Genomic DNA, 144,179 nt, shown 5'->3' with positions numbered 1-144,179 from the left:
AGTGGATAGAACATCAGTGCAGGAGTCAGGAGGACCTGACTTCAAATCTCACCTCAGACACTTGACACTCACTAACTGTGTGACCTTGGGCAAGTCACTTAATCCCAATTGCCTCATCCTGGGTCATCTCTAGTCATCCTGATGAATATCTCATCACTCTATTCAGATGGCTCTGGAGGAGAAGTGAGGCTGGTGACCTGCACAGCCCTCTCTCACTCAAAAACAAAGTCAAGTGCAAGTCATGTCATTATTTCTGTGATGGCATGGTCTTTTTCTGCAATGAAGGATGAACTCACACTTCCCTCTCCAATCACCTTCCCTTCTGTCTTCCTGTGGAGTAAAATAGATTTCCATACCCAATTGAATGTATGTTATTCCCTCTTTAAGCCAACTCCCATGAGAGTAAGGCACTCATTCTCTTTCATCTCTTCCCTGTTCCACTCCATTGTAAAAGATCTCTCTTTTCTCTTTTATGTGAAATGTGAGATGATTTGTTACATTCTACCTTTCCCTTTCTCTTACTCCTCGTACATTTCAGTCACCAGTAAATTTTCTGTTTTGGGTATTCTCCCTTCATAGTCAGTTTACACTGTGCCCTCTGTCTATGTTTGTGTGTGTGTGTATACATACACACATGTATACTCATGTATATGTATTCATATGAACATGTATATACACATGCATATACATATATACATACATACAAACAAACACTCATAGATATACCTACACGTATGCATACACATAGTATACACATAAACATATGCCCATACACACCTACATATATATATATACATATATATGTATATGTACATATATATATACATATATATATATATATACACATACGTATATTCCATCTAACTACCCTAATACTGAAAAAAGTCTTTTTTCATCTTTCCATGTAGGAATGTAAACAGTTAACCTTGAATGAGTTCCTTAAGGCTTCTCTTTCTTATTTACTTTTGCATGCTTCTCTTGATTCTTGTATTTGAAAGTCAAATTTTCTATTCAGCTCTGGTCTTTTCAGCAAGAATTCTTAAAAGTCTTCAATTTCATTGAAATTCCATTTCCCCCTCCCCCGAAGTATCATACTTATTTTTGCTGGGAAGGTGATTCTTGGTTTTAATCCTACCTCCTTTGTCTTCTTGAATATCATATTCCAAGGCCTTTGATCCCTTAGTTTAGGACCTGGTGAGTCCTGTATTGTCCTGATTGTATTTCCACAATATTTGAATTGCTTCTTTCTGGATGTTTGTAATATTTTCTCCCTGATATGGGAAGTCTGGAACTTGACTACAATATTCCTAGGAGTTTTCCTTTGGGGTCTCTTTCAGCAGGTGAACGACGAATTTTTCTTTTCTATTTTACTCTCTGTTTGTAGGATATCAGGGGAGTTTTCCTTGAAAATTTCTTGGAAGATGTTGTCTAAGGTCTTTTATTGATTATAGTTTTCAAGTAGACCAACTATTTTTAAATTATCTCTCCTGAATCTGTTTTCAGGGTCTATTGTTTTTCCAATGAGATTTTTCACATTGTCTTCTATTTTTCATTCTTTTGGTTTTTATTTTATAATTTCTTGTTCTCTCATAAAGTCATTAGCTTCCATCTGCTCCATTCTGATTTTTAAAGAACTATTTTCTTCAGTGAACTTTTGGGCCTTCTTTTCCATTTTTTCCTCCATTTTCCTTACTTGATTTTCCAAATCCTTTTTGAGCTCTTCTATGACCTAAGAGTATTTCATATATTTTTTGTAGTCTTTGGGTGTAATAGCCTTGATGTTGCTGTCTTCCTCCAGCTGTATGCTTTGGTTTTCCTCTGATTGTATGCTTTGATCTTCTTCATCCAAAAAGATGGAAGAATACCTTTTCACTAAGAAAGTAACCTTCTATTGTCGTATTCCCCCCACCCACCCCGAGGCATTTTCCCAGCTAGACTTTTGAGTCCTTTGTCAAGTGGAGTGTATACTATCCCAGGCTTATGACGTTTGTGTAGCTGTTCTCCAAGATATCTCTAGGGACCCATAAGTTCTTAGTTCCTCCACAGTGGCATAATCAAGGGATAGGTGTTAACTCCTCTCCTGGACTGCACTCTTGTCTGTGAGCAACCACAAGCACTCTTTTCTTCCCTTGAACTCTATATAGGATTCCCTCTCCAAAGCCCCCACCAGCTCCCCCACCCCAGCGCTTGTCCTCACCACAGGACCACCACTCAGGAGTGAGAACCAGATCAGCTGCACGAGCTCCAGAAATGGCAAGTGCTGAGACTGTAACTGCCAACACCCTAGGACTGGGGAAGGACCACGCTCCCCTTTCTCCCAGGTGAAAGAGCTTTGTCACTGACCTTTGAACCTGTCTTTGAAATTTGTGGGCTGAGAAATCTGGAAACCACTGCAGTTGCCTGTGATTCAGCACCCTGCATCCTGCTACAGTCCTGTCCATGCTGCTCATCCTTGCCCTCAATGGGCTGTGCTTTCCTCTGAGACTGGTGCAATAGACCCTTCCTGTTGCCCTTTCAGGCTGTCTTGCGGCTGGAAATCTGTTTCACTCTGTCATATTGCGGTTTCTACTGCTCTAGAATTTGTTTATAGCAATTTTTACAAGTATTTTAAGGGTTCTGCAGCAGGAGAGCTCAGGCAGGACAATGCTTCTCCTCTGCCATCTTGTTTCTGCCCCAGAGTCCATCTTTTTCAACTCAATAATTGAAAGAGAAAAATATTTCAGTACAGCTAGCCATCATATTAACCAAGACCAACAGTATACACATTATTCTGCACTCTTCATCACCCGCTTCTGGAAAGGAGGGAAGGAAATGTAATGACTTCTTCATTGCTTTGCTGTACAAGCTTCAATAGGCACTAGTGTGTGTAGGGCACAGAGAGCAAAATCATTTTTTCCCCCAGGTTTGGTGTTGAGAACGCAAAGTCAATGAAATTGTCCGTAGTTGTAGCAGGTGATATTTTAATGTGGGTGGGCAGAGGGGAGGAGCTTGCAGTATCAGGTAGTCACTTTATACAAAACCAGCACAGAACCAGACCAACTGCAGGTATCAGGTTATTTTGTTTATCTCTTTCGTCTTCTACTGCATCTGTATTGACAAATGCTACCCTTTAGGGACAGATGAGGAAGACAGAACCAGGGTATTTCTTCAGACTGAGAGGACATAAATCAAAGAAATGTGGTGAGCATTCAGACTAAACCAGAGGCTTGGGAGGAGACACTGGAAATAAGCATATTGGCATCCTCTGTCAGTAGGGTGAGGTGAAGGATTCAAAGCAAGACTGCTCCTCACTAGTAGGGCCCAGGTTGAAAATATTTTTACATGTAATTGGGAAATACTTAATGAATAATATCAAAATATCAATAACATCAAAAACTAGAAAAAGAAATCTTAAAATGAAATTGCTGAATTCTCTAGGACCAGAACTTAGAACAAAATGGAAGTAGAAAAAATGTGTTGATACCCTCAGGAGAGAAACCGCCAAATGAAAAATTCTGGGAACATTATGGCCAAAATCCAAAGTTTCCCAGTCAAAGGGGGTGGGTGGAAGATCACTGCCAAAAAAAATGAAAGAATTCAAGCAGTGAGGAGCCACAATCACGATCTTGTAATTTAAGAGTAGAGATCTTGTAATAAGATATGACAGAAAGCAAATGGTAAATGCTTATAGTCATAACTAACTTACAATGCAAAAATGAATATAATCCTGTAGGTGAAAAGGAAACATTTAATGAAATAGAGAACTTCCAAGAAGTCTTGATGAAAAGATCAAGGCTATATAGAAGCATTGAAGTTCAAACTCAGAAATTAAGAGAAACATCAAAACGCAAACAAACAGAAATGAATAATGATAAAAAGCAAACAAAACTTAGCTGCTTGCATTCTGCTGTGTACAGATGGTACACGTGTACTTTCTGAAACTGATCATCATCAGTGGACTTGGAGGGAGTCTACTAAGAAAATAGCCCGGAAGTTCTTTTTTTTCTTGGTGATCTCAAGGAAAGAAAAGAAAGAGAAGGGAAAAGGAATACACTGGGTGGGTGGGGGAGGAGCAAAAGGAAATATATAGATAATTTTCTCAAAAAATCAGTATATGAAAGTAGATATGTAGAAAAAGAAGGTGTGGGTAGAGGTGGGGAATGACTCTTAAGACTGTTGAGCCTCACTCTTATCTGAACTAATCAAAGTAGAACATAACATAAACACACAGAAAGACACACAATGGGGTACAGAAATACATTTCATGGAACAGGGAAATCTATGGCAAAAGTGAGAATGGAGATGGAAAATCCTAGAACAGGTTAAGAAACGATTGGAAATGTTGAATCAGAGTTTCTTAGTCCATAGTTAGATGTTCACTTACCATGCGTCTTAAAGAGGGGATTGTTTTTTAGACATGGATTGGAAAAGTCACTAACTTGACTTCAACATATGAAACCAGGTAGTAATATTAGACCTTTGGCTCTTTGCTCAAGTGAAGTAGAGCAAGGTGCTATCTAACGTGCAATTTAAGGAGAATCTCTGTGGGAATATTCTGCCTTTTTTCTTTTCCAGGGTGACTTGACCCCCAAAAAGAATGATCCCCCAACAAATGAATATTTTTTTCCTATCTACTTCTCTCCAGTCTCTACTTGATGTTGTAGACTTTCTCAGACACACAGAACTGCAAACATGGGACACAGGGCCCAGAGAGGCCATGAGTTCACTCCAAGCTCAGGCTCCTTGAATACTCTTGAGGTTTAAACAAAGGATTCAAATACCTCCTGGCCACAATGGGAGGTTTTTAACCGTCTCCTAAACCATCGCTTTATTGTCCGAATTTCCTTTTTCTCTTGCCTCCCTGCTTGTTCGACCTAGAGGCCGAGAGCTACCCGAGTCTTCTTACCTTTCGCAGGTCTTCAGTGGCCATCTGGATAAACGTATTGAGAGAAGAGACTTTCCAGAGTCAAACAGGGTTTGGCTTTATTCAGGGTCTTAGTTATGTATCCATATGCAGGGCGCGTTCTTCCCCAGGAGAAAGGAACCCTCCTCCTCCCAAAGGGCAAGGATCATACAGCAAGAGGACAGGCCCGGAAGAGGGGAGGGACCCGTGGAGGGGACCCCGCAGCAGAAGAGTGCCTTCAGGCTTTCCTGTCCCTACTTAAGCTCTCCCAGCCTCATAGTTTGTACGTGAATACCATGCGTGCTCTCAGCCCCTAGCTAATTAACAACAGGTGTGCTCAGACCACGGACCAATCTCAAAGGTGGGATGCTCTCCCCAGCAAGTTTCCCACTGAGAAGAGGTGGAAATACACAAGATAGCTCGTTTCGCACCTCAATCCCCAGCTGTTCCCTGGGGGACCTCGTGAGAATTCTGAGGTTTAGAAGTCCTCTTTTACCTGCCCGAGACTGTTCACGTGAAAACTGAGCTTACACCCGCAACACCTGCTCATTGTCCCGAGTCAGGCCTGCAGACAATGTGTGGGATCCCTCTCAGAACCTGGTGTAGGGCAAACAGACAATGCCACAAAATGCCTTCTATGTACACATTAAAGGACAGGAGAATGATCTGAGTGAGTCTCTCTGAGGGTTCAGTGTTTTGAAGTCCAGGTCTCCTATTCTACTCCTCCCCACCTCAATTTCTAGTCTTTCTAGATTGTTCTAGATCTTGTTAACTCCAAAATATTGTCTGTCTTTACCCCTCCCTCATTTTTGTCAGTTGCTATTTTGAATGAATAATTTTGGATTGAATTATGCCTTTGTTTAATTTTTTGATAAAAATGATAAAGACATGCCTAGTGCGCTACATTCCAACATGCCAGTGAATTGTATTTAAGTGAAGGAGGGCTATGCGAAGTCACCAGTCTCATTTTCTCCTCCAAAGTCAGCTGAGTCTAGGGGCCAGATATAAATCAGGGTGACTGGAAATGGCCCCATATGCACTGGGAGACCTTGGCCTTTTTCAGCTAACTTCTTACCCCGTTCTGTGACCTAGCCCTAATTAACAGTTATATTTAATACACAGAAGTATGGTATAAAGACTTAAAAGTGATTGTCTGATTGTGAAACTGTCACACATTGTATTGTTGCATTATATTGTGAATGGATGGTCATACAGGGGCAAATCAAGTCAAATGGGAACTCAAGAGCTGCAGAGACGATTAAAGGCATTTCATTTCATCTCAAAAGGTGTAAGTCTCCAACCCTCCGAGTTTGGATATAACCATTTGGCTGTGTTCTACCGCTGGGGAGTCAACATCTGCTCATTTTCGTTGTCCACAGGTGGACCTCATCAGGTTAGTTGTTCCAGGGCTTCAGGTATCTGTGTGTGACAGGAAAGATGGCACAGAAAGGGTGGAGTTCTAGCAGTTGTCAGGGCAGGAGAATGGAGAGTCCTGTAAAGTTCTGGGTTTCTACAGATGGTACCTGCCTTCCCAGTAACTTTTTCAAACTGTCCCTCCTAGTGATCACTCATATGTGGTTTGTCTCCCTCATTAAAATGTAAACTCTGTTGCTCAATCAGAATGGAGCAAGCTATGAAGTACAGATGACCTCTGATCCAGGCAAACACAACCAGTCTTCCTCACCAGAATTAGAAATCTGCTCCAAAGACCCTTCTGATTTTCCTCCTCAACACAGAGGTGACAGCTGAGAGCAACAGACTTGAATAAAAAACTTCCCTCCTCTCAATTCTAGGTGACTGACCTGAGCTAGCTCTCACTGAAGCTCTTGCTCAGTGAAATCTGTTCTCTTCCACCCATCAGGAGTCACTCAGTTGAAGCCTTCTCCTAGCTCCTAGTTCCTAAGGCCTAGACCTCCCACAGAGCAGGTTTCACTGCGCTAATCCCTGATTTTTCTACCAGGTTTACTTCTCCCAAGTTCTCATACTTCAATTACTTAAAGGACACTCTTGGGACTTTCAGTGCCTCATCTTCTTTTAAACAGCTGCAACTTCATACACTTCCACTGTGTAATCAACACTCTTTGGGAAATCCTGTGTCTCAAAATCATGAAGAGATTTCTCATTGTTTCCAGTTTTATACTCTTTAATCTTGAAATGTGTCTGTGCAGATGACCTGAATTACCATATAGTTTCCCTGATCTGCAGTTTCCAATGTGCTATAGTAACTTTAGGGTCTTTAAAAATATGTTTACATACCTAATTCTCCAGTGCGTGATAATTAAAATATTATCCTCCCCTCTTTACAGCAAAGCCAAAATAATATTCTCAATAAGTGATGGCGAATTTCCCCCCAAGTTTATATATATATATATTAACATAAATATATATGTATGTGTATGTATGTATGTATGTAATTCAAATTTAGATTACTGCTCACTTTTCTGTCCTAAACTTCCCACATCCTCTCTGAAAACTGAGTCTTCACACTCATATGTTAGCAGTCTTTTAAAAACAATTTAGAGGTAGTTCTTTTCCTTTTCGTTTGTGGTATTAAAAGGTTCATCTATCAAGAGTGCTGAGTAATCCAAGGTATTACATGTCTTCTATGCCTTAGGCAACGTTCTTGGTGGTTATCTGGTTTTAGAATTAATATAAATATATCCTTAAAGAAATACACTTTTTTGCCACTTTCAGCATTGAAATTTTCTGTATGAAAAGAAATTTAAAGAGTTTTTCTGTTTCATATATAAAAAAGGAGCAAATAGCTAACATTTATTTTACATTTACTACATTCTGGGCTTTTACCATCATCTTAATTGATCCTTGAAACAAGCTTGGGTGATAGTTTCTATTACTATTCCACTTTACAATGAGGAAACTGAGGAAATCAGGTTTGTGAGGTCACCAAGTTACTGTGTCTGAGAATGGATTTGAACTCTGCTCTTGCCTTATTGGAGACAGAGTGTTTTATTCCCTGCACCACTTAACTACCTCAACATCATGTTATCTTTTTCACTCATCTTTCTTTTCCATAGGCAAGATGGGAGACAAATGTTTAGGACAAAGCTTTGCTAAATACAGAGCAATAATTTCTACTGAGCCCATGATATCTTTGTAGATATGATGAGTAAGGAATGGCAGGATATCTTTATTCCAGTATATGAAGGGTTTTTAGGTAGGCAGGTATTATATTTGTAGTACTTGGACCTAGAATTGGAAGGAGGAGCAATAGGAGCAGCCTACTGAGAGATGTGGAGAGAAGGGTGGAACCTCCTCAAAACTGGAACCATCCAGAGTGAACTGGATTACCGCAGGAGGTTTCCCTTATTGGGGTTATTTGGGTAGTCTGACTCACCTCCTGTTATGTGTAACTGCGGACAGGATTCTTGTTCAGGTTCAGGTTGAGAGAGATGGAGTCCTGCATCTGAACTTTCTGAGACTGCAAGCCAGTCTAGTAATTTTCCCTAACAGAAACACAATGAGTCTGCAATGATTATGAAAAAGTCAAGCTGGCTCTTTGAGATCATTGCTTCCTTTTCCAGATGTTCACTATATACAATGATACAAACCCATCAACACTGAGAATGAGGAAATAATAAATGAACAGAAGAAAATGAAGTTCAATCTAACTTAATTACAATCTTCAAGAGGGCAATTGGGGAAGAAAAGTATTCACATACCAGTTCAAGTAGAAAGAGGTGTGGATGGAATGTTGCTCCCAAAAGTTCATTTATTTGACTATATAGACAATAGTCTGTCCTGGAAATAATACAATCTCAGTAAACAGTAAAAATGAAAATTATTTCATGTCTCAATTTCAGAAAATTGGAGCTATATTTTTATAAAAGGCATCGAAAGCACCTAGTATAACTCAGAAAGGTAAACAAATCCCTTTGAACACATTTCCAACAGGTGGAAAACTGAGAGTCACTTGAAAGTAAGTGATGAGCAGGAATCCACCACGTTCCAGAGCAAGCTTCCCACTGCAGCAGAGACATTGTTGGCTAGTGTTTCCTGACAGGGAGCCCTAATTTTAGTAAATTCTAGTCATTCCTTTTTTTTTTTTCACCTTTTAGGGTCAAGAAGGGCAAGATTAATCCCTATTCCAAGTGACATCCCTTTAAATACTGGAGCATAAGCTTTTGCACAACACAGAAGTAAACTTTGGAGTGACAATGCAATCCCAATCAATAACCTTGAATTACGCACATTTATTACTACACAACGAGTCAAAGTGGACTGAGAAGCATCCCTCTTTCCTGAAGTCTTTTCCTCCTCCTCTTCTATGACTCAGGGACACTAGTCTTGTAATCAATGATTAACATCCCCCCTTCTATTAAATGGGGGGGGGGTGGGGAGAGATGGTTGGAGGATTTGGAGGACGTAAACGGGATTTCTTCATCACGTGGCAGCTTTAGTGATTTCCCTGCTACCTCTGAGACATTAAACTTCTAAGTACAGAGTCAGAAAGGTTAAAGAAAAATCCCGATTCCTGCAATTTGTAAAGGAGAGAAGAAGCAGAAATTCATTTTGTCTACACCCCCTGAAATCTGTTCTGATACCTGTGCAATGCCCCCTCCTTTCCTCTTATGCACTCTTTCAGTGGAGCAGAGAGGATCTCTTTCACCCATTCCCTTTCTAAATTAGTTTGTCTTGTCCTATATAGGCACAGTTAGAGAGAATGAAGTGACAGTTGAAAGAGTCAACATAAACAAACCAATGTAAAGGGATACGGGAATGTGGACAGGATGAGAGGCATTTATTGCTCTATCAATGATTCCCTTAAAATTGTTTCTACAAATCTGGAGAGCCCAGCCTTCTGGCATTGTTACCACAATCTCCAAGGATAGCAATGTGACCCTCCCCTTCCCCTGTATCCCCCTTCATTCAGTGGAGAGGAAACAGATGTGCCTTGAAGAGAAGGTATATCCCTGGAGTGACTGACCTCGATATGATGCTCTATTTTCTGGACCTGGACCTGCCTTTGAGAACTTCTGATTAGAAATTCAGGTGAGAGCAAGAGGCATAAAGAGTTTAAAAATGTTCTTGCAGCTTCTGGTGTAGACAGACTGTCCAATCAGAGCCCATAATTATTAAAAAGTGACTCCATCAGGGGAATTATCTCAGCATCTCTTCATGATTGTATTAATGTCCTTCCTCCTATGATGCTTTCTGATTTCCCCAATTTTACCCCATATGGCCACTCTTGATAACATTTTAAGGGCCTTGACCACATGTTACCCAACCCAGACCTATCCAGTGATCAGGCTCTTTCCCTGAGTCACCTACTTTCTGTGAGATCCTGTCTTTGAATGTAAGCTGGGGTCAGATGAGGCAAGATCATACTGAGTGCCTAGAAGATGGCATGAAACATGGGTCTCTACTATGGGTCTCTGATTCAGTCCAAAGAGAAGATGACCTCATGTTCTGGGGCATCCATATGTATCATAGGTGCTGTCTCATCGGTTGCCTGTTACCAAAGAACTTTGAGATAGATGAAAATCGAAAAATAGTGAGGATACCTTTTGAATTGTACATCAGTTGGATGTGAGTGAGGCAGAGCTGTCTGGAAGTCATTCCTCTCAAATTCTCTTCCAGATTAATCAGAATTTAGTGGTAAGAAATAGTCAGGATGACTGGTAGTGGATATGGATATAACGGGTGACCATAGCATCTTTGGTGTCTCACCAATCTTTAAGTGCTTCACAGAACTTACTTCTGCCACTTTCATAGCTTTTGGAAGAAAACACTGTCACCTACATGCTTGGGATAGACATTCCCTTACCTCACTGATGGATTTGAGCCATCTTGACAGATATCTGTCAAAATTTTTTAATGGATTGTGGCGGTTTTGCTTTGTTCTGTCTTTTGGAGTCACAGGTGAAAGTTGGGCCAATCAAATAAATATCAAAAATGGTAAGCAGCCCTAAAAAGCGCTCAGTAATCCTTGCACCAGAAGTACCAGTGTTCACCTCAAACACTTCCATTTCAAATTATAACAAAGAATGGGAAAGAAACAAAACAATAAAAAAAACTGGCTATAAACGGCTACTATGATCACACAGTAAAGTTATAACCGAAACTCAAAGGAAGAGAATGAAGTCAAAAAGGATACAACGAAGGTCTCAAAAAAGCATTGAATTGTACACAAAGTCCAAGGAGAATTCCTGGAATAGGTAAAAAGTGCTGTTCAAAATCAAGCAATAAAATGAGATAAAAGTAGTGAAAAAAATTTAGAGCCACCAAAGAAATTATGAAAAGACAATTGTTTGTTCTTTGTTTTAAAGAGGGCCAGTGATCTCATGGACTGATGTCTTGGTTTATGTATGAATTAGATTTAAGTAAAGAGAGGTGCACAAATTCTTTCGGTTCACTTTCTTTTCTGGAGTCATTGCAGTCCAATGGCAAGATAAAAGTCAAGATGACTGACAGTGGCCCCAGAAACAGGACATCATGTTGGAATCGTTGATGGCTGACCAAGATTTAAGCATTACACAGTACCTCTTTCATCATCTATCTTCTTGGACATTGAAGCAAATTACACTAATTCAGTCATTCCACTGGGGGCAATTTTCACATTCTTGAGACAGATATCCACCTACCTGACTAGTGGGTTTGAGATGTGTTGGTTACACTTGACCTGGTTTAGGTTATCTTCTAAGATTGCTTTATTGGAATTAAACCACTGCACATACTACAGCTTCTATGAGCCACACGAGTGAGTTGGCTGAAGAGGGACATCAAAAGTAAATGAACATCCCTGAAATGGACTCAGCAAGCCATCACAACAAAGGATGTAGTTGTCCCTGGAGAGTCCATAAAGTCCAAGGCAATTGTCAATTTAGTAAAAGAGCTATCAAACTCCTGAAGTGAAATCCATATTAAAAATTAGAATAATGCCTTAAAAAACAATTGACCTGGAAAATATATCAAGAAAACCCATCGAAGAATTGTTGGTTTACCCGAAAACCAGTATAAAAAAGAGCCTAGACATGACATTTCAAGAAATTATCAAGAAAAACTGTACTAGTACCCTCAACCGAAAGGCCAAACAAAAATCTAAAAACTCTAAAATCACTAAATTCTAATTGAAGCATGAATCAAGATATCACCCCACGGTGACATTGACCTTCGCCCAAACAAAGGCAAGCCGTTGTCTTTTTCTAATTTTTTTCTATTATTTTTATTTCTTTACCTGAAAGAAATAGAGAAATGAAAATCTCCAGGAATGTTATATTCAAGAACTCCCAGGTCAAACAGAAAATAGTTCAAGCATCCCAACAGAAACAATTTTATGGAGCCACAGTCAGGATTTCACAGGATATAACGGTTACTATATTAAAGGAGAAGAAGCCTTGGAATCTGATATTCTGGAAGCATAAAGATCTGATTTTACCATCAAGAATAACTGACCCAGCAAACTCAGTATGATCCGTCAAGTGAAAAAAAATTTAATTAAATAGAAGAGCTTCAGTCATTTCTAATTTAAAAAAAAAGATCAGAGCTATATAGAAAATTTGACTCTTTAAATATAAGATTCAAGTGCAGTGTAAAAAATAAATCTGAAACAGGACAGCATAGGCACTCAGTATGCTTAAACTGTTTATCTTTCTGTGTATGAAGATGGCACATGTATCTTCTAAGAACCTTACCCTTAAATGGGCAGTGAGAAGGATTTTAGATATAAAGAGGGTATAGGAGGAAATCAATTATTTTGAAATATTTTTAAAAACGGTTATTCAAGAGATGAATGTTCTGGGCAAATGGGAAATGGAGAGTAAGAATGCTGAGATTTATCTTACATGATAGAGGCATGCGAGAAAGAGCATGTACCTTGTACTGTCTTCGTTCTTTATCAGTTCCCAACACCAATGCAGGTTATAAATCTGAATGTTTTGTTTGTCCCAGGAACAATCCCATGAATTTAGTGCAAACTTGTTCTGTCTGCACATGCTTCAGGCTCAATGCCTTAGTTCTTTTGGATTATGTGAAGGACCCTGGTATTGTGAATAGATGCCTGGAATTGAAAGGGGAAAATCTGGGTTCAAATTCTGACACTTACTGTGATGCTAGACAATTAATGTAGCTTCTTTTCACATCTCTCAGCTTTACTGTGTCTCAAATTGGGGAGAAGTGCTTACAATCCAACTGGTGTGAGGGTACTGTCCATTCTTGAGCCAACTCATGCAAAAGCTGAATAAAGTTGCTTTTAGATGTCTGTGATTGAGGGAGGACCTTTACCTCTTCCCTTCTGAGCATGGGCAGGGATTGATTGCGAGAAACTTTTTGTCAATTTCAATACTGAAATTTCCATTTTCGTTTGTTTCTGAGTAAAATGGAGTGTGTATGTAAAACTCAGAGGGATGGAGAGAGGAAGATAAGAGAGATACAGAGAGAGACAGAAAGAAAGAGAGGAGAGGGACAGAGAGAAAGAGAGAGAGAGACAGAGAGAGACACCTTGAAAGCTTGAATGAGGGCCATCAGAAAATAGGAACTAGGGAATCATTTAAATCCTCTCCTTTATCAATTTATTTCTTTTAAATTATTTTATTTTTCAATTATAAAAATTTCAATTATAAATTTTCAATTATAAAAAGATAATTGTTAATATTTTCCTTACATAAAATTTTGAGTTCCAAATTTCCTCCCATCTTCCCCCTAACACACTAAGCAATTTAATGTAGGTTGCACATATGCAATCATGAAAACCGTAATTCTATATTAGTCACGTTGTAAAGAAGAAAAAGAATGAAAGGAAAAAAGGATCAAAAAAATAAATTGATAATGGCAAGTTTCAATATGCATTCAGACTGCATCAGTTCGTTTTCTTGGATATGCGTATTGTTTTCCAAGGGAAGTCTTTTTGACTTGTCTTGGATCACTGAACTACTCAAAAAATTGAAGTCAATTGTACAGGATCATCTTATTATGTTACTGTTATTCTGTACAGTGTTCCTCTGTTTCTGTCATTTCACTTTTCATTTGTTCATGTAAGGATTCCCGGGTTTCTCTGAAATTTTGCTTTATTCGTTGCTTATAATATGATAATATTTCATTGCGTTCATATACACAGGCTTTTCAGTTCTTCCCCTACTGATGGGGATCCTTTCATTTCCATTTCTTGGCCACCACAAAAAGAGATGATGTAACAACTTTTGCACATATGCGTCCTTTTCTCTTTTTTATGATCTCTTTGGGATACAGAACTAGGAGTGGTATTGCTAAATCAAACGGTGTTTGTAGTTTCAATGTCCTTTGGGGATTGGAATTAGGGAAGTGTTAATTCTAGGCGTAAGATTCTAATCTAGTAAGAACTGCACCACACCTAGAGTGTCAGTACTGCCATGAAGTCCACAACCCTACAGTCATTAAAAACCACATCTCTACGAGACAAATAGAATGGTTAAGTACAGAAATCTTTCAATTACTTATGGAAACATCAGAGTGAATTCCACCTGATATTTTCCTAAGTCCAGAAGAAGGTGTTTGTACAGAAGGACAAGGACTTCTCATATTCTTGGAGAGGGGGTGAGAGGGAGAGAAAGTGAGAAAGACAGATAAGCCAGGCCTCTGTACAAGATGAATGAAATCACAAATTCAGTGATAGGTACCCTCACATGTCCCAGAAGACATGTGAGGCCATGAGTTCTTAATTTTCCTGGAAGTTGGAGATAGGGTGAAGACGAAAATTTATCTAAGGTGAACTATGTGCTATCCACTGTGCTAATTATTTCACATATATTATCCGCACAAACATGCAAGTCTGGTCTAAATGAAGGAACAAGACTTCTGCCTCTGAACAGTGTTGAATCAAAGAGGGTCCTGAATTTCATCTTTGATTCGGTGATTAAGATGGTTCCTTAGTCAGTGAACTAGTGAGGAACCTTTGATGAAGGAAATACCTATAGTAATGACCACAACTGTGAAGTGTTAGGTGCTAAAAGGATTATGCAGATTGTTGGATCTGCAGTCAGAAAGACTTCAAAACTGATGTAAAATAATTAATAACTCTCTGACCTTGGACAAGACTCTTAAACTTTACTTGCCTCAGTTTCTTCAATTATATATGAGAAGAATAATAGCCCTGACCTAACCAGGTTGTTATGATCATCTGATGTGATCCTGTCTCTAAGTTCCTTAGGACAGTGTCTGGCACATTGTGAACACTATATGAACACTTATTCCCCTCACTCTTTCCAACTTTGGGGAAAGGTCTTATATTCTTTGGATTTTCAGTGTTGGGGGCTTGGTTATACCCAGGAATGTGTCAGTTATATCACCACCTACGGGAGTAGATGAGGGCAGAGCCAATTAGCATTAGGGATTAAGATGGCATGGCTAAGGAAAGTTGAGTGCCATGGGCACCCCGTGACACTCCCTACCTTGGTGACAATTTAGTGCTCATAAGCCCGGTGACTACATAAGAAATGAGAAGAGGAGTTGAGGGTGCCCTATTATCATTTTGTGACTGAAATAGGTAAAAGATGGGACCTAAAAAACCTGAGGAGGGAGAGGAGTTTGTTACTGAGGGATTAAAAAAGCAGATGGGTAATCAGAGTCAGTATACTCAAGAGCAGATTGTGAATCAGTGATGTCTGTCTGTGAATATGCTTGTGTGTACATGTATTTGTGTCTTTGTGCGTGCACTGAGTATGCACATCATGTGACAGCTGTATGTGTGTCCTGTGTGATATGTATGTGATTGCTACATGTTGTGCCCCCCTCCCCACCCCAGCCTCAATAGGTTTTCTCCCATCATAGAATAATTTGAAAAAACAATTTCCGACACAGAGACCTCATCAATAACTAGGTTATGCAGTGTGAAAGGGAAATTGAAATAGAAAGAGTCACAGAGAAAGAGAAACACAAACATTCAGAGAGAGATCTGGAGAAACAGAATGAAAAGAAGAGAGGATGTTGAGCCCCAGACCTGACCTCTAGATGAATAGAATCATTTAGCTCATTTCCTATGGTGCGAATGGCAGGAGGGAAAGGAATGGAGTAGAACTGAGAAATAGAGGGCGAAATGTTGCTGAGCTGAAGACTTCACTGTTCCTGGTTGTAGGACGGGGAGGAAGCCTGAGGAAACCATGCGGTTTACTCCTCAGAGAATCAGACAAGGTGGTGGATCATGGCATGTAGAATCCTGAGGAGTTGGTTCTTGACTATATGATTTCATTTGTAGAGATTGACAAAGACGTTGACAAAGGTCAGGGTGGCAGGGTGGCTTAAATGTTATCTTTCCTCTACTTTCCAGAACAGGGACATTCACTATCTGTTAGTATGGCCCTTCTCTATGCTGGTGACCCATAAAGCCCTTGACCTAACCATGTGAACTAAATCCTGAAGCCTCCAGCCATCTGGGAACTCCAGAGTGCACAGGGCATTGAGGCTGAAGTCAGGAATACCTGAGTTCAAATCCAATCTCAGTCACATACTAACTTTGGCACCCAGGGTCAGTCAATGAATCTTTGTCTGCCTCAGTTTCATCTTCTGTAAAAAGAGAACCATTAGAGCAAGTACTTGCCAAGAATATTGTGAGAATTCAATGAGATATGCAAAGCTCTTAGAATAGTGCCTTGTTGGGGGTGTAAGCTCAGTTCCATGTGGACAGTCTCGGGCGGGTAAAGGTGAGAGCTTCTAAACCTTAGAGTTCTCATGAGGCCCCCCAGGAAACAGCAGGGAATTGAGGAGTGAGATCTCGTGTATTTCCACCTCTTCCCGTGTGAACGTGATGGGAGAGAGCATCCCCGCCCTCGAGACTGGCCCAGATCTGGGCACACCTATTGTTATCTAACAGGCACGGTATTCAGGTGCAAACTATGCAGCAGGAGAGCTTAAGTAGGGTCAGGAAAGCCCGAAGGCGCTCTTAGCGCTGAGGGGCCCTTACAGGACAGAAGGCCCTTTTTCCTCTCTTCGCTCTTCCCTCTCCCCTCTCTCCCCACTTCCACTTCTGCTTTCATTCTCTTACTGTAAGATCTTTGCCTCCTTGGGAGATTTCTCTCTCCCTCCTAAGGAAGAGTTCCCCCTGCACATGTAACCAGGACCCTGAATAAAGCCTAACCCTTGTTCGACTCCAGAAAGTCTCTTCTCTCATACGTTTATCCGGTTTGGCCAGCCAAAGACCTGTGATAGGTAAGGTAAGACTCGGGTAGCCCTCAGGCCTCTAGGCCTGGCAGTGCCTGGCATACATTAGGCACCTAATAAAAACGCATTCACTGAGAAGAATTGAAAAGCTAGGTACAAACAGAAGACGCGAGGTAATTCTGGCTCCCTACCCAGGGAAGTGGGAGGAGGGCTGCAGTTGGGTAAGAGAGCTCATTTCATAGCCTCCTCTGAGCCAGTATCATCTTCTTAGTACTGGAATGACGTCTCCCGGGTGTTGGTGAGGTGGGAGTCCTTTTTCTCACCCTCCAATTCCTGGTCGTCAGCGAGAGCCCTCTGGAGGACCACCCTGAGCGTCTCCCTCCCTCTTCCATGCCTTTGTCTGCCCAAGAAGAAGTAAATAATGGGATATGCACTGCTTTTCAGGCAGGCCAGGAGCCTAAGGACACAATAACTCACGTAAGGCAATGTAAGATAATCTGAGCGATTTAAGGGATGTAGGGTAAATTTCAATATTGCCTCCTGCATTGCTCTGGGCAGGCCACAGAGCAAGAACATGCACACCATGAGCTGGACAAGTAGGTAGAGCCTGGGGGGCTGGAGGCGCTGGGAGCTGCGCTGGACACTCAGCAGCAGAGTCAGGCTGGACACACACATCACTGTGATGAAGAGGACTAACCACACGACTGGTAATCTCCACAATGCTTTACAGAATCCCTAATTCTCAACAGAAATACAAGGGTAAACATCTGTTACTCAGATCAGTCCCGTCAAAGCCCAGAGGACAGCGCACACAGTTGCAGTCGTGTTCTTGGGGCGGTCCTGTAGGTACCAGCTTGGGCAAAGCAGGGCTAGACAGCGCTCTGTGCTGATAACAGCGAGCAGGCTCAGACCCACAGTGCAGATCGCGTTTGCGAGGTAAACTGATACATAGTACATAACAGAATAATACCGAGGTCTAATCAGTTCTTCTATCAAGATCAGAAAGTAACAACAAGGGAAGAGGAGATCCGCCCAGGTCAAGTTGAGGATGTAGATGGAGAAGGGATTCCTCTGGTTGCGGAAGTTCAGGAGCCACAGGACCATGCTCTTGCCCACCAGCCCGGCCAGTACAAGGACCAGACAGGTTATCTTCATCCAGTAACATATAAAATTCTCTTGGATAACCAAAACCTGAACTCTTGTTTACAATTCTCACGCTTGTGTTGTCATAAACATTTTCCCGCTGCCCAGGTGAGGGGGACACAGCCGTGGTGGTTGGAACCAGCTCCACGAAGCTCCTCTCAGACGCCCTGGGGAACATGAAGACAAGGAAGTGCATCAGGGACTATCCCAGAGATTTACTGCCCTCCCTCTTTTCAGGAGTGAGAGCCTCCTCTTTCCCATACCCTTTCTCTCGGGGGCCACGAGGTGGCGTCACAGGGCAGAGAGCGCTGGGCTAGAGTAAGAAATAATTTCAAATTTAACCTCAGACACTTACTGCGTTTGGGGCCCTGGACAAGGCTCTTACCCTCTGTCTGCCTCAGGTTCTTCAAGTGCAAAATGCGGCTAATGAGAGCTCCTACCTCATAGCGTTCTTCCGAGGATCAAATGAGGTAGTGTTTGCAAAGCGATTTACTCATTGTGGATGCTTAATGTTTTCTCCTATCGTGGTGTTTTAGTGCAGCATTGAAACGAACCTTTTGCAGATGACTAGGATGACACTTGCTTCTCATCTTTTTCCTAACGAGGCTCCAATCCGTCCTTCATTTCTATCTTCTTTTTCTTTAGATTGTAGAGGAATCCACCAAGTCCTGACCCTCGTGGACAGGCTTAAGGGTGGGTTGAGCCACTTAATTCAATGCAACAGACCTTTTTCATTTATATATGGACAAATACGTTTATGTGTTCATTCACTCATTAATTCAATAACAAATTGATACATTTATTCATCGTTTTAAATACTCATCAATACTTTTTTAACGTAGCTTTAATGTTCAATATCATGCCCCCAACTCAAAGTGCATCTTTTAAAATATATATATAATTTATTTTTTTCAATTTCCAACATTCATTTCCACAAGAATTTGAATTCAAAATTTTCTCGCCATCTCTCCCCACCTCCCACCCCGGGACTGCATGCGCCTCATCCACCACTTCCTCCAGTCTGTCTTCCCTTCTATTACTGCCCTCTTCTTACATCCCAGTCTCTTTATTTTCCTTTAGGACGAAATAGATTTCTGTACTCCACTGCTTGTATGTCTTATTGCCCAGTTGCATGCAAAATATTTTTACATTCGTTTTTAAAGCTTTGAGTTCCATATTCTCTAGCTGCCTCTTTCTCCACCCACCCTTATCGCAGAGCAAGCAATTCAATGTAGGTCATACATGTGTAGCCATGCAAAACAGTTCCATAATAGTTGGGTTATGAGACTAACCACATTTTCCTCTGTCCTCTCCTTCCCTCCATATATTCCATTCTCTCCCTTGACTTTCCTCCCACAATAATATTTTCTTCTGATTATCCCTTTCTCTAATTTGCTGCCCCTTCTGTTATTTTCCATCTTGTATACGCTTGCCGCTTGCCTTCCTGCAGGGTGAAATAGATTTCCTTACACAATTGTCTGTGTTTTATTCCTTTCTTAAGCCAACTCCCATGAGAGTAAGGCTCACTTATTCCCTTTCATCTCCTCCCTCTTCCCCCACATTGTAAAAGGTCTTTTTCATTTCTTTTGTCTGAGATGTGAGATGATTTGCTACATTTTACCTCTCTTTTTCTTTTACTCCTGGTACATTCCAACAAATAGTAAATTTTACTTTTGGGGTATTCTCCCATCATGATCCTCTCATTCTGTGCCCTCTGTATATGTGTATGCATTTATAAATATAAAGGCACACATAACACACATATACAGGAGTATATGTGTACATGTATATATATACATACATACAAACATATACTCATATGTACACCTGCATATAAATGTGTGTACACATAAATACATGACCATACACATGTACATATATGTATGCACATATATGTTTGTATATGTATGTATATGTATATATAACATACACATACACATATATTATATTACATTATATTATATATTATATAATATATATATATATGTTCCATTTAAGTGTACTAATATTGAACAATGTCTCATGCATCACAAATATCATCTTTTCATGTAGGAATGCAAACTCATCTTTAATGAGTTCCTTAATGCTTCTCTTTACTGTTTACCTTTTCATCTTTCTCTTGATTCTTGTGTTTGAAAGCCAAATTTTCTATTGAACTCTGATCTTTTTCAACAAGAATACTTTGGAAGTACTCTATTCCATTGAAATTCCATTTTTCCCCCTGAAGTATAATTCTCAGTTTTGTTGGGTAGATGTTTCTTGGTTTCAAATCTATTTCCTTCGTCCTCTGGAATATCATATTCCAAGGCCCTCCATCCTTTAGTGTAGAAGCTGCTTAATCCTGTATTATTCTGATTGTATTTCCACAATACTTGAATTGTTTTTTTCTGACTGCTTGTAATATTTTCTCCTTCATGTGAGAACTCTGAAACTTGGCTACCAAATTCCTAGGAGTTTTCCTTTTGGACTCTCTTTCAAGAGGTGTTCCATAAATTCCTTCCGTTTCTATTTTACCATCTGATTCTAGAATATCAGGGCATTTTCTTTTATAATTTCTTGGAAGATGTTGTCTAGGCTCTTTTTCTGATCATGCATTTCAGGTAAGTGAAAGATTTTATATTATATCTCCTTGATCAATTTTCCAGGTCATTTTTTCCCCAATGAAATGCTTCACACTGGCTTCGATTTTTTCATTCTTTTGGTTTTGTCTTAATATTTCTTTTTCTCTCATAAAGTCATTAGCTTCCATCTGCTCTGTTTCAATTTTTAAAGAACGATTTTCTTCAGTGAGCCTTGGGAGCTCCTCTTCCATTTGGCCAGTTCTTCTTTTAAGGGCATTCTTCTCCTAATTGGTGTTTCTGACCTCTCTCTCCATGTAGATTAGTCAATTTTTAATGATGTTATTTTCTTCAGCATTGTCGGGGGATCTCTTCTAGTGAGCTATAGACTCATTGTTCATGATTTGCTTGCGTCACTCTCATATCTATTACAAATTCTTCCTCCACCTCCCTTACTTGATTTTCAAAATCCTTTCTGAGCTCTTTCATGGCTTAAGACAATTTCATATTTTTTGGTGGCTTTGGATATTGCTTGATGATCAGCCTTGATGTTGCTGTCTTGCCTCAGTTGCATGCTTTATGCTTTGGTTTTCCTCTGATTGTATGATTTCATCTTCGTTATCCAAAAGGATGAAAGAAAATATCTTTTCACCAAGAAAGTAAACTTCTGTAGTCTTATTTTTGCCCCTTTTGTGTCATTTTCCCAGTCAATTAATTCAATTTGGAATCCTTTGTCAAGTGGAATGTATAGTACCACAGACTTCAGAGGTTTTGTGCAGTTGTTCTCTTAGATATCTCCAGAGACCTGTAAGTTATCAATTATTCCGAAGTGGCATAATCAAGGGAGAGGTGGTTACTCTTCTCCTGGCATGCACTCTTGTCTGTGCACAACCACTGGTACTCTTATCTGTCCTGGAGTTGTGAGTAGGATTCTCTCTCCACAGCCACCACCCGCACGCCTACACCACCACTCCTCCTCACCCAAGGATCACCGGTCAGGGGTAAGGCCTTGATCAGCTGCTCAATTCTCCCACTTTTTGTACACCGAGAGCTCTTGAAGTGGCTGTTGTAGAGGCATTGGCTGCCACCACCCTGGAGCTGGTCTGAGGGTCAGTTCTAGGGCTGGACCACATTCCCCTCGCACTGAGAAAGAGCTTTCTCACTGACATTTGTAACTGTCTTTAGCATTTGTGGACTGAGGTATCTGGAACGCCCAGCAGATGCCAGTGATTCAGTACCCAGAAGCGTGCTGCAGTACCTTCTGTGCCAACATGGCCCACAGGGGCTTGCACTCTGCTCACAGTCCAGTGCAATAGACCCTTCCTGTAACCTTTCCAGGCTCTCTTGGATTGGAAATCTGTTTTAATCTCTCATTTTATGGTTTCTGTTGCTATAGAATTTGTTTAAAGTCATTCTAACACTTATGTTAAGGGCTGTTGGGCAGATCTTGGGCAGGACCTTGCATCTACACCGCCATCTTGGTGGCAGCTCAGAGCCCATCTTTTGAAAATCAATAACTGAAGGAGAAAAATACTTCAGCAGAGCTGTCCATCATATTAACTAAGTCCAACAGTATACACATTAATCCCCTCTCCTAGTCACCCACCTCTGGAAGGAAAGGAAGGAAATGTAATTATCACTTCATTGCTTTCCTCTGCTAATCTTCGATAAACAATTGTAGGTATAGGACACGGAGAGAAAAATTATTTTCTTCCCCACGTTTTGTGTTAAAAATACAAGGAAAATGAAATTTTCCCTCCTGGAAGTAGGTGATATTCAAATGTGGGTGAGCAGAGGGAAGGAGTCTGTAGTGCCAGGTAGTCATTTTACTCAAAACCAGATAATTAATCAGCGCAGAACCAGACCAACATCAAGTATTAGGTTGTTTTATTTTACTCTTGTCTTCTATTGCATCTTCACTGGCAAGTGATATCTTTTAGGGACCGATAAGCAAGACAGAATCAGAGTACTTCTCCAGAATGAGAAATAACAAAAATGAAGGAGACATGGTGACCATTAAGACTAAACTGGTGTCTTGGAAGGAGAGACTAGGAATAAGCACATTGCCATCCTGTGTGAGTAGGGAAAGGTGAAAGTTTCACAACAAGCCTGTTCCTCACTACTAGGGCCCAGGTTGAAAATACTTTTACACGCAATTGGGAAATGCTTAACAAATAATATAAAAATATCCATTAAAAAGTAAAAAAAAAAAATTCCTAAAAGGAAATTCCTGAATTTTCTAGAAAGAGAGCTTAGAACAAATTGGAAGTAGAAAAATGTTGCTGATCCCCTCAAGAGAGAAACCTCCAAATGAAAAATTCTGGGAACATTATGGCCAAATTCCAAAGTTTCCGAGTCAGAGGCTGTAGGGGAGATCACTATAGAAAGAAATACCAAGAAAGAATTCAAGTGGTGAGGAGTCACAATCGGGATGACACCTTATTTAAGAAAAGAGAACTTGGTATAAGATATGAGAGAAAGCAAAATGTAAAGGATTATAATCGTAGCTATCTTACAATGCAAAACTGAATATAGTCCTGCAAGTGAAAAGGAAACTTTTAAAGAAATGGAGCCTACCAAATCCTGATGAAAAGATCAAGGCTATATAGAAACACTGAAGTTCAAAGTCAGAAGTCAAGAGAAATGCCAAGTGATAAAGAGAAATGAACAATATTCAAAAACCAAACAAAGGTGAGCTGCTTACATTCTGTTATGCACAGATGCTACAAGTGTACCTTCTGAACCTGAATATCATCTGTGCACTTGGAGGGAGTCTAATAAGAAAAGAGACTGCAAGGAGGTCTCTTTTTTCTTGGTGATCTCAAGGAAAGAATGGAAAAAGAAGGGAAAAAGCAAACACTTGGTGGGGGGAGGAGGGAAAGGAAATATATTAATAATTTTATCAAAAAATCAGTATGTGAAGATAGATAAGTAGAAAAAGAAGGTGTAGGTGGTGGTGGGGAAGAGCAGAGTCTTGAACCTTATTCTCATCGTAACTCATCAAAGTGAAATAGAATACAAACACAAGTAAACAGACACTCAGTTGGGTATAGGAATACATTTCAATCAGTGGGGAAATCTAGGATAAAACGAAGAATGGAGATGGAAAATTCTAGAGTAGGTTAAGGAAGGACTGAAAACGTTGAATAAGAGTTTCTTCTGCCTTGGTTAAATCATTATTTATCATGTATGCGAAAGGGGAGGTTGTTTTGTAGACATGGATTGGAAAACTCACTAACTTCACTTCAACATGTGAAGTCCTGTAGCAATATTAGACCTTTGACCCTTCAGTTCACTGAGATATAGTCAGGGACTGCACAATGTGCAATTTCAGCAAAACTTCTGAGGGGAAATTCTGTCTTTTTTCTTTTTCAAAGTGGCTTGGTCCCTAAAAAGAAGGGTCCTCCAAGAAATGCTTATTTTCTTCACTGATCTACCTCTCTCTAGACTCTGTTTGATGTTCTAGACTGTCTCAGAAAACAGAACAGCAAAAATGGAACAGAGGGCCCAGAGTGCCTATGAGTGCACTCCAAGCTCAGCCTCCTTGAAGACTCTTATGATTTCAACAAAGGATTCAGTTACCTCCTGGACACAAGGTGAGGTTTTAAAAATTCTCCTAAATCTATAATTTATTGTCTGAATCTTCCTATTCTCCTGCCTCCGTGGTCATTCTCCTGAAACTAGCCTGGAGACTATGTGTGGGAACCCTCTCAGAACACGGTATAGAGCATACAGAGAACGTAACCAAATATCTACTATGTCCATACTAAAGGACAGGACAAATTTCTGAATTGGTCTCTGAGAGTTCAGTGTTTTAGAATGCAGATCTCCTACTCTACTACTCCCCATCCCAATTTGCAGCCTTTCTAGATTGTTTGAGATCTTGTTTATTCTAGAATAATGTCTATCCTTACCCCTCCCCCATATTTTTAACTTGATTTTTTTAATGTGATCTATGCCTTTGTTTAAGTTTTTGATAAAAATTATAAAAATGGCCTTAGTGTCCTACTTGGGACTCTTCCCACCGGATTGATGTGAAAGGATTTGTAATTAAGTTTTTACCTGACAATTCAATCAATTTCCAAACCATCTAACTACTATTAATTATACTGCTCTCCGTTATAAATAGAGCCTTCAAAAAAACAATTTGTTACAATACAAGCAAAACATTTTAGGGTCATAGGAAGTGTCAACAATCACCTTCTTCAGGGACACACTTGTGTGTACACACAGGAGCATATAGAATCACATAGGAAAATGAAAGAATATGTCTGGGTATAGAGATCCACACACAAATGCTTTGTGTTTATAAATGCAAAATTATTTATGTGTATGTATATGGAAAGCAAGGGAAATGAAGGCAGTCAGATGATGGCACTTGAGAAATGGCGACGTGTGTTTTAGAGTCATCGGGAAGGGATTGCTATGGTGCAGTAGAAGTATTTTAATCATTGAGGAATTTGTTCACTCAGTTTCAAGTTTTCAAACAAAAGGATTTTCCTCTCTCTTGTGTTTTCCAACCAGGCTCTTATAAGTATCTTTCTTCTCTTTCCCAAAGAACTGTGGAAGCAGTGAAGATCTGTAAGGCATTAGTCCAAGTTTATACATTAATTGTAGCCCATTTTAGATTTTATTAATTTACTTTAGTATATTAGTGCTATGATTTCTTTTTTTGTTAATAATTGTAGTTTGGTGTTCATGCACAAAGAAGACCATGGCATCAGAAAAATGATGCCGTGATATGCCAATGAATTTATTTAAGCGAACGAGGGCTATCAGAAGTAACCTGCTTTTTTTCTCCTTCAGAGTCAGCTGAGTCTAGGGGACAGATATAGATCAGGGTGACTGGGAATGACCCCAGATGCAATGCAGTGGGAGCCTTTGATCTTTTTAAGCTAAGGGCTTTCCCAGTTCTCTTACCTTGCCCTAATTTGCAGTTATATTTAACATACAAAAATGAAATACAAAGCCTTAAAAGAGATTGTCTGGTTGTGAATCTGTTACAGATTAATTTGTTGCCTTATATTGTGAAAGGATGTTTGTACAGAGGCAAATCAAGTCAACTTGGTTGGCCAAGAGCTGCAGACGGTACTAAAGGTATTTCATTTCATCTTAAAGCTTGTAACCCCAGAACCCTGAGAACTTCGGTATAATCATGAGGTTTGGTTCTATTGTTGTGGATCGACAACTGCTCATTATCATTGTCCCTAGATGTACCTCTTCAGGTTAGTGGTGCAGCTGAAAAGATGACATGGAATGGGTGGAATCCTAGAACTTGTCATCTAGGGGAATGGAGAGTCCTGTGTAGTTCTGGGTTTCTACAGATGGTGCCTGCCTTCCCAGTAACTTTCAGGTTCAAACTATCCATCCTAGTGATCATGCATATGTAGGTTGTCCCCTGAATTAAAATTTAACCTCTGTTGCTCAATCAGGATGGAGCACACCGCACCACATTCCAGGTGACCTCTAAGCCTGGCAGACAAATCCAGCCCTTCTCACCAGAATTAGAAATCTGCTCCAAAGAACCTCAAGGCAAAGGTGATAGTCCAAAGCACAAAACTTGGATGAAAAACTGTGCTTCTCTTAAATCCAGGTTACTGATCTGCTCTACCTGTCACTGAAGCTCTTCCTGAGTGAGATCTAGGTTCTCTCTGACCCATCAGGAGTCACTCTTCTGAGGCCTTCTCCCAACTCCCAATTCCTAAGGCCCAGTTCTTCCACAGAGCAGGTTTCATTGCCCTAACCCCACATTCTCCTAGCAGATTTTCATCACCCTAGTTCTCATAGTTCACTTACTTAAAGGAGATTTGGGGAGCTCTCAATGACTCACTTTTCTTTTAAATAGCTGCAACTCCATAAATTTCCACTGTCTAATCAATGGTTCTTGGGAAATCCTGTGTCTCAAAATCGTGATGAGATTTCTCATTGTTTCACTTTTATCCTCTTTAATCATGAAATGTGCCTATGCAGATGACCTGGGTTATCATAAACCATTCCAGATCTGCGGTCTCAAATGTGCTATAGTAACTTGGTGGTCCTAAATCTCCAGTGTGTGATAATCAAAATGCTATCTTCCTCTCCTTATAGTAAAGCCAATGTAATATTCTCATGCAAGCGCAGGTGAATTTGTCCCCAAGTTAAATATATACATATACATACATACATACATATACATATACATACATACATACATACACATACATACATACATATACATATACATACATACATACATATATATATATATTGAATTCAAATTTAGAGTATTGCTCATTTTTTTGTTCCAAGCTGCCCACATTCTGTCTTGTTTACAGTCACATTTTAGCAATCTTTTAAAAACTTTTAGACATATTTCTTTTCCTTCTCTTCTGTGGTATGAAAATATTCATCTATGAAGAGTGCTGATTAATTCATCATCGTGTTGTTTGTGCCTTCTATAGGTTATGCAATGTTTTTGGTTCTTATCGGCTTTTAGAATTAATATTAATTTATTTTTAAACAGAAATACACTTTTATGCCCTGTTCATTATCGAAAATTTTGCGTAAAAATGAACTTAAAGAGTTTTTCAATTTCATACATAATAAAAAGAGCCAATAGCTAATATTTACATAGCATTTGCTATATTCTAGGCTTTTACAATTTTCTGAACTGATCTATGCAACAAGCTTGGGACGCATCTCTATTATTATCCCACTTTACAGAGAAGAATACTGTGGGAAACAGATTAAGTGATTTGTGAGGTCACCAAGATACTAAGTGTCTGAGAATGAATTTGAACTCAGCTTTTGCCTTATTTGAGACAGAGTGCTTTATTTCCTGCACCTCTTAGCTGCCTAAACATCATGTCATCTTTCTCACACACCTTTCTTTTCCATAGGCAAGATGGGAGACTGATGTTTAGGACAATGCTTTGTTAAGTATGGAGAAGTGATTTTTACTGGGCCCATGATATCTTTGTAAAATTGAAGAGCTGTGAATGGTATGATGTCTGGCTTCCAGTATTTGAAGAATTTTAAGGTAGAAAGGAATTAGCTTTGTGAGACTTGGACCTAGAGGGGGAAGGAAGAGTAGTGGGAATAACCTTTTGCGAGAAAGAAATGTGGGAAGAAGTGTAGAACCTCCTCAAAACTGTAATCATCTATAGTGAACCGGGTTAGCACAGGAGGTTTTCCTTATTGGAAATATTTGGGTGGTCTGCTTGACTTCTTGTTATGTCTGACTGGACAGGTTTCTTGTTCAGGCACAGATTGGGAAAGATGGAATCCTGGATGCTTGACATTTCCAACATTGCATACCACTAGTAATTTTCCATGATAGAAACACAATGAGTCTGGAATGACTGTGAAAAAAATTAAACTGGGTCTTTGAGATCATTACTACCTTTTCCAGATATTCACTAAATACAATGATACAACCACCAAACTCATCAACATTGAGAATTAGGAAATAGTAAATGGATTGAAGAGAACCAAGTTTAATTGAACTGAATTAGAATGCTCAAGAAAGGCAATTGCGGAAGAAAAATATTTATATAATTGCTTGAGTAGAAAGAGATGTGGACAGAAACCTGCTTCCAAAAGTTCTTTTGTGTGATTATATAGAGGACAGTCTGTCTCAGAAGTAAGGCAATCTCAGTAAACAGTAAAGATGAAAATTATTTCATGTCTCAGTTTTAGAGAACTGAAACCATGGTTTCACACAGGGCTTCAAAAACACCTAGTATAAAGCATAAATGTAAGTGGATCCCTTTGAACATATTTTCAGCAAGTGGACAACTCACAGTCACTTGAAGGTAAGCAATGAGGGTGAATCCACCATACTCCAGAAGAGGCTTCCCACTGCAGCAGAGATATTGTTGGTAAGTGTTTCCTGAAATCAAGACACCATTTTAGTAAATTCTAGTCATTCCTCCTTGTTCTGCCTTCTAGGGTCAAGAAGAGCAAGGTTAATCTCTTTTCCAAGTGACAGCCCTTTGAATACTGGAACCAAAGCTCTTATAAAATACGTACGTAATATTTATAGTGACAATGGAATCCATATCAACAACCCTGAGTGACACTTATTTATTACTAGAGAAAGTCAGTGTGGACTGAGAAGCAACCACTTTCTCAGAAGTTTTTTCAAACTCCTCTTCCATTACTCACCAACACTAGACTTGTCATTAATGATTACCATCTCCCTTCCATACAATGAGGCAGAACAAAGGGATGAATGGATGTAAAAAGAATTTCTTCATTATGTGAAAGCTTTACTGAAGTCCCTGTTACCTCTGACTCTTTATAATTATAAGAACAGAGTCAGAATGGTGAGAAAAAACCTGATTCCTGCAATTTATCAAGGAGAGAAGTAGCAGACATTTACTTTGCCTATACACCCTGAATTCTGTTCTGACATCTGTGCAATGCCCCCTCATTTTAGCTTATGCACTTTTTCAGTAGAACTGAGAGCCCCTCTTTCACCCATTCTCTTTCTAAATTCATTTGTCTTGTCCTATGTAGGCACAGTTAGAGAGAAGGTAGAGACAGCTGAAACGGTAAACATAAGGAAATTAATGTAAAGGGATGAGAGAGTGGAAAAGGGATGAGAAGCATTTATTGCTCTGTCAATGGTCCCTTTAGAGTTGTTCCCACAAATCCTGAGAGCCCCGGTTTCTGACATTGTCGCCACAGTCACCAACTGTAGCAATGTTACCCTGCCCTTCTCTGCACCACTTTGTTTGGTGGAGAGGGAACAGATATGCCCTGAAGAGAAGGTATATCCCTGGGGTGACTGACCTGGACATGATCCTCTGTTTTCTGGTCCTGGGGATTCCTTTTAGAGCCTCTGATTGGAAATTTAGTTGAGAGCAAATGGTATCAAGGTGTTAAAATTATTCTTGTGTTTCTGGTGTGGTAGGACTGTCCAGTCAGAATCCAGAATTTTTGAAAAGTGACTCCCTTAGCAGAATTATCTCACCATCCCTTCATTACTTTGGTGATGTACCTCTTCCTGATTTGCCCACTTTTAACCCCATATGGCCACACTTGATAAGATTTTAAGGCTCCTGATCAGATGCTATGCAACCTACGACTATCTAGTTATCAGATTCTTTTCATGAGTTCCCTCCTTTCTCTGAGGTTCTTATTTGCAAGGTAAGCTTGGACAGATGATGCAAGACCTTCTGAGTTCTTCAAAGATAGCAGGAAGCATGGATATCTGATATTACTGTCTACTTCAGACCAGTGAGAAGATATCTTGGGAACCCATGGGTACTGACAACTGCTGTTTCATTCCTTATCTGTCACCACAGAACTTGGAGATATATAAAAATTGAAAAATTTTGTGGATGACATTTTTTGAGTTGTGTATCAATTGTATTTGAGTGAGGTAGAGTTGTATGGAAGTCATCATCCTTAAACTCTCTTCCATAGCAATCAAAATGAAGTTGCAAGACAAAGTCAGGATGACTGGTGGTGGATCTGAATATAAGGGATGACCATAGCATCTTTGGTGTCTAACCAATTTCCAAGTGCTTCACGGCTCTCACTTTAGCCACTTTCATGACTGTTGCATAAAACGCTGTAATCTAGATGCTTCGGGTAGACACCACCCATACCTGACTAATGGATTTGAACCCCCCTTGATTACCTTCAATCTGGTTTAGCACATCTCCCAAAATGTTTGACTTGAGCGAGGCTTTTCTACGTTTTTCAGTCTTCTGGAGTCACAGGTGAGAGTTGGACAAAGAAAATGAACATCATAAGTGGAAAGAAGCCTTAAAAGGGATAAGTAGTAGTTGTAACAAAAATACTAGTGTTCATCTCATACCCTTAGATTTCCAATTATAATAAAGGATGGGAAATGAGCAACACCATAAAAAAGGACCAGATCATTAATGACTACTACTACGATTAGAAAGTAAAATTATAACCCAAATGCAGAGGAAGAAAATGAAGTCAAAACACCTACAACAAAAACGTTAGAAAACATATCAATTGTTCACAAAGTTGCAGAGGGTTTTGTTAATCTCCTGAAACAGGGAAAAACTGCTGTTTGATATAAAATAAAAAGGTATATAAAAGCAATGAAAAAAATGAGAGCAACAAAATAACTCATGAAAAGACAATTTTTTTTCTTTGTTTTATAGAGGACAAGTGATCTCATGGAGTGATGTCTTGAGTCATGTGTGAATTAGATTTAAGTAAGGGACAGTGGCACAAAATTTTTAGCTTCACTTTCTCATCTGGAGTCATTGCAATCCAACGCAAGATAAAAGTCCAGATGACTGACAACGGTCCCAGAGGCAGTAGATGATCTTAGAGTCTGATGTCTGACCAAGATTTAAGCAGCCTACAGCACCTGCTTCAACATCTGTCTTCTTGGCAATTCAAACAAAGTGTTCTAATTCACTCATTCCACTGGCAGCAGTTTTCAAAATCTTGAGATAGCTATCCAACTACCTCACAAACGGATTTGAGGTGTATTTGTTACACTTCACCTGGTTTAAGTTGTGTGCTAAGATGGTTTTACTGGGACTTTGCCACCGCATGTGCTACAGCTTCTATGAACCACTGGTGAGACTTGGGTGAAGATGGACACCAAAGGTAAATGAGTAGCCCTGAAGAGGGCTCAGCAAACCATCACAACAGAGGGAGCAGTTGTCCCTGAAGAGTCCCTACACTCTAAGATATTTAACAATTTAGTAAAAGAGGCATCAATCTACTGAAGTGAATAACATATTGAAAAATAGAATTACTCCTTAAAAAACAACTGATCTGTAAAATAGATCAAGGAAATTCCATTTAAGAAATATTGGTATACCTGAAAACCATTATAAAATAAGCCTAGATATAATATTTCAAGAAATTATCAAGAAAAACTGCCCTAGTACTCTGGAATCGAAGGGTAAAATAAAAATGTAAATAAATTCACCTTCACTTAAGTCTAATTCAAGAAAGAGTGAAGCTATCTCCTCATGATGTCATTGGTCCTCTTGCAAACAAAGAACAAACATTGTATTTCCATAATCTCATTCTGTTGCTTTTATTTCTTTATGCGAAAGAAACAGAAAAAAATTAACAATCCCAGGAATATTATATTCCAGAGCTCCCAGGTCAAAGAGAAAATACTTCCAAGATCCAGACAAAAACATTTCAAATATGAAGCCACAGTCACGATCTCACAAGATATGGCAACTGGTATATGAAAGAAGCAGAAACCTTGGAATCTGATATTCTGGAATGAACAAGATCTGATTTTACCATCAAGAATAACTTTCCCAGCAAAACTCAATATAATCCTTCAAATGAAAAATAAAAGTGTATTTAATTAAATAGAAGAGTTTCAAACATTCTAAATTGACAAAAAGTCCAAAATGAATAGAAAATTTGACCCTTTAAATACAAGAGTCAAGTGCAGAATAAAAAAAGAAACAGGAAAGAGAAAATAAGAAGCAGTCATTACGGTTAAACTGTTTATATTTCTGCATATGAAGATGACATGTATATATTGTAAAAACCTAACCATGAAATGATTAGTGAGAAGGATTCTGCATTCAAAGAAGGCATAGGAGGAAATCAATTATTTTGAGATATTTTTAAAAATGGGCATTCAAGTGATGCATGTCCTGTATAAGAGTCATGAAAGAAAGACCATTGACCTTGTCCTTTCTTTGTTCTTTATCAGTTCCCCAACAATAATGCAGATAAGAAATCTCAGCTTTTCCTTTGGCTCAGGAACAATGTCCTCATTTTAGTGCAAACCACTTCAGCCTACACATGCTTAACCCCAATGTATTAGTTCTCTTGGATTATGTGAGGGACCCTGGCATAGTGAATAGTTGCCTGGACTTGAAGTTGGAAAATCTGGATTGAAATTCTGACTCTTACTGAGATGCTAGACAGTTAATGCAGCTTCTTTCTACCTCTTTGAGCTTCACAATGTCTCAGATGGGAGAAATGGGAGTGTTTACAATCTAGATGACACACAGGTACTGTCCATTCTTGACTCAATTCATGCAAAAGTTGAATAAGGCTGCTTTTAGATGTGTATGATTGAGGGAGGACTTTCATCTCTCCCCTTCTGAGCATGAGTAGGGATTCATTGCCTGGAAACTTTTGTCAACTTCAATAATGAAATTACCATTCTTGGTTTCTTAAAAAGAATGGAGCATGCATACAAAAGACAGAGGGAAGGAGGAAGATAGGAGAGATAGAGAGAGAGATAGAAAGAGAGAGAGGAGAGACAGACAGACTGAGAGAGAGAGAGAGAGAGAGAGAGAGAGAGAGAGAGAGAGAGAGAGAGGGAGAATTTGAAACCTTAAATAAAGGTCATCAGAAAGCAGTACCTAAGGAATCATTTAAATTCTGTACTTTAACAGTATATTTTCAAAATATTTTAATATATTTTTTCAGTTATGTGTAAAGACAATTCTAAACTTTCACTTTTACATAAAATTTTGAGTTACCCAATTCTACTCACTTCACTTTGCTTTTGATCATATAAGTCTTGCTGGGATTTTGTGAAATCTGCCTCCAATCATTTTTTTGTATTATGATAGTATTCCACTACATTCATATAATACAGCCAGGAGAAATGCCAGGAGAAAAACAGAAGTCTGTACACAATGTTTGTGGATCTGATCAAGGCCTTTGACACTGTTAGTCGTGTGGGCTTATGGAAAATTATGTCAAAATCTGGTTGCCTGGAGAAGTTCATCAATATTGTTGGTCAATTTTGTGATGGCATGCTTGGGTTCTGGAAAATGGACAAAGCTCTCACGCCTTCCCAGTCACTAGTGGAGTGAAACAGGGTTGTGTGCTTGCTCTCATGCTTTTTAGTATGATGCTTTCAGTCATGTTGACAAATGTTTTCAATAAGAATGAACATGGCATCAAGGTTAAATACTATACTGATGGTAAGATTTTCAATGTGAAAAGGTTACAAGCCAAGACCAAAGTGGAGGGAGAGGTGGTGCATGATTTTCTGTTTGCAGATAATTGTGCACTCAATGCAGCCTCTGAAGTTGAGATGCACCAAAGTATGGATTAATTCTCTGCTGCTGGTGCTAATTTTGGTCTAATAATTAACACAGCCTTTTCAATTCTTCCTCAGCTGATGAGGAACCTTTGATTTCCAATTCTTGGCCACCACAAAAAGAGCTGCAATAACTACTTTTGTACATGTGGATTCTATTCCCTCTTTTATGATCTCTTTGGAATACAGTCCTAACGGTGGTATTACTAAATCAAAGTGTATGTATAGTTTGAATGTCCTTCAGGCATAGAAATTAGGGAGGACTTTATTCCAGGACTAAGGTTCTAGTATGAACTAGGCCACAGCCACAGTATCAGTACTGTGATGAGCTCCTCAAACCAATACTGATTATTATCTCCACCAATAGTGAATCATAGCTCCACAACACAAAGAGAATGCTTAAGTGTAGAAATCTTTCACATACTTATAGAAACATTAGAGTGAATTCTATCTGACCTTGTCCTAAGTCCAGAAGATGCTGTTTGGAAAGGAGGACATGGACTTCTCATGTTTTCGGAGAGAGGGTGAGAAGGAAAGTGAGAAAGGCAGCAAAACCAGGCCTCTGTACAAGATGAATAAAATTACAAACTGAGTCATAGGTACTCTCTCACGTCCCAGGAGAAGGCCTTGATTTCTTAATTTTTCTTGAAGTTGGAGGTAGGGTGAAGAAGAAAAATTTATCAACCATAGGCTAAGAACTGTGCTAATTAGTTTACATATATTATCAGCGCAAGCCTGAGAGTCTGGTCTAAATGAAGGAATAAGACTTCTGCCTCTGAACAGCGCTGAACCAAATAGGATCCTGAACTCTATTTGTGTTTTTGTGATTTAAATGGCCCCTTAGTCAGTGGCTGCGTGAGGCACCTGTTGCGTTTTGTCATAACAGTGACAAAAATTGTGAAATATTCCGTGGTATCTGGATTGTGCACACTGTTGGAACTGTCAAAAATGACGTCAAAAATGATCTAAAACATTTAATAACTCTCTGACCCTGGGCAGTTCACTTTAACACTACTTACCTCAGTTTATTCACTTCTAAAAAAGGACTAGTAACAGCACTGACCTTGAAAAGTTGTAGTGAACATCTCATGTGATCATGTCTGTAAGGTCCTTTGCACGGTGCCTGGCACACTGTGAACACTATGTGAACAGTTATTCTTTTCCCTGTTTCCAACTTTGTAGAAAGATCTTGTATCCTTTGGGGGATATGGCTGTTGGGGGCTTGGTTACATCCAGGAATGTGTCAATCATATCACCAACTATGGGAGCAGCTTATTTGGGGGCACAGTCAATCAGCATTAGTGATTAGTGACTAAGATGGTATGACCAAGGAAAGTTAGGTGCCATGGACACCCCACATCCCTCCTTGCCTTGGTGAAAATTTAACTGTTGTAATCATGCTGGCTACACAAGAAATGATAAGAGTAGTTGAGGATGCCCTGAAACCATTTTATGACTGGACTAGGTAAAAGATGGAACCTAAGAAACCTGAGGGGAGTGAGGTGTTTGTTACTGAACTATTCAAAAAAATGTTGGGTAATCAGTCAGAGTTGCTGTATTCCAGAGCAGATTGTGAATCACTCGTGTTTGTGTGTGTACCTGTGTGTGTGTGTGTCTGTGTATCTGTGTGTGCTTAGTGTGCACATCACGTGATAGCTGAAAGTGTGTTGTGTGTGATATATATGTGATTGTTATGTTGTGTGTCCCTCCCTGCCTCAGCCTCAGTCAGTTTTCCCCTGTCACAGAATAAAATTAAAATTCAATTTACCACACAGAGACCTCATCAAGAACTAGATCATGCATTGGGAAAGAGAGACTGGAATAGAGAGAGTCATAGAGAAAGAGAAACGTAGAGATTCAGAGGGTTTGAGATCTAGAGAAACAGAATGAAAACAAGAGAGGATGTCGAGCCCAAGACTTGACCTACAGAGGAACAGAAATATTTAGCTCAGCTCCTATGATGCCAATGGCAGGAGGGAAAGGAACGGAGCAGAAGTGAAAAATGTAGGGAGGGATGTTGCTGAACTGAAAACTTCATTCATGATTGGAGGAGGGGGAGAAAGCCTGAAGACACCTTGTGGATCAAGCCTGAGAGGAGAATACAAGGTGGTGAATATTGGCATGTGGAACCCTGAAGAGTACGTTCCTGACTCTATGATTTTATTTACAGGGATTGATAAAGAGGGGTCAGGTAGAAAAGAAGACTTTGATGGTATCCTTCTTTTACTTTCCATAACAGAGTCATTCACCATCTGTTGAAATGGCCTTCCTCTTGCCTGGTGACAGACGAAGGCTGGCCTTACCCAAGTGAACTAAATCCTGAAACCTCCAGCCATCTAGGGACTCCAGAGTGCACAGGGCAGTGAGTTTGAAGTCAGGAATACCTGAGTTTGAATCCAGTCTGAGTCACTTACTAACTTTGCGACCCAGGATCAGTCAGTGAATCTTTGCCTGCCTCAATTTCATCTGTAAAATGGGAACCATAAGAGTCCTTACTTGCCAAGAATATTTTGGGGATTAAATGATCTATGTAAAGCTCTTAGAATAATGCCCGGCATACATTAGACACTTAATAAAAGCTTATTCCTTTCTTAGACTTGAAAAGCTAAGGAGCAAAAGAAGACACAGGGAAATCATAACTCCCATCCCAGGTAGATGGGAGTCGAGCTGCAGTTTAGGAGCAGAGCTCATTTCACGGTCTCCTCTGGGCTACTGTTATCTTCTTGCATTAGAAGCTGGAAGCATATATCTGTCGTATTTTGGTGAGTTGGGAATCCCTTTTCTCACCCTGCAACTCCTGTTCATTAGTAAGGGCCTTCTGAAGGCCCACCCTGAGGGGCTAACGCCTTTGTCTGCATACCTTTGTCTGCACAGCAAGAAGTAAAGGAAGGGATATGAGCTTATTCCAGGGGCCTAAGAAGCCAATAAGGCATGTAAAGGAATGTAACAGAATGTAAGCAATGTAAGGGATCTAGGGGAAACCTCAATATTGCCTCATGGATTGTCCTGGGCAGGCCACAGAGCAAGAACACTAGGACCATGAGCAGGATGGGTAGGTAGAGCCTGGGAGGCTGCAAGTACTGGGAGCTACACTGGACCCTCATCAGCAGGGTCAAGTTGGACCCGCACATCACTGAGGGAAGTGGACTAACCACACGGCCTGTATTCTGTACAATGGGCCACAGAAATTCTGACTGTTAGCAGAAATATAAAGCACAATATCTGCTCCCCAGAACAGTCCAGTCAAAGCCCAGAAGGCAGCGCCCACAGCTACAGACATATACTTGGGGTGGTCATGTAGGTACCAGCTTGGGAAAAGCATGGCTAGACAGCTCTCGGTGCTGATTACATTCAGCAGGCTGAAGCCCACAGTGTAGATCGCGCTTGCGAGGTAGAACAATATCTTGTATATGAAAGAATACCACTATGTAACCAATTCTTCTATCAAGATCAGAAAGTAGCAACAAAGGAAGAGGAGGTCGGCCCAGGTCATGTTGAGGATGTAGATGGAGAAGGCCTTCCTGCAGGTGCGGAAGTTCAGGAGCCACAGTATCATGCTGTTCCCCACCAGCCCAACCAGCATCAGGGCCAGAGAGAAGAACTGCACCCAGTACCGTAGATAAAATTCTCCCACTGGCCCCAAATCTAAACTCCAGTTCAGAACTCTCACACTTTCATAGTTCTAAATATAATCCCCTTGCCCAGGTGGGGGACAGAGCCATGGTGGTTGGTACCAGTTCCGAAAAGCTCCTCTCAGAAGCCCTGGGAACATGAAGACACGGAAGGGCATCAGGGACTTTCCCAAAGATTTACTCCACTCTCCCTTTCCACGAGTGAGAGCCTCCTCTTCCCCATTCCTCTCTCAGCAACTTTTAGGAGACGCCACACTGCAGAGAGCCCTGGGCTAGAGAAAAAATGATTTCAAATCTAGCCTGAGACACTGTGCTTGGGGCTCTGGACAAGGCACTTCCTATCTGTCTTCTTCTGGTTCTTCAAATGTAAAATGCGGTTAATGAGAGCACGTACCTCACAGCCTTCTTCCAAGGATCAAAGGAGATAGTACTTGTAAAGTGAGTAACACATTATAGGTGCGTAATATTTTTCTCCTGTCATGGCGTTTTTAGTGTAGCATTGAAATGAGCATCTTGCAGATGACTAGGGTGACACTTGCTTCTCCTCTTTTTCCTGACCAGGTTCCAACCCGCCCTTCATTTCTTTCTCCTCTTTCTTTAGATTTTAGAGGAGTCCACGAGGACCTGACCCATGTGGACAGGCTTAAGACTGGGCTCAACCACTTAATTCAGTACAACAGACTTTTTTCTATTTATATATGGAGAAATATATGTATTTCTTCATTTACTTATTAATTCAATCTTAAATTGATCAATTTACTCACAGATTTAAATGCTTATCAATAGGCAGAGCCAAGATGGCTGAATAGAAGGACAGACATGACATAGCTGTCTCCCATAGCCTGCAAAATACGTGTAAAAATGACTATAAACAAATTCTAGAGCAGCAGAAGCCACAAAACGACAGAGTGAAGGATTTTTCAAGCACAAGACAGCCTGGATGACTGACAGGAAAGGTCTATTGCACTGAGCCCAGAGAGGAGCACATCCTAGACTTGGCCACACAGCCCAGCAGGGACAGGACTGGAGCAGGCTTCAGGGCGTGGAATCACAAGTTGCAGCTGTGGTTCCCATATTTTTGAACCCCAAAACCCCAAAGATAGCCTCAAAAGTCAATGAGAAAGCTCTTTCCCATGGGTGAGAGGGGGACGTGGGTCAGCCCAAGCCCAGGCCCCATGGAGGCAGTATCCACTCCTGCAGCAGCATCCATTTTTGGAGCCCTTCGAACCCTAACCCTAGGGAAATTGAGCTGCAGATCTTGGTCTCAGCCATGAGTGGTGGTCCTGGGGTGAGGAAGAGTACTGGCATGATGAAGCTGGTGGAGACTCTAGACAGGGACTTCTCCTCAAAGATCCTTGGCAGAAATGCTTGTGCTTGCTCACAGACCAGAGTGCAGGCCTGGTGAGTAGTAAACTCCTCTGCCTTGATTGTGCCATCTTGGAGGAACTGAGAACTTCCAGATGCCTAAAATATACCCTCCACTTGACAAAGGACTCGAAGGTCAAGCAACTATCTGGGAAAATGCCCCCAGAAGGGAAAAAATAAGACTATACAAGTTTACTTACTTGATGAACAGGTGTTTTCTTCCATCCTCTCGCATGAGGAAGAATAAAGCATACCATCAGAGGAAGACATCAAAGTCCAGGCTTCTACATCCAAACCCTTTAAAATAATATGCAATGATCTCAGATCATGGAAGACCTAAAAAGAATTTTGAAAATCCAATAAGAGAGGTGGAGGAAAAATTGGGAAGAGAAATGAGAGTGATACAAGCAAATCATGAAAAATGTGTCTACAGCTTGCTAAAAGGGAGCCTCCGAAAATGTTGAGGACAATAACACCATTAAAAAGATTAACCCAAAAGGCAAAAGAGATCCAAAAAGCCAATGAGGAGAAGAATGCTTTAAGAAGCAGAGTTACCCAAATGGTTCAAAAGTTGACTGAAGAAAAGATTTTTTTAAAAATTGGAATGGAGTGGATGAAAGCTAATGACTTTATGAAAAACCAAGAAATTACAAAACAAAAGGAAAGGAATGAAAAAATAGAAGACAATGTGAAATATTTTTTGAAAAAACAACTGATCTGGAAAATAGATCCAGGAGAGACAATTTAAAATTATTGATCTTCTTGGAAGGTATGATAAAAAAAGAGTCTAGTCATGATCTTTCATGAAATTGTTAAGGAAAACTGCTCTGATATTCTGGAACTAGAGGGTAAAATACATATTGAAAGAGTCCTCCTATCATCTCCTGAATGAGATCCAAAAACAAAATTCCTAGGAATAGGTCAAGGAGAAAATATTGCAACAGCCAGAAAGCAATCATTTGAGTATTGTGGAAATACAATCAGTATAGCACAAGATTCTAGAAATCAAAGGAACTAGGATTAAACCTAAGAATCACCTAACCACCAAAAAGAGGAATTTCAATGAAATCGACATCTTCCAAGCATAGTTGTTGAAAGAACCACAGTTGAATAGAAAATCTGACTTTCAAATTCAAGAATCAAGAGAAGCATAAAAAAGTAAACAGAAAAGAGAAATCATAAGGCACTTATTAAAGTTGAACTGTTTATATTTCTACATGGAAAAATAATATTCGTAACTCTTGGAAGTTTTCTCAGTATTTGGGTACTTGGAGGATTATATGCCCATGTACAGACAATGAGCACGTGGAGAGTTGAAAAGAAAAAGATGATATCTAAAAAAATAAAATTAAGGGGTGAGAGAGGAATATTTTGGGAGGAGAAAGGGAAATTTGAATGAGGCAAATTAACCCTCATAAAAGAGACAAGGAAAACTTTTTCAACGGAGGGGAAATGGGGAGAGGTGAGAGGGAAAATGTGAAGCTTACTCTCATCACGTTTGGTTTGAGGAGGGAGTAACCAGACCAAGTACAATTATCAAGTTGTTTTGCTTTTCTATTTCATCTTCTACTGAATATTAATTGAAAAATTATGTCTTCTGTGGACAGATGAGCAAGACAGAATCAGGGTATTTCTCTGGACTGAGCAATAACATAAGCCAAGGACACTTGATGACCATTCAGACTAAATCAGAGGCTTGGGTAGAGAGACTGCGAATAAACATATTGCCATCCTCTGTCAGTAGGGGTAGGCGAAAGATTCAAAGCAAGACTGCCCCTCACTGCTAGGGCCCAGGTTGAAAACATTTTTTACATGTAATTGGTAAATAACTAACAAATAGCATAAAATATGAATTAAAAAGTAGAATAATAAACACTAAAAGGAAATTGCTGAAATCTATAGGATCAGAACTTAAGACAACGTGGAAGCAGAAAAAAATGTGTTGGTCGCCTCAGGAGAGAAACTCCTAAATGAAACGTTCTGTGAACACTATTGCCCAAATCCAAAGTTTCTCAGTCAAAAGCGGGGAATGTGGAAGATTACTGAAAAAACAAAAACAAAAACAAAACCTTGAAATAATTCAAGTAGTGATGAGTCACAACTAGGATCACACTGTATTTAGGAGCAGAGCACTTGTGATGAGATATGACAGAAAGCCAATTGTAATGACTTATAATGATGTCTATTTTAAAATGCAAAAATGAACATAATACTTCAGACAAAAAGGAAACTTTAGATGAAATAGAGGACTTCCAAGAAGTCCTGAAGAAAAGATCACGGTCGTACAGAAACATTCAAATTCAAACTCCCGAGTCAAGAGAAATATCCAAAGGTAAAGAGAAATGAACAATGATAAAAAACCAAACAGGTGAACTGTTTACATTCTGCTATGTACAGATGGTCCACTTGTACCTTCTGAACCTGAATATTATCAGTGGACCTGGAGGGAGTCTAATAAGAAAAAATACTGTAAGAAGGTCTGTTTTCTTCTTGATGACCTCAAGGAAAGATGTGAAAGAGAAGGAAAAAGGAAATCACCAGGTTGGGGAGGAGGAAAAGCAAATATATGGACAATTTTCTCAAAAAATCAGTATGTGAAAGCAGATATATAGAAAAAGAAGGTGTAGGTGGTGGAGGAGAATGGTAGACTCTTGAACATCACTGTCATCTGAACTGATCAAAGTAGAACAGAACATAAACTCATACAGGAAGAGAAACAATTGGGTACATAAATTGGGTATGTGAATTGTTATAGTATTGCTTGACCTTTGTCTCCACAGTTCAGTGAGACAGTCAGGGGTTACCCAATGTGCAATTTAAGAAGAAACTCTGAGGAAAAATTCTGTCTTTTTTCTTCTCCATAGTGGCTTGGTTCCCAAAAGGAAGGATCCCCAAACAAATGCCTATTTTTTTTCTGACCTACCTCTATCCAGACTCTACTTGATGTTCTAGACTTTCTCAGACAAACAAAACTGCAAATATGCGACAGAGGACTCAGAGCGGCCATGAGTTCACTCCAAGCTCAACCTCCTTGAACACTCCTCAGGTTTAAACAAAGGATTCAATTACCTCCTGGACACAAAGTGAGGCCTTTCAAGGTCTCCTTAACCTTTGTTTCATTGTCTGAATCTCCCGATTCTCCAGCCTCCCTACTCATTCTCCTAAACCAAGTTTGTAGACCATGTGTGGGATCCCTCTCAAAACCGGGTGTAGAGCAGTCAGACAATGCCACAAAATACCTCCTGTGTCCACACTAAAGGACAGGAGAAGGATCTAATTTTGGAGTCCAGATTTCCTACTCCACTTCCCCCATCCCAATTTGTAGCCTTTCTAGATTGTTGTAGATCCTGTTTACTCTAGAGTATTTTCTATCCTTACCCCTCAACTATCTTTTGTCACTTGAATTTTTTATAGTAACCCATGCCTTTCTTTAAGTGTTTGATACAAAGTATAAGTGCCCTACATTGGACTCTTCCCATCAAGTCGAAGTCAAAGGATTCATAATTAAATTGTTACTTGACAAATCAATCAGTTTTGAAATCATCTAACTACTCTCAACAATACTGCTGTTCATCCTGAAGAGAGATTTTAAAAAAAAAGAATTTGTTAAACCATAAGCATAGCCATTTAGGGTGATAGAAAGTATCAACAACCATCCTCTTGAAGGACACAATTGCGTGTACACACAAGAATATATGACAACACACAGGAAAATGAAAAAATATGCCAGTGTATAGAGATTCACACACAAATACTTTGTGTGTGTGTGTGTCTGTGTATACATGTATGTATATGTATATATTCATGAGTATGTATATGTATCAGAGGAAGGAGATGGAAATGAAGGCAGTCAGAAGATGGCATTTGAGAAATGGCAAAGTGTAGTTTGCATATTAATTGTAGACTATTACAGTTTTATGCATTTTCTTTAGTATATTAGTCCTGTGATTCTTTTTTAATTAGCAATTGTAGTTTGTTGTTCATTCTCAAAGAAGACCATGGCATCAGAAAGGTAATGGTATGCCAGTGAATTGTGTTTGAGTGAAGCAGAGCTATGAGAAGTCACTAGCCTCATTTTCTCCTCCAGAATCAGCTGAGTCCAGGGACCAGATATAGAGCAACGTGACTGGAAACAGTCCCAGATGCAGTGGGAGACTTTGGCCTTTTTAAACTAATGTCTTTCCCATTTCTCTTACTTAGCCCTAATTAGCAGTTATATTTAATACACAGAAGTATAATATAAAGACTTAAAAGTGATTATCTGGTTGTGAATCTGTCACATATTGTACTGTTGCATTATATTGCGAATGGATGGTTATACAGAAGTTAATCACGTCATATGGGAGCCCAAGAGCTACAGAGATGACTAAAGGCATTTAATTTCATCTCAAAAGTATAACCCTTAAACCTTCCGAGTTTGGATATAACCATGTAGTTCTGTTCTTTGCTGGGAATCTACATGTGCTCTGTATCATTGTGGGCAGATATACCTCTTCGGGTTAGTTGTCCAAGGAATTCAAGAATCTATGCGTGGCTGGAAAGGTGGCACAGAAGGCGTGGATTCCTAGAAGTTGTCAGGGCAGAGGAATGGAGAGTCTTGTAAAGATCTAGGTTTTTACATATGGGACATGCCTTCCCAGTAACTTTCAAGTTCAAACTATCCCTCCTGGTGATCACTCATATGTGGGTTGTCTCCCTCATTAAAATGACAACTCTATTACTCAATCCGAATGGAGCTCACACCTATATAATACAGGTGACCTCTGAGCCAAGCACACACACTCAGTCCTCCTCACCAAATCCCTTCTTCTTTTCTTCCTCAAGGCAGAGGGAACAGCCAAGAGCAACAGACTTGGAAGAGAAACTGCCCTCGTCTTAATTCTCCATGACTGACCTGCACTAGCTGTCACTGTCGCTCTTGCTCAGTGAAACCTATGTTGTCTGACCCATCTGGAGTCACTCAGTTGAAACCTTCTCCCAATCTCCAATTCTTAAGGCTCAGAGTTCCCACAGATCAGGTTTTCATTTCTCCAAGTCCCAATTCTTCTGCCAGGTTTTCATCTCCCAAGTTCTCATACTTCAATTACTTAAAGAGGACAATTGAGACTTTCAGTGAGTTATCTTTCTTTTAAAAAGCTCCAACTTCATAAATTTCCACTGTTTAATCCTTATTCCTTGGAAAATCCTGTGTCTCAAAATCATGAAGATATTCCTCATTGTTTTCAGTTTTATCCCCTTTTTTATTTTTTTTAAAATTTATTTATTTAACTTTTAACATTTATTTTCACAAAATTTTGGGTTCCAAATTTTCTCCCCATTTGTCCCCTCCTCCCACCCCTAAACACCGAGCATCCTGATTGCCCCTGTCACCAATCTTCAGTTTTATCCCCTTTAATCATGAGATATGCCTCTTCAGATGACCTGAGTTACCATGAACCTTTGAGGTCTGCAGACTCCAATGTGCTATAGCAAATTTGGGGTCCTTAAAAACATGCTTACATATCTAATTCTCCAGTGTGTGATAACTAATGTATTATCTTCTCCTCTTTAGAGCAAAGTCAATACAATCTTCTCATACATGAGAAGATGAATTTCCCTTCAAATTATATATGCATATGTATATATATATATATATATACATATCAAATTTAGACTACTGATCATTTTTGCATTTAAATTGCTCACATCCTGTCTTAAAGCTGTGTCTTCACACACATATGTCAGCAATCTTTTTAAAAAAGAATTTAGAGATAGTTCTTTTCCTTTTCCTTTGTGGTATCAAAATGGCCATCTATAAAGATTACTGATTCATCCATCATCATTTATTACATGCCTTCTATGGGTTGGGCAACGTTGTTGGTCCTAATTTGCTTTTAGAATTAATATAAATATAGTTGTAAAAAGAAATGCATTTTTGACCCTTTATCACTGAAATTTTCTAAATGAAAAGAAACTTGAGTTTTTCAGTTTCATATATAATAAAAAAAAGGTATTTCCACAGCATTTACTAAAGTCTGGGCTTTTACAACCATCTGAATTGATCCTTATTAGTAACTTGGGTGGTAGCTTCTATTATTATCCCACTTTACACATGATGAAACTGAGGGAAATGGGCTAAGTTACTTGTAAGGTCACCAAGCCACCAAATATTTAAGCAGGGATTTGAAGTCAGCTCTTGCCTAATTTGAGACAGAGTACTTTCTTCCCTCCACCACTTAGCTATCTCACCATCATGTCATCTTTCTCACATATCTTTCTTTTCCATAGCCATGATGGGAGACAAATGTTTAAGACAATGCTTTGCTGAATACACAGAAGTAATTTCTACTGAATCCATGATATCTTAGTAGAAATGAAGTTATGAATGATATAATGTCTGTCTTTAAGTATATGAAGGATTTTAGGTAGACAGGGATTATATTTGTGATACTGGGACCTAGAGGTGAAAGGAGGAGCAATGGGAGCAGCCTGTTGAGAGGGCGATGTGGACAGAAGGGTGAAACCTCCTCAAAATTGCAACCATCCATAGTCAACTAGCATATCTCAGGAGGTCTTCCTTATGGGAGTTGTTTGGATAGTCTGTCTCACTTCCTGTTATGTCTGACTGTGGACAGGATTCTTATTCATGCTCAGATTTGGTGAGATGGACTCCTGGATCCTGGACCTTTCTGAGACTTCATGCCTGTCTAGTAGTTTTCCATCACAGAAACACAATGAGCCTGGAATGACGGTGAAGATGGCTCTTTGGGATCATTGCTTCCTTTTCCAGATGTTTACTAAATATGATGATAGAGCCATCAAACTCTTCACCATTGGGAATCTGGTAATAATAAATGAAGAGAAAAAATCAAAGTAAATCTAATTGAATTAAAATGCTCAAGAAGGCAATTGGTGAAGAAAAATAATCACATAATTGTCCAAGTAGAAAGAGATGTGGAAAGAATGTTGCTATCAAAAGTTTTTTCATGTGAGTATATGGAAGAGAATGTGACTTAGAAGTAATGCAATCTCCGTAAACAGTGAAGATGAAAATCGTTTCATGACTCACTTTCAGAAAATTGAAGTCATAGTTTCATAAAAGGCATCAAAAGCACCTAATATAACATCCAACAAAGTGGACTGAGAAGTATCCATCTTCCCTGAGGTATTTTTCAACTCCTCTTTGATGACTCAGTGACACTAGACTTGTCATTAATGATTACTGTCCCCCCTTTCACGAAATGAGAGAGGCCAAAGAAATGGGCAGAGGATTTGGAGGATGTAAAAGGGATTTCGTTGTTACGGGACAGCTGTACTCAGTTGCCCCCTAACTCTGAGTTTTTATAATTCTGAGAGTCATAGTTATTGAAGTTGAAGTCAAAAGATTCATAAATAAGTTTTTACCTGACAATTCGATGAGTTTTGAAATCATCTAACTACTATCAATAACACTGTTTTCTACCATGAAGAAGGACTTTAAAAAACAATGTGTTAAAATATAAGCAATACCAATTGGGGTGATAGAAAGTGTCAACAATCACCCTCTTCAAGGACACACTTCTGTGTACACACGGGAACATATAAGGAAAGATGGAGAAATGTAAGCAAAATGGAAGAATATGCCTATTTATAAAGTTATAAACAGATAAATGCTTCGTGTATATAAATACACCATCAGGTATGTACATGAGAGGAAGGAGATGGAAATGAAAGCATTCAGAGGATGGCATTTGCGAAAAGGCAAAATGTGGTTCAGAATCATTGCGAAGGCATTGCAAGTAGAAGTTTTTTAATCCTTGAGACATTTGTTCACTTTGTTTCAAGGCACCTTAAACAAAATTATTTTCCTTCCTCTTGTGTTTCCCAAACAGGCCCTTATAAATATTTTTCTTCTCTTTCCCATGGGTACAATGGAAGCAGTGAAAACGTGCAAGGCATTGGTGGGAAAGAATGTCCCATGTTTACGTATTAATTGTAGCCTATTTTAGGTTTTTTGCATTTACTTTAGTATATTGGGGCTGATTCCTTTATTTTTCTTAGTAGTTGTAGTTAGCTGTTCCTTCCCAGAGAAGACAATGGTATCAGAATGGTGATGCCATGAAATGCCAATGAATTGTATTTAAGTGAAGGAGCGCTATGAAAAGTCACCAGCCTCATTTTCTCCTACAAAGTTAGACATGGACCAGGGTGATTGCAAATGCCCCAGATGCAATGCAGGGGAAACCCTTGGCCTTTTTAAGCTAAGGGCTTTCCCAGTTCTCTTACCTAGCTCTAATTAGCAGTTATATTTCATGCACAAAAGTGTGATATAAAGACTTAAAAGTGATTGTCTGTTTATGCAACTGTCACCTATTGTATTGCTGCATTATATTGTGAGTGGATGTTTGTGGGGAGGCAAATCAAGTCAAATGGGAGCCCTATAGCTGCAGAGATGAGTAAGGGCATTTCATTTCATCTCAAAAAATGTAACCCTAGAACCCTGAGAATCTGCGTCTAATCATATGGGTCTGGTCTATTGCTCTGGATTTACATCTGCCCCTTATCGTTGTTCATAGATGTAGCTCTTTAGGCTAGTTGTCCCAGAACTTCCGGTATCTGAGAGTGGCTGGAAAGGTGGCATCGAATGGGTGGAATCCCAGAAGTTGTCAGGGCTGGGGAATGGAGAGTTCTGTAAAGTTCTGGGTTTCTACAGATGGTGCCTGCCTTCCCAGTAGCTTTCAGCTTCAAATTGTCCGTCCTGGTCATCACTCATATGTGGGTTGCCTCCCCCGTTAAAATGTATATAATTCAAATTAAAGTATTGCTCATTGTTCTGTGTTAAACGGCTCACATCCTGTCTGAAAGCTGTGTCTTCACACTCATATGTTAGAGAGGTTTCAAAAAAACTTATTTTAGAGATAGCTGTTTTCCTTCCCCTTTGTGATATCAAGATGTTCCCCTAGAAAGAGTGTTGATTAATCCATCATCATGCATTGCATGTATTCTATGGGTTGGGCAATGTTTGTGGTACTTATATCCTTCTACAATTGGTATAAATGTATTCTTAAACAGAAATACACTTTTTTTGCCCTTTCCTTACTGAAAATTTTGTATGAAAAGTTACTTAAAGAGTTTTTCTCTTTCAGATGTAGTAAAAAGAGTTAATAGCTAACTTTTTTTTTTTATCACATTTACTATATTTGGGCTTTTACCATTATCTGAATTGATCCATGCAACAATCTTGGGTAGTACTTTCTGTTATTTTCCCACTTTACAGATGAGGAAACTGTGGGAAACAGGTTAAGTGACTTGTGAGGTCACCAAGCTATTAAGTGTCTGAGAAGGAATTTGAACTCAGCTCTTGCCTTATCTGAGACAGAGTGCTTTATTCCCTGAAACACTTAGCAGTCTCACCATCATGACATCTTTCTCATCCATCTTTCTTTTCCTTAGGCAAAATGGGAGACAAATGTTTAGGATAATGATTTGCTAAGCGTGGAGAAGTGATTTCTACTGAAACCATGATATCTTTGTAGAAATGAAGAGTTAGGAATGGTATGATGGAATGGAATGGCTTTCAGTGTATGAAGTATTTTCAAGTAGACAGGGACTAAATTTGTGCTCCTTAGACCTAGAGGTCCAAGAAGGAGCAATGGGAGCAGCCTGTTGAGAGACACATGTGGCAAGAAGGGTGGAACCTCCTCAAAATTGGAACCATCCATAATGAACCAGGTTACTTTAGGAGGTCTTCCTTATGAGAGATGTTTGGTTAGTCTGCCTCACTTCCTATTATGTGTGACTGTGGACAGGTTTCTTGTTCAGGCTCAATTTGGAAGAGATGGACTCCTAGGTACTTGAACTTTCTAAGATTCCATATCATTGTAATAGTTTTCCACACGGAATCACAATGAGTCTGGAATGACTAAGAAAAAGTCAAGGTGGCTCTTTGGACCATTTCTTCCCTTTCAAATGTCCACTAAATAGAATGACACAAGCCTCAAACTCATCAACAGTGAAATCAGGAAATAATAAATGAAAAGAAGAAAATCAAGTTCAATTGAACTGAATTACAATGCTCAAGAAGGCCACTGATGAAGAAACATATTCATACAATTGTTCAAGAACAAAGGGATGTGGAAACAATGTTGCTCCCAGGCGTTCTTTTGTGGGACCATGTAGAATATAGCGTGTCTTAAAAGTAATACAATCTCAGTAAACAGTAAATATGAAAATCATTTCACGTCCCAATTTCAGAAAATTGGAATCATAGTTTTACAAGAGACATAGAAAGCACCTAGCATAACTCAAAAGTGTAAAGAAACCCCTTTGAACACATTTCCAGCAGGTGTGAGACTGGGAGTCACTTGAGGATTAGTGATGACCAGAAATTGACCATGTTCCAGAGCAAGCTTCCCATTGCAGCAGAGACATTGTTGGCAAGTGTTTTCTGACAATAAGGCACGATTTTAATAAATTCTAGTCATTCCTCTTTTTTCTACCTTCTAGCATCAAGAAGAGTAAGATTAATCCTTCTCCCAAGTGACAGCTCTTTAAATACTGGCACATAGGCTTTTACACAACACAGAACTAAGCTTTAGAGTGACAATGGAATTCCTATCAACAACCTTAAATTACACATATTTATTACTAGATAGAGGGTCAAAATGAACTAAGAAGCATCCATCGTCCCTGAGGTTTTTTCCAACTCCCCTTCTATGACTAAGTGACACTAGACTTATCATTATTAACTACCATGCCCCTTCCATGACATGAGGAAAGAAAAAGAGATGGTTGGAGAATTTGTAGGATGTAAAAGTGATTTCTTCCCTACATGGCAGTTTTGCTGAGTTCCCTGCTCACACTGAGACTTCATAATTCTGAGAACAGAGAACGGTTAGAGAAAAAACCTGATTCCTGCGATTTGTAAAGGAGAGAAGATGCAGACTTTTATTTTGTCTACACCCCCTGAAATCTGTTCTGATATCTGCGCAATGCCTCCTCATTTCAGCTTATGCCCTCTTTCAGTAGAGCTGAGAGGAACTCTTTCACCCATTTCCTCTCTATATTTTCTTGTTCTATGTATATAAAGTTAGAGAGAAGGAAGGGACAGTTGAAACAGCAAATATAAACAGACCAGTGTAAATGGATAAGGGAGTGAGGACGGGATGAGAAGCATTTATTGCTCTCTCAATGATTCCATTAGAATTGTTCCCACAAATCCAGAGAGCCCAGCCCTCTGGCATTGTTACTACAATCTCCAAGAGTTGCAATGTAACCCTGCCCTTCCCCTCTACACCACTTCATTCAGTGGAGAGGGAACAGATAATGCCCTGAAGAGAAGGTATATCCCTGGGGTGAATGACATGGATACGATGCTCTGTCTTGACCTGGACCTGCCTTTGAGAACTTCTGACGGGAAAGTCAGATGAGAGCAAATGGCATCAAGAGTTTAAAAATTTATCTTGTGTTTACTGGTGTAGGAGGACTGTCTAATCAGAGCACATAACTGTTTAACAGTGACTCTATCAAGGGAATTATCTCAACATGGGTTCACGACTTTTTTCACGTCCTTCTTCCTATGATGCCTCCTGATTTGCCAATTTTTACCCGATTTTGCCACGCTTGATAACATTTAAAAGGCCCTGACCACATATTACACAACCCAGACCTATCTAGTGATAAGCCTCTTTCCCTAAGCCACCTACTTTCTGTGAGGTCCTGACTTTGAAAGTAAGCTGGCATCAGATGAGGGAAGACCCTACTGAGTTCCTAGGAGATGGCATGAACCATGGGTCTCTACAATGAATCTCTGCTTCAGTCCAAAGAGAAGACCACCCTGTATCCTGGGGCACCCATATGCATTCATAGGTGCTGTTTCATCACTTGTCTGTCATCACAGAAATTTGAGACAGATGAAATTTGAAAAGTAGTGGGCACAATATCTTTTGAGTTGCGCATCAATTGGATGTGAGTGAGGCAGAGTTGTGTGGAAGTCATTGGTCTCAAACTCTCTAACAGTGTAAGCAGAATTCAGTGGTAAGAAAAAGTCAAGATGACTGGTAGTGGATATAGATATAATGGGTGACCATAGCATCTTTCGTGTCTAACCAATCTCTAAGTGCTTCACAGCACTTACTTCAGCCACTTTCATAGCTGTTGTAAGATAACGCTGTCATCTACATGCTTGGGGTAGACACCCCCTTACTTCACTGATGGATTTGAACCATCTTGATTGCCTTCAACGTGGTTTAGCGTATCTGTCAAAATATTTCATTGCAGTGTGGCTGTTTCACATTGTTCAGCCTTTTGGAGTCACAGGTGAACGTTGGGCGAATGAAATGAATATCAGAAAATGGTAAGCAGCCCTAAAGACGGCTCAGTAATCCTTGTGCCAAAAGTACCAGTGTTCACCTCAAACACGTAGATTTCAAATTATACTAAAGGATGGGGAATATACAAAACAATTTTAAAAATGACCATAAATGACTGCTATGGTCACCAAGTAAAGTTGTAACCCAGATTCAGAGGAAGACAATGAAGTCAAAACGGATAGAACGAAAGCCTGAAAAAAAAAAAAAAGAATTGTACACAAAGTCCAAGGAGAATTCCTGGAAGAGGCAAAAAGTGCTGTTCAAAATGAAGTAATAAAGTTAGATAACAATAGTGAAAAAATTGAAAGCCACCAATGAAATTATGAAAAGACAATTGTTTGTTCTTTGTTTTAAAGAGGGCCAGTGATCTCATGGATTGATGTCTTGATTCATGTGTGAATTAGATTTAAGTAAAGGAGAGGTGCACAAAATCTTTCGGTTTACTTTCTTTTCTGGAACCATTGCAATCCAATGGCAAGATAAAAGTCAAGATGACTGACAGCGGTCCCAGAAGCAGGAAATCATATTGGAATCATTGATGTTTGACCAAGATTTAAGCACTACACAACACTTCCTTTATCATCTATTTTCTTGGACATTGAAGCAAGTTGTCCGAATTCACTCTTTGCACTGGGGGCAGTTTTCATACTCTTGAGACAGATATTCACGTACCTCACTAGTGGGTTTGAAGTGTGTTGGTTACACTTGAAGTCGTTTAGGTTATCTGCTAAGATTGTTTATTGGAATTTGACCACTGCACATGCTACAGCTTCTATGTGTCACAGGAGAGAGTTGACTGAAGAGAAGCCATCACACCAAAGGATCTAGTTGTCACTGAAGAGTCCACAAAGTCCAAGGTAATCAACAGTTTAGTAAGAGAGGTATCAAATTCCTGAAGTGAAATATATATTAAAAAGTAGAATTATGCCTGAAAAAACAACTGATCTGGAAAATATATCCAGAAAACCCCATTGAAGAATTGTTGGTTTACCTGAAAGGCAGTATAAAAAGGATCTTAAACATAACATTTTAAGGAATTTTCAAGAAAAACTGTTCTAATGCCCTGGAACCTAAGAGTCAAATTAAAATCTAAAAAACCTACAATCACTAAAATCTAAATGAAGCATGAACGCCACAATGACATTGACCCTCTCCCAAACAAAGGAGAAGTAGTTGTTTTTTCATAATTTTTTTCTTTTGCTTTTGTTTCTTTACCTGAAAGAAATAGAAAAACTAAAAATCCCAGGAATATTATATTCCAGAACTCCCAGGTCAAAGAGAAAATAGTTCAAGCATCCCGAAAGAAACAATTCCAATCTCATGGAGCCACAGTCAGGATCTCACAAGATATAACAGGTACTATATTAAAGGAGAAGAAGCCTTGGAATCTGATATTCTGGAAGCATGAATATCTGATTTTAAATCAAGGATAACTGACCCAGCAAACTCAGTATGATCCTTCAAGTGAAAAAAAATATTTAATTAAATAGAAGAGTTTCAAGCATTCCTAATTTTTTTAAAAAAAGATCAGAGCTGGGTGGAGCCAAGATGGCGGAGTGAAAGCAACGACTCACCGAAGATCCTGGACAAACTCCTCTGGATATCTCTGAAAGGAGAATCTGACCAAACTTTGGAGGTGTGGAATCCAGTGGGTGACATACTTTGACAGATTTGGAGCCCAGGTTAGACTGGAAGGTCCACGGGAAGGATCTGTTCCGCGGGGGTAAGCCCCCAGCGCACAGCGCAGCGTGGTCAGCGCAGCAGGGCAGAAGGGACCTGAGAAGCCCGAGAGTGGTGGGCAAAACCAGCGGAGCAGGAGACAAGCCAAACCGAGCCAGTGAGAGCCGCTGAGTGCCAGATATCAGCGCAGCAGCCCTTGAAACCTTCAGCCTGAAGACTAAACTTCGGTAAGTCACCTACTTGAACTTCTGGGAGCCAGGATGGTGGAGTGATCAGTAAATGCTCTCTCCTCCCCGCTGATGACCGTGAAATAACCACAAAATATTTCCCCAGATAAATCCTGGATCAGCGGGAACAGCAGAAGGGTGCAAATAGTCTCATAACACCAGAGGCTAGAAAAATAGCAAAGGGGGATTCTTCCTACTGTGGCGGAGGTGATCTGGAAGGACAGATGACCCAGAGCAGAGAAAATTCACACTGAGACCCAGGCAAGCCTCAGCGCTGGGAGACGAGCCCCAGGAGGGGTGGGAACACGCATTAGCATCTAGGCGTGCCCCAGCCCTTCAGGGGAAAAGGGAAGACAATAGGGAAGCTGGGATCACCAACCCCTGACCTTGCCTTTGCCTCAGATCAGCTGAGGAGATCTCCTGAGACCAGACCACCCCTCCCACACACCTAACAAGCTAACCCCAGGGTTGATCTGGGAAACTAAAAACAAAAACCTGCTTTTAGCCTCGACACACATCAGCTCAACACAAAGATCTGTACCTTCTGACTGAAAGAACCAGAAGCTACAACACTCAGTCAACATCATGAATTGGAAAAAGCAGACGAAAAGTGAAAAAACCGTAGAATCTTTCTATGGGGATAAGGACCAAAACACAAACACCAAAGAGGTCAGAGCTGAAACTGTACTTCCATCTGAAACCTCAGAAGGGACTATGAATTTCTCGCAAGCTCAACTAGATTACCTGGAACAGCTGAAGAAGGAAATAAAAGAAAAACTGGCCAATGATTTTAAAATTATAAAAAAAGAATTCACTGATGAGAACATCACTCTGAAAAGGAAAATTGAACAAATGGAAAAGGAAGTTCAAAAATTAACTGGAGAGAATAATTCCCTAAAAGGAAGAGTTAATCAAACGGAAAAGGAAACCCAAAACCTAATTGGGAAAATTGATCAAATGGAAAAGGAAACCCAAAACCTAACTGGGAAAATTGGTCGAATGGAAAAAGAAGTACAAAAATTAAATGGAGAAAATAGCTCCTTAAAGGGAAAAATTGGTCAGATGGAAAAGGAGATGCAAAAGTTAACTGAAGAAAACAATACGATGAAGATTAGAATGGGGCAAGTAGAAACTAATGACTCAATGAGGCAACAAGAATCAGTCAAACAAAATCTAAAGAATGAAAAGATAGAAGAAAATGTAAAATATTTAATTGGAAAAACAACTGACCTGGAAAATAGATCCAGGAGAGAAAATCTAAGAATTATTGGCCTGCCAGAAACCCATGACGAAGAAAAGAGTCTGGACAATATCTTCCAGGAAATCATCAAGGAAAACTGCCCAGAAGTACTAGACCCAGAGGGCAAAATAGTCATCGAAAGAATCCACCTTTCCCCTCCCGAAAGGGATCCCAAACTCAAAGCCCCAAGAAATATCGTTGCCAAATTCCAGAGCTATCAAGTGAAGGAGAAAATACTACAAGCAGCCAGAAAGAAACAATTAAAATATCAAGGACATACAGTCAGGATCACACAGGACCTTGCAGCTTCTACATTAAAAGATCGAAAGAATTGGAACCCAATATTCCGTAAGGCAAAGGAGTTGGGACTTCAACCAAGGATCAACCACCCAGCAAAGTTCAGCATAACATTTCAGGCAAGGAGAAAGTCATTCAATGAAATAAGGGATTTCCAGAGCTTCCTGACCAAAACACCAGAACTCAATAGACAATTTGATCTTCAAATGCAGGTCTCCAGAGAATCATAAAAAGGTAAACAGGGGGGAAAAACAAAAACAAAAACTTGCTACTCAATTAGGGCAAACTGTTTACCTCCCTATAAGGGAAGATGATACCTGTTAATCTTGAGAACTGTGCAGCTATTATGATAAAAGGGATATATGTCGAGGGAACGGGTATAAAGTAAACGATGTCATGTCAAAAATATGATTTAAGTATGAGAAGGGATTGTAATAGGAGGTGTGGAAAGGGGGAAGCAGAAAATGGCAAATTATATCACAAGAAGAAGTACAAAACTATAGTAGAGGGAAGGAGGGAAGGGAGATGAGCATTGTTTGAGAGGTACTCTCATCTGATTTGTTTAAAGGAGGGAACAATAATCTTAAGTAGATAACCCTAACTAGCTCTATAGGTAGTAGGAGGGGAAGGGGGAAGAAAGGGGAGGGTGGCTAAAAGGGAGGAAAGAAGCAATAAGAGCAAAGGGGAGTAAAAGGGAGGGGGGCTAAAAGAAGGAGGGGAAGGCTGCAGGAGGAGGGGGAGAAAAGTGAATACTATTGAGGAGGGGAAGGGAGACGGGAGAGCTAAAAGCACAAATGGTGGGAAAGAGGTTGGAGGGAAACACACAGACTGTAATCATAACTGTGAATGTGAATGGAATGAACTCTCCCATAAAACGGAGATGGATAGCAGAATGGATTAAAAGCCATAATCCAACAATATGCTGCTTACAAGAAACACATTTGAAACGGGGGGATACACATAGGATAAAGGTCAAAGGATAGAGCAGAATATATTGTGCTTCAGCTCATGTAAGAAAGGTAGGAGTAGCAATCCTATTGTCAGACAAAGCAAAAGCAGAAATAGATCTAATCAAAAGGGATAAGAGTGGAAACTATATCCTGCTAAAAGGCACTATAGACAATGAAGCAATATCATTACTAAACATGTATGCTCCAAGTGGTATAGCATCCAAATTCTTAGAGGAGAGGTTGGGGGAGTTGAAGGAAGAAATTGATAGCAAAACTATACTAGTGGGGGACCTCAAGCTCCCCCTCTCTGAACTCGATAAATCCAACCTCAAAATAAACAAGAAAGAGGTTAAGGAGGTAAATAAAACTCTGGATGAGGTAGATATGATAGATCTTTGGAGAAAATTAAATGAGAATAGAAAGGAATATACCTTTTTCTCAGCGGTACATGGAACATTTACAAAAATTGACCATGTACTAGGACATAAAAATCTCACAATCCAGTGCAGAAAGGTAGAGATAATCAATGCATCCTTTTCAGATCATAATGCATTAAAAATTACATGTAATAAAAGACCATGGAAAGAGAAAACAAAAATCAATTGGAAACTAAATAATCTAATTCTAAAGAAGGGTTGGGTTAAAGAAGAAATCATAGAAGCAATCAACAATTTCATTCAAGAGAATGACAATAGTGAGACAACATACCAAAACTTATGGGATATTGCAAAAGCAGTTATTAGGGGAAGTTTTATATCTTTGAATGCTTACATAAATAAAATAGAGAAAGAGGAGATCAATGACTTAGGCTTGCAGTTGAAAAAACTAGAAAAAGAACAAATTGAAAATCCCCAAGTAAATACCAAATTAGAAATACTGAAAACCAAAGGAGAGATTAATAAAATTGAAATTAAGAAAACTATTGAATTAATAAATAAAACCAATAGTTGGTTTTATGAAAAAACTAATAAAATTGATAAACCTTTGGTCAATCTGATTAAAAAAAAGAAAGAAGAAAATCAAATTACTAATATTAAAAATGAAAGGGGTGAACTCACCTCCAATGAGGAGGAAATTAAAACAATAATTAGAAACTACTTTGCCCAACTTTATGCCCACAAATTCGATAATCTAAACGAGATGGATGAATATTTTAAAAAATACAAATTGCCCAGATTAACAGAAGAGGAAGTTGAATACTTAAACAACCCCATCTCAGAAAAAGAAATTGAACAAGCCATCAATGAACTCCCTAGGAAAAAATCTCCAGGGCCAGATGGATTCACAAGTGAATTCTATCAAACATTTAAAGAACAGTTAATTCCAATAGTATATAGACTATTTTTGAAAATTGGGGAAGAGGGAGTCCTCCCAAATTCTTTCTATGATACAAATATGGTTTTGATACCCAAACCAGGAAGAGACAAAACAGAGAAAGAAAATTATAGACCAATTTCCCTAATGAATATAGATGCAAAAATTTTAAATAAGATTTTAGCAAAACGAATACAGCATCTTATCACGAGATTAATACATTATGATCAGGTAGGATTCATACCAGGATTACAGGGCTGGTTCAATATTAGGAAAACTATTAGCATTATCGATCACATCAACAACAAAGCTAACAAAAACCACATGATTATCTCAATAGATGCAGAAAAAGCTTTTGACAAAATACAACATCCATTCCTACTAAAAACATTGGAGAACGTAGGAATAAAGGGAACTTTCCATAAAATAATAAGCAGTATCTATCTAAAACCTTCAGCAAGCATTATATGCAATGGGGATAAGCTAGATGCATTCCCAATAAGATCAGGGGTGAAACAAGGTTGTCCATTATCACCACTATTATTCAATATGGTACTAGAAATGTTAGCTGTAGCAATTAGACAAGATAAAGATATTCAAGGAATAAAAATAGCCAAAGAAGAAACTAAGTTATCACTCTTTGCAGATGATATGATGATTTACCTAGAGAATCCCAGAGATTCAAGTAAAAAATACTAGAATTAATAAACAACTTTGGCAAAGTTGCAGGTTACAAAATAAACCCACACAAGTCTTCTGCGTTCCTATATATTAGCAACAAAGTCCAACAACCAGAGATAGAAAGAGAAATCCCATTTAAAGCTAGGGTAGACAGTATAAAATACTTAGGAGTCTACCTGCCAAAACAAACCCAGGGATTATATGAACACAATTACAAGACACTTTTTGCACAAATAAAGTCAGATTTAAGTAAGTGGAAAAACATTAGTTGCTCATGGATAGGCCGTGCTAATATAATAAAAATGACAATTCTACCTAAATTAATATACTTATTTAGTGCCATACCAATTAAACTATCAGACAATTATTTTCTAGAGCTGGATAAAATAATATCAAAATTCATTTGGAAAAACAAAAGGTCCAGAATATCAAAGGGACTAATGAAAAGAAATGCTTGGGAAGGTGGCCTAGCGCTACCAGACCTCAAACTGTACTATGAAGCAGCAATTATCAAAACCACTTGGTATTGACTAAGAAACAGAGAGTTAGACAAGTGGAATAGACTTGGCACTCAAGATGCAGTAGGCAAGGAATATAGCAACCTTCTGTTTGATAAACCCAAGGACCCCAGCTTCTGGGATAAGAACTCATTGTTTGACAAAAATTGCTGGGAAAACTGGATAACAGTGTGGCAGAAATTAGGCATAGACCCATACCTGACACCGCACACAAGAATAAAGTCCAAAGGGGTACATGATTTAGGTATAAAGATTGATACCATGAATAAACTGGAGAAGCAAGGAATAGTGTATTTATCAGATCTATGGAGAAGGGAAGAATTTTTTACTAAAGAAGAGAAAGAAAGCATTATGAAATGCAAAATGGATAACTTTGATTACATTAAACTGAGAAGTTTTTGCACAACCAAACCCAATGCAACCAAAATCCGGAGGGATGTAGTAAATTGGGAAAGAATTTTTACAGCTAAGCTCGGGGATAAAGGCCTCATTTCTAGAATATATAGAGAACTGACTCATATGTATAATCATACAAGTCATTCCCCAATTGATAAATGGTCAAAGAATATGAACAGGCAATTTTCAGAGGAAGAAATTAAAGATATCTATAATCATATGAAAAAATGCTCTAAATCACTATTGATTAGAGAGATGCAAATCAAAACAACTCTGAGGTACCACATAACACCTATAAGATTGGCAAACATGACAGAACAAGAAAATGATAAATGCTGGAAAGGATGTGGGAGAGTTGGAACACTAATTCATTGTTGGTGGAGCTGCGAGCGCATCCAACCATTCTGGAGAGCAATTTGGAACTATGTCCAAAGGGCTACAAAAATGTGCATACCCTTTGACCCAGCAATATCGCTACTAGGACTATATCCCCAAGAGATCATAAAAATGGGAAAGGGTCCCACATGTACAAAAATATTTATAGCAGCACTCAATGTAGTTGCCAAAAACTGGAAGTCAAGGGGATGTCCATCAATTGGGGAATGGCTGAATAAATTATGGTATATGAATGTAATGGAGTACTATTGTGCCATAAGAAATGATGAACAAGAAGAGGCCTGGAAGGACTTATATGACCTGATGCTGAGTGAAAGGAGCAGAACCAGGAGAACTTTGTGCACAGCAACGACCACAGTGTGCGAGAGTTTTTTTTCTGGTAGACTTGGAATTTTGTAATAACGCAAAAACTTCTTATAAAAAAAAAAATCCCCAAGGTGGTTCTCAAGGCAAAATGCCTTCCACACTCAGAGAAAGAAATATGGAAGTCATTCACAAAATGTAGCAGATCATGTTTGTGTATGTGTATGTGTTTGTGAATCATGTTTTGATTTGTTATATGATTTCTTTCATTTATTTTAGTCTGACTACATAGCATGACTATAGTGAAAATATACTCAATAGGAAAGTATATGTAGAACCTATACAGAATTGTATGCAGTCGTGGGGAGGGAGGGGGGTAGTGAGGGTAGGTGTGGGGGGGATAAAATCTGAATTGTATGGCAGTGATTGTTAAACATTAAAAAATAAAAAAAAAGTTCACAGTAGAATAGAAATAGAAAATTTGACTATTTAAATATAAGATTCAAGTGCAGTGTAAAAAATAAACCTGAAATAGGACACCATAGGCACTCAGTATGGTTAAACTGTTTATCCTTCTGTATATGAAGGTGACACATGTATCTTCTAAGAACCTTACCATTAAATGGGCAGTGAGAAGGATTCTAGATATAAAGGGGGTGTAGGAGGAAATCAATTATTTCGAAATATTTTTAAAAATGGTTATTCAAGAGATGAATGTCCTGGGCAAATGGGAAATGGAGAGTAAGAATGCTGAGAATTATCTTACATGATAGAGGCATGCAAGAAAGAGCATGTACCTTGTACTGTCTTCGTTCTTTATCAGTTCCCAACACCAATGCAGATTATAAATCTGAATGTTTTGTTTGTCTCAGGAACAATCCCATGAATTTAGCGCCAACTTGTTCTGTCTGCACATGCTTCAGACATGCGTAAGTTCTTTTGGATTATGTGAAGGACCGTGTTATAGTGAATAGATGCCTGGAATTGAAAGGTGAAAATCTGGGTTCAAATTCTGACACTTTCTGTGATGATGGACAATTAATGTAGCTTCTTTCCACCTCTCTCAGCTTCACTATGTCTCAAATAGGGGAAATAGAAGTGCTTACAATCTAGGTGATGTGAGAGGCTTTTGGGTTCTTCCCCAACTCATAGGGATCCTTTGATTTACATTTCTTGGCCACGTGCAGAAAGAGCTGGTATAACTGCTTTTGTACATATTGGTCCTTTTCTCTTTTTTTAGATCTCTCTGGGATACAGAACTAGTAGTGGTATTGCTAAATCAAAGGGTGTTTGTAGTTTGAATGCTCTTTGGGCATCGAAATTAAGGAAATCTTAATTCCAGGTCTGAAATTCTAATCTAGTAGGAACTGAACCACACCCAGAGTATCAGTACTGCCATGAGGTCCACAACTCAATAGTGATTAAAAATCACATCTCTGCAATACAAATAGAATGCTTAAGTATAGAAATCTTTAACTACTTATGGAAACATTAGAGTGAATTTCACCTGACATTGTTGTAAGTCCAGAAGAAGTTGTTAGTACAGGAGGACAACGACTTCATATGTTCTTGGAGAGGGGGTGAGAGGGAGAGAAAGTGAGAAAGACAGAAAAGCCAGGCCTCTGTACAAGATGAATAAAATCACAAATTCAGTGATAAGTAGCCTCACTGGGCAAATGGGAAATGGAGAGTAAGAATGCTGAAAATTATCTTACATGACAGAGTCATACAAGGAAGTCCCAGAAGAAGGTCATGATTTCTTAATTTTTCTTCAAGTTGGAGATAGGGTGAAGAAGAAAAATTTATCTAAGTTGAACTGTGTGCTAACCACTGTGCTAATCATTTTACATATATTATCAGCACAAGCCTGAGAGTCTAGTCTAAATGAAGGAAAAGGAGTTCTACTTCTGAACAGTGCCAGTCAAGTACGGTTCTGGACTTTATCTGTGATTCAGTGATTAAAATGTCCTCTTAGTCAGTGGACTAGTGAGGAACCTTTGATGAAGGAAATACCTATAATAATGACCACAACTGTGAAGTGTTGGGTACTAGCTGAAATGTGCAGACTATTACTCCTGCAGTCAGAAAGACTTAACCATTAATAACTCTCTGACCCTGGAGAAGACCCTTAAACTCTACTTGCCTCACTTGCTTCAATTATAAAATATGACCAACAACAGCCCTGACCTAACAAGGTTGTTGTGATCATTTAATGTTATCCCATCTCTAAGATCCTTAGGACAGTACCTGGAGCATTGTGAACACTATATGAACACTCATTTCCTTCCCTGTTTTCAACTTTGGGGAAGAGTCTTATATTCTTTGAATTTCCAGTGTTGGGGGCTTGATTATACCCATGAATGTGTCAATCTTACACCACCTATGGGAGCAGATGAGGGCAGAGTCAATCAGCATTCGGGATTAAGATGGCATGAGTAAGGAAAGTTAGGTGCCACGGGCACCCCATGACACTCCCTGCCTTGGTGACAATTTAATGCTGATGAGCAGGCTGACTGCTTCAGTAATGACAAGAGGAGTTGAGGATTCCCTGTTATCATTTTGTGAGTGAAGTAGGTAAAATGTGGAACCTAAAAAACCCTAAGAGAGAGAAGAGTTTGTTACTGCAGGATTCAAAAGGAGGATAGGTAATCAGTCAGAGTTGGTACATTCCAAAGCAGATTGTGAATCAGTGGTGTCTGCGTGTGTATATGTGTGTGTGTATGTATTTGTGTCTGTGTGTGTGTGCTGAGTATGCACATCATGTTAGAGTTGTATGTGTGTTGTGTGTGATATGTCTGTGGTTGTTATATGGTGTGTCCCCTCCCTTCCTCAGTCTCCTCAGGTTGTCCCCCATCATAGAATAAATTTAAAGTACATTTTCCCACACAGAGAGATCATCAAGAACTAGGTCATGCAGTGTGAAAAGAAGATTGAAATAGAGTCACAGAGAAAGAGAAACACAGAAATTCTGGAGAAACAGAATGAAAAGAAGAGAGGATGTTGAGCCTCAAGCTTGACCTATGAATGAACTGAAATATTTATCTCAGTTCATATGGTGCCAGTGGCACGAGGGAAAGGAATGGAGTACAACTGAGAAACAGAGGGAGGAATGTTGCTGAGCTGAAGACTTCACTGTTCCTGATTGGAGGAGGGGGAGGAAGCCTGAGGAAGCCATGTGGATTAAGCCTGAGAGACTCAGACAAGGTGGTGGATCATGGCATGTAGAATCATGAGGAGTAGGTTCCTGATTCTATGTTTTCTTTTACATGGATTGACAAAGATATTGACAAAGGTCAGGGAGACAAGGTTTCTTACACAGTGTCTTTCCTCTATTCTCCAGAACAGGGACATTCATCTTCTGTTAGTCTGACCCACCTCTGGGCTGGTGACACAGGTTGCCCCAACCAAGTGAATTATATCCTGAAGCCTCCAGCCGTCTGGGAACTCCAGAGTGCAAAGGGCATTGCGGCTGAAGTCAGAAATACCTGAGCTCAAATCCAGTCTCAGTCACTTACTAACTTTGGCACCCAGGGTCAGTCAGTGAATCTCTGCCTGCCTCTGTTTCTTCTTCTGTAAAAAGGGAACCATTGGAGCAAGTACTTGCCAAGAATATTGTGATAATTCCATGAGATATGCAAAGCTCTTAGAATAGTGTCTGGCAAACATTAGGCACCTAATAAAAACTCATTCACTGAGAAGAGTTGAAAAGCTAGGCACAAAGAGAAGACACGAGGTAATTCTGGCTCCCTACCCAGGGAGGTGTAAGGAGGGCTGCAGAGGGTGAGAGAGCTCATTTCATATCCTCCTCTGAGCCAGTATCATCTTCTTAGCATTAGAATGACGTCTCCCGGGCGTTGGTGAGGTGGGAGTCGCTTTTCTCAGCCTCCAATTCCTGCTCGTCAGCGAGCGCCCTCTGGAGGACCGCCCTGAGCGTCTCCCTCCCTCTTCCATGCCTTTGTCTGCCCAAGAAGAAGTAAATGAAGGGGTATGCACTGTTTTTGAGGCAGGCCAGGAGCTTAAGGACACAATAAAGCACGTAATCCAATGTAAGGTAATCTGAGAGATTTAAGGGATATAGGGGAAATCTCAATATTGCCTCCTGCATTGCTCTGGGCAAGCCACATAGCAAGAACGCGAGGACCATGGGCAGGACGAGTAGGTAGATCCTGGGGGGCTGGGAGGCGCTGGGAGCTGCGCTGGACCCTCAGCAGCAGAGACAGCCTGGACACGCACATCACTGGGCTGAAGTGGACTAACCACACGACTGGAAATCTCCTCAATGTTTCACAGAATTCCCAATTCCCAACAGAAATACAAAGGAAAATATCTGCTCCCCAGAACAGTCCCGTCAAAGCCCAGAGGGGAGCGCAAACAGCTGCAGACTTGTTCTTGGGGCGGTCCTGTAGATACCAGCTTGGGAAGAGCACGGCTAGACAGCGCTCGGTACTGATAACAGCGAGCAGGCTCAGACCCATGGTGCAGATTGCGTTTGCGAGGTAAAGGGATACAACGTACGTGATAGCGTAATGCCGAGGTCTAATCAGTTCTTCTGTCAATATCAGAAAGTAACAACAAAGGAAGAGGAGATCCGCCCAGGTCAAGTTGAGGATGTAGATGGAGAAGGGATTCCTCTGGTTGCGGAAGTTCAGGAGCCACCAGCTCGGCCATTACAAGGACCAGAGAGGGTATCTTCATCCAGTAACATATAAAATTCTCTTGGATAACCAAAACCTGAACTCTAGTTTACAATTCTCACGCGTGTGTTGTCATAAAAATTTTCCCGCTGCCCAGGTGAGGGGGACACAGCCATGGTGGTTGGAACCAGCTTCACGAAGCTCCTCTCAGACGCCCTGGGGAACATGAAGACAAGAAAGTGCATCAGGGAATTTCCCAGAGATTTACTGCCCTCACTCTTTTCAGGAGTGAGAACCTCCTCTTTCCCATGCCCTCTCTCTCTGGGCGGCCAAGAAGTGGCGTCACAGTGCAGAGAGCGCTGGGCTAGAGTAAGAAATAATTTCAAATTTAACCTCAGACACTTACTGCGTTTGGGGCCCTGGACAAGGCTCTTACCCTCTGTCTGCCTCAGGTTCTTCAAGTGCAAAATTCGGCTAATGAGAGCTCCTACCTCACATTTTTCCGAGGATCGAATGAGGTAGTGTTTGCAAAGCGATTTACTCATTGTAGATGCTTAATGTTTTCTCCTCTTATGGTGTTTTAGTGCAGCATTGAAACGAGCCTCTTGCAGATGACTAGGATGACACTTGCCTCTCATCTTTTTCCTGTGGAGACTCCAACCCGTCCTTCATTTCCATCTTCTCTTTCTTTAGGCTGTAGAGGAATCCACCAGGGCCTGACCGTCGTGGATAGGCTTAAGGGTGGGTTGAACCACTTCACTGCAACAGACTTTTTTCATTCATATATGGACAAATACTTTTATGTGTTCATTCACTTATTAATTACAAACCAATAAATACAAATCAATATACAAATATATGAATAAATGTAAACCAAAATATGAACCAAGAAATCTCCATTTCAAGAAAGCCTTTATAAAAAATATTACTCCTTGTGTTCAGAGCTGTTCATCTTTTCTTTGCTTCCACGTAGGTTTTCTTTTCTTCTCTATTTTTCACTTTTTACATTTTAATTTTTCCCACTGTTTCTCTTTCCTCCCCCAAGAAGGCTACAATTAAGCATGATATACATATATATGTATTTATATGTATATGTACTTTTCTTCTTTTCTAAACATACATATTGTTGTCTCTTTAACCACGTTCTGATGTGAGAACAGTTTTCATTCTGATTTAGAGAATTAGACCTTTAGAGAATTTAGAGAAATTAAGAGATTTAGAGAATCTCTAGAGAACATTTCCATTTTACAGCCGAATAAATTGAGTCCCAGAGATGTTAAGTCATTGGTCTAATGTTACATAGGAGGTTGCTGACTCGTTGATGAAAAAAAGAAAAAAACCACAATAGCTCTTTAACAAAGGGACATTAATAATGAATAGTTGCTCTGCCTACCCTGTGCTAGGCATCCAGGATATGAGAAATGACGTCTTGAGCTTTGTCATTGCCACACAGGGTGTGGAGGGTGAGGAGAATGTTGAGGGACCTTGGACCTTAACATATCAAGATTATTGGAAGAAATTGTGGTTGTTTTCCCTGGATGAGAGAAAATTTAGGAGTAACAGGGACACTATGAAGTATTAGAAGACAAATGAAACTTTTTCTGGTTGGTCCTTCTGAAATTCCACATAGTCAGGATTCATTCTACCCTTCCCACTCCCCAGTTCACTTGACGTAGACTCTAATGTGACAGGATGTTAATGTGTTTAATGTATTTATGAGCCCTTTAAATTCAGGCTTCCACAGAAGAGAAGAGCCAGTAGCAAAGAGCCCTTCCTGCTTCAGTAGAACTATGTGCTGCAAATAGTCAGAAAGAATTCAGAGACCAAAGAGCTACAGTCAGGATCAAGATTGATTTAGTTCTTACTACTAAGATGAGTGGAGACCTTTAAATACGTATTCCAAAAGGCAAATCATAAAGGCTTAGGGTCAAGGATCACTCACCAAACTTCACTTCCCTGGGTTGATTGATCTGGAGATTGTCTTCTGTCCCTGACTATGGGTTTGCCGTCAGGTAACTCTGATGAGACTTGGAGACAGAACAAGCCTTACCAAAAATTTGGACAATCCTATCATTTCCTGCGCAGTCACTGGCCAATCAGAATCCGGGGACTGTTAAATGATGTTCCCTCAGGGGTACTTATCCAACCATCTCTAGTGACTCTGTTCATCTCCTCCTCTTCTTCTGATGCCTTGTGACCTGCCCATCCCTAACCTTTATGGCCACTCATGCTAATGTTCTCCGTTTCCAGATAACATTTTACCAACCAACTTTTCCATACAACAGGGTTGACTAAGTCACCAGTAATTTTTCCTGAGCTCCAGCTTTGTCTGAAATCCTAGCTTAGGAAAGGAACTAGGGTTAACCCAAGGAAGCCTTTCCCCAGTGCATCACAGGCACATAGATTTAGAGCTGAAAGTGACCTAAGAGGACATCAAATCCAATACATTGATTTTCTAGATGAAGAAAGTGAGAAATGGGGGAACTTAAGTTACTTTCCCTCCCTTTCCTTTCCTTTCACTGGTAATCACTCCAAATTCATTTGTGAAATGTGATTTTTGTCTTTTCTTATACTCGTAATATAACATTTAAGTTTTCCCCCAAATATTTTCACGAACATTCTGATTTTTTAGTACTTCATCTTTATTTTCAAATATCTCTTCCTTTCACCTAACCATCAAGACAGCTTTCATAGGGAAAGAGAAAAAAATAATCCATATCAGCTACTCAACACTTAGGAGGTGCAGTGGATAGAGCACTCAGCCTGGAGACAAGTAGAGTCATCTTCCTGTGTTCAAATCTGGCCTCAGACAATTCTTATCTGTGTGATCCTGCCTCAGTCACTGAGCCCTGTTAGCTTCCGTTTCATCGTCTCTGAAATGATCCGGGGAAGAAATGGCAAACTCTTTCAGTATCTGCCAAGAAAAATCCAAACGTGGTCACAAAAAATTAGACATGGCTGAAAATGGATGAAAAACAACAGCATAATTTCCCAGCTCTGGAAAGAAAAAAGGGAAGTTTATTTTTTATTCTAGGACCAAGTTTCTTGTCCATTGTAAAAATATTGTATTCAATTTCTTTCTTTTGTTTTCCTTTTATTTGCATTTTTGCTGTTAATGTGCATGTTTTCTTCATGTACCTCATCTAAATTCATGCCAGTTTAAGTTTTTTCATCTTTCTCTGCATTGTCAAGAAACATTTGTTAAGTGCCTACAATGTGCCTCATTTCTTGTTTAAATTCATAGAATAAAAACTACTTTGTATATTTTGTTACCATCTCTATCTGTTAGCTGAGATCTCCCTCTCCCTGAGAAATACTACTGAATCATTAAAAAATGAGAACAAAAGGATTCAGCAAGGCCTGGAAAAAGCGAGAAATGGAGGAAGATCAAAGTATGTAGAGCCAGGAGAAGAAGTCATATAATGACCACAAAAATGGCCTAAGTTTTGCTTCATTTTACTAGCAGGCCTATAGTAATGGTTTTCTGGACAATGTGGAGACTGAGTGACAATTAAAAATGAGTAAATAGTAGTCCTACAAACTGTCTCTTCTCCTTTGTCAGTCTCCTAATAATAATGTAGATAAAAAACTTCACTCACTCTTTTCTTAGGCCCAGGAACAATCCCATAATTGTCGTGCAAACCTGCTCTGTCTACACATGCCTTGATCCCAATGCTTTGGTTCCCTTGGATTATAAGTGGAACTCCGGGATAATAAATAGATTCCTGGACTTGAAGTCAGGAAAATCTGGATTCAAACTCTACCTTTTATTAGATGGTTGACCCTAGGAAGTATATGCAGCTTTTCTAAGCCCCTGGGTTTCCTCATGTCTTGAATGAGGAAAATAGCAGCACCTGCATTCTAGAGAAAATGATGAAACTGTCCAATCTTGTGATAACTCATTTGGAGGCTTGATGAGGCTGCTTCCAGATGTGCTTGATGAGCTGAAAACCTTTGTCTGCCCTCTTCAGAACATGGGCAGGGATTCCTTGAGTGGATCCTCTTGACTTCTGATACAATGATGAAATTTCTTTTTTATTTGTTGGTGTCAATGTTCTGCACTGGCACGAGATAGAGTACACTGTGCATGATCTAAGAAATTGACCCATTTTCAAGCTCTGCAAAGTTTTTTTTTACAAACTTTCTTGTTAGTTCCAATTATTATAAAATGCTAAAAAAAAAAAAAGAATATTTAAGAACTTCCCCCAAACTGTTTTCTAGATTCCCTGTTTATGCAGAAACACCTCCCTGAGTAATTTTCCAGCCCCTCTTTGGTCCGCGAGCATCCTCCTGATGGCTGCTCTTGGTACTCTCACCTTGAGTCAAATATTCCCCCTTTTGGAACAGATTTCTAAGTATGTGTGTTGCTCCTGTGTTTCTCTTCCTACTTGGGGGAAATGGAACCACAAAAGAACATACATGAAATGTTGGTAACTTCATAAGTTTATTGATCATCTCTCAGAACTGCCAAAATGATGCTGAATGGATTTGTTCCAGATGTGGAGCTCACGTCTTAGTCTCCTCTATGTTACACATCATCGACATGACAATAGATTATTTCATATTCAAAATTACAGTTCCTATTTGTGAATTTCCCTCCATCCTATTTTTTCTCATTATTGTCCTCCTCAGTCTCTCTTTTCACCTTTTGCCGTTACCTTATCCTTTCCCATTATGCTCCTAATCTTTATACTACCCATCCCACTAAGATTCCCCCACTTATTCTCTCCCCTTCCTTCCCAAGTTTTAATCTACACACCCTTCTAAAAATCCTCCCTTATCCAGTCCCCTCATCCTCTTATTTTTTATAAGTTTATAAGCTTTTTAAAGAATACCCTGTTAGATATATATGTTGTTTCTTCCCTCTTTAACCCATATCCTATGAGAGCAAGGTTCCAATACTACCAGACTTTCCCCACATCTGTGCCCTCTGCAACAATTCTTCCTTTCATGACACATTTGTATGAGAAAATTGCTCTTTTTTTACTTTTTACTCCCCAATTTTGCTTATTAGTCTCACCCCATCAGACTTAACTCAGCCGCAATCTTTTTTTCCAACTACTCTGGTAATGATGTCAGCCTTAAAAATACTGATAACAATTTCATAGCTAAGAAATAAACGATTTGAACTAAATGGGTCCCTTAAATTAGTCTTTAATGTTTTCCTCATATTTCTTCTGAATCTTCTCTATTGAATTTTCCATTTAGTTCTGGTGTTTTTAGTCACAAATACCCGAAAGTTCATTAAATGTTTAATTTAAAAATTAAGGATTATACATGAATTTGATGGGTATGTCAAAATGGCAAACAGTAGAAGGAATTGAATTCAGAATTCAACAAAATGTTGTTTACAGGTAATACATTTAAAAATGGGGAATACACAGAATTAGAATGGAGATTTGGCATAGAATTTATTACGTTTCACCTGATGCAAAAAAGGCAGGGGTAGCAATCATGATCTCAGACAAGGTTAATAAGGCCAATAAAACTCTCATTAAAAGAGATTGCAGGGTAATTAAATTTTGATAAAAGATACCAATAACCATGAAGCAATAACAATACTGAACTTATATGCACCAAGTACAATGCATCTACATTTTTTTAAAGAAAATTTGAGAGGTAGAAGTAGTGTTATAAGAGTGGGTAACTGTAATTTTCACCTTTCAGTACTTGATAAATTTAACCAAAAATAAAAGAGAAAGTAGTTAACAAAATTTTAGAAAGGTTAGATATGATAGCTACCTGGAGAGAAGTAAATGGAAATGGAAAGAAATACACCTTTTCCCCCTAGCAGTTTATGATAATGTTACAATGACTGTCCATATATTAGGATATGAAATTTTATATTTGAAAACAGAGAACAAAAACATTAAAAGTATTCTTTTCAGATCACAATGAAATAAAAATAATATTTAATAAGGGACCACAGAAACATAGGTTAAAAACTAGTTAGAGATTAAAGAACCTAATGTTAAAGAATGAATGTGCTAAAGGACAAATCATAGAAACAATTAAAAATTCATTAAAGAAAATGTCAATAATGAGACAACATACCAGAACCTATGGGATACAGGAAAACCGACAATGAGAAGAAAATTTATGTCTAAGTACTTACATCAATGAAATAGAGAAACAGCAGACCCTGGACCTCACTCTCCAGGTAAAGCAAGCTAGGGGGCTCCAAAGAGCACAGAGCACTGGGCCTCGACTCAGGAAGATCTGAGTTCAAATGCACAGATGCTTGCTTTGGGACCTTGGTATGCAATTTAGCATGCAATGAAAAGAACTAGAAAAAGAGAACAAACTAAAAATTCCCAATTAAACACTAAATTGGAAATCCTAAAAACTAAAGATAAGAGGAATAAAATTGATTAGAAAAACCCACTGATCAATAAATAAACTAGGAGTTCATTTTAAGAAAAAAATGATAGAGATGTGCAATTGGTTAACATGGTTTAAGAAGAGAGAAGAAAACCAAATCACTAGTTTAAAAAAAAAATAGTGTGAATCTACCACCAATGAAGATAAAATTAAATTGAGGATAAGGAGTTATTTTGCATAATTACATGCCAATAAATTTAACACTTTAAGTGAAATTCAAGAATATTGACAAAAATATAAATTGCCTAGATTAGCAGAAGAGGAAATAGAATATTTAAATAGAGCTATTTTTGAAAAACAATTGAACCGGCCAAAAATGAGATTTCTAAGAAAAAAGTTCCAGTACTAGTTGGATTTACAAGTGAATTCTATCAAAAGTTTGCAGATCAACTAATTCTAATATAAAAAATTGGAATTATAGTCAAGGAACAAGCCTATGAAAGTTCTTTTATGATGCAAATATGATATTGATACATAAACCATAAAGAATGAAAACAGAGGAAGACAATTACACATATAGATAAGGTTATAACTAAAATATTAAAACAATATACTACAAAGATTGTGACCAAGTAGGATGTATAGCAGGAATGCAGGGATAGTTTAAAATAAGGAAAATTGTAAACATAATTGAGTAACAAAGTAGTAAAAATTTTTAACAATCAGCCATTTACACCAATTTGTGTGGGGACCAGAAAAAATAAGGTACCTGAAACCACTGAGGAAAGAGCAAGGTCATTGCCAGTGGAGGAATCAAATGGAGGCTGAATGATCCCTCATAATCTGGATATTCCATAGGAGATTGTTGCTCCATGCATGTGTATGTGTGTGCATGTGCTCTGTGGCATGTATATGTAATGAGCAGGTGTGTTGTGTGACATATATACATGGTGTGTGTGATATGTATATGTGTGATATGTATCCCCTTCCCCAACTTTGTTCTCATTAGGGTGTACCCTGTCCTGTAACACCACTGCAATATCCATCCTCATCAGGAACTGGGTCATGCAGAGTGAAAGAAAGAACAGAATAGAGAGAGTCACAGAAACATAGAAAAACAGAAACTCAGAGAGATGGAGCCCTGGAGAAACAGACTGGAAACAAGAGGGGAAACTGAGCCTCAGCTTTGACCTTTAGACACAGAGAAGTATTTCGCTGAACAATGATGATGGGAGTGGGGGGGGGGGAAGGAGAACAAGCAGGGAATGGAGGGGACCTGGCTGAGCAGGAATCTTTCCTTTTTAGAGAGAGGAGGGGGAACGAGGCCTGAGGGGACATTGTGGATCAAGTCTGAGAGAAGACAAGGTGGGGGAGCATGGCCCGCGGAACCCTGAGGAGTCTGACCCATGACTCTGCCTTCCTTTACAGAGATTCACAAGGAGAGGACAGGGAGACATGAGGCCTTAGAGGACATCTTTCCTCTTCCTCTACTTCTCAGGACAGGGACAGTGGACATTTGGTGGAGTAGCCTTCCTCTGGGCTGATGACACATGAAAACCTGGACCTGACTCTGCAGGTAGAGTAGCTTCCAGAAAGCTAGGGGGTTCCAAAGTGCACAGAGCATTGGGCCAGAAGTCAGGAAGATCTGAGTTCAAATCCAGTTTCAGATACTTACTTGCTTTGGGACCCTGATTTAGTCACTGAACCTCTACATGCCTCAGTTTCCTCAAGTATAAAACGGGGGTATAGGAGCATGTACCTCTCAGGTATATTGAGAGGGTTAAATGAGATGTATGTAAAGCACTTAGTACAGTACCTGGAATGGTCTTGTTGTTCAGTCATGTGATTCTTTGTGACCCCCATCTGAGGTTTTCTTGGCAAAGATACTGGAGTGGTTTACATTTCTTTTGCTAGCTCATTTTACAGATAAGGAAACTGAGGCAAAGTGAAGTGACTTGCAGAGGGTCATACAGTTGCTAAGTGTCTCTGGCCGGACCTGACCACAGTTCCCATTCCAGGCTGTGCAGCTCGATCCCCTGCATTGCCCATCTGCCTAATATAGAGTAGGCACCTTATAAACGTTTCTTCATCGCTTAGCGTTCAAACCCTGGGGACCAACATAAGGGATGGAAAGGAATCCTGGTTTCCCTGCCAGGGAGGTGGGAAGAGGCTGCAGCTGGGTCTGGGGCAGGGACTCATGTCAAAGGCTCTGGAATCTGAGCATCTTGTTCTTAGCCTCAGAAGGCTGTCTCTGGGGTGCTGGTGTGAGGGGTGCGGTGCACCTTTTCCCATCTCCCACTTCCTCATTCCCCAAGGCCCTCTGGAGGATCACCCTGAGGGGCTCCCTCCTTTGACTCCTTTGGTTGCCCGGAAAGAAGTAAATGATGGGGTTTGCACTGCTGTTCACACAGGCCATTGTTGGAGGGAGCCAATATGGCAGGAAATGTGATTTTGTCTCAAATGATATGAAATTATTAATCCCCACGGGCAGGCCGCAGAGCAGGAACACGAGGACTGTGAGCAGGACCAGGAGGTAGAGCCTGGGGGGCTGCTGGCCCTGGGAGCTGCACTGGACCCTCAGAAGCAGAGTCAGACTGGACACACACAATATGCAGGTGAGGATGATGAACCACACGAGCTGGATGATGATGGTCTTGTCACAGAAATGGTCAGTGAACGTGTGCAAACAAAGCAGGTAACCTATTGCACTGACCAGGATAACCAGAGCTCAGAGAATGGTGCACAGGGTGGCAGACACGTGTTTGGGGCGGTGACATTGGTACCATATGGAAAAGAGCACCGAGAGACAGCGCTCAATGCTGATCACAGCTAGAAGGGTCAGGCTTATAATGAAGAACATATATTGGAGGAATAACCCTAGTATGAATATTTCCCAAGAAGAAGTAAATCCCCAAAGTTCATTCATGTATATCAGAAAGGAGCAACAGAGGAAGAGGGCATCGGCCCCAGCTACGTGGAGGATGTACACAGAGAAGGGGTTCCTCTGGATGTGGAAGCCCAGGAGCCATAGGACGATACTGTTCCCCATCAGCCCAAGTATGACATTGAGCACAGTGAGGATCCACATCCAGAAATGGAAATCAAATTTTCTTGGTTCTGGAAGAACTAAACTCGCATTTACACTTCTCTGTGTTGCATTGTCATGGGTATATTCCAGCTGTCCAGGTGTGGGGGACACAGCCATGGTGGTTGATTGCTGCCCGATGAAGCCCCTCTCACAGGACCTGGGGACACAAAGACAAGGAAGGGTATCAGGGACTTCTCTAGATATCTGCTGTCATCTTTACCTTCAAGCGTTAGAGCCTCCTCTTCCCCACTCCCTCTGTCTACGGCACAGTTAGGTGGGGCCACAGTGACCAGAGTGCTTGGCGTAGAGAAGGAAGTGGGTTAAAATCTAGTCTCAGACACTTAGTAATGAAAGATGTAGTTATTTCTCTTATATTAGTAACCAATTGCTTGATTAATATTAAGACTAACCCTTCCTATATTCTCTTTAAGAAATCATCGCTTTGTCTGCTGTTCAGTCTCTGAACGACATTGGTGATGACGAGGATGGTCAAATCCTCCAGTACCTGCTTTTTGATCACGGATGGGATGCCACACTAGAAGACCTTACAAACAGAATCTAATATACGTGTTATTTTTTATCCCACCATTGTTTATTGTTTATTGACGGGAGAGATGGACGCCTTTGTCCAGATACCAGGAGACAACTGAACCTCCTCCTGCTCTCAGCAGGGGAAGCTAAAGTCTTTTTGCCCATTTCTGTGTCCACCCCCTCACTAATTGTTAACCAGTTAGAATTGATTTCGACCCTTTGCTGCACCTCCTTTCCCAGACTTTTGAAACATTCAAAGCTCTTCAGGGGGACAACAACTTCAGTTTCTTACTTGCTAGCTATAGTTAATAAATCGATTATTATTTATCCAGAAATTATGTTTCTCAAACTTTTCATTAGTAACATTAGCTGTGTGACCCTGAACACATCACTTAACATGTCTCCCTAAGGTTTCTCAACTGTAAAATGAGGTCAATAATGGCATCAAGTTCACAGGGTTCTCCAGAGGATCAAATGAGATATTATATGTAGTGTTTAAGACTGTGCCTGGCACACAGTAGTCCTTTTAAAAACTCATTTCTTTTTACCCCTTTCTCTCACTATGTTCTGACAGTGAAGTATGGAAATGAGCCTTCTGGAGAAGACTGGAATACATTCATTTCTCCTTTCTTCTTTGAGCACACTCCAACTCACCCTTCATTTTCCTCTCTTCTGTTCTTTTTTTAGTACATGGTAATCTGGCTTCCTTCTACAACCTATGTGGACAGTTCTAAAGGTGGATTGACCACTTAATTCAATACAACAGATATTTGTTCATTCGTGCAACGTATGTATACATTCATTTATCTATAAATTTATTATTTTATTAATTCATAAATTCATTGATCCATTTATTAATTTATATTTTAAAATTTCTACCGATAATTTTTTCTTTTACATAATTTTTATCATTCTATCTACTGTCGCCTGCACAAAATCAATTTTTTAAAATAAAAAAATAAAGAAAAAGAAAAAGTATTTCAGAACAACTACCCATCATATAAGCTAAGTCCAACAGTGTATTCTGCAGTGTTTCACATCCTTAGTCCCTCACTGGTGAAAAGGAGGGAAGGGAGTGCAATTATCTCTTTATTTAGTTTCTGTGCCAAACTGCAATAAGCTCTTGCTCAATACATCACTCTTTCGAGATCCTGGGCCCATAATCATTTTCACCACTGGGCTTGGTGCTGGAAACACAAAAACAATGAAATTTCCCTGAAGTAGCTACTGCTGTACTGAGAGTGGGCAGAGGGGAGGAGGATGAAGCAGAAGCAGCAGCAGGACCTCATCTCCCGCCCAGCCAGGTAATTGGCCAGCACCCGACTAACTGAAGGTCTCAGGTTTGTCGATTGCTGTCGCTTCATCTTCTCTTTATTGACAAATGATGTGCTTTGGGGCCAAATCAACACATTATCTGGTCCACCTACCCTGCTGGAGCCTGAGCCTAAAGGATTAGAAACAGGAACTTTCACATTTTGGGGCTGTAGGGGCTTCTGAAGCACTCCAAACAAAACTCTCCCTTCCTTCTGGGGCCATATGATGAAAGTGTCTTAAAGTTAGGGGTGCTCCTGCTTCCAAGGGAAGAAGAAAACCTCAGAACACAGCAGCAGGAATTTCTTCCCTTCCCACACCCCATTTCCCAGAGTGACCAGTTTTCCAGCTGTGCACTTTGAAGGGATCAGTGTATTTGTATAAAGAAAAGAGTAAGCTCACAGAGAAATCTTCATTTCATCCTAAGATAACAAATATTTACAAGGAAAAGCCCCAGATGGAGAAATTCCCTTTTTCTTCTTCAAGAACCTGGCGACTCCTGTGCCTGGTCCTGTAGTCCTGTAACTGTCCTTTTCAGGAATCTCCTGGTCAGACCCTGGGGCTTGAGGGGTGGAACAGGGGCAGGATTGAGGACAGCTCCTCTCTTACCCTTATATTCCCCTCCCTCTTCTTCCAATCATGTAGGCCTAGCAAAAAGATTTTGTATTTGCTTTCAGGCACCAAGGGTGGGGATTTCCCAAATGCTGGCCTCAGGAGATGAACTCTCCAAGGCCTTCAAGTTCAGATAAGCTTATCAATGGTGTTTCTCTGGTAAAGACTTTGATTCTCTCTCAACACCAACCTGTACAGAAGGGCATTAGAAGAATTACTTTTGAATTGGTCTGGTCCATTATCCCCATTATCCCCAATCCACTGATCCTTCCCGTTATCCTTGGGTGCTTATCACTCTTGGTTCTTGAAGTAACTTCAGGAACAAACAAGCTCTGGGGGACATCTGATTCATTTGCTCCCATTCTAGCGCTCACAGAACTTTTCTGAAAGTGAAATTGGGTATTCTCCTGTTGGCTCAATTGTCCATGGAGATGCAAGAACTTCAGATTTCCAGAGACTATAGCTGGGTATTGGAGTGAGGCTTGGACTGACAGGAGTCTTGAATTTTAATATGTCATAGGGACACAAGTGTATACACTTAGAAAGTCATATACATATATGTATACATGTATATACTTATTCATTTACAAACTGTACACATATAATATGCATATATGAACAAATAGAAAGGCACCCATGGATGCTTACAATATAATAAATATATTCATACATACTCATGTACATATATATATATTTCTGCTTATTCCAGACACTCTCAATCTGGTCCATGAATAGTTTAGGGTTGTCTTGTGAACTTGGAGGGGTGCAAATAATCTTTATTTTCACTAACCTCCAATTGAATTCCAGTATTTCCTTCAATTATTAAGAAATTAGTTTTAAGAAAAGTAATTCATAGGCATCATTAGACAAAGATTCACATGTACGTTTATACGTAAGCATATTTGTGTACATTTATCAACACATATCTCAAGTAATATTTTATGTACATGCTGCACATATGTACACATGTATTTCTCACTGCACACCTTCATGTACCTATGTACTTGCTCCTATCCCAATCTCTCCTGCAGGGAAGCAGAGAGATGGATGCTTGGTCAGTCACAGCAGCAGAAACAGACACTGGTCCTTTTAGGGTCTCAAGTCTTGCCCTTTTCTTTTCTTCCTTTCCAACCTCATCTTTAGGCGGTGGTCCACAATGACAGAGATTTTCCTAGTCATTTGGGATCCATAACACTATATTCTTGGGGAAAATGCTTACAAGGCACATCATGATATTACTAATAGAGTAGTATCCTCAATCCTACAAGAGATTTCGCTTGACTCCTGCCTCAACACTGCATTTCTGGATGACTGTGGGCAAGTCACTTTCCTTATCTTTGCCTCACTTTATTCTTCAGTCAAATGTAGATCCATGAATCAAGAAGTATTTTGCAAAGCACCTACTAAGAGACAGGAACTCTGCTAGTTGCTGGGGATAAAGAGACAAAACATAATGTAGTCTCCACTCTGAGAGCCTACTATAAAGTTTGGAGTAGGGAAGACATGTATGGCATGTTTAGAAGAATGCATATATAGGTTATAAATATATGCAAGTTAGAGAAATATACGATGTGATCTGAGGTCAAGTCCACATCTTCATAAAGTCGGAAGTGGGTCATCCTCAGACTGCCAGGACATTCCAAGAGCAACAGAAATGGTACATAGCAGATAAGGCATTTGGAACTAAATTGAGCTGTAGTGAATAAGGTTGCTTCACAATACAGGAGGAAAAAGACTTATTTTAACATTACTTTTCTATGGACAAGAAGACTCAGAGATACTGACATTAAACTGGTCAAGTGACACAGCTGGTGCGGCATCCAGGTGGGTAGAGTGCTGGACCTGGGCTCAGGAAGACCTGCCTGAGTTTCAGCCCAGTCTCAGACACTTCCTGGCCGACCTTGCACACATCACTTAATCTCTATCTCAGTTTCCTCAATTGTAAAGTGGGGAGTATAATATGATTTACTTCCTAGAACTGTTGTGAGGATAAAATGAGATAACACTTATAAAATCCTTAGCAAAGTGGGTAGTACATAGTAGGTGTGTAAGAAATGTTTTTTCCATTCTCCCTTCCTCTCCCCTCCCCCCATCTTTCTCTCCAAACCATTCTCTTACGGTGGACACTAAAGAAAAATTATTTAATGGGAAGAGGGAAATATGTTTATAAAAATTCCGTTATATACGTGGTTATATGCATACATATATGTTACATATAATATTTGTGTATATATATATACATATATATTTACAGAGAGTAGGGGATAAAGACAGACAGACAGACAGTCTCTTGCTGCAAGAGAAAAAGCTCTGATGTAATGCTTCCTGTATCACAGGTATTGTGCTAAAGATCTTACAAATATTACTCTCTTTGATCCTCACCATAGTCCTGTGAGGGAGGTGCTAGTATTATTACTATTTTATAGTTGAGTAAATTGAAGCAGGAAGATTTTGGTGAATTGCCTAGAACCTCCTGGATAGAATCTGTGATTATATTTGAACTTAAGTTTTTTTGACTCCAGGCGCAGTGCTTTATCCACTGTACCCCTTAGCTGTTTAGATAGACGGATAAATCTAAAAAATATCTTCTTTCAGGAAATAATGAGACCAAGGGGTAGTAACCCTTCTCTTCTACCAAGGACATAAATGAAGCCCTTTTGTTTTATTAAAATGCTTTGTCAAGAGCAATCTGGAATTATGCCCAAAGAATTATTAAACTGCCTCTGCCCTTTGACCCAGCAAGGCCACTTTCTATTCCCAGAGATGATAAGGGAAAGAAGAGGAAAAAACCGACGTGTTCTAAAATGTTGATAGCACCTGTCTTTTCGGTACCAAAGACCTTGAAATTGCAGGGATGTACATCCACTGGGGAATGGCTAAACAAAATGTGGTGTGTGATTGTGTGTACTCTAAGAAATGATCACCTCAATGATTTTGGAAAAACATGGAAAGATTTGCACAAAATAATGGAGAGAGAAATGAGAAGAAACAAGAGAACATGTCATACAGTAATGGCAATATTGTTTTAAGAACTACTTTGAATGAATAACTTATTTTGGCTATTATAAACACCCAAATTAACTATAAAGAACATGTGAAGAAAGATGCTCTCTGCATCCACAGAAAGAACTGCTAAACAAAAGTATATGTAGTGTAATTTTACATCTATTTTATGTGTGTGTGTATGTGTGAGTGTGTGTGTGAAATGAAATGAAACCATTGACCTAGATTGTCTTTGGTATTAATGAAGTGAAGGGGACTTAATCCCCATGAGAAGAGGGAACCCAGCAATGCAGGGATCCCAGGACAAGATTTACTTAACATGATCCAAAACGAAACAAGAACAGATACAACCCAGAGGACAGAAAAGATTTGTATTTGAATGCACAAATGGTCCTGACAGCTCCCTTTTCGTCATCTATAAGCTCCACATGCTCCAGTGCCTCTTAGAGTTCTCACAGCCCTGTTCAACTCAAATAGAAAAAGAGTCACATATTGTCTTAGGAAAACAAATATGTAACATTATCTGTGTTGTGTTGTGTTTTTCATTATTTTGGTAAACATTTCCCAATTACTATTTAATCTGTTTTGGAGCAGTAAGCCTGGGGTCTTGGGGCTACATTTCTTTTGATACTTGTGAAATATTTTTGTGCTCAGTGGGAAAGGAGACCCAGAAAACTCATGATATTACTAATAACAATAGTTGACTTCTAGAGAGGCTTTTAAACTCTGTGAAGAAATTTGCTCCTTTTCTCTTCTTAATTGCCAGAGAAGTCTGGGCATGCAGTGGGTCTAGTGATTTTCTACTCAAAGGTGAAGAAACTGACTCTGGGAGGAGGACAGTGACTTGCCCAGGGTCCCAAAGCTAGCAGCTTTCTTAATTGAGTTTACATACAGAACACCCTCCTTCCACATCTAATTGCCTCTTCCCTACCAGAGATGAGGACTTACAAGGGATGGGGACTGCCTCATTTATCCCTCTGACTCCCCTCAAAATCCTTGAAGAAATCTCAGTGTGTGCTCAATCTGAGTTACTTTTGGAGACTATCAGAGCACATTCCTCTCCTTTTGTTGTTAATTCACTTCAATGTTAAACGTTCAGCTTAAGGCAGGTCATCATCCTTATGTCCAGCTTGCTTTCAAGCATTATAAACCCATTTTCTTTGTTTCCTTAGGCAGGAAGCAGAACTGGTCCCCATCACACTTTAAGGATCTTCCCTGAGTAGGATCAAACAAACCAATCTAGATAAAGCAGGGATGATGAGGTTTATATGAATAAAAACTGGACTTCATCCTTCTAAATCTGTTCTATTGATCAGGCTGCCAACTCCCAAGTCTGTTGTTCTCTTTTAGGCCATGATCACTAGAATTCTTTGCGAGATGATCTCCACTAAGAAGGCACTTGAGGTTGTGTCAGAGAGAAATATTTGATGAGTCCATAGTACACATGATCTACAGTGAAAATTTTCAGCTGAAAAGATGACCCACCAATATGTCATGAAATGACATGTTAAATGATACTTGCATCCTTGAAAAAGAGTGATGAAATACCAAATTATTCCTGAAAAGATAATGAAAACAGTTTAACTGACTGTCAAGAGAGGAAGAATGAGGAAGACGTCCTTTGCTAAACAAAAAAAATATGAGCTTTTAAAGAGTCAGGGAGTTAAGGAACCAAGGTGAAGAGTGTCCCAGACCAGAGTCTTTTTTTCATCCCTTACTACACTAAGACTGTCAATTCTCATTTGATCCTGACATTTACTGCTGTATTAGACTTACTCCCCAGTTCTGCCTGACCCTAATGGCAGGGGATGTACTCCCTCAGTCTCCTACAACATTTCCAAGGGACAAATTTGATTAAATCAAGGACCTCTTGCTTCTTCAAGAGAAAAAACCAATTCTGTGAACTCAGCAGTTCCTTTCCTGGTTGGGGCTGACTGAGGGAATGAAGTCAGTCATTATTGTTCCATCTCCATCGAAACAACTTGAAGGTGACTGGGCATCATCTTGTCTCTCACTCAACTGTCAGGGAGGGCTGTACAGGCAGGCCCTTCACAATGCACATTAGTTGACAGTTCTCCTTCAGCTGGGCTCTACACATTGATGGACAATAAACTATATTGTCTGTGGTGCTTCACCTCTGCAGCAAGGCATGGAGATGGAGCTAGTACTGGGCAGCAGGTGTGCCTTCAGAACTTCCCCTTTGGGAGCCATAGTCAGGATCAAACATGATTTAGTAATTACTATTAAGATGGTGTGAAGAGCTTTAAATGCGATATTCTAAAAGCCAAAGGATGAAGTCTCTCTGGACTGATTGATCTGGAGATAGTCCTCCATTCTCTGACTAATGGGTTTGTTTTCAGGTCACTCTGATGATACTTGGAGACACAACAAGCCTTATCAAAAGTGTGGACAATCCTGTGATTTCCTGCGCAACATCACTGGCCAATCAGACTCCACTGATTATTAAAGGAAGTACTCTCAGGGTACTTATCTCACCATCTCTACTGATTCTGTTCATCTCCTCTTCCTCTGATGCCTTGTGACCTGCCCATCCCTAACCTTTATGGCCACTCAGACTAATGTTCTCTGTTTGTAGACAGCATTTTACCAACCAACTCTTCCATACAATAGGCATGACTAAGTCGTCAGTAACGTTTCCTGAGCTCCAACTTTGTTTGAGGTCATAGTTTAGGAAAGGAACGATGGCTAACCGAAGGAAGCCTTTCCCTAGTCCACCACAGGCACATAGATTTATGTTAATTAAGATTTCCATCTCCCTAAGAAATACCACTGAATTATTAAAAATTATGAGAAAAAGATTCAACAAAGCATAGGAAGAGAGAAATAGGGGAAGATCAAGGTATGTAGGACCAGGAGAAGATGGACAGTCACCACAACAATATACCTGGAAAGAAAAAAGCAACTGAGTTCCGTGTTAACTGTAATGACCAAGGTTGGTTGCATAAATTCTTGGAGAGAATGCACTTTTACTTCTTATATATATTTGGGGGATGATGGGCGTGGACTGACGTAGAGACTATGCAACAGAAGTGATGTTTGGGTTAGGTTGCTGAACTGCTATTTCATTTTCCTTTTCTCCCTCTGTGTGTAACTCAGGGTTCCATCCTTGATATTTGCATAAGACTCTCCTCATTGATGATTACTTTGTGACTACATGAAGGATGGCGTTGACAAGAGTTTGGGGAGGTAAGTTTTTCTTTGATCTTCCAGAGAACATCCATGGCTCCAAGTCATGGAAGGAGGGAGAGGGAGAAAGTCTTTGGGAGGAACTCAAACTCTATTTTAGACAGCCCATGTCCCAAGATTGTCACGCTTGAAATTTTGGGCAATTTCCCCTTGAATAATGTTACCCTGTTAGATTGGGGTCTCTGTCATGTTTTATTCTACCTCCTCTGGAATCTCTCCGATTAGTCATTATTTTGATGAGACTTTTTAAGTCTTTAAAAGTGTTGCTATTACTTTATAAATTGTTCTCTTGGTTTTCCTTACTTCTCTCTACATCAGCTCATACAAATCTTCACTACTTCCTTTTAACAGCCTGTCATTTCCTACAGCGGAGTGTAATTCATTAGGTTCCTATAACACAATTTCTTTGTTGTTCAATTATTTAAAATATTTTAGACAAACAATAAAACTTCAATACATAAGAAAAGAAAACATTATAAGCTTAAATAATAAAATTAAACATAAAATAAGAAATGTAAAACATGTCATGTGCACAGCAGGACATAGAAGAGGATTCAGAATATACAGCAATAACTTACTATTTCAAGAAAGCATAGATATGTTGAAAACTCTCCACTTTTTCATTGCTTCCTTGTAGATTTTCTTTTGTTCTCTGTTCTGCACTTTTTACTTTGTTTTTTCCCCCTTCCTCTACTCCAGGGGTAAAATTGAGCATGGATATATTTATATGCAGATATTGATGTATACATACATATATACATATACACACATACATATATAAACATATACACATACATACATACATATAAACATATACTTCCCCGAAGAGATTCTACTTCTAATCTTGTTTTTATGTTTGCACATATCTCTTTTTCCCCTCCCTCCTAACTCCTCTACTTTACTTCTACCTGTTACCTTGCCCTCCTTATTATTTAACCTATCATCACTCCTTCAATCCCTCCTTATCCTATCATTCCCGTAAATCTAAATATCCTTCTATAACCTTTTAACCTATTCCCTCACCCTCCCCTCTAAAGAGCCTTCCTTTCTTCTCTCCCTATCACTTCAGAGTTTTATTTTTTTCTAAATTTTGAAGATTTTTATACTCTTCTAGATGTGTATGTTCTTTCTCGTCTTTAACCTGTTCCTGACGAAATTGGTTTGCAGAACCTCTCCGCTATGTAATTCCTCTGTGTTGGTCCTTCTTCTTGCACCTAATTTGTATAAGGCAATTACTCCTTTAGCTGTTTTTGAACAGCTTTCCTTTGTGAAGTCATATCATACTTAGGTCTGCCTCTGTGTTTTTTATAATCTACTTAATTGCGAGTAACAATCTTAGACATCGTTTGACATTTTCTATACACATAACGTAAAAATTCTATCTTTACCGAGTCCCTTGTAGTTGGTCATTGGTATGCATCGTATCCTTCTCTTGGCTCTTGTATGTCAAATCTTCTAGTGAATTCAGTTTTTTTTCAGACTAAGACCTGAAAGTCTGATGGTTAATCAAATGTCCATTTTTTTTTCCATTCGGAATTCCATACCCACCGTGGGTATGATATTTTTGGCTGGAAGTCCAATTCTTTTGCTCTTTAATATATAATGTTCCAAGACTTTCTATCTTTTAGTGTCACAAACGCTAGGTCTTGTGTGATTCTAATTGTGGTACCATCATATGTAAATTGTTATTTTCTTGTTGTTCTTAATATTTTGTCCTTAATCTGGGGATTTTGGAAGTTGACTGTAACATTCCTATGAATTTTCCTCGTAGGATCTCTTTCAGGTGGTGATGGGTGGATTTTTTTCTATTTCTACTTTCCTCTCTTGTTCTAATACTTTAGGACATTTTTCTTTAGTTATTTCTTGTATTGTTGCATCAAGATTCTTTTTTGAATTAGAACTTTCAGGTAATCCAATTATTCTTATGTTTTATTGCCAGGCCTAGAGGCCTGAGGGCTACCCGAGTCTTACCTTACCTATCACAGGTCTTCGGCTGGCCAAACCGGATAAACGTATGAGAGAAGAGACTTTCTGGAGTCGAACAAGGGTTAGGCTTTATTCAGGGTCCTGGTTACATGTGCAGGGGGAATTCTTCCTTAGGAGAGAGAGAGAAATCTCCCAAGGAGGCAAAGATCTTACAGTAAGAGAATGAAAGCAGAAGTGGAAGTGGGGAGAGAAGGGAGAGGGAAGAGAGAAGAGAGGAAAAGGGGCCTTCTGTCCTGTAAGAGCCCCTCAGCGCTAAGAGCGCCTTCAGGCTTTCCTGACCCTACTTAAGCTCTCCTGCCGAGTAGTTTGCACCTGAATACCGTGCCTGTTAGATAACAATAGGTGTGCCCAGATCTGGGCCAGTCTCGAGGGCGGGGATGCTCTCTCCCATCACGTTTCTCACGGGAAGAGGCGGAAATACACGAGATCTCACTCCTCAATTCCCTGCTGTTTCCTGGGGGGCCTCATGAGAACTCTAAGGTTTAGAAGCTCTCACCTTTACCCGCCCGAGACTGTCCACATGGAACTGAGCTTACACCCCCAACATTTTATCTTCTTGATCTATTCTCTTAATACATTGTTTTCCTTTTGAGATGTTTCCCATTCTCTTCTGTTTTTTGTTATACACACACACACACACACACACACACACACACACACACACACGTAATTTCTTCATCGCTTATCACTTCGCTGAACAATTCTGATTTTCAAGGAATCATTTTCTTCCTTAAGATTCTGGATCTCTTTTTCTCATTTTTTGCCTTTCTTGTCATAATCTTCTTGTTTTTCTTGTATTATTCTTATTTTTCTTTTTAATTTTTCCTGAATCTCTCTCATTTCATTTGTAAAGTCTTTGTTAAGTTCTTCAAAGAATTCTTTTTGGGCAGGTGACCATTCGACATTACTCTTTGTGGGTAAGAGACGGTTTCTTTGTTTCTCTTCTGAAGATGAACCACCATCTTCTCTATTCCCAGAGTAGCTCTCTCTGGTGGGATTCTTTTTCCTTTCCCTGTGCATTTTTTGGTGATAATTTAGTTGTTATAATCACCTCTAGTACTGTGGTAAGGGGAATGAAACCTCTGTCCTCTGATCCTCTTCAGTTCTACCCTTGGACCTTGAACTCAAACCAAGACCTTCAGCCTCCTATAAGTGTCCACATCTGACAGCATCCCTACCCCACTGCTTCTGCACTCACTGGCAGTGTGCTGGTTCTTTCTCACCACCACAGCTCTCCAGAGCACAGCTTGGTCTGGTATTCCTTATCAACACAGGTTCCTTTGATCTTCCCCAATTCAGACGCCCAACTCCCCTCACTTTCCCTGGGGTAAAAATTCCTATACCTGGCTGAGGCAGCCTCCCAACCCAGAGATGTTTATTCTTTTCAGGGAGAAAATCTAGTCCTGGGATTTTTCTTCTGGTCTTCTTCAATTGTTCCTCAAGGACTCTGATTCTGCCCCTACTCTGATTTATTTTCATGGCTCTATGTTCATCCAGAGATGCGATTTTCTGTCCTACTCTGCCATTTCCCCAAAATGTCTAGTCATTTTTCAATCATGTCCAACTTTTGGTGATCCCCAAGTCCATATTCTTGGAAAGACACCAGAGTGATTTGCCATTTCCTTCTCCAGCTCATTTTAGACATGTGGAAACTAAAGCAATCATGGTTGAGTAACATGCCCAGAATCACACAACTAGTCAGTATTTGAGGGTGGATTTGAACTCAGGTCTTCCTGACTCCAAATGCAGTGCTCCAGTCAGCAGAAAGACAGTACATAGGCAGTGCTCTAGCCACCTAGTTGCTCCAAAATATTTTAACAGCATTGCCAAGTAACTGTTTGCTAGGTTGATTGATATGGCAACATGAGTAAATTAACTTAGGGAATAACCTCATATTATTATATTGGTTAATATATTGGTAATCATTACAAAAGCTAATTAATAATAACGATAACTTTTACATAGCACCTACTATGTGTCCGGTACTATCCTAAGGCACTATCTTATTTGATCTTCATAATTACCCAGTAAAGTAAGTGCTAGCTTTATCCCTTTTTAACAGACAAGGAAAGTCAGGCAAACAGAGGTCAAGTGACTTGCCCAGGGTCAGACATCTAGCGAACAGTGGAGTCCACATTTGAACTCAAGTCTTTCTGTCACCAGGCTGGCACCACTTTTCGTTCTCTTTTTTATACTCTGTTTTACCTACCAATTTGTATCACAGAGAAAAACCATCAGGGTTTATATTTTCCTATACTTTTTCTGAACAGGTTATTTAATATTACTATAATTTTAAGTGCTTGATAAGTCACTTTTAAATTCATCTGATCTCATTTCCCTACAAATCGTATCTCCTACAAATATCCACATATATACAAAACCACACTATTCATAGGAAGAAATCTCAGAGGGAAATCACTAACTGTGATGCTGTCCAGGAAAGGTGTCTTGAAGAGAAAAGGAATTGAGCAAACAGAGGAAGCCAGGGAGCAGAGATTAGGAGAGAGAATTCCAGGCATGGGGGAAAGCAGAGAAAATGTCTGTGGGAGATGGGATGTCATGTGTAAGTAAGACGGCCAGTGTAGCTGGTAGGATGAAGTCAGTTTGCGAAGAGCTTTCAAAGTCAAGTGGGTGATTTTCTGGAGTAACAGGCAGCTTAAATAGGAGTTTATTGAGTGAGAGGAAGGAGGAAGACATGACATGAGGTGACCTGTACCTTAGGAAGCTCAGGTTGGCATCTGAATGGAGGCTAGATTAAAAGAAGACCAAGCAGAAGGCTATTGCACTAATCCAAGTGGGATGTGATGTGGGTGCCAGGGTGACCTTTGTTTGAAGGGAAGAATGGGATTGTACAGGCAAAGGTAATAATCACTTGCTTGCATATTGGAGGTGGGTGGGGGCTGTGAGTGAAGAGAAGGAGACACCAAGGTCATTTGATAACCTGACCATAACCTATCTTTCCTGTTCATAACACAAGAAACAGTGATATGATTTGGACCCATATCCTAGAGTTAAGCCCAGTGTCTGTGTGTTTTTTTTCCAGGAGGGAACATGAAGACAAAGGAATACATTTTAAGATAAAATCATACACATGTACTTGCATGTATGCCTGTGTACACCTATGTGTGGGCTTCTCCTCATGCATATTCACATTCAATTCACACATTTATGGAAAGGACATAGATGTACACATGAATATGTACATACAATATATACATATAACTGAGTATACACACAAACACAGATAAATATATAGATGGCATTGACTAGATACAAAGCTCCAGGCCAGGCCTAACACCCAGGTCTACATTCAGTTTAGGGAAAGTCAGAGCCCTTACAACTTCTCCACAGGAAGCTGAAACATCAGGAGAATACTCAGTTTTACTTATGGAAAAGTTTTGTGAGGGCCAGAAATTCAGGAGACAGGACTTTGCATAGCACCTAGGGATAGAGGGAATAGGCAAATGGAGTAGGGATAATGGCCCACTCTCATCTTACAGTAATTCTCTGCCTCTAAGCCCAGGAAGCCATTGAGAGAAAAGTGAAAGCAATGCCAGAGGATCATAATTTCTCTGATCTCCCATGAGTTTGAGGAGTTTGTTTCCTGTGGCCAATATTAATGAAATTACCCTCCTTAACTCCTAAAAGGAAATAGTAAGTCTCTGTCTTATTTGGACTTACGTGAAAGAGAGAATATGATGGCTCAGGAAGAGTTATTTTTGATCAGATTGTTGAACCTAATTACCCTCTTTCCAGTTCAGCTCCACAGGCTTGATATTGTTCAAGCAGAAAAGATGCAGGACCAAAGACAGAGATCTCCAAGAACCTTCAGAAGGAGATGGGCATCTTCTCAGTTCTCAGGTGTTTTCTGATCTGCTTCTGTCAGCTGAAGATCAGTTGAAATTTTTATGTGCATTTTTATAATTGTCTTTCAAATTCATATTGACTTCCTAACAGAGGAAAAGTAAAACAAAGACCCAACATCTGAGGCTAGGGAACCTGGCCATATTTGTGGAGGAAGGTCATCATCACATCTCCATTTTCCATGGAAGAACAATGAACTTGAAATGGAAATGACACATAGAAGTGCTTTGCGGGATGTCTGTTGAGGGTGGTGGTGCTTACAGAAGTGACAAACTACTTTCTTCATCCCCCACCACAAAAAATAGCCCCTAATTTCCTTTTTCAAGCCATCCCATTCTCTCCCTTGGGTTGACCTCCCAAGACTTCTTTGTCTCCTGCCCTCATCATCTGCACATCTTGACTTACTCCTCTTAAGATGTTATTGCTCAAAACTCCATTTATAGAAAGAACAATGCCTTGGACTTTCCGTGTCCTTGGAATATTGCAAGTAGTCCATTGGGCACGGATCAAAACCTGAGATGATCTGAGCATGTAAAATTCAGTGCAAGAGAGACTTAAATATTTGGGATCCGGGATTCTCTACTCTCAAGGGAAGTTCTTTCCTTATTCTTTGGAGCATGCTAAGTGTCTCTCTCTTTTAAAAATATTTTTAAATTATGGAATAAAACAAATCAAATTTTCATAACCCAGTATACCAAAAAAGATGATTTGCACAGGAAACTGCAAATCTACTATGAAATTTCGTTCAAACATACAACAAAATTGTCACGTAAATTTCTTTTCCTCACCTTCCCCAGCCATAGAGATGACTGCCATTAAACACATATATCTTTATCATTAATATATATCATTAGTATGTGTAAATATGTACATATATAATCATTCTATACATACTTCTATTTATCAGTTCTTTCTCTGGATGCAGACTGCATATTTCTTCACATACTCTTTATAGTTAATTTGGCTATTTGTAATAGACAAAATAACTGCTCACAATTCTTAGAACTATATTGCTGTTACTATACACAATGTTCTCTTGGTTCTGCTCATATCTTTCCATTGTTTCATGCAAGTCTTTCCTTGTTTTTCTAAAAGCACTGAGTTCATTATTTGTTATAGCACAGTAGTATTTCATCACACCCATATACCACAGCTTATTCAGCCATTCCCCATCCATGCGATTTCCAGTTCTTTGCCACCCCAGAGAGAGCTGCTATAAATATTATTTTTTATTTCAAAAAAAATTTATATTTTTAAAAAAATTATTTAATTTTACTTTTTAGCACTCATTTCCACAAAATTTTGAATTACAAATTTTATTCTCATCTCCCCCTCCCCCCACTCCAGGACAGCATGTGTTCTGACTACCATTTTCTCCAATCTGCCCTCCCCTCTATCGCCCCTCCACCACCCCTTTTCCTTCTATTTTCCTGTAGGGCAAGATAGATTTCTATGCACCACTGTCTATATACCTTATTTCCTAGTTGCATGTGAAAACAATTTTTAACATTCGTTTTTGAAACTTTCTCTCCCTTTCCCCCTCCCCACCCACTCTCATTGAGAAGACAGGCAATTCAATATAGGTTATATTCGTGTAGTTATGCAAAATACTTCTATAACAATCATGTTGTGAACAACTAACTATATTTCCCTCTATGCTGTCCCACTCTCCATTTATCCTGTTCTCTCCTTTGACTTATTCCTCTACTAAAGTGTTCGCTTCTGGTTACCTCTTCCCTCAATCTGCTGTCCCTTCTATTATCTCCCCTCTCTTCCCTCCTTCCCCCCTGATTTCTTGTAGGGTAAGATTATCTTCTATACCCAATTGAGTGTGAATGTTATTCCCTCCTGAAGCCAAATCCAATGAAAGTAGGGCTCACTTATTCTCTCTCACCTTATCTCTCTTCCCCTCTATTGTAGAAATTCTTCCTTGCCTCTTTTATGTGAGGTGATTTACTACATTCTACCTATCCTCTTTGTTTTTCTCCTATACATTCCCCTCAACACTTAATTTTGCGTTTTAGATATCATTTCTTCCTATTCAGTTCACCCTGCGCCACCCCCTACACACACACACACACACACAAAACACACATATCAAATTTAGAGTACTGACCGTTTTTGCGTTTTAAACTGTTCACATTCTGTCTTAAAGCTGTGTCTTCACACACATATGTCAGCAATCTTTTTAAAAAAGAATTTAGAGATAGTTCTTTTCATTTTCGGTATCAAAGTGGTCATCTATAGAGATTACTGATTCATCCATCATCATTTATTACCTGCCTTCTATGGGTTGGGCAATGTTGTTGGTCCTAATTTGCTTTTAGAATTAATATAAATATAGTTGTAAAAAGAAATGCATTTTTGACCCTTTCGATCTTGAAATTTTTTTAATTAAAAGAAACTTAAGTTAAGTTAAGAAACTTTCAGTTTCATGTATAATAAAAGATCTATTTCCATAGCATTTATTATAGTCTGGGCTTTTACAATGATCTGAATTGATCCTTCTTAGTAACTTAGGTGGTAGCTTCTATTATTATCCCACTTTACAGATGATAAAACTGACGAAAATAGGCTAAGTTACTTGTGAGGTCACCAAGCCACCAAGTATCTCAGAAGGGATCTGAAGTCAGTTCTTGCCTTATTTGAGACAGAGTGCTTTCTTCCGTGCACCACTTAGCTATCTCACCATCATGTCATCTTTCTCACACATCTTTCTTTTCCATAGGCAAGATGGGAGACAAACGTTTAGGACAATGCTTTGCTGAATATAGTGAAATGATTTCTACTGAGCCCATGATATCTTTGTGGAAATGAAGAGCTATCAATGACAAAATGTCTTTCTTTTAGTATATGAAGGTTTTTTAGGTAAACACAGATTATATTTGTGATACTGGGACCTAGAGGTAGAAGGAGGAGCAATGGGAGCTGCCTATTGAGAGAGAGATGTGGAGCCATTCATAGTGAACCAGCATACCTCAGGAGTTCTTCCTTATGGCAAATGTTTGGATAGTCTGTCTCACTTCCTATTATGTCTGACTGTGGACAGGATTCTTATTCGGGCTCAGATTAGGTGAGATGGACTCCTGGACCCTTGACCTTTCTGAGATTTCATGCCTGTCTAGTAATTTTCATCACAGAAACACAATGAGTCTGGAATGATTGTGAAGATGCCCCTTTGGGATCATTGCTTCCTTTTCCAGATGTTTTGTAAATACAATGACAGAACCATCAAACTCATCAACATTGGGAATCAGGTCATAATAAATGAAGAGAAGAAAATCAGGTTCAATCTAACTGAATTAAAATGCTTAAGAAGACAATTGGCAAAGAAAATTAATCACATAATTGTCCAAGAAGAGAAAGATGTGGAAAGAATGTTGCTATCGAAAGTTCTTTCATGTGACTATATAGACGAGAATGTCTTAGAAGTGATGCAATCTCAGTAAACAGTAAAGAAGAAAATGCTTTCATGACTCAGTTGCAGAAAATTGGAGCCATAGTTTCATAAAAGGCATCAAAAGCACCTAATATAACATCCAACAAAGTGGACTGAGAAGTATCCATCTTCCCTGAGGTATTTTTCAACTCCTCTTTGATGACTCAGTGACACTAGGCTTGTCATTAATGATTACTGTCCCCCCCTTTGATGAAATGAGAGAGGCCAAAGAAATGGTCAGATGATTTGGAGGATGTAAAAGGGATTCGTCGTTACGTGACAGCTGTACTCAGTTGCCCCCTAACTCTGAGTCTTTATAATTTTGAGAGTCACAGTTATTGAAGTTGAAGTCAAAAGGTTCATAAATAAGTTTTTACCTGACAATTCGATGAGTTTTGAAATCATCTAACTACTATCAATAATACTGCTTTCTATCATGAAGAAGGACTTTAAAAAACAATGTGTTAAAATATAAGCAATACCAATTGGGGTGAGAGAAAGTGCCAACAATCACCCTCTTCAAGGACACACTTCTGTGTACACACGGGAACATATATGGAAAGATGGAGAAATGTAAGGAACATGGAAGAATACGCCTGTTTATAGAGTTGTACACACAAAAATGCTTCGTGTATATAATGATAATGTTTAATATAAAATTTTGGAATAATCTCTTTGTTCTCTCTGAAGCAAACTCAGAGGGTGCCTCTTCCTATGTTAACAAAGGCAGCCAAGGTTGACTCTGCATTCCTTAAGAGACCTTTAACCTAAGACACTATCTTGAATAATGGGACGTTTTCCATATCTTAATATTTGTAGACATATACTATGTTATGGCATGTTAATGGTAAAGAAAACACAGACATCTTGGGTTGTAATTTCTATGTGAAACTTTGTCAAACTCTGTTATCTTATTGTATTTACAACCTATGCAATTAAGAAATTCCTTTACTAATGGTCTATTTAGTCACTTATGGAGATCATAAATCTGAAGGACACAGAACACTTCTTTGTCCTAAAACATATTTAAGGCTGCCCAATTCTTTGTATCGGTAGCCAGAACATTTCTGGCTCCATAATGCATTATGTTACTGTTTTCTTTAATAGGGAATTGATTAATTAATTAATTAAACCATAAAATGTATGCATTTAGCCTGTTGCCTTTTCTCTAACCAAGTTTTCAGGTCAACAATAAACACACAGTCAGGTATGTATATGAGAGGAAGGAGATGGAAATGAAAGCAGTCAGAGGATGGCATTTGCGAAAAGGCAAAGTGTGGTTCAGAATCATTGCGAAGGGATTGCTATAGTCAAGTACAAGTATTTTAATCATTGAGAAATTTGTTCACTTTGTTTCAAGGCACCTTAAACAAAATTATTTTCCTCCCTCTTGTGTTTCCCAAACAGGCCCTTATAAATATTTTTCTTCTCTTTTCCGTGGGGACAGTGGAAGCAGTGAAAACCTGCAAGGTATTGGTGGGAAAGAATGTCCCATGTTTACATATTAATTGTAGCCTATTTTAGGTTTTTTGCATTTACTTCAGTATGTTGATTCCTTTATTGTTGTTAGTAATTGTAGTTAGTTGTTCATTCCCAAAGAAGGCCATGACATCAGAAAGGTGATGCCATGAAATGCCAATGAATTGTATTTAAGTGAGGGAGGGCTGTGAAAATCACCAGCCTCGTTTTCTCCTACAACGTCAGATATAGATCAGGGTGATTGGAAACGACCCCAGATGCAATGCAGGGGAAGCCCTTGGCCTTTTTAAGCTAATGACTTTTCCTGTTCTCTTACCTACCTTTAATTAGCAGTTATATTTCATACACAAAAGTGCAATATAAAGACTTAAAAGTGATTGTCTGTTTATGAAACTGTCACCTATTCTAATGCTGCATTATATTGTGAGCGGATGTTTGTACGGAGGCAAATCAAGTCAAATGGGAGCCCTATAGCTGCAGAGATGACTAAGGGCATTTCATTTCATCTCAAAGATGTAACCCTAGGGCCCTGAGAATCTGCGTGTAATCATGTGGATCTGGTCTATTGCTGGGGATCTACATCTGCTCATTATCATTGTTCATAGATGTAGCTCTTCAGGTTAGCTGTCCCAGGACTTTCGGTATGTGTGAGTGTCTGGAAAGGTGGCATGGAAGGGGTGGAATCCTAGAAGTGGTCAGGGCAGGGGAATGGAGAGTTCTGTAATGTTCTGTGTTTCTACAGATGGTGCCTGCCTTCCTGGTAACTTTCAGGTTCAAATTGTCCGTCCTTGCCATCACTCATATTTGGGTTGTCTCCCATATTGAAATGTAAACTCTGCTGCTCAATCAGGATGGAGTTCATAGCAACACAGTCCTGGCAGACACACCCAGCCCTCCTGAGAAGAATTAGAAATCTGTTCCAAAGACCTTTCTGCTTTTCATCTTCAAGACAGAGGTGACAGCTGAAGACTTGGATGAAAAATTGCCCTTCTCTTAAATCTAGGTTGTTGACCTGCACTACCTGTCACTGAAGCTCTTGCTGAGTGAGATCTATGTTCTCTCTGACCCATGAGCAGTCACTCTTCTGAAGCCTTCTCCCAACTCCCAATTCCTAAGACCCAGAGCTTCCACAGAGCAAGTTTCAACTGCTCCGTTCTGTGATTCTCCTAGCAGGTTTTCATCTCCCATGTTTCCATACATCAATTTCTTAAAGGAGCATTTGCTACTTTCAGTGTCTCGTCTTTCTTTAATGAAGTTTCAACTCCATATATTTCCACTGTCTAATCAGCCTTGGGAAATCCTGCATCTCCAAATCATGATGAGATTTCTCATTGTTTTCAAATCTATCATCCTTAATCATGAAATGCGCCTATGCAGATTACCTGAGTTATCATAAACCTTTCCAGATCTGCATTCGTGAATGTGCTATAGTAACTTAGCGGTCTTTAAAAATATATTTCCATCCCTAACGCTCCAATGAGTGATAATTAAAATGTTTTCTGCCCCTCCTTCTAGTACAGGCTATATAACATTCTCATGCAAGACAAGGTGAATTTTTCCCCAAAGTTAAAATACATACATACATATATATATATGTAATTCAAATTAAAGTATTGCTCATTGTTGTGTGCTAAACGACCCACATCCTATATTAAAGCTGTGTCTTCACACTCATATGTTAGCAAAATTTTTAAAAAAACTTTTTTTAGAGATAGCTCTTTTCTTTCTCCTTTGTGGTATCAAGATGTTCCCCCATAAAGAGTGCTGATTAATCCATCATCATGCATTGCATGTATTCTATGGGTTAGGCTATGTTTGTAGTGCATATCTCCTTCTGCAATTGGTATAAATATATTCTTAAACAGAAATACCCTTTTTCCCCCTTTTATTACTGAAAATTATGTATAAGAAGGAACTTAAAGAGTTTTTCTCTTTCATACATAATAAAAAGAGTTAATAACTAACATTTTCATCACATTTACTACATTTTGGACTTTTACAATTATCTGAATTGATCCATGCACCAAGCTTGGGTAGTACTTTCTATTACTTTCCCACTTTACAGATGAGGAAACTGTGGGAAACAGGTTAGGTGGCTTATGAGATCACCAAGCTATTAAGTGTCTGAGAATGAATTTGAACTCAGCTCTTACCTTATTTGAGACAGAGTGCTTTATTCCCTACATCACCTAGCTGCGTAAGCATCATGTCATCTTTCTCACCCATCTTTCTTTTCCATAGGCAAGATAGGAGACAAATTTTTAGGACAATGCTTTCCTAAGTGTGGAGAAGTGATTTCTACTGAGCCCATGATATCTTTGTAGAAATGAAGAGTTAGGAAGGATGTGATGTCTGTCTTCCAGTGTATGAAGGACTTTCAGGTAGACAGGGACTAGATTTGTGCTACTTGGACCTAGAGGTGCAAGGAGGAGCAATGGGAGCAGCCTATTGAGAGAGATATGTGGGGAGAAGGGTGGAACCTCCTCAAAATTGGAACCATCCATAGTGAACCAGGTAACCTTAAGAGGTCTTCCTTATGGGAGATGTTTGGTTAGTCTGCCTCACTTCCTGTTATGTGTGACTGTGGACAGCTTTCTTGTTCAGGCTCAATTTGGAAGAGAAGACCTGACCTTTCTAAGATTCAGTACCGTTGTTGTAGTTTTCCAAACAGAATCACAATGAGTCTGGAATGACTAAGAAAAAGTCAAGGTGGTTCTTTGGGACCATTTCTTCCCTTTCAGATGTTCACTAAATAGAATGACACAAGCACCAAACTCATCAACACTAAGAATGAGGAAATAATAAATGAAAAGAAGAAAATCAAATTCAATTGAACTGAATTAAAATGCTCAAGAAGGTCACTAATGAAGAAAGATATTCACGTAATTGTTCAAGAAGAAAGAGATGTGGAAAGAATGTTGCTCCCAGACGTTCTTTTGTGGGACCATGTAGAAGATAGCATGTCTTAGAAGTAATACAATCTCAGTAAACAGTAAAGATGAAAATCATTTCACATCCTAATTTCAGAAAATTGGAATAATAATTTTCTAAGAGACACAGAAAACACCTAGCATAACTCAAAAATGTAAATAAATCCCTATGAACACATTTCCAACAGGTGGAAATGTGGGAGTCACTGGAAGGTTAATGATGAGGGGAAATCCACCATGTTCCAGAGCAAGTTTCCCACTGCAGCAGAGGCATTGTTGGCAAGCGTTTCCTGACAATAAGGAACAATTTTAATAAATTCTAGTCATTCATCTTTGTTCTCCATTCTAGGGTGAAGAAGAGCAAGATTCCTCTTCCAAGTGACAGCCCTTCAAATACTGGAGCATAGGCTTTTACACAACACAGAACTAAACTTTAGAGTGACAATGGAATTCCTATCAACAACCTTAAATTACATATATTTATTACTAGAAAAAGGGTCAAAGTGGACTGAGAAGTATCCATTTTCCCTGAGGTCATTTCCCACTCCCCTTCTATGGCTTAGTGACTCCAGACTTGTCATTAATGATTACCATGCCCCTTCCATGAAATGAGGAAAGAAAAAAAGATGTTTGGAGGATTTGGAGGATATAAAAGTGATTTCTTCCCTACATGGCACCTTTGCTGAGTTCCCTGCCTACCCTGAGACTTTATAATTCTAAGAACAGAGTTAGAATGTTTAGAGAAAAAAACCTGATTCCTGAAATTTGTAAAGGAGAGAAGAAGACATTTATTTTTTTCTACACCCCTCTGTTCCGATATCTGTGCAATGCCCCCTCATTTCAGCTTATGCACTTTTTCAGTAGAGCTGAGAGTAACTCTTTCACCCATTCCCTTTCTAAATTAGTTTGTCTTGTCCTATGTATATACAGTTAGAAAGAAGGAAGGGACAGTTGAAAAAGCAAATACAAACAGACCAATGTAAAAGAATAAGGGAGTGGGGACGGAATGAGAAGCATTTATTGCTCTCTCAATGATTCTGTTAGAATTGTTCCCACAAATCCAGAGAGTCCAGCCCTGTGGTATTGTTACCACAATCTCCTAGGGTAGCAATGTAACCTTGCCCTTCCCCTCTACCCCTTCATTCAGTGGAGAGGTAACAGATGTGCCCTGAAGAGAAGGTATATCCTTGGGGTGACTGATCTGGATACAATGCTCTTTTTTCTTGACCTGGACCTGCCTTTGAGAACTTCTGATTGGAAAGTCATGTGAGAGCAAGTGGCATGAAGAGTTTAAAATTTTTTCTTGTGTTTTCTGGTGTAGGAGGACTGACTAACCAGAGCACATAATTATTAAAAAGTGACTCCATCAGGGGAATTATCTCAACATGTGTTCATGACTTTTTTCATGTCCTTCCTCCTATGATGCTTTCTGATTTGCCCATTTTTATCCCATATGGCCACGCTTGATAACATTTTAAGGGCCCTGACCACACGTTACACAACCCAGACCTATCTAGTGATCAGGCTCTTTCTCTGAGTCCCTACTTTATGTGAGGTCCTGAGTTTGAAAGCAAGCTGGCGTGAGATGAGGGAAAACCCTGCTGCGTGCCCAGAAGATGGCATGAAACCTGGGTCTCTACTATGGGTCTCTGCTTCAGTCCAAAGAGAAGATGATCCTATGTCCTGGGGCACCCATATGTACTCATAGGTGTTGTTTCATCACTTGTTTGTCACGACAGAAATTTGAGATAGATGAAAATCGAGAAATAGTGAGAATGATATCTTTTGCGTTGCACATCAATTGGATGTGAGTGAGGCAGAGTTGTCTGGAAGTCACTGGTCTTAAACTCTCTTCCAGAGTAAATAGAATTCAGTGGTAAGAAAAAGTCAGGACGACTGGTAGTGGATATGGATATAACGGGTGACCATAGCATCTTTGGAGTCTAACCAATCTCGAAGTGCTTCACGGCATTTACTTCAGCCACTTTCATAGCTGTTGGAAGAAAACACTGTCATCTATATGCTTGGGGTAGACAGTCCCTTACCTCACTGATGGATTTGAGCCATCTTGATTGCCTTCAACGTGGTTTAGCATACCTGTCAAAATATTTCACTGGAGTGTGGCTGTTTTGCATTGTTCAACCTCTTGGAGTCACAGGTGAAAGTTGGGCGAATCAAATGAATATCAAAAAACAGTAAGAAGCCCTAAAAAGCGCTCAGTAATCCTTGCACCAGAAATACCAGTGTTCACCTCAAACACATAGGTTTCAAATTATACTAAAGGATGGGAAATATACAAAACAATAAAAAAAACTGACTATAAATGGCTATTATGGTCACAAGGTAAAGTTATAACCCAAACTCAGAGGAAGACAATGAAGTCAAAAGAAATACAATGAAAGTCTCAAAAAAACTAATTGTACAGAAATTCCAAGAAGAATTCTTGGAAGACGTAAAAAGTGCTGCTCAAAATGAAGTAAAAAAGGTAGACAAAAATACTGAAAAAAATTGAGAGCAAGCAAAGAAATTATGAAAAGACAATTGTTTATTCTTTGTTTTAGAGAGGGCCAGTGATCTCATGGAATGAATGTCTTGATTCATGTGCGAATTAGATTTAAGTATGGGAAAGGAGCACACAATCTTTCGGTTCACTTTCTTTTCTGCAGTCATTGCAGACCAATGGCAAGATAAAAGTCAAGATGACTGACAGTGGCCCCAGAGGCAGGAAATGATATTGGAATGATTGATGGCTGACCAAGATTTAAGCACTACACAGCACCTACTTCATTATCTATCTCCTTGGACATTGAAACAAATTGCCCCAATTCACTCATTCCACTGGCGGCTGTTTTCACTTTCTTGAGACAGATATCCACGACCCTCACTAGTGGGTTTGAGGTGTGTTGGTTACACTTGACCTGGTTTAGCTTATGTACTAAGATTCTTTTATTGGAATTTGACAACTACACATGGTACAGCTTCTATGAGCCACAGCAGAGACTTGACTGAATAGAGACACTAAAGTTAAATGAGCAGCCCTGAAAAGGGCTCAGCAAGCCATCACAAGAAAAGATCTAGCTGTGGCTGAAGAGTCCATAAAGTCCGAGATAATCAACAATTTAGTAAAAGAGGCAACAGACTGCTGAACCAAAATACATATTAAAAAGTATAATAACGCCTTAAAAAACGACTCACCTCGAAAATAGATCAAGAAAAAGTCATTGAAGAATTATTGGGTTACCTGAAAACTAGTATAAAAAAGAACCTAGATACAGTATGTCAAGAAATTATCAAGAAAAACAGTACTAGTACCCTGGAACTGAAGGGTCAAATAAAAATCTAAAAAATCTGCAATCACTAAAATCTCATTCTATCATGAGTCAAGGTATCGCCCCATGATGTCATTGATCTTCTCCCAAACAAAGGGCAAACAGTTGTCTTTTCATAATTTTCTTCTGTTGCTTTTGTTTCATTACCTGAAAGAAAGAGAAAAATGGAAATTCCCAGGATTATTATATTCCAGAGCTTCAAGAGCAAAGAGAAAATAGTTCAAGTATCCCTACAGAAACAATTCCAATCTCATGGAGCCACAGTCAGGATCTCACAAGATATAACAGTTATTATATTAAAGGAGAAGAAGTCTTGGAATCTGATATTCTGAAAGTAAAAAGACTTGATTTTCTGAAAGTAAAAAGATCTGATTTTACCATCAAAGATAACTGACCCAGCAAACTCAGTACTATACTTCAAGTGAAAAAAAAAATGTATTTAGTGCAACAGAAGAGTTTCAAGCATTCATAATTTTAAAAAAAGACCAAACCTGAATAGAAAATTTGACACTTTAAATACAAGATTCAAGTGCAATATAAAAAATAAACCTGAAACAGGAAACAGTAGGCACTGTGTGGTTAAAATATTTGTTTCTGTATGTGAGGATGACACATGTACCTTCTAAGAACCTTACCATTAAATGGACAGTGAGAAGAATTCTAGATATAAAGAGAGTGTAGGAGAAAATCAATTAGTTTGAAATGTTCTTAAAAATGAATATTCAAGAGATGGATGTCCTGTGAAAATGGTAAAGGGTGAGTAAGAGTGATGAAAACAAGGTTGCATAAAAGAGGCATGCAAGAAAGAACATTTACATTGTTCTGCCTTTCTTCTGTCAGTGTCCCAATACAAATGCAGATTAGAAATCTCAGTGTTTTCTTTGTCCCAGGAACAATCTCATCAATTTAGCATAAATTTGTTCTGTGTATACATGCTTCAGCTTCAATGTATCAATTCTTTTGGATTATGTGAAGAAATCTGGTACAGTGAATAGATGCCGATACTTGAAGGGGGAAAATCTGGCTTCAGATTCTGACACTTACTGTGATGCTAGACAATTAATGTAGCTTCTGTCCACCTCTCTGAGCTTCACCATGTCTCAAATGGGGGAAACAGAATTGTTTACAGTCTAGGTGGCATGAAGGTACTGCCCATTTTTGACTCAGCTCATGCAAAAGCTGAATAAAGATGCTTTTAGATGTGTGTGATTGAAGGAGGACTTTTACCTCTTCCCTTCTGAGCATGGGCAGCGATTCATTGCCTGAAACTTTTTGTCAATTTCAACAATGAAATTACTATTTTTCTTGGTTTCTGAATAAAATGGAGTGTTTATGCAAAACGCAGAGGGGTAGAAGGAGGAAGATAGGAAAGATATAGAGAGATACAGAAAGAAAGAGAGGAGAGACAGTGAGAGAGAAAGAGAGAGAGACAGACAGACAGAAAGAAAGAGAGACAGACAGAGACACCTTGAGAGCTTGAATGAGAGCCATCAGAAAACAGGAACTAGGGAATCATTTAAATTCTCTCCTTTATTAATTTATTTCTTTTAAATTATTTTATATTTCAATTATAAAATTTCAATTATAAATTTCAGTGAGAAAAAGGCAATTCTTAACATTTTCCTTAAAAAAAAATGTTGAGTTCCAAATTTCCTCCCTCCTTCCCCCCTTGCAATAATAAGCAATTTAGTATAGATTATACATATGCCATCATGAAAAACTTATTTCTATATTAGTCATGTTGTAAAGAAGAAAAAGACTGAAAGGAAAAGAAGATGAAAAAATAAACTGATAATGTTATGTTCCAATATGCATTCAGACTGCATCAGTTCATTTTTGGATGTGGAAAATATTTTCCAATAAAAATCTTTTGGACTTATCTTGAATCACTGAATTGCTGAGAAGATTGAAGTGAATCATAGAAGGTCATCTTATAATGCTGCAGTTATTCTATACCATGTTCCCCTGGTTCTGCTCACCTCATTTTGCATCTGTTCATGTAAGTGTTCTTGGGTTTCTCTGAAATTTTACTCCAATTATTTCTTATAATATGATAGTATTCCATTGGCTTCATATAACACAACCTTTTCAGGTCTTCCACAGCTGATGGGGATCCTTTGATTTCCATTTCTTGGCCTCCACAAAAAGAGCTAGTATAAGTACTTCTGTACATGTGGGTCCTTTTCTCTTTTTTATGATCTCTTTGCAATACAGAAATACTGTATTTGTAGTTTCAATGCCCTTTGGACATTGGAATTAGGGAAATCTTAATTCCAGGTCTGATATTCTAATCTAGTAGGAACCGAACCACACCCAGAGTATCAGTACTGCCATGAGGTCCACAACCCAATAGTGATTAAAAATCAGATCTCTACAATACAAATAGAATGCTTAAGTACAGAAATCTTTCAATTATTTATGGAAGCATTAGAGTGAATTCCACCTGGCACTGTACTAAGTCCAGATGAAGCTGTTTGTACAGGAGGACAAGGACTTCACATGTTCTTGGAGAGGGGGTAAGAGGCAGAGAAAATGAGAAAGACAGAAAAGCCAGGCCTCTGTACAAGATGAATAAAATCACAAATTCAGTAATAGGTACCCTCATATGTCCCAGAAGAAGGTCATGATTTCTTAGTTTTCCTTGAAGTTGGAGATAGGGTGAAGAAGAAAATTTATCTAAGGTGAACTATGTGCTAACCACTGTGCTAATTATTTTACATATATTATCTGCACAAACATGCAAATCTGGTCTAAATGAAGGAACAAGACTTCTACCTCTGAAGAGTGCTTGATCAAATAGGGTCCTGAACTTCATCTGTGATTCACTGATTAAGATGGTTCCTTAGTCAATGAACTAGTGAGGAACCTTTGGTGAAGGAAATACCTATAGTAATGACCACAACTGTGAAGTGTTAGGTGCTAACTGGATTATTCAGTGTTGGATCTGCACAGTCAGAAAGACTTCAAAACTGAAGTAAAACAATTAATAACTCTCTGACCCTGGGCAAAACTCTTAAACTCTACTTGCCTCAGTTTCTTCAATTATAAATGAGACCAATGACCTGACCTAACGAGGTGGTTGTGATCATCTAATGTGATCCTATGTCTAAGTTCCTTAGTACAGTGCCTGGCCCACTGTGAACAATATATGAACACTTATTCCCTCACTCTTTCCAACTTTGAAGAAAGGTCTTATATTCTTTGGATTTACAGTGTTGGGGGCTTGGTTGTACCCAGGAATGTGTCAATCATATCACGAACTATGGGAGCAGATGAGGGCAGAGCCAATCAGCATTAGTGATTAAGATGGCATGACTAAGAAAAGTTGGGTCCCATGGGCACCCCATGACACTCCCTGCCTTGGTGACGATTTAATGGTCATAAGCCTGGTGATTACATAAGAAATGAGAAGAGGAATTGAGGACGTCCTATTACCATTTTGTGACTGACCTAGATAAAAGATGGAACTTAAAAAACCTGAAGAGGGAGAGGAGTTTGTTACTGAAGGATTAAAAAGGCAGATGGGTAATCAGAGTGAGTATACTCAAGAACAGATTATCAGTCAGTGACATCTATCTGTGTATATGTTTGTGTGCACGTGTATTTGTGTCTGTGTGTGTGCACTGAGTATGCACATCATGTGACACCTGTATGTGTGTCCTGTGTGATATGTATGTGATTGTTACATGCTGTGCCCCCCTCCCCGCTTCAGCCTCAATAAGTTTTCTCCCATCATAGAATAAATTGAAAAAACAATTTCCGACACAGAGACCTCATCAAGAACTAGGTTATGCAGTGTGAAAGGGAGATTGAAATAGAAGGAGTCACAGAGAAAAAGCAACACAAATATTCAGAGAGGCTGAGATCTGGAGAAACAGAACGAAAACAAGAGAGGATGTTGAGCCCCAGACTTGACCTCTAGACGAATAGAATCATTTAGCTCAGTTCCTATGGTGCCAATGGCAGGAGGGAAAGGAATGGAGTAGAACTAAGAAATACAGGGAGGAATGTTGCTGAGCTGAAGACTTCACTATTCCTGGTTGGAGGAGGGGGAGGAAGCCTGAGGAAACCATGTGGATTAAGCCTGAGAAAAACAGACAAGGTGGTGGATCACCGCATGTAGAATCCTGAGGAGTTGGTTCCTGACTCTGTGATTTCGTTTGTCGGGATTCACAAAGACGTTGACGAAGGTCAGGGTGACAGGGTGGCTTAGATGGTATCTTTCATCTACTTTTCAGAACAGGGACATTCACCACCTGTTGGTATGGCCCTCTTCTGGGCTGGTGACACATGAAGCCCTTGACCTAACCAAGTGAACTAAATCCTGAAGCCTTCAGCCATTTGGTAACTCCAGAGTGCACAGGGCATTGAGGCTGAAGTCAGGAACACCTGAGCTCAAATCGAGTCTGAGTCACTTAGTAACTTTGGGACCCAGGGTCAGTCAGTGAATCTTTGCCTGCCACAGCTTCATCTCCTGTACAAAGGGAACCACTAGAGCAAGTACTTACCAAGAATATTGTGGGAATTCAATGAGATATACAAAGCTCTTAGAAAAGTGCCTGGCATAAATTAGACACCTAATAAAAACTCATTCACTGAGAAGAGTTGAAAAGCTAGGCACAAAGAGAAGACACGAGGTAATTCTGGCTCCCTACCCAGGGAGGATGGAGGAGGGCTGCAGAGGGTGAGAGAGCTCATTTCATACCCTCTTCTGAGCCAGTATCTTCTTCTTAGCATTAGAATGACGTCTCCCGGGCATTGGTGAGCTGGGAGTCCCTTTTCTCAGCCTCCAATTCCTGCTCGTCAGCCAGCGCCCTCTGAAGGACCACCCTTAGCGTCTCCCTCCCTCTTCCATGCCTTTGTCTGCCCAAGAAGAAGTAAATGAAGGGGTATGCACTGCTTTTCAGGCAGGCCAGGAGCCTAAGGACACAATAAACCACGTAATCCAATCTAAAGTAATCCGAGGGAAATAAGCGATATAGGGGAAACCTCATTATTGCCTCTTGGATTGCCCTGGGAAGGCCACAGAGCAAGAACACGAGCACCATGAGCAGGATGAGTAGGTAGAGTCTGGGGGGCTGCCGGCGCTGGGAGCTGCATTGGACCCTCAGCAGCAGAGTCAGGCTGGACCCGCACATCACTGGGGTGAAGTGGACTAACCACACGACTGGTAATCTCGGGAATCCTTCACAGAAATCCCACTTCTCAACACAAATACAAAGGAAAACATCTGCTCCCCAGAACAGTCCCGTCAAAACCCAGAGGACAGCACACACAGCTGCAGACGTGTTCTTGGGGCGGTCCTGTAGGTACCAGCTTGGGAAGAGCATGGCTAGACAGCGCTCTGTGCTGATAGCAGCGAACAGGCTCAGACCCACGGTGCAGATCGCGTTTGCGAGGTACATTAATAAATAGTTTATCAAAGAATAATACACAGAGATAAATAGTTCTTCCATCAGGATCAGAAAGTAGCAACAAAGGAAGAGGAGGTCGGTCCAGGTCAAGTTCAGGATGTAGGTGGAGAAGGGATTCCTCCGGGTCCGGAAGTTCAGAAGCCACAGGACCATGCTGTTGCCCACCAGCCCGACCAGGACCAGGACCAGAGAGAGGATCTGCGCCCAGTAACTGAAATAATGTTCCACGGGTGGCCAAAAACTGAGCTCCTGTTTACAATTCTCACGCTTGCGTTGTCATAAACGTTTTCCCGCTGCCCAGGTGAGGGGGACACAGCCATGGTGGTTGGTCCCAGCTCCATCAAGCTCCTCTCAGACGCCCTGGGGAACATGAAGACAAGGAAGTGCTTCAGGGACTTTCCCAGAGATTTACTGACCTCCCTCTTTCCACAAGTGAGAGCCTCCTCTTTCCCATGCCCTCTCTCTCTCTTGGAGGCCACGAGGTGGCGTCACAGTGCAGAGAGCGCTGGGCTAGAGTAAGAAATGATTTCAAATCTATTCTCATACATTTACTGCGTTTGGGGCCCTGGACAAGGCTCTTACCATCTGTCTGCCTTAGGTTCTTCAACTGTAAAATGGGGCTAATGAGAGAACCTACCTCACAGCGTTCTTTCTAGAATCAAATGAGGTGGTATTTGTAAAGTGATTAACTCATTGTATATGCTTAATGTTTTCTCCTGTTATGGTGTTTTAGTGCAGCACTGAAACGAGCCTCTTGCCGATGACTAGGATGATACTTGCCTCGCATCTTTTTCCTAACGTGGGTCCAATTCGTCCTTCCTTTCTATCTTCTCTTTCTTTAGACTGTAGAGGAATCCACCAGGGCCTGATCCAAGTGGACAGGATTAAGGGTGGGTTGAATCACTTAATTCACTGCCATAGACTTTTTTCATTTATATATGGACAAATATATTCATTTGTTCATTTACTTATTAATTCATAAATTATTTGATAAATATATTCGTAGTTTCAAATACTCATGAACACTTTTCTTTTTTTAATGTATTTTTAATTTTCAATATCATGCCATCAACTCAGAGTGTAGCTTTTTAAAAATATATACAATTTATTTTTTTTCAGTTTTCAATATTCATTTCCACAAGAATTTGAATTCCAAATTTTCTCACCATCTCTCCCCACCTCCCACTCTGGGACAGCATTCACCTTATCCACCGCTTCCTCCAGTCTGTCCTCCCTTCTGTTACTGCCTTCTTCTTACATCCACCTCCCTTTATTTTCCTGTAGGGCAAAATAGATTTCTGTATCCCATTGCCTGTATGTCTTCTTGCCAAGTTGCATGCAAAATATTTTTTTACATTCATTTTTAAAGCTTTGAGTTCCATATTCTCTTCTTTCCTCTTTCTCCACCCACCCTCATCAGAAAGCAAGCAATTCAATATAGGTCATACATGTGTACCCATGCAAAACAGTTCCATAATAGTTAGGTTATGAGAGACTAACCACATTTTCCTCTGTCCTCTCCTTCCCTCCATTTATTCCATTGTCTCCCTTGACTTTCTTCCCACAATAGTGTTTGCTTCTGAGTATCCTTTTCCCCAATTTGCTGTCCCTTCTATTATTTTCCCTCTCCTGTACCCTGCCCCTTGCCTTCCTACAGGGTAAAATAGATTTCCATGCCCAATTGTCTGTGTGTTGTTCCCTTCTTAAGTCAACTCCCATGAAAATAAGGCTCACTTATTCCCTTTCATCTCCCCCTTCTTCGCCCACATTGTAAAAGATCTTTTTTGTCTCTTTTATCTGAGATGTGAGATGATTTGCTACATTCTACCTCTCCTTTCTCTTACTCCTGTTACATTTCAATAAACAGTAAATTTTACTTTTGAGGTATTCTCCCTTCATAATCTGCTCATTCTGTGCCCTTTGTGTATGTGTACATATAAAGATACACATAACACACATATACAAGTGTATATGCATACATGTGTATGTACCTACATACAAACATACACTCATATGTACACCTGCACACATATACACATAAATACATATCCATACACACCTACATATACCTATGCATATATATTTTTATATATGCATGTATGTGTATATATAATATGCATATACATATATTTTATATATGTCTGTAAATATATATAGACAGAGATATGTATATGTTCCATTTCAGTGTTCTAATATTGAACAAGGTCTCATTTGTCACAAATATCATCTTTTCATGTAGGAATGTAAACAGTTCACCTTTAATGAGTTCCTTAATGCTTCTCTTTCCTGTTTACCTTTTCATGTTTCTCTTGATTCTTGTGTTTGAAAGCCAAATTTTCTATTGAATTCTGAGCATTTTCAACAAGAATAATTGGAATGCCTCTGTTCCATTGCAATTCCATTTTTTCCCCTCAAGTATAATTCTCAGTTTGCTGGGTAGGTGATTCTTGGTTTCAAACCTATTTCCTTTGTCCTTTGGAATATCATATTCCAAGGCCCTCCATCCCTTAGTGTTGAAGCTGCCAAATCCTGTATTATTCTGATTGTATTTACACAATACTTGAATTGTTTCTTTCTGGCTACTTGTAATAGTTTCTCCTTCATGGGGGAACTCTGGAACTTGGCTACAAAATTCCTAGGAGTTTTCCTTTTGGACTCTCTTTCAGGAGGTGTTCAGTTAATTCTTTCCATTTCTATTTTACCTTCTGGTTCTAGAATATCAGGACAATTTTCTTTTGCAATGTCTTGGAAGTTTTTGTCTAGGCTCTTTTTTGGATTATGTATTTCAGATAGATGAAAGATTTTTATATTATATCTCCTTGATCAGTTTTCCAGGTCACTTTTTCCCATTGAGTTACCTCACATTGTCTTCTAGTTTTTCATTCTTTTGGTTTTGTTTTACAATTTCTTTCTCTCTCATGAAGTCATTAAATTCCATCTGCTCCGTTCCAATTTTTAAAGAACGATTTTTTTTCAGTGAGCTTTTGGATCTCCTCCTCCATTTGACCAGTTCTTTTTAAGGCATTCTTCTCCTCATTGGCATTTTGGACCTCTCTTGCCGTTTGGGTTAGTCCATTTTTAATGATGTTATTTTCTTCAACATTTTAGGGGGATCTCCTCTAGTGAGCTATAGACTCATTGTTCATGATTTGCTTGCATCACTCTCATTTCTATTTCCAATTGTTCCTCCACCTCCCTTACTTGATTTTCAAAATCCTTTCTGAGCTCTTCCATGGCCTAAGACAACTTCATATTTTTTTTGGAGGCTTTGGATATAATAGCCTTGATGGTGCTTTCTTGCTCCAGTTGTATGTTTTATGATTCAGTTTTCCTCTGATTGTATGCTTTCATCTTCATCATCCAAAAGGATGGAAGAAAATATCCTTTCACCAAGAAAGTGACCTTCTATAGTCTTTTTTTACACCTTTTGGGTCATTTTCCCGGCCAATTACTAGAATTTGGAATCCTTTGTCAAGTGGAATGTATAGTTTCCCAGGCTTCAGAGGTTTTGTGCAGTTGTTCTCTTAGATTACTCTTCTCCTGGCATGCACTCTTGTCTGTGCACAACCATTGGCACTCTTATCTGCCCCGGAGTTGTGAGTAGGATTCCCTCTCCACAGCCACCACCAGCACCACTACACCACCACTCCTCCTCACCCCAGGATGACCACTCAGGGGTGTAACCTTGATCAGCTGCTCAATTCTCCCATCTTTTGTATACCAAGAGCTCTTGAAGTGGCAGTTATTGAGGCTTTGGTTGCTACCACCCTGGAGCTGGGGCGAGGATCAGTTCTAGGGCTGGACGACACTCCCTTCTCACTGAGAAAGAGCTTTCTCACAAACGTTTGAAGCTGTCTTTGCCATTTGTGGACTGAGACATCTGGAAAGCATGTCTAGCAACTGCCAGTGATTCAGTACCCTGAAGCCTGATGAAGTACCTTCTGTGCCAACATGGCCCACAAGGGGCTGCACTCTGCTCAAAGCCCAGAGCAATCGACCCTTCCTGTAGCCTTTCCACGCTGTCATGGATTGAAAAACTGTTTAACTCTCTCATTTCATGGTTTCTGCTGCTCTAGAATTAGTTTATTTGTTTTAACAGTTATTTTAAAGGTTGTTGGGGGACAGCTTGGGCAGGACCTTGCTTCTACACCACCATTTTGGTGGCAGGTCACAGTCCATCTTTTGAAAATCAATAATTGAAGGAGAAAAATACTTCAACACATTTATCCATCATATTAACCAAGACCAGCAGTATACACATTAATTCACACTTTTAGTCACCCACCTCTGAACAGGAAGGATGGAAATGTAATTATCAGTTCATTGCTTTTCTGTGCTATCTTCAATAAACAATAGTGGGTATAGGACATAGAGAGAAAAATCATTTTCTTTCCCACGTTTTGTGTTAAAAATACAAGGAAAATGAAATCGTTGCTACTGGAAGTAGGTGATATTCTAATGTGAGTGAGCAGAGGGAAGGAGCCTGTATTACCAGGTCATCATTTTACTCAAGACCAGGTAATTAACCAGTGGAGAATCAGACCAACATCAAGAAGTAGGTTGTTTTGTTTTACTCTTTTGTCTTCTATTTCATCTTCATTGACAAATAAAGTCTTTTGGGGACCAAAAAGCTAGACAGAATCAGAGTATTTCTCCAGACTGAGAAACAACAAAAATCAAGGAGACATGGTGACCATCAAGACTAAACCAAGTGTCTTGGAAGGAGAGACTAGGAATAAGCACATTGCCCTCCTCTGTGGGTAGGGAAAGGTGAAAGCTTCACAGCAAGACTGTCCCTCACTATTAGGGCCAAGGCCGAAAATATTTTTACATGCAATTGGGAAATGCTTAACAAGTAATATAAAAGTGTCCATTAAAAAGTTGAAAAAGAATTCCTAAAAGGAAATTCCTGAATTCTCTAGAAACAGAGATTAGAACAAAATGCAAGTAGAAAAAAGGTGCTGATCCACTCAAGAGAGAAACCTTCAAATGAAAAATTCTGAGAACATTATGGCCAAATTCCGAAGTTTCCCAGTCAAATGGAGTGGGGAAGATCACCACAGAAAGAAAAACCAAGAAAGAATTCAAATAGTTTGGAGTCACAATCAAGATGGCACCTTATTTAAGAGCAGAGAACTTGGTATAAGGTATGAGAGAAAGCAAATTGTAAAGATTTGTAATCATAACTGTCTTACAATGAAAAAATGAATATAATTCCGCAGTGGAAAGGAAACTTTTAAAGAAGTAAAATCCACGAAATCCTGATGAAAAGATCAAAGCTGTATAGAAACCCTGAAGTACAAAGTCAGGAGTCAAGACAAAAATAAAGTGATAAAGAGAATGAACAATATTCAAAAGCGAAACAAAGGTGAGCTGCTTACATTCTGTTATGGACAGATGGTACAAGTGTACCTTCTGAACCTGAATATCATCTGTGGACTTGGAGGGAGTGTAATAAGAAAAAAAAAACTGGAGGAAGGTCTGTTTTTTCTTGGTGATCTCAAGGAAAGAATAGAAAAAGAAGCAAAAGGCAAACACTTGGTGGGGGGAAGAGGGAAAGGAAATATATTAATAATTTTATCAAAATATCAGTATGTGAAAATAGATATGTAGAAAAAGAAAGTGTAGGTGGTGGTGGGGAAGGGCAGAGTCTTGAACCTTGCTCTCATCCGAACTCACCAAAGTGAAATAGAATACAAACACAAGCACAAAGACCCTCAGCTGTGTATAGAAATACATTTCAATCAATGGGCATATCTATGATAAAATGAAGAATGGAGATGGAAAATTCTAGAGTAAGTTAAGGAAAGACGGGAAATTTTCAATAAGAGTTTCTTCTGCCCTAGTTAGATGATCATTTATCATGTATCTGAAAGTGGGGATTGTTTTGTAGATAGGGATTGGGAAACTCACTAACTTCACTTCAACATGTGAAATGCTATAGCAGTATTAGACCTTTGGCCCTTCAGCCACTGAGATATAGTCAGGGACTGCACAATGTGCAATTTCAGCAAAACCTCTGAGGGGAAATTCTGTCTTTTTTCTTTTTCAAAGTGGCTTGGTCCTTAAAAAGAAGGGTCCCCCAAGAAATGCTTATTTTCTTCACTGGTCTACCTCTCTCTAGACTCTATTTGATATTCTAGACTGTCTCAGAAAACAGAACTGCAAACATGGAACAGAGGGCCCAGAGTGTCTATGAGTTCACTCCAAGCTCAGCCTCTTGGAACATTGTTATAGTTTGAACAAAGGTGAGGTTTTTAAAAATCTCCTTAATCTATAATTTATTGTCTGAATCTTCCCATTCTCCTGCCTCCCTGCTCATTCTCCTGACCGCAACCTGGAGACCATGTGTGGGAACCCTCTCAGAACACGGTATAGAGCATACAGAAAATGTAACCAAATATCTACTATGTCCGCACTAAAGGACAGGACAAAGTTCTCAGTTAGTCTCTGAGAGTTCAGTGTTTTAGAATCCAGGTCTGCTACTTTACTACTTCCCATCCCAATTTGCAGCCTTTCTAGATTGTTTGAGATCTTGTTAATTCGAGAATATTGTCTATCCTTAGCCCTCCCCCATATTTTTATCTTGATTTTTAAAAAAGTTTTGTATGCCTTTGTTTTAGTTTTTGATAAAAATTATAAGGATGTCCTTAGTGCCCTACTTTGGACTCTTCCCACAGGATTGATGTCAAAGGATTCATAATTAAGTTTTTACCTGAAAATTCAATTAATTTCCAAATCATCTAACTACCGGCAATTATATTGCTCTCTGTCATAAATAGAGACTTTAAAAAACTATTTGTTACAATATAAGCAAAACATTTTAGGGTCATAGAAAGTATCAACAATCACCCTCTTCAGGGACACACTTTTGTGTACACACAGGAACATATAGAATCACACAGGAAAATGAAAGAATATGTCTGTGTACAGAGAACCACAAACAAATGCTTTGTGTTTATAAATGCAAAATTATTTACGCATATGAGAGGAAAGAGATGGAAATAAAAGCAGTCAGAGGATGACACTTGAGAAATGGCGAGATATATTTCAGAATCGTTGGGAAGGGATTGCTATGGTGGAGTAGAAGAATTTTAATCATTGAGGAAATTGTTCACGCAGTTTCAAGTTTTAAAACAAAAGGATTTTCTTCCCTCTTGTGTTTTCCAGCCCGTGTCTTATAAATACCTTTCTTCTCTTTCCCTAGGAACTGTGGAAGGAGTGAAGTTTTGCAAGGCATTAGTTGGAGAGAAGGGTCCTAGTTTATATATTAATTGTAGCCTATTTTAGATTTTATTCACTTACTTTAGTATATTAGTACTATTATTTCTTTTTTGCTAATCATTGTAGTTTGGTGTTCATGCACAAAGAAGACCATGGCATCAGAAAGGGGATGTCATGTTATGCAAATGAATTGTATTTAAGTGAACGAGGGTATGAGAAGCCACCAGCCTCATTTTCTCCTTCAGTCAGCTGAGTCTAGGGGACAGACATAGATCAGTAACTGGAAATGACTCCAGACGCAATGCAGTGGGAGCCCTTGATCTTTTTAAGCCAAGGGTTTTCCCAGTTCTCTCACCTAACCCTAATTTGCAGTTATATTTTACATACAAGAATGTAATATAAAGCCTTAAAAGAGATTGTCTAGTTGTGAATCTGTCACACATTGATTTCTTGCCTTATGTTGTGAAAGGAAGTTTGTATAGAGGCAAATAAAGTCAATTGGGTAGTCAAGAGCTGCAGAGGTTACTAAAGGAATTTCACTTCATCTCAAAGCTTGTAACCCTAGAACCCCGAGAATTTGGGTAATCATGAGGTTTGGTTCTATAGTTATGGATAGACAACTGCTCATTATCATTGTGCATAGATGTACCTATTCAGGTTAGTGGTCTCATGCCAGGCCTAATGGCCTGTGGGCTACCCGAGTCTTACCTTACCTCTATCGGAGGTCTTCGGCTGGCCAAACCGGATACTCCCGGATACTCGTATGAGAGAAGAGACCTATCAGAGTCGAACAAGGGTTGAGCTTTATTCAGGGTTCTGGTTACAAGTGCAGGGGGAATTCTTCCTTAGGAGGGAGCGAAGAATCTCCCAAGGAGGCAAAGATCTTACAATAAGAGATTGGAAGTAGAAGTGTAAGTGGGGAGAGAGGGGGAGGGGAGAGCGGAGAGAGGAAAAGCGGAGCCTTCTGTCCTCACACGTGGCCCCTCCGCCCAAAAGAGCTTTCAGGCTTTCCTGACCCTACTTAAGCTCTCCCGTCGCGTAGTTTGCACGTCAATACCGAGCCTGTTAGGTAGCAACAGGTGTGCTCCAATCCGGGACAATCTCAAGGGCGGGGAGAGCTCTCTCCCATCACGTTTCTCACGGGAAGAGGCGGAAATACACGAGATAGCTCGGTTCACCTCGATTCCCAGTCGTTTCCTGGGGGGCCTCGTGAGAACTCTAAGATTTAGAAGTTCCCACCTTTACCTGCCCGAGACCGCCCACACGGAATTGAGCTTCCAACCCCAGCAGTCTCAATACTTCAGATATCTGTGTGTACCTGAAAAGACGACATGGAATGGGTGTAATCCTAGAACTCATCAGGCAGGGTAATGGAGAGTCCTATAAAGTTTTGGGTTTCTACAGATGGTGCCTACCTTCCCAGTAACGTTCGGGTTCAAACTATCCATCCTAGTGATCACTCATATTTGGCTGGTCCCCTGAATTAAAATGTAACCTCGGTTGCTCAATCAGGATGGAGCTCACAGCAAAACATTCCAGGTGACCTCTAAGTCTGGCAGACAAACCCAGCCCTCCTCACTAGAATTAGAAATCTCCTGCAAAGAACCTCAAGCCAAAGGTGATAGTCCAAAGCAAAAAACTTGGATGAAAAACTATGCTTCTCTTAAATCAAGGTTACTGCTCTACCTGTCACTGAAGCTCTTCTGAGTGAGATCTATGTTCTCTCTGACCCATCACGAGTCACACTTCTGAGGCCTTCTCCCAACTCCCAATTCCTAAGACCCAGACCTTCCACAGAGCAGGTTGTCTTTTCCATAACCCCACATTCTTCTAGCAGATTTTCATCACCCAAGTTCTCATAGTTCAATTATTTAAAGGAGATTTTGGGGACTTTCAGTGACTCATCTTTCTTTTAAACAGCTGCAACTCCATAAATTTCCACTGTCTAATCAATGGTCCTTGGGAAATCCTGTGTCTCAAAATCATGATGAGATTTCTCATTGTTTCATTTTTATCCTCTTTAATCATGAAATGTGCCTATACAGATAACATGAGTTATCATAAACCATTCCAGATCTGCATTCTCAAATGTGCTATAGTTATTTGGTGGTCTTAAGTGTCCAGTGTGTGATAATCAAAATACTATCTTCCTGTCCTTATACTAAAGCCAATTTAATATTCTCACGCAAGCGCAGGTGAATTTGTCCCCAAGTTAAATATATACGTATATACATATTGACATATATATTGAATTCAAATTTAGAGTACTGATCATTTTTCTGTCCCAAGCTGCCCACATCCTGTCTTCTTTACGGTCATATTTTAGCAATCTTTTAAAAAATTTTAGACATAGCTCTTTTCCTTCTCCTTTGTAGTATGAAAATATTCATCTATGAAGAATGCTGATTAATTCACTATCATGTCGTCCGTGCCTTCTATAGGTTATGCAATGTTTTTGGTCCTTATCTTCTTTTAGAATTAATGTTAATATACTCTGAAACAGAAATGCACTTTTTTACCCTTTTCATCATCGAAAATTTTTTGTGCAAACGAACTTAAAAAATTTTTCAGTTTTATCCATAATAAAAGAGCCAATAGCTAATATTTACATAGCATTGTCTATATTCTGGGCTTTTACAACTATCTGAACTGATCCATGCAACAAGCTTGGGAGGTATCTCTATTATTATCCCACTTTATAGATAAGGATACTGTGGGAAACAGATTAAGTGACTTGTGATGTCACCAACATACTAAGTGTCTGAGCATGAATTTGAACTCAGCTTTTACTTTATTTGAGACAGAGTGCTTTATTCCCTGCACCTTTTAGCTGCCTAAGCATCATGGCATCTTTTTCACACATCTTTCTTTTCCATAGGCAAGATTGGAGACAGAAGTTTAGGACAGTGCTTTGTTAAGTATGGAAAAGTGATTTTTACTGAGCCCGCGATATCTTTGTAGAATTGAAGAGTTATGAATGGTATGATGTGTGGCTTTCAGTATATGAAGGATGTTTAGGAAGAAAGAAATTAGCTTTGTGCCACTTGGAGCTAGAGGTGGAAGGAGGAGCAATGGGAGCAGCCATTTGAAAGAAAAGTGGAAACTCCTCAAAACTGGAACCATCTATAGTGAACAGGGTTAGCGTAGGAGGTTTTCCTTGTTGGAAATATTTGTGTAGTCTGCTTCACTTCCTGTTGTGTCTGACTGGACAGGATTCTTGTTCAGGCACAGATTGGGAAAGATGGAATCCTGGATGCTTGACTTTTCCAACATTGCATACCTCTAGTAATTTTCCATAATAGAAACACAATGAGTCTGGAATGACTGGAAAAAGTCAAACTGGCTCTTTTAGATCATTACTACCTTTTCCAGATATTCACTAAGTACAATGATGCAACCACCAAGCTCATCAACGTTGAGAACTAGGAAACAGGAAATGGACAGAAGAAAATCAAGTTCAATTGAACTGAATTAGAATGCTCAAGAAGGCAATTGGGTAAGAAAAATATTTATACAATTGCTAGAGTAGAAAGAGATGTGGACAGAATGTTGCTCCCTAAAGGTCTTTTGTGTGATTATATAGAGGACAGTCTGTCTCAAAAGTAATGCAATCTCAGTAAACAATAAAGAGGAAAATTATTTCATGTCTCAATTTTAGAAAATTGAAGCCATGGTTTCATACAGTGCATCAAAAACACCTAGTATGAAGCACCAATTTAAATGTATGCCTTTGAGTATATTTTCAGCAAGTGGACAACTCAGAGTCTCTTGAAGGAAAGCAATGAGGGTGAACCCACCATACTCCAGAAGAGTATTCCCACTGTAGCAGAGACATTGTTGGTAAGTGTTTCCAGACAACAAGACACAAGTTGAGTAAACTCTAGTCATTCCTCCTTGTTCTCTCTTCTAGGGTCAAGAAGAGTAAGGTTAATCTCTCTTCCAGGTGACAGCCCTTTGAATACTGGAGCCAAGACTCTTATAAGTTACGAATGTAATATTTATAGTGACAATGGAATCCATATCAACAACCTTGAAAGACACTTATTTATTACTACAGAAAGAGTCAATGTGGACTGAGAAGCAACCACTTTCTCAGAAGTTTTTTCTTTTTTTTCTTCATTTTTTAAAAAATGTATTTAGCTTTTAACATTCATTTTCACAAAATTTTGGGTTCCAAATTTTCTCCCCTTTTGTCCCCTGCCATCACCCCAAAACACCGAGCGTTCTGATTGCCCTGTCTGCCAATCTGCGCTCCTTCCCTCCCCACCCCTTCCCTTTGGAAGGCAAGCAATTCAATATAGGCCAAATCTGTGTAGTTTTGCAAATGACTTCCATAATAGTAGTGTTGTGTAAGAACTAATTATATTTCCCTCCATCCTATCCTGTCCCCCATTACTTCTGTTCTCTCTTTTGATCCTGTCCCTCCCCATGAGTGTTGACCTCAAATTGCTCCCTCCTCCCCATGCTTTCCCTTCCATCATCCCCCCCACCCTGCTTATCCCCTGCTCCCCCACTTTCCTGTATTGTAAGATAGGTTTTCATACCAAAATGAGTGTGCATTTTATTCCTTCCTTTAGTGGAATGTGATGAGAGTAAACTCCATGTTTTTCTCTCACTTCCCCTCTTTATCCCTCCACTAAGAAGTCTTTTGCTTGCCTCTTTTATGAGAGATAATTTGCCCCATTCCATTTCTCCCTTTCTCCTCCCAATATATTTCTCTCTCACTGCTTGATTTCATTTTTGAATGCTGACAAGCAATCAAGCAATCAGAAGTTTTTTCAAACTCCTCTTCCATTACTCACTGACACTAGACTTGTCATTAATGATTACTATCTCCCTTCCATGCAATGAGGCAGAACAAAGGGATGAATGGATGTAAAAACAATTTCTTCATTATGTGAAAGCTTTACTGAAGTCTCTGTTACCTCTGACTCTTTATAATTTTAAGAAGAGAGTCAGAATGGGGAGAAAAAACCTGATTCCTGCAATTTATAAAAGAGAGAAGTAGCAGACACTTACTTTGCCTACACACCCTGAATTCTGTTCTGACATCTGTGCAATGCCCCCTCATTTTAGCTTATGCACTTTTTCAGTAGAACTGAGAATAATTCTTTCACCCATTCCCTTTCTAAATTGATTGGTCTTGTCCTATGTAGGCACAGTTAGAGAGAAGGTAGAGACAGTTGAAACAGCCAACATAAAGAAACCAATGTAAAGGGATAAGAAAGTGGGGAAGGGATGAGAAGCATTTATTGCTCTATCATTGGTCCCTTTAGAGTTGTTCCCACAAATCCTGAGAGCCCAGACTTCTGGCATTGTCGCCACAGTCACCAACTGTAGCAATGCTACCCTGCCCTTCTCTACACCACTTTATTTGGTGGAGAGGGAACAGATATGCCCTGAAGAGAAAGTATATCCCTGGGATGACTGACCTGGATATGATGCTCTGTTTTCTGGTCCCACGGCTTTCTTTGGGAGCCTCTGATTGGAAATTTAGTTGAGAGCAAGTGGCATCAAGGTGTTAAAAGTATTCTTGCGTTTCTGGGGTGGTAAGACTGTGCAGTCAGAGCCCAGAATTATTGAAATATGATTCCCTCAGTGGAATTATCTCACCATCCCTTCAGGACTTTGTTGATGTACCTCTTCCTGTGATGGCTTCTGATTTGCCCACCTTTACCCTATATGGCCACACTTGATAAGATTTTAAGACTCCTGACCACATGCTTTACATCCTAGGCCTATCTAGCTATCAGACTCTTTTTGTGAGTTTCCTCCTTTCTCTGAGGTTCTTATTTTCAAGGTAAGTTGCGACAGATGATGCAAGACCCACTGAGTTCCTTGAAGATGACAGGAAGCATGAGTATCTGATATGGCTATCTACTTTAGTCCAACGAGAAGATATCTTGGGCACCCATAGGTACCAACAACTGCTGTTTCATCCTTTGCCTGTCACCACAGAACTTGGAGATATATAAAAATTGAAAAATTTTGTGGATGACATTTTTTGAATTGTGTATCATTTGTATTTGAGTGAGGTAGAGTTGTGTGAATGTCATTGTCCTTAAACTCTCTTCCATAGTAATCAACATTAAGTTGCAAGACAAAGTCAGTATGACTGGTGGTGGATCTGAATATAAAAGATGACCATAGCATCTTTGGTGTCTACCAATCTCTAAGTGCTTCACAGCACTCGCTTTAGCCACTTTCATGAGTGTTGCATTAAAACGTTGAAATCTAGATGCTTGGGGAAGACCCCCCCCCCCCATACCTCACTTATGGATTTGAACCCCCTTGATTATCTTGAATCTGGTTTAGCATATCTGCCTTAAAAGGGCTCAGTAGTAGTTGCAGCAAAAATGGGAGAGGTGCAGAGAGAAATAGAAAGAAAGACAGGAGGGAGATAGACAGAAAGAAAGAGAGAGAGACAGAGACAGAGAGACAGAGACAGAGAGACAGAGACAGAGAGACAGAGAGACCTTGAAACCTTGAATGAGGGTCATCAGAAAACAGGAAGTAGGGAATCATTTAAATTATCTACTTTTTCAATCTATTTGTTAAAATATTTTTAAATATTTTTTTCAATTATGTGTAAAGTCAATTCTTAAACTTCACTTTTACATAAAATTTTGAGTTCCAGATTTCCTCCCACTTCCCCCTCTTAAAATATTAAACAACTTAATAGAAGTTGTACATGTGCACTCATGAAAATCATATTTCCATATTAGACAAGCTTTAAAGAACAAACAGGATGAAAGGAAAATAAGATGAAAACAGAAATTGAAAACAGCATGTTTATACATTCAGACACCATCAGCTCTTTCTATGGATATGGATGCCGTTTTCCAACAGAAGTCTTTTTGAGTTGTCTTGGATCACTGAATTGCTGAGAAGATTGAAGACAATCATGGAGGATCATCTCTAATGTTGCAGTTATTTTGTACAGTGATTCCCCGGTTCTGCTCACTTCACTTTGCCTTTGTTCATATAAGTCTTCCCGGGTTTTTCTGAAATCTGCCTCCAATCATTTCTTACAATATGATAGTGTTCCATTGCATTCATGTAATACAGTCAGGAGAAATGGCAGGAGCAGAACAGAGGTCTGTACACAATGTTTGTGGATCCGACCAAGGCCTATGACACTGTTAGCTGTGAGGCCTTATGGGAAATTATGTCAAAAGTTGGTTGCCTGGTGAAGTTCATCAATATTGTATGTCAATTTCATGATGGCATGTTTGCCCAGGTTCTCCATAATGGACAAAGATCTAGTGCCATCCCTGTCACCAGCGGAGTGAAACAGGGCTGTGTGCTTGCTCCCATGCTTTTTAGTATGATGTTTTCAGCCATGTTGACAAATACTTTCAATGAGAATGAACACGGCATCAAGGTCAACTACTGTGCTGATGGTAAGTTCTTTAATTTTAAAAGGCTACAAGCCAAGAGCAAATTGGAGAGAGTGTTGGTGCATGATTATCTGTTTGCAGATGATTATGCACTCAATGCAGCCTCTGAAGCTGAGATGCAACAAAGTATGGATCAATGCTCTGCCGCCTGTGCTAATTTTGGCCTAATAATTAACACAGCCTATTCAGTTATTCCTCAACTGATGAGGAACCTTTGATTTCCAATTCTTGGCCACCAAAAAATGTGCTGCTATAAGTATTTTTGTACATGTGGGTCCTATTCCCATTTTTATGGTCTCTTTGGAATACAGACCTAGTAGTGGTTTTGCTAAATCAAAGGGTATGTATAGTTTGAATGCCCATCGGCCAAAGGAATTCGGGAGGACTTTATTCCAGGACTAAGGTTCGAGTATGAAATAGGTCACACCCAGAGTATCAGTACTGTCATGAGCTCCACAAACCAATAGTGATTAACAATCATATCTCCACAATACAAAGTGAATGCTTAAATACAGAAATCTTTCAATTACTTGTAGAAACATTAGAGTTAATTCTACCTGACATTGTCCTAAGTCCAGAAGATGCTGTTTGGACAAGAGGACATGGACTTCACCTGTTCTTGGAGAGGGGGTGAGAAGGAGAAAAAGGCAGCAAAGCCAAGCCTCTGTATAAGATGAATAAAATTACAAACTCAGTCGTAGGTATTCTCTCATGTCCCAGGAGAAGGTCATGATTTCTTCATTTTCCTTCAACTTGGATGTAAGGTGAAGAAAAAAAATTTATCAACTATGGGCTAAGCACCGTGCTAATTATTTTACATATATTATCAGCACAAGCCTGCAAGTCTGGTGTAAATGAAGGAACAAGACTTCTGCCTCTGAACAGTGCTAAACCAAATAGGGTCCTGAATTCTACCTGTGATTCAATGACTAAAATGGCCCCTTCGTCAGTGGCTTTGTGAGGCACCTGTTGTGAAGGAAATGCTTAAAACAATGACAAAAATTGTGAAGTATTAGGTGCTATCTGGATTGTGCACACTGTTGGAACTGCAGTCAGAAAGATGTCAAAACGAATCTAAAAAATTTAATAGGTCTCTGACCCTGGATAAGTCACTTAAACTCCACTTACCCCAGTTTATTCAATTCTAAAAAGGGACTAGTAACAGCACAGACCTTGCAAGGTTGTTGTGAACATCTAATGTGATTATGTCTGTAAGGTCCTTAGCACAGTGCCTGGCACGCTGTGAACACTGCATGAACAGTTTTTCCCTTCCCTATTTCCAACTTTGTAAAAAGATCTCATATCCTTCGGGGGATATGACTGTTGAGGGCTTGGTTATACCCAGGAATGTGTCAATCATATGACCAATTATGGGGGCAGTTTATTTGGGGGCACAGTCAATCAGCATTAGTGATTAGTGATTAATATGGTATGTCCAAGGAAAGTTGGGTGCCATGCACACCCCATGTCACTGCTTGCTTTGGTGACAGTTTAATTTTTATAAGGATGCTGACTACATAGGAAATGATAAAAGAAGTTGAGGATGCTCTGAAACCATTTTATGACTGGACTAGGTAAAAGATGGGACATAAGAAACCTAAGGAGAGGGAGGTGTTTGTTACTGAAGTATTCAAAAGGAGGTTAGGTAATGAGTCAGAGTTGGTATATTCCAGATCAGATTGTGAATCAGTGGTATTTGTGTGTGTGCCTGTGTGTGTGGGCACGTGTGTCTGTGTCTGTGTATCTGTGTGTGCTGAGTATGCACATCACGTGATATCTAAAAGTGTGTTGTGTGTGATATATATGTGATTTTTATATGGTGTGTCTCCCCCTGCCTCAGCCTCAGTAAGTTGTCCCCTGTCATAGAATAAATTTAACATGCAATTTACCACACAGACACCCCATCAAGAACTAGATCAAGCATTGAGAAAGTGAGACTGGAGTGGAGAGAGTCACAGAGAAAGAGAAATGCAGAGATTCAGGCAGACAGATCTAGAGAAACAGCATGAAAACAAGAGAGGGTGTTGAGTACAAGACTTGATGTACAAAGGAATAGAAATAGGTAGCTCATGTCTTTTGATGTCAGTGGCAGGAGGGAAAGCAATGGAGCAGAAGTGAGCAGTGCAGGGAGGGATGTTCCTGAGCTGAAGACTTCATTCCCGATTGGAGGAGTGGAAGGAAGCCTGAAGAAATCTTGTGGACCAAGCCCGAGAGGAGGATACAAGGTGGTGGATCATGGCAGGTAGAACCCTGAGGAGTAGCTTCCTGACTCTTTGATTTCATTTGCAGGGATTGATAACGAGAGGTCAGGTAGAAAGGACGCCTTTTATGGTGTCCTTCTTGTACTTTCCAGAACAGAGACATTCACCATCTGTTGAAATGGTGACACAGGAAGGCTGGACTTACACAAGTGAACTAAACCTGAAACCTCCACCCATCTGAGGACTCCAGAGTTCACAGAGTAGTGAGCCTGAAGTCAGGAATACCCAAGCTCAAATCCAATCTGAGTCACTTACTAGCTTTGGATCAGTCAGTGAACCTTTCCTGCCTCAGTTTCATCCTTAAAATGGGAACCATCAGAGTACTTACTTACCAAGAATAATATGAGAATTAAATGAGATATGTAAAGCTCTTAGAATAATGCGTGGCATACATCAGGCACTTAATAAAAGCCCATTCATTAGTTAGACTTGAAAAGCTAAGTACCAGAAGAAGACATGGGGGAATCACGGCTCCCCTCTCAGGGAGATAGGAATTGAGCTGCAGTTTAGGAGGAGAGCTCATGTCATGGCCTCCTCTGGGCCACCATTATCTTCTTGCATTAGAAGCTAGACGAATAGATTTCTCGGGTTTTGGTGAGGTGGGAGTCCCTTCTCTCACCCTCCAACTCCTGCTTATAAGTCAGGACCCTCTGAAGGACAACCCTGAGGGTCTCCCGTCCCCTTGCATACCTTTGTCTGCGCAGCAAGAAGTAAACGAAGGGGTATAAGCTGCTTTTCAGGCAGGTCAGAAGCCTAAGGAGCCAATAAGGCATGTAAAGGAATGGAATGGAATGTAAGCGATGTAAGTGATATAAGGGAAACCTCAATATTGCCTCATGGATTGCCCTGGGCAGGCCACAGAGCAAGAACACGAGCACCATGAGCAGGATGAGGAGGTAGAGCCTGGGGGGCTGCAGGCACTGGGAGCTGCACTGGACCCTCAGCAGAGGAGTCAGGTTGGATCCGCACATCACTGGGGTGAAGTGGACTAACTACACGGCAGGTATTCTGTACAATGCGCCATAGAAATTCTGACTGTTAGCAGAAATACAAAGGACAATATCTGCTCCCTAGAACAGTCCGGTCAAAGCCCAGAGGACAGCACCTACAGCTGAAGAGGTGTTCTTGGGGTGGTCAAGTTGGTACCAGTTTGGGAAGAGCATGGCTAGACAGCCCTTGGTGCTGATTTCAGTCAGCAGGTTCAAGCCCACAGTGTAGATCGCGTTTGCGAAGTAGAACAATATCCCAAACATGAAAGAATATCAATATGCAACCAATTCTTCTGTCAAGATCAGAAAGTATCAACAAATGAAGAGAAGGTCGGTCCAGGCCATGTTGCGAATGCAGATGGAGAAGGCATTTTTGCTGGTGCGGAAGTTCAGGAGCCACAGGACCATGCTGTTCCCCACCAACCCAACCAGGACCAGGGTCAGAGAGAGGAACTGCAACCGGTAACTTGAATAAAATTCTCCCGGTAGTCCCAAATCTAAACTCCTGTTTACAATTCTCATACTCTCATAGTCATAAACATAATCCTGCTACCCAGGTGTGGGGGACACAGCCATGGTGGTTGGTACCAGCTCCAAGAAGCTCCTCTCAGAAGCCCAGGGGAGCATGAAGACACGGAAGGGCATCAGGGACTTTCCCAGAGATTTATTCCACTCTCTCTTTGCAGGAGTGAGAGCCTCCTCTTCCCCATACCCTCTCTCTGTCTCGGAAGCTGCTAGGTGATGTCACAGTGCAGAGCGCACTGGGCTAGAGTAAAAATGATTTCAAATCTAGCCTGAGACACTTACTGGGTTGGGGCTCTGCACAATGCACTTACCATCTGTCTTCCTCTGGCTCTTCAGCTGTAAAATGGGGCTAATGAAAGCACCTATCTTACAGCATTTTTCCGAGGATCAAAGGAGATAGTATTTGTACACATTGTAGGTGCTTAATATTTTTCTCCTATAATGGCGTTTTTAGTGTAACATTGAAAGGAGTGTCTTGCAGATGACTAGGGTGACACTTGCTTCTCCTCTTTTTCCTGACCAGGTTCCAACCAGCCCTTCATTTCTGTCTCCTCTTTCTTTAGACTGTAGAGGAATCCACGAGGGCTGACCCATGTGGACAGGCTTAAGATTGGGCTGAACCACGTATTTCAATGCAACAGACTTTTTTTCCACTTATATATGGACATATGCATTTATTTGTTCACTGACTTATTAATTCAATCTTAAATGGATAAACTTATTTATAGATTTATATACTTGTCAATAGGCAGAGTCAAGATGGCAGAATAGAAGGACAGACATGGTATAGTTGTCTCCCACAGCCCACAAAATACATGTAAAAATGACTACGAACAAATTCTAGAGCAGCAGAAGCCACAAAACGACAGTGATGGATATTTCCAGTGCAGGACAGCCTGGGTGGCTGACAAGAAAGGTCTATTGCACTGGGCTCAGAGAGGAGCACAGCCCAGACGTGGCCACACAGCCCATCAGGAACAGGACTGGAGCAGGCTTCAGGGCATGGAATCACAGGTAGCAGCTGCAGTTCCCATTTTTTTGAGCTCCAAAACTCCAGACAGCCTCAAAGGTCAATGAGAAAGCTCTTTCCCATGCGTGAGAGAGGGACATGGGTCCAGCCCAAGCCCACCTCCCAGGGAGCCAGTAGCCTCTGCTGCTGCAGCATCCACTTTCGGAGCCATTGGAGCCCTATCCCTGGGGGAATTGAGCTGCACATGTGGGTCTCAGCCATTAGTGGCGGTCCTGAGGTGAGGAAGAGCACTAGCATGATGAAGCTGGTGGAGACTCTAGAGAGGGACGTCTACTCAAAGATCCTTGGCAGAGAAGTTTGTGGTTGTTCACAGACCAGAGCGCAGGCCAGGAGAGTAGTAAACTCCTCTGCTTTGATAGTGCCATCTTGGAGGAACTGAGAACTTCCTCTTCCTTAAATATACTCTCCACTTGACAAAGGACTCGAAGGTCAAGTAACTGGTTAGGAAAATGTCCCCAAAAGGGAAAAAATAAGACTATCAAAGGTTACTTACTTGATGAACAGGTGTTTTCTTCCATCATGTCAGATGAGGAAGAACAAAGCATACCATCAGAGAAAGATATAAAAGTCAAGACTTCTACATACAAACCCTCCAAAAAACTATGCAATGGTCTGAGATCATGGAAGACCTCAAAAAGGATTTTGGAAATCAAATAAGAGAGGTGGAGAAAAAATTGGGAAGAGAAATGAGAGTGATGCAAGTAAATCATGAAAAATAAGTCTACAAGTTGCTAAAGGAGATCCCCCCAAAATGCTGAAGAATATAACACAGTTAAAAATAGATTAGCCCCAAAGGCGAAAGAAGTCCTAAAATCCAATGAGGAGAAGAATGATTTAAAAAGCAGAATTACCCAAACGGAAATGGAAGTTCAAAAGTTGACTGAAGAAAAAAGTTCTTCAAAAATTAGAATGGAATGGATGGAAGCTAATGACTTTATGAGAAATCAAGATGTTACAAAACAAAAGCAAAAGAATGAGAAAAATAGAAGACAATGTGAAATATCTTATTGGGAAAACAACTGTCCTGGAAAATAGAACCAGGAGAGACAATTTAAAATTGTTGGTCTGCCTGAAACCTAAGATCAAAAAAGAACCTAGTCATGATCTTTCATGAAATTATTAAGGAAAACTACTGTGATATTCTAGAACCAGAGGGTAAAATAAATATTGAAAGAATACTCCTATCACCTCCTGAAAGAGATCTGAAAAGAAAAACTCCTATGATTATTGTAGCCAAATTCCAGTTTCCAGTTCAAGGAGAAAGTATTGCATGCAGCCAAAAAGCAACCATTCGAGCATTGTGGAAATACAGTCAGGATAACACAAGATTCCAGAAATCAAAGGAACTAAGATTAAAACTAAGAATCACCTACCCACCATAAAAAGGAATTTCAATGAAACTTCCAAGCATTCTTGTTGAAAGGACCAGAGTTGAATAGAAAATTTGACTTTCAAATACAAGAATCAAGAGAAGCATAAAAAGGTAAACAGGAAAGAGATATCACAAGGCACTAATGTTGAACTGTTTACATTACTACATGGAAAAATAAGATTTTTATCTCTTGAAAGTTTTCTCAGTATTTGGGTGCTTGCAGGGATTATACACCAATATACAGACAATGGGCATGTGAAGAGTTGAGTAGGAAAGGATGATATCTAAAATGATAAAATTAAGGGGTGAGAGAGGAATATATTGGAAGGAGAAAGGGATAGATTGAATGAGACAAATTATCCCTCATAAAAGAGACAAGCAACACTTTTTCAATGGAGGGGAAATGGGGGGAGGTGAGCGGGAAACGGTGAGGCTTCCTCTCATCACATTTGGTTTAAGGAGGGACTAAGAAGTCCAACTACAGGATAAGGTTGTTTTGCTTTTCTGTTTCATCTTCTATTGCATGTTCATTGAAAAATTATGTCTTCTAAGGACAGATGCGCAAGACACAATCAGAGTATTTCTCCACACTGTGAAATAACATAAACCAAGGACACTTCATGACCATTCAGAGTAAATCAGAGGCTTGGGAGGAGAGACTGGGAATAAACACATTGCCATCCTCTGTCAGTAGGGGTATGTGAAAGATTCAAAGCAAGAGTGCACCCTCACTACTAGGGCCCAGGTTGAAAACATTCTTACGTTTAATTGGGAAATAACTAACAAATAGCATAAAAATATTAATTAAAAAGTAGAATAATAAATCCTAAAAGGAAATTGCTGAAATCTATAGGACCAGAATTTAGGACAAAGTCGAAGTAGAAAAAATGTGCTGGTCCCCTCAGGACAGAAACTTCCAAATGAAACGTTCTGAGAACATTATGGCCAAAATCCAAAGTTTCTCAGTCCAAAGCGGGAAGTGTGGAAGATCACTGCAAAAAAAAATACTTGAAAAAATTCAAGTAGTGAGGAGTCACAATAAGGATCATACCATATTTAGGAGCAGAGAACGTGTCATAAGATACAACAGAAAACCAATTTTAAAGGCTTATAATGATAACTATCTTACAGTGCAAAAATTAATATAATCCTTCAGGCAAAAAGAAAACTTTTAATAAAATAGAGGACTTCCAAGGAGTCCTGAAGAAAAGATCACGGTCATAAAGAAACATTGAAATTCAAACTCAGGAGTCAAGAGAAACATCCAAAGATAAACAGAAATGAATAATGATTAAAAAACAAACAGGTGAGCTGCTTACATTCTGCTATGTACAGATGGTACACCTGTAGATTTTGAACTTGAATATTATTAGTGGATTTGGAAGGAGTCTAATAAGAAAAAGAACTGGAAGAAAGTCTGTTTTTTTCTTGATGGTCTCAAGGGAAGGTGGGAAAGAGAAGAAAAAAAGAAAACGCTAGGTTGGGTAGGAGAAAAAGCAAATATATGGACAATTTTCTTAAAAAATCATTATGTGAAAGCAGATACATAGAAAAGGAAGGTGTAGGTGGTGCTGGAGAATGGTAGACTCTTGAACATCACAGACATCAGAACTGATCAAAGTAGAAGAGAACATAAACTCATGCTGAAAGACAAACAATTGGTTACATAAATTTGGTATTTGAATTCTTATAGTATTGTTTGACCTTTGTCTCCACAGTTCAATGAGATAGTCAGGGGTTACCCAATGTACAATTTAAGAAGAACCTCTGAGGAAAAATTCTGTCTTTTTTCTTCTCCAGAGTGGCTTGATTTCCAAAAAGAAGGATCCCCAAACAAATTCCTATTTTATTCTCACCTACCTCCATCCAGGCGCTACTTGATGTTCTAGAGTTTCTCAGGCAAAGAAAACTGGAAACATGTGACAGAGGACTCAGAGTGGCCATCAGTTCACTCCAAGCTCAGCCTCCTTGATCACTCTTCAGGTTTAAACAAGGGATTCAATTACCTCCTGGAGACAAACTGAGGCTTTTTAAGGTCTCCTTAACCATTGCTTCATTGTCTGAATCTCTTGACTCTCCAGCCTCCCTACTCACTCTCCTAAACCAGGTTTGTAAACTTTGTGTAGAATCCTTCTCAAAATCTGGTGTAGAGCAGACAGACAATGCCACAAAATACCTCCTGTGTCCACAATAAAGGACAGGAGAAGGATCTGAGGTAGTTTCTCTGATGTTTCAGTATTTTGGAGTCCAGCTTTCTTACTCCACTACCCCTCATCCCAATTTGCAGCCTTTCTAGATTGTTCTAGATCTTGTTTACTCTAGAGTATTTTCTATCCTTACCCCTCAACCATCTTTTGTCACTTTAATTTTTTAAAGTAAGCTATGCCTTCCTTTCAGTGTTTGATACAAAGTACAAAGATGTCCCTAGTGCCCTACATTGGACTCTTCCCATCAAGTCGAAGTCAAATGATTCATAATTAAATTTTTACTTGACAATTCAATCAGTTTTGAAATCATTTAACTACTATCAATGATACTGTTCTCCATCATGAAGAGAGATTTTTAAAAAATATGTTAAAATATAAGCAAAATCATTTAGGGCGATAGAAATTATCAACAACCATCCTCTTCAAGGACACAATTGCCTGTACACACAAGAATATATGACAACACACAGGAAAATGAAAACATAGGCCAGTGTATAGAGATACACACACAAATGCTTTGTGTGTCTGTCTATATATATATGTATATATAAATATACAAGATATGTATATGTATCAGAGGAACGAGACGGAAATGAAGGCAGTCAGAAGATGGCATTTGAGAAATGGCAAAGTGTGGTTTGCATATTAATTGTAGACTATTACAGTTTTATGCATTTTCTTTAGTATATTAGTTCTATGATTCCTTTTTCTTGAGCAATTGGAGTTTGTTGTTCATTCTCAAAGAAGACCAAGGCATCAGAAAGTTAATGATATGCCCATGAATTTTCTTGAAGTGAAGGAGAGTTATGAGAAGTCACCAGCCTAATTTTCTCCTCCAGAATCAGTTGAGTCTAGGGGCCAGATAAAGATCAAGGTGACTGGAAATGGCCCCACATGCAATGGGAGACCTTGGCCTTTTTTAGCTAATGTCTTTCTCATTTCTCTTACTTAGCCCTAATTAGCAGTTATATTTAATACACAAAAGTATAATATGAAGACTTAAAAGTGATTATCTGGTTGTGAAACTGTCACACATTGTATTGTTGCATTATATTGCGAATGGATAGTTATACAGAAGTTAATCACGTCAAATGGGAGCCTAAGAGCTACAGATATGATTAAAGGCATTTAATTTCATCTCAAAAGTATAACCCTCAAACCCTCCAAGTTTGGATATAACCATGTGGTTCTGTTCTTTGCTGGGGATCTACATCTGCTCTGTATCGTTGTGCACAGATGTACCTCTTCAGGTTAGTTTTCCAAAGAATTCAAGAATCTATGTGTGGCTGGAAAGGTTGCATAGAAGGCGTAGATTCCTAGAAGTTGTCAGGGCAGAGTAATGGAGAGTCTTGTAAAGATCTAGGTTTTTACATATGGGACATGCCTTCCCAGTAACTTTCAAGTTCAAACTATCCCTCCTGGTGATCACTCATATGTGGGTTGTCTCCCTCATTAAAATGACAACTCTGTTACTCAATCCAAATGGAGCTCACACCAATATAATATAGGTGACCTCTGAGCCAAGCACACACACTCAGTCCTCCTCACCAAATCCTTTCTTCTTTTCTTCCTCAAGGCAGAGGGAGCAGCCAAGAGCAACAGACTTGGAAGAGAAACTGCCCTCATCTTAATTCTCCATGACTGACCTGCACTAGCTGTCACTGTCGCTCTTGCTCAGTGAAACCTATGTTCTCTCTGACCCATCTGGAGTCACTCAGTTGAAACCTTCTCTCAACCTCCAATTGCTAAGACTCAGAGTTCCCACAGATCAGGTTTTCACTTCTCCAAGTCCCAATTCTTCTACCAGGTTTTCATCTCCCAAGTTCTCCTACTTCAATTACTTAAAGAGGACAATTGGGACTTTCAGTGAGTCATCTTCTTTAAACAGCTGCAACTGCATAAATTTCCACTGTCTAATCATTAGTCCTTGGGAAATCCTGTGTCTCAAAATCATGAAGAGATTTCTCACTGTTTTCAGTTTTATCCCCTTTAATCATGAGATGTGCCTGTTCAGATGATCTGAGTTACTATGAACCTTTCAGGTCTGCAGACTCCAATGTGCTACAGCAACTTTGGGGTCCTTCAAAATATGCTTACATACCTAATTCTCCAGTATGTGATAACTAAAGTATTATCTTCTCCTCTATAGAGCAAAGTCAATACAATGTTCTCATAAATTTGAAGATGAATTTTTCCCCTATATATATATATATATATATATATATATATATATATATATATATATATATATATATACATATACACATATCACATTTAGATTACTAATCATTTTTGCGTTTAAAGGGCTCACATACTGTCTTAAAGCTGTGTCTTCACACACATGTCAGCAATCTTTTAAAAAAAAGAATTTAGAAATAGTTCTTTTTCCTTTCCTTTGTGGTATCAAAATGGTCATCTGTAAAGAATACTGATTAATCCATCATCATATATTACATGCCTTCTATGGGTTAGGCAATGTTCTTGGTGCTTATCTGCTTTTAGAATTAAAATAAATATATCTGTAAAAAGAAATGCATCTTTTGACCCTTTCATCATTCAATTTTTTTTTAATGAAAGAAACTTAAGAGTTTTTCAGGTTCATATATAAAAAAGAGTTATTTTCATAGCATTTATTATATTCTGGGCTTTTATAATGATTTGAATTGATCCTTATTAGTAACTTGGGCGGTAGCTTCTATTATTATCCCACTTTACAGATGATAAAACTGAGGAAAATAGGCAGTTACTTACGAGGTCACCAAGCCACCAAGCATCTAAGAAGGGATCTGAAGTCAGCTGTTGCCTTATTTGAGACAGAGTGCTTTCTTCTGTGCACCACTTAGCTACCTCACCATCACGTCATCTTTCTCACGCATCTTTCTTTTCCATAGGCAAGATGGGAGACAAACGTTTAGGACAATGCTTTGCTGAATATAGTGAAATGATTTCTACTGAGCCCAAGATATCTTTGTAGAAATGAAGAGTTACAAATGACAAAATGTCTTTCTTTTAGTATATGAAGGTTTTCTAGGTATATAGGGATTATATTTGTGATACTGGGACCTAGAGGTGGAAGAAGGAGCAATAGGAGCAGCCTATTGAGACAGCGATATGGACAGAAGAGTGAAACCTCCTCAAAATTGGAACCATTCATAGTGAAATGGGTTACCTGAGGAGGTCTTCCTTATGGGAGTTGTTTGGATAGTCTGTCTCACTTCCTGTTATGTCTGACTGTGGACAGGATTCTTATTCAGGCTCAGATTAGGAGAGATGGACTTTGACCTTTCTGAGACTTCACCCCTGTCTAGTAGGTTTCCATCACAGAAACACAATGAGTCTGGAATGACTGCGAAGATGGCTCTTTGGGATCATTGTTTCCTTTTGCAGATGTTTACTCAATACGACGATACAACCATCAAACTCGTCAACATTGGGAATCAGGTAATAATAAATGAAGAGAAGAAAATAAGGTTCAATCTAATTGAATTAAAATGCTCAAGAAGGCAATTGGCAAATAAAAATTATCACATAATTTTCCGAGTAGAAAGAGATGTGGAAAGAATGTTGCTATCAAAAGTTTTTTATGTGGCTATATAGAAGAGAATCTGACTTAGAACCAAGGAAATCTCAGTAAACAGGGAATATAAAAATCGTTTCATGACTCAGTTTCAGAACATTGAAGTCATAGTTTCATAAAAGGCATCAAAAGCACCTAATATAACATCCAACAAAGTGGACTGAGAAGTATCCTTCTTCCCTGAGGTATTTTTCAACTCCTCTTTGATGACTCAGTGACACTAGACTTGTCATTAATGATTACTGTCCCCCCTTTCACGAAATGAGAGAGGCCAAAGAAATGGGCAGAGGATTTGGAGGATGTAAAAGGGATTTCGTTGTTACGGGACAGCTGTACTCAGTTGCCCCCTAACTCTGAGTTTTTATAATTCTGAGAGTCACAGTTATTGAAGCTGAAGTCAAAAGATTTATAAATAAGTTTTTACCTGACAATTCGATGAGTTTTGAAATCATCTAACTACTATCAATAACACTGTTTTCTATCATGAAGAAGGACTTTAAAAAACAATGTGTTAAAATATAAGCAATATCAATTGGGGTGATAGAAAGTGTCAACAATCACCCTCTTCAAGGACACACTTCTGTGTACACACGGGAACATATATGGAAAGATGGAGAAATGTAAGCAAAATGGAAGAATATGCCTATTTATAAAGTTATAAACAGATAAATGCTTCGTGTATATAAATACACCATCAGGTATGTACATGAGAGGAAGGAGATGGAAATGAAAGCATTCAGAGGATGGCATTTGCGAAAAGGCAAAATGTGGTTCAGAATCATTGCGAAGGCATTGCAAGTAGAAGTTTTTTAATCCTTGAGACATTTGTTCACTTTGTTTCAAGGCACCTTAAACAAAATTATTTTCCTTCCTCTTGTGTTTCCCAAACAGGCCCTTATAAATATTTTTCTTCTCTTTCCCATGGGTACAATGGAAGCAGTGAAAACGTGCAAGGCATTGGTGGGAAAGAATGTCCCATGTTTACGTATTAATTGTAGCCTATTTTAGGTTTTTTGCATTTACTTTAGTATATTGGGGCTGATTCCTTTATTTTTCTTAGTAGTTGTAGTTAGCTGTTCCTTCCCAGAGAAGACAATGGTATCAGAATGGTGATGCCATGAAATGCCAATGAATTGTATTTAAGTGAAGGAACGCTATGAAAAGTCACCAGCCTCATTTTCTCCTACAAAGTTAGACATGGACCAGGGTGATTGCAAATGCCCCAGATGCAATGCAGGGGAAACCCTTGGCCTTTTTAAGCTAAGGGCTTTCCCAGTTCTCTTACCTAGCTCTAATTAGCAGTTATATTTCATGCACAAAAGTGTGATATAAAGACTTAAAAGTGATTGTCTGTTTATGTAACTGTCACCTATTGTATTGCTGCATTATATTGTGAGTGGATGTTTGTGGGGAGGCAAATCAAGTCAAATGGGAGCCCTATAGCTGCAGAGATGAGTAAGGGCATTTCATTTCATCTCAAAAAATGTAACCCTAGAACCCTGAGAATCTGCGTCTAATCATATGGGTCTGGTCTATTGCTCTGGATTTACATCTGCCCCTTATTGTTGTTCATAGATGTAGCTCTTTAGGCTAGTTGTCCCACAACTTCCGGTATCTGAGAGTGGCTGGAAAGGTGGCATCGAATGGGTGGAATCCCAGAAGTTGTCAGGGCTGGGGAATGGAGAGTTCTGTAAAGTTCTGGGTTTCTACAGATGGTGCCTGCCTTCCCAGTAGCTTTCAGCTTCAAATTGTCCGTCCTGGTCATCACTCATATGTGGGTTGTCTCCCCCATTAAAATGTAAACTCTGTTGCTCAATCAAGATGGAGCTCATAGCAACACAGTCCTGGCAGACACACCCAGCCCTCCTCACCAGAATTAGAAATCTGTTCCAAAGATCATTCTACTTTTCCTCTTCAAGAAAGATCTGGCAGCCGAGGACTTGGATGAAAAACTGCCCTTCTCTTAAATCTAGGTTGCTGACCTGCACTAGCTGTCACTGAAGTTCTTGCTGAGTGAGATCTATGTTCTCTGTGACCCACTTCTGAAGCCTTCTCCCAACTCCCAGTTTCTGAGACCCAGAGCTTCCACAGAGCAGGTTTCAACTTCCCCATCCCCTGATTCTTCTAGCAGGTTTTCATCTTCCATGTTTTCATAGATCAATTTCTTTTTTTTTTATTTTTAATGTTCTACAATCACTACCATAAAACTTAGATTCCCCCCCCCCCACCTACCCCCAACCACCCTCCTCCCTCCCCAAGATGGCATACCATTCTATATAGGATCTACACATACTTTCCTATTGAATACGTTTTCACTCTAGTCATGCTGTGTAGACAAACTAAAATAAATGGAAGAAAAATCAAAACACACACACACACACACACACACACACACACACACACACACACACAAATGATCTACTGCATTCTGTGAATGAATTCCATAGTTCTTTCTCTGAATGTGGAAGGCATTTTGCCTTAGAAAACCACTGGGAATTTTTTTTTAAGTTCTTGTGTTGTTACGAAGTTCCAAATCTATCAGAAAAAACTCTCGCACACTGTGGTCGTTGCTGTCACAGAGTTCTCCTGGTTCTGCTCCTTTCACTCAGCATCAGATCATGTAAGTCCTTCCAGGCCTCCCTGAAATCTTCTTGTTCATCATTTCTTATGGTGCAATAGTACTCCATTACATTCATATACCATAATTTATTCAACCATTCCCCAACTGATGGGCATCCCCTTGATTTCCAGTTTTTGCCAACTACAAGGAGTGCTGCTATAAATATTTTTGTACATGTGGGACCCTTTCTCATTTTTATGATCTCTTGGGGATACAGTCCTAGAAGTGATATTGCTGGGTCAAAGGGTATGCACATTTTTGTAACCCTTTGGGCATAGTTCCAAACCACTCTCCAGAATGGTTGGATGAGCTTGCAGCTCCACCAACAATGAATTAGTGTTCCAACTCTCCCACATCTCTCCAACATTTATCATTTTCCTATTCTGTCATGTTTGCCAATCTAATAAGTGTGCATACATCAATTTCTTAAAGGAGATATTTGCTACTTTCAGTGACTCACCTTTCTTTAAAAAAGCTGCAACCCCATAAATTTCCACTGTCTAATCAGCCTGGGAAAGTCCTGTATTTCCAAATCATGATGAGATTTCTCATTGTTTTCAATTTTATCATCCTTAATCATGAAATGTGCCCATGCAGATGACCTGAGTTATAAACTTTTCCAGATCTGCATTCATGAATGTGCTATAGTACCTTGGTGGTCCTCAAAAACATGTTTACATCCCTAATTCTTCAGTGTGTGGTAATTAAAATATAATCTTCCCCTCCTTCTAGTAAAGCCAATATGATATTCTCACACAAGAGAAGGTGAATTTTTTCCCCAAGTCACATATATATGTATATATATATATATATATATATTTAAAATTAAAGTATTGCTCACTTTTCTGTGCTAAAGGATCCACATCCTGTTTCTTCACACTCATATGTTAGTAATGTTTAAAATTTTTTTTTAAAGATAATTCTTTTTCTGGGAGGTGGAGCCAAGATGGCAGAGTAGAAAGATGCACATACACATAGCTCCGAACCCACAACCCATAGAACATCTGTAAAAAGAAACTCACGGCAAATTCTGGAGTAGTAGAGGCCACAGAACAGTGGAACAAAAGAGATTTCTGTTCCAGAGGGACCTGCAAACTTCTCGCAAAAGGTCCTTCGTGCCGGGGACTGGGCGCCGGGACTGGGAGCTGAGTACAGCCCTGCTGTGCCAGGGGCAGCGAGAGGAGCAGATCCAAGTGGGCTTCAGGGATGGGATCTCCAGTGGCCGTGCGTGTCCCTCCACCCACAGGTGACGGGGGTCGGTGAGAGGGTCTCTTTGGCGGGTCGAGAGGGGAGTAGGGTGCCCCCATAACTCAGGCCCCCTCGGGAGGCAGCAGCTGAGGCAGTGGCAGACCAGGGCTCCCCAAGCAGGCAGGAGCCTGGATCCATTGTTGAAGGTCTCTGCATAAAGCCCTGGAGGCAACTGAGCCCGAGAGGTGGCCCTGCCCCCACCTGAGCACCTGAACTTAATCTCAAACTGAACAGCAGCCCCACCCCCACGGAAGCCCTGAGGCTGGGAAGTAGCATTTGAATCTCAGACGCCAAGCACTGGCTGGGAGGATCAGGAGGCAAGGTGGGTGTGAGGAGAATATTCAGAGGACAAGTCACTGGCTGGGAAAATGCCCAGAAAAGGGAAAAGAAATAAGACTATAGAAGGTTACTTTCTTGGTGAACAGGCATTTCCTCCCTTCCTTTCCGATGAGGAAGAACAATGCTTACCATCAGGCAAAGACACAGAAGTCAAGGCTTCTGTATCCCAGCCCAATCAATGGGCTCAGGCCATGGAAGAGCTCAAAAAGAATTTTGAAAATCAAGTTAGAGAGGTGAAGGAAAAGCTGGGAAGAGAAATGAGAGACATGCAGTCAAAGAATGAACAGCAGGTCAGCACCCTGTTAAAGGAGACCCCCAAAAATGCTGACGAAAATAACACCTTAAAAAATAGGCTAACTCAATTGGCAAAAGAGGTTCAAAAAGCCGATGAGGAGAAGAATGCTTTCAAAAGCAGAATTAGCCAAATGGAAAAGGAGATTCAAAAGCTCACTGAAGAAAATAGTTCTTTCAAAATTAGAATGGAACAGATGGAGGCTAATGACTTTATGAGAAACCAAGAAATCACAAAACAAAACCAAAAGAATGAAAAAATGGAAGATAATGTGAAATATCTCATTGGAAAAACAACTGACCTGGAAAACAGATCCAGGAGAGACAATTTAAAAATTATTGGCCTACCTGAAAGCCATGATCAAAAAAAGAGCCTAGACATCATCTTTCATGAAATTGTCAAGGAAAACTGCTCTGACATTCTAGAACCAGAGGGCAAAATAAATATTCTAGGAATCCACAGAACACCACCTGAAAGAGATCCAAAAAGAGAAACTCCTAAGAACATTATGGCCAAATTCCAGAGTTCCCAGGTCAAGGAGAAAATATTGCAAGCAGCTAGAAAGAAACAATTCAAGTATTGTGGAAATACAATCAGGATAACACAAGATCTAGCAGCTTCTACATTAAGGGATCGAAGGGCATGGAATAGGATATTCCAGAAGTCAAAGGAACTAGGACTAAAACCAAGAATCACCTACCCAGCAAAACTGAGTATAATACTTCAGGGGAAAAATGGTCTTTCAATGAAATAGAGGACTTTCAAGCATTCTTGATGAAAAGACCAGAGCTGAAAAGAAAATTTGACTTTCAAACACAAGAATGAAGAGAAGCATGAAAAGGTGAACAGCAAAGAGAAGTAATAAGGGACTTACTAAAGTTGAACTGTTTACATTCCTACATGGAAAGACAATATTTGTAACTCTTGAAACTTTTCAGTATCTGGGTACTGGGTGGGATTACACACACACACATGCACACACGCACATACACACAGAGACAGAGTGCACAGAGTGAATTGAAGAGGATGGGATCATATCTTAAAAAAATGAAATCAAGCAGTGAGCGAGAAATATATGGGAGGAGAAAGGGAGAAATGGAATGGGGCAAATTATCTCTCATAAAAGAGGCAAGCAAAAGACTTATTAGTGGAGGGATAAAGAGGGGAGGTGAGAGAAAAACATGAAGTTTACTCTCATCGCATTCCACTAAAGGAAAGAACAAAATGCACACTCATTTTGATATGAAAACCTATCTTACAATACAGGAAAGTGGGGGATAAGGGGATAAGCAGTGTGGGGGAGATGATGGAAGGGAGGGCATGGGGAGGAGGGAGCAATTTGAGGTTGACACTCATGGGGAGGGACAGGATCAAAAGAAAATAGAAGTAATGGGGGACAGGATAGGATGGAGGGAAATATAGTTAGTTTTATACAACACAACTATTATGGAAGTCATTTGCAAAGCTACACAGATTTGGCCTATATTGAATTGCTTGCCTTCCAAAGGCAAGGGGTGGGGAGGGAGGGAGGTAAAGAAGTTGGAACTCAAAGTGTTAGGAACAACTGTCGAGTAATGTTCTTGCCACTAGGAAATAAGAAATACAGGTAAAGGGGTATAGAAAGTTATCTGGCCCTACAGGACAAAAAAGAAGATGGAGACAAGGGCAGAGAGGGATGATAGAAGAGAGAGCAGATTGGTCATAGGGGCAATAAAAATGCTTGGTGTTTGGGGGGGGGTGGATAAAAGGGGAGAAAATTTTGAACCCAAAATTTTGTTAAAATGAATGTCGAATAAATAAATAAAAATAAAAAAAAGAGAATTCTTTTTCTTGTCTTTTGTGATATCAAGATGTTCCCCTATAAAGTGTGCTGATTAATCTATCATTATGCATTAAATGTATTCCTTTTGTAAATTGATTTGTCTTGTCCTATGTGGCGCAGTTAGAAAGAAGGAAGGGACAGTTGAAACAGTAAACATAAAGAAACCAATGTAAAATGATAAGGGAGTGGGGAAGGGATGAGAAGCATTTATTGTTCTATCAATGATCCCTTTAGATTTTTTCCCACAAATCCTGAGGACACAGACCTCTGGCATTGTTACCACTGTCTCTAAGGGTAGCTATGTAACCCTGACTTCCCCTCTACACCACTTCATTCAGGGGAGAGGGAACAAATGTGCTCTGAAAAGAGCCTCTGATTGGAAATTCAGGTGAGAGCAAGTGGCATCAAGAGTTTAAAAGAATTCTTATGTTTCAGGGGAGAGGGAACAAATGTGCCCTGAAGAGAAGGTATATCCCTGGCGTGACTGACCTGGATATGATGGTCTGTTTTCTGGTCCTGGGGCTTCCTTTGAGAGCTTCTTATTGGAAATTCATGTTTGAGCAAGTGGCATCAAGAGTTTAAAAGAATTCTTATGTTTCTGGTCTCGTAGAACTGTCCAGTCAGAGTCCCAAATTATTGAAAAGTGAATCCCTTAGCGGAATTTTCTCAGCGTCCCATCAGGACTTTGTTCATGTCCCCCTTCCTGTGTTGCCTTCTGATTTGCCCGCTTTTACCCCATGTGGCCACACTTGATAACATTTTAAGGGCCTTGACCCACATGTAATATAACCCAGTCCTGTGTACTGATCAGGCTCTTTTTGTCAACCCCCTCTTTTGTCTAAAGTCCTGACTTGCAAGGTAACCTGAGTCAGATAAGGCAAGAGCCTACTGAGTGCCTCGAAGATGGCAGGAAGCATGGGTCTTTTCTATGGGTCTCTGCTTCAGTCCAATGAAAATATGACCCTGTGGCCTTGAGGCATCCATATGTACCCATAACTGCTGCTTCATCCCTTGCCTGTCACCACAGAACTTGGAGATAGATAAAAATTTAAAAATAGTGGGGATTATATCTTGTGCATCAATTGGATTTAAATGAGGCAGAGTTGTGTGAAAGCCATTGGCCTCAAACTGTCTTCCAGAGTAATCACAATTCAGTGGCAAGATATAGACTGGTGGTGGATCTGGATATAATGGATGACCATAGCATCTTTGGTGCCAAACCAATCTCTAAGTGCTTCATGGCACTCGCTGTAGCCACTTTCATGACTGTTGGAAGAAAACGTTGTCATCTACATGTTTGGCTTAGACACCCCCGTTACCTCACTGATGGATTTGAATCCCCCTGATTACCTTCAACCTGGGTTAGCATATCTGCCAAAAAGTTTGACTTGAGTGAGGCTTTTGTACATTTTTCAGCGTTTTGGAGTGACAGGTGAAAGTTGGGCAAATCAAATGAACATAAAAAGTGGAAAGTGACCCTAAAAATGGCTCAGTAATCCTTACAGCAGAAGTACCAGTGCTCACTTCAAACCCCTAGATTTCCAATTATAATAAAGGATGGGAAATGAATAACACAATAAAAAAAGAACCTGACCACAAATGGCTAATGCAAAACTCAGTATGATCCTTCAAGTGAAAAATAAAAGTGCATTTAATTATATAGAAGGGTTTTAAGCTTTCCAGAACTGAATAGAAAATTTATCTCTTTAAATATAAGACTCAAGAAAAGTATAAAATAATAAACATGAAAGAGGAAATAAGCACACAATAAGGTTAAACTGTTTACAGTTTCGAATATGAAGATGACAAATGTATCTTCTAAGAACCTCACGACTTAATGGGCAGTGAGAAGGATTCTACATATAAAGAGATTGTAGGAGGAAATCAATTATTTCCAGATGTTTTTAAAAATGAGTATTCAAGGGATGGATGTCCTGGGAAAATGGGTAAGGGCCAGTAAGGATCTTGAAAATTATCTTACATAAAAAAAGGCATGCAAGAAAGAGCATTTACCTTGTACTATCTTTATTCTTTTTCCCCAACAATAATGCAGATTAAACATCTCAGTTTTTTTTCTTTGGCCCAGGAACAATCTCATCAATTTATTGCAAATTTGTTCTGTCTACACATGCTTCAGCCTCAGTGCATTAATTCTCTTGGATTATGTGAGTGACCCCAGTACAGTGAATAGATGCCTAAACTTGAAGTCAGGAAAATCTGGGTTCAAATTCTGCCTCTTACTGTGATTCCGGACAATTAAGTTAGCTTCTTTACACCTCTTTGAGTTTCGCCATGTCTCAGCTGGGGGAAATAGGAATGGTCTAGGTGGAATGAGGGTACCATCCGTTCTTGATTCAACTCGTGCAAAAGTTGAATAACGCTGCTTTTAGATGTGTGTTAGAGGGAAGACCTTTATCTCTCCCCTCCTGAGTATGGGCAGGAATGCATTGCCTGAAACCCTTTGTCAACTTCAATAACGAAATTACAGTTTTTGTTGACTTCTGAGTAAGAATGAAGTGTGCATACAAAAGAGAGAAGTAGGGAGGGGGGAAGATAGGGACAGAGAGAGAGAAAGAGAGAGAGAGAGAGAGAGACCTTGAGACCTTGAGACCTTGAATGAGGGTTATTAGAAAACAGGAACTGGGGAATCATTTAAATTTTCTTCTTTATTAATTTATTTTTAAAATATTATTTTATTTTTAAAATATTGTCTATATTATTTAAAATATTATTTTATTGTAAATAATAAAAAATATTTATTTATTTAAATATATATTTATTTATTATGTGTAAAGGCAATTCTTAACATTTTGAGTTCCAAATTTCCTCCCACCTACCCCCTTAAAATATTAAGCAATTTAATATAGGTTGCACATGTGCAATCATGTAAAACAAATTTTCATATTAGTCATGTTTAAAGAAGAAACAGGATGAAAGGAAAGTAACATGAAAAAATAAAGTGAAAATAGCATATTTCAATATGCATTTAGACTCCATCAGTTCTTTCTATGGATATGGATAGTATTCTCCAACAGAAGTCCAAAAGACTGTTGGATCACTAAATTGCTGAAAATGTTGAAAGTTAGTCATAGAGGATCATCTTATAATGTTGCTGATATTCTGTGCAATGTTCTCCTGGGTCTGCTCACTTCACTTGCATCTGTTCATGTAAGTCCTAATAGGTTTTTCTGAAATTGACCTGGTAACCACTTCTTATAGCATGATAGTATTCCATTACATTCATATAACACAGCCTTTTCAGTTATTTCCCACCCGATGGGGATCCTTCAATTTCCAATTCTTGGCCAACACAAAGGATCTAAAATATTTTTGTACATGTGAGTCATTTTCTCTTTTTTTATGATCTTTTTGGGATACAGACCTAGTCATGATATAATAGCTAAATCAAAGAGTATGTATAGTTTGAGTGCCCTTTGGGCATAGGAATTAGGATAGTGTTAATTCCAGGTCTAACATTATCTATCTAGTATGAACTGAACCACATCCAGAGTATCAATACTGTCATGAGCTCCACAATCCAATAGTGATTAATAATCATATTTCCATAATAGAAATAGAATGCTTAAGTTTAGAAATCTTTCAATTATTCATTGAAATATTAGAGTGGATTCTACCTGAAATTTTCCTAAGTCAAGAAGATGCTGCTTGGACAGGAGGACATGGACTTCTCGTGTTCTTGGAGAAGGGGTGGGAGGGAGAGAAAGTGAGAAAGACAGCAAAGCCAAGCCTCTGTCCAAGATGAATAAAATCGCAAACTTAGCCATAGGTACTATCTCATGTCCCAGGAGAAGGTCATGATTTCTTAATTTTCCTGAATGTAGGAAGTAGGGTTAAGAAGTGTGTGTGTGTGTGTGTGTGTGTGTTCGTCCTTCCTTGTGGAAGAAGACCATACCGTCAGAGAAATGATGATATGGTTTGCACTTCACTTTGTTTTGAGTGAGGGAGGGCTGTGCAAGTCACCAGCCTCACTTCTCCTTCACAGCCATCTGAATCCAGTGACCAGATATTCATCAGGATGACTGGACATGACCCAGGATGAGGCAATGGGGTTAAGTGACTTGCCCAAAGTCACACATCTAGTGAATGTCAAGTGTCTGAGGTGAGATTTGAACTCAGGTCCTCCTGACTCCTGCACTGGTGCTCTATCTAAAGCCCTAAGGGCTAAGAAGAAGAAATTATCAAAGGCCAACTATATGCCAAGCACTGTGCCAATTATTTTGCACATATTATGATTTAACTCTTTGACAGCACAAGCATGTGAGTCTGGTCTAAATGAAGGAACAAGACTTCTGTTTCTCAACAGCTTTGAATCAAATAGAATTTTGAACTATATGATTCAGTGATTAAAATGGTTCCTTAGGCAGTGACCTAGTGAAGCACCTGTGGCAAAGGAAATACTTGTAACTATGACCAAAATTTTGAAGTATTAGGTGCTAGCTGGATTGTGCAGACTGTTGGATCTGCAGCCAGAAAGACTTTAAAACTGACTTAAAATATTTAATAGGTATGTGACCATGGGCAAGTCATTTAAATTCTACTTACTTCAGTTTCTTCAATTATAAAATAGGATTAATAACAGCACTGACCTTACAAGGTTGTTGTGAAGATTTAATGGAATCATATCTGTGAGGTCCTTAGCACAGTGCCTGGCACACTGTGAACACTATAGGAATATTCATTCCCTTTCATGTTTCCAACTTTGGAGGAAGGTCTCAAATTCTTTTGATTTCCAGTGCTGGAGGCTTGGTTATGCTCAGCAATGTGTCAATTGTATCAGCAACTACAGGAGGAGCAGACGAGGGCACAGTCAATCAGCATTAGTGATTTAGTTGGCATGATCAAAGAAAGTTGGGCTCCATGGACACCCCATGACACTCCTTGTCTTGGTGACAATTTAATTCTTCCAAGCATGCTGACTACATAAGAAATGACAAGAGGAGTTGAGGATGCCCTTTTACCATCTTATAACTGGACTAGGTAAAAATGGTACCTAAAAAACCTGAGGAGAGAGTGAGGCGTTTGTTACTGAAGGATTCTAAAGCGATGGGTAATCAGTCAGAGCCTGTATATTGAGAATCAGTGATGTGCATGTGTTTGTTTGCCTATGTGTGTGTATGTGTGTTTGTGTCTGTGTGTGTTATTCGATGTGTCCCTCCTTGCCTCAGCATCAATAGGTTGTCCACTGTCATAAAATAAACATAAAATACCTTTTCCCACACAGAGACTCCATCAAGAACTAGGTCATGCAGTGTGAAAGGGAGATTGGAATAGAGGGAGTCCCAGAGAAAGAGAAACACAGAGATTCAGAGAGACTTAGATCTGGAGAAACAGAATGAAAACAAGATAGGATGCTGAACTTCAAAGTTGGCCTTTAGAGGAATAGAAATATTAGGCCAACTCCTATGATGCCAATGGCAGGAGGAAAAGGAATGGAGCAGAAGGGGGAAATGGAGGAAGGGTGTTGACTTCACTGTTCCTGGTTGAAAGAGGGGGAGGAGGCCTGAGGAAACCTTGTTGATCAAGCTTGCGAGGAGACACGGCGGTGGATCATGGGCTGTAGAACCCTGAGGAGTTGGTTCCTGACTCTATGGTTTCATTTACAAGGATTGACAAAGACAGGTCAGGGAGACAGGCTGCCTTTAGTGTCTTTCCTCTACTTTCCAGAATAGAGACATTCACCATCTGTTGGAATGGTCCTCCTCTGGGCTGGTGGCACATGAAGCCCTGGACTTATCCAAGTGAACTAAATCCTGAAGCCTCCAGTCATCTGGAGACTCCAGAGTACACAGAGCATTGAGACTTGAGTTAGGAACACCTGAGCTCAAATCCAGTCTGAGTCTCTTACTAGCTTTGGGACCCAGGATCAGTCAGTGAATCGTTGCCTGCCTCAGTTTCATCTCCTGTAAAATTGGAACCATTAGAACACCTACTTGCCAAGAATGTTGAAGAAATTAAATGAGATTTGTAAAGCTCTTAGTATAGTGCCTGGCATACATTAGGCACCTAATAAAAGCTCATTCATTACTTGGAATTGAAAAGCTAGGCACCAACAGAAGACATGGGGGAATCCTGGCTCCCCTCCTAGGGAGGAGGAAGGAGGGAGGAGGGCTGCAGTTGAGGAGGAGAGCGCATTTCATGGCCTCCTCTGGGCCATCATCATTTTCTTAGCATTAGAAGCTAGAAGCACAGATCTCCTGGGTGTTGGTGAGGTGGGAATCCCTTCTTTCACCCTCCAACTCCTGCTCATCAGCCAGAGCCCTCTGGAGGACCACTCTGAGGGGCTTCCTCCCTCTTCCATCCCTTTGTCTGCCCAGCAAGAAGTAAATGAAGGGATATGCGCTGTTTTTCAGGCAGGCCAGGAGCCTAAAGAGCCAATAAGGCATGCAAAGGAATGCCAGGGAATGTAAGGGGTATAAATGATGTAAGGGAAACCTCAGTATTGACTCCTGGATCCCCCTGGGCAGGCCACAGAACAGAGACACGAGGACCATGAGCAGGACCAGGAAGCAGAGCCTCGGGGGCTGCCAGCACTGGAAGCTGCACTGGACCCTCAGCAGTAGAGTCAGGCTGGTCCAGCACATCAATGGGGTGAAGTGGACTAATCACATAGCCAGTACTCTGTAAAATGCGCCACAGAAAACATGACTTCCAAGAGAAACAAAGGACAATATCTGCTCCCCAGAACAGTCCAGGATGAACCCAGAGGACAGAGCACACAGCTGCAGACGTGTTCTTGCGGCGGTCATGTAAGTACCAGCTGGGGAAGAGCACGGCTACACAGCGCTTGGTGCTGGTCACAGCCAGGAGGCTCAGGCCTACGGTGTAGATCATGTTTGAGAGGTAGAACAATACCTTGTACGTGGAAGAATCACACATACTTGTAAACAATTCTTCTATCAAGATCAGAAAGTAACAGCAAAGGAAGAAGGCATTCCTCCGGGTGTGAAAGTTCAGGAGCCACAGGACCATGCTGTTGCCCACCAGCCCAACCGGGACCAAAATCAGAGAGAGGATATGCATCCAGTAACTTAAATAAAATTCCTCTGGTGGCCAAAAACCTAAACTGCCGTTTACAATTTTCACGCTTGTGT

The 144,179-nt window shown here is 39.6% G+C and overlaps 1 protein-coding gene, 1 long non-coding RNA gene and 1 pseudogene across 2 annotated transcripts; 1 reads left to right on the top strand and 2 right to left on the bottom strand.

Moving 5' to 3' along the window:
* The first annotated feature begins 23,961 nt into the window (after window positions 1-23,961).
* LOC140524713 (uncharacterized) lies at window positions 23,962-101,189 on the top strand. Its single transcript, XR_011973817.1, has 6 exons — window positions 23,962-24,266; window positions 74,275-74,374; window positions 80,874-80,996; window positions 81,631-81,720; window positions 92,417-92,479; window positions 93,231-101,189. It is a non-coding gene; the product is annotated as an uncharacterized lncRNA (long non-coding RNA).
* On the bottom strand, window positions 72,169-73,207 carry LOC140530373 (mas-related G-protein coupled receptor member X1-like; annotated as a pseudogene).
* A 2,294-nt stretch (window positions 101,190-103,483) lies between the features above and the next one.
* On the bottom strand, window positions 103,484-108,215 carry LOC140522529 (mas-related G-protein coupled receptor member X4-like). The gene is made up of 3 exons (XM_072637940.1): window positions 108,001-108,215; window positions 104,428-104,521; window positions 103,484-104,359 (listed from the first exon to the last, which is right to left on the bottom strand). The coding sequence occupies exons 1-3, from the start codon at window positions 108,213-108,215 to the stop codon at window positions 103,484-103,486; spliced, it is 1,185 nt and encodes a 394-aa protein (XP_072494041.1).
* Window positions 108,216-144,179: the final 35,964 nt, after the last annotated feature.

The sequence above is a fragment of the Notamacropus eugenii genome, chromosome 2 (genome assembly GCF_028372415.1).
Source record: "Notamacropus eugenii isolate mMacEug1 chromosome 2, mMacEug1.pri_v2, whole genome shotgun sequence".
NCBI classification, from domain to species: domain Eukaryota; kingdom Metazoa; phylum Chordata; class Mammalia; order Diprotodontia; family Macropodidae; genus Notamacropus; species Notamacropus eugenii.
The sequence above is the reverse complement of the archived record's forward strand: the minus strand, read 5'-3'. Positions and strand labels throughout refer to the sequence as shown.

Coding starts and splice junctions, on each gene's coding strand:
- LOC140522529 (XM_072637940.1), bottom strand. CDS start 108,215: ATGAGAGAGTTAAACAGTTTTTCAATCCATGACAGCGTGGAAAGGCTA. Junction 104,522..108,000: donor AAAGACAGCTTCAAACGTTT/GTGAGAAAGCTC, acceptor CATGTTCCCCAG/GGCGTCTGAGAGGAGCTTGA. Junction 104,360..104,427: donor ACGTTTATGACAACGCAAGC/GTGAGAATTGTA, acceptor TACTGGGCGCAG/ATCCTCTCTCTGGTCCTGGT.